The sequence below is a fragment of the Acanthopagrus latus genome, chromosome 4 (assembly GCF_904848185.1).
Source record: "Acanthopagrus latus isolate v.2019 chromosome 4, fAcaLat1.1, whole genome shotgun sequence".
Classification (NCBI taxonomy): Eukaryota; Metazoa; Chordata; class Actinopteri; order Spariformes; family Sparidae; genus Acanthopagrus; species Acanthopagrus latus.
Window position 1 is genome coordinate 4,951,986 of NC_051042.1, and position 144,179 is coordinate 5,096,164.

The window sequence follows — 144,179 nt, forward strand, 5'->3', positions numbered from 1 at the left end:
AATTTAAAAATGTATTGTAACATATAATTTTTTCTAACTATCACCAACCACCACAGTTATCAGACTAAAAAGACTGCATGCTCGGTACGTGTTAAATGTGCTCATTCTCACACCCTGTTGATTCTGAACACACTTGGAAACCGGCATGGAAAGTGGCGTAAGCACATATTCCATGTTTACGCATGGTTTATAAATCTGACTGCAGGTCTGCAATGCCTGGATCAGATGTTGTGGCACCTCTGATCAATCTTCCTGATCAGTGGTAGTATCTCCACCACCATCCTACCATGAGGAGGTCAGAAACCATGTTAAAATATAATACCAATATCATACTTAAAAATGGCAGTAAAAAAAAAAAAAAAGTGTGTTACCTGCAGTAGTATTTTAAAAATGTTTGGTGCTTTACATTGCAGACTTATGTGCTTATACATAGGAATAGAGTCATTGTATGTCCGAGAGAATCAGTTGCCAAAGTAAAACTAAATTGCTCTAAAGTTCAAACATCAACATGCAACACTGCGGTGTTTAAATCAGAACACATCTCTGTAGGGCATGAACTCAGTTAACGCTACACAGGTTTAGTGCTAATCAACATCAGTTTCTAAAACAAAAACAGATATAGAGACTTAGCTAACGAGCACGAACAAGATTAAATTCTAACACCTTACAATAACTTAATTTGCGGAAAACTAACTTTTACCAATATGTAAAAAGAGATTCTTTGCACTGTGTCAAAACATTCATTAGGAGCTGCAAATTAAACAAAGCAGAAACAGCACTCAGGCTTACTAACTGTACAAGCTGCACTAACTTTCTCTTGTCGAGTGGATTTCTATATCCTAAGTTTGACAAACTCCTTAAAAGAAGTTATCAACTGAGTGAAACATGTAACCATCTTACCCCTTTATGTAGAAAAGGCTCTTGATTCCAAGCTTTACAAACTAACCCGTGAATACTTTTTGTCAGTGTATAAAAAGCTACAGTAAAGCATATTCACAGGCAAGTACAGGCACTTTGGTCATGGGAGCAAGCAGAGAAACAGGTAACAGGAAAAGAATCACCTTATTGAGTTGTGCTGAGAATACTTAGGAACATGAATTTAATGAGTTTGTATTTATTTTACATAACAGAATAAACAAGCTGTTCTCAGAGGGAAATTACTCACAGGACACTGTTTGAAGCTAGAAAGGTGGCAGGGTCTGCCACATATAAACAAAGTAAAACAGAATAAATTGCATTGTCCTTTAAGGTCTGTTTGTTTATTCAGTTTATTCAGTAATGAAAACAATGAGAGTTTGGTTTTCTTATTGATATCAGGTGAAAAAAATCCATATAGTCCATCCCTCCCAAGAAATGTGTGACAAAATAATATATTGCATTTCTTTCTTTCTTTCTTTCTTTCTTTCTTTCTTTCTTTCTTTCTTTTTCTTTTTACCTCGATATCAATATTGCAACAACATAGCTTGGGATTACTATTTCTACTTTTACAAAATATGAATACTATGAGATTTTTGATAATTTATCATCAATAATGCGGATGACTAAGTAGGTAGTCAAGTAGAAGAACAGTCAGCCTTTAAAGTCACTATTTATGAGAAAAATATTTGTTTCAGTCTCACACCCAATTCGTAAAATAGTGGAACCTTAGAATAGCAGCCGATTTGTCCGACAATCCCAACAGAATACGTTTTTGACGAGTTGGGAAACCCAGAGCATCATTATTTGACAAGTTGCGAAAGAAACTCAAATATAAACTTTTCCTAAACATAGCACCTTTAAAACCAGGAAAATACACACTCATGACGTATCGTCATATTAGAATATATCGATATGAGACGATGTAAAGTCCCATATGACTCGTTTGTTATTGATCTAATTCATTCTCTCACTCTGTAACATTCACTCTACAACTCTGTTTTTCCTCTCATCTTTTGTGGCCGTGAACGCACCGCTGTCGCTGGGCGCGCGTTCACGCGTCGCTCTGCGCGTCCCAGTCATGTGACAACCACTCAGCACGCCTGCGCATAGAAATACAAGATGGCGGAGAGTGCGGAACTGAAGGTAAGGCGCAGCCTGAAATCATTATAAATTTAGTCGGTTACCGATCGTTCGATTGTGAAGTGACACATCGCGTGAGTGATGTGAAGCCGCGGGGCTCAGGTGAGCTCATCTTTGAGCTTTTTGGCCCAAACGCAGCGGGAACTTTATTGAATCCGCGAGCGCCAAAGCTTGCGCGAGCATGTTTATGTTGATATTGAGCCGCGCTGTTTGGTGAACGGACCGTTTTCTCCAGAGCGCCAGCAGCTCCCGGCTGGGCGGGTTTCACTTTAAAACCATCCTCTGGGTCCCGCTTGTAACGCGGAGACAGCGGCTCACTTCGTGGCACCAGAACCGTGTCTGTGTGAGACGTGTTCGGGATGAAACGGTTCGCTCTCGCTGGGTTTGTCGCGCCGTCAGACTGTCAGTTTGAATGTGACAGCGGCTTCATGCGGGCTGCTTCATGCTCATCCTGCACATTCAGCATCATAAAGTTCACATGGAGAGTTGACATCGTGTGTGAGCGGACCGAGTGAGTCTGCAGCTGGAGGAACGTTACCTGCCTGCTCGTTAGTGCCCGTGACTCACTCTACCTGTTGATACCTGTGTGATGAACGTGTAACGGTGCACTGACAGCTCGCGAGCCGCTCATCACGAACGCGTCCAGGTGGTGAATTCCCAGATATTCCTCATCGTCCATGCGCCTCCTCTTTACATTACCGTGTTCTCTGGCAGCGCCACTGAAACTCTGTTACATTTTAACTTCGTGAAGCAGAGTTGGAGCATATCAAGCAGGTATTGATCCGTGAGTCTTGGGCTATTTTTAGACGTTTCCCCCAGTGTGTTTCCACTGCCTGCCCGGGGTCTGTGGATCCATACATGCTCCTCTGCGCCAGCTGCTGCACAGCACACTGTAATGAACAGGTTTTCAGCTGCACCCCGCCTCTGTAGACAAGCCAGATGTGGTCTGACTGAACAGGCTCCGGTTCCTTCTTATGAAGCGCTTTCACTGAATAATGAGTAAAATGCAGTGACAGCTTCTAAAACTAAACATGTGCTTGTCTCTTCTCATTTTTATACCGTAGGTTGAACATGTAGGGGGAGGCTACAGTAAGACTGGGAAACGCATGTGATTTAAACTGTGATCACGCTATAAGAATACATATGGTTTGATGTTTCGGAGATTGTTATTCAGGGCCAATGTTCAGCATTTTTCCGATCATCGGTATCAGTGATTATTCTGTCAGATTGCAGATAAAGTGAGCAAATTTAAGAATGTGCTGCTTTGGTTCTGATGCAGCATCTTCTCACACAGTGTCCCATCTCCAACAATATCTGACTGGTAACACAGCACAATGAATATCCTATAAACACTGAATCTGCAATATAGCTTGTAAAGTTATTAAATAAATGTAGTAGAGAGGATGTATATTGTAGCAGAAAATTGAAATACTCAAGCAAAATATGTGAAAGTGCTACTTCAGAACAGGACTTGAGTAAATTGTATTGTGTTGGTAGTTTATTCCATCACTTGTTGTTCTAAATTTATGACGCAAAGAATTTCATTTTTATTACAAATAACTATCGGATATTTCAGATATCGGTTTTCAGTCTCCATTATAATGGAGAATGATAATTATAATTGGCATTGACCATGAAAAAAGCCATATCGGTCAACCTCAAATCATTATATTGTGACATATGTGTTGTGTTTTCATAGTTTTAAAGGCCGCATTGCAGTAAATAGATGGCATTTTCTGACTTTTATCCAACTGTTTTACTTTTTCTAATACTTCTCTTTACCCACACAGTCATTATGTCCACATTACTTATTATTATTATCAAAAATCTCATGTTGTGAGAGCACCAACAGTCATCCCTACTAAAAAATTTGTCAAAAATCGTGTGATATTTAAGATGTGTGTATTACTCTCCTAAAAATATCATGATGTCATTTTAAAGGCATATCGCCCCGCCATCAGCTACAGCTGATGATTATTGGAGCATGACTGATAATGATTTCTGGGGCCCATGAAATAACCAATATTAGGACGTAAGAAATTACTTGCAGTGATCCCTCAAATGTGGCTACCAAAAACGTGACAAAGAATTGCAACGGGCAGGATATTTGACATATTATAGGGGCACTATGTAGCTTTGGTGAAGAAATTAAAACTCAGAATTTTAATATTCACAATATTAATAAGGTAATAATACAAAATCAGAATAAAAAAGCTTCTCTCCGAGGAAAATAAGTTCCCAGAACACTGTTTGAAGCTAGACAGATGGCAGGGTCCGCCACATATAAACAGTTAAACAGTCTAAATTGTGTTGTGTGTTTATTCAGTTTATTTAGTCATGAAAACAAAGAAGTTTGATTATTAAGTTTGTTTATTCAAAAAACAAACAAAAAAAATCAACCAATGAAGATCTTTCTCTTCTGATTAAAATAAATGATGAAACAGTAAATAACAGTGGAAATGTAATAATTATAGATTATTCCCAAGCAGCTTTTTTGCAGCATTATCTGTAAAAGAGTTTTCATATTGGACAACATATGTGCAGATACTGATGTATGTACCCTTATGATTATTTTCATTCCCATTTATTCAGCAATAATTTTCTATACCTATAAAATGTCAGAAAATAATAGTGACTGCCCGTGTCTACAAATCACTTGTCTAGTCTGACCCCCAGTCAGAAATACGGCTGATGATAAATCTGCCCATTTTCTTCATGATTAATTCAAGAATTCAGAGCCCTAAGAGATGTTTTCAGACAGCGTCTTCTGTAGGACATAGAATTTCTGTTGGTCGTTTAATGAAGTAATAGTTTCTTTTGGACTGTAGGTCAAATTAAAAAGCATAATTTTTAGAGCTCTAGTTGTGACAAGCATTTGTTGTTCTGATTTTTATAGTTTAATAGATGAATTAAATAATAAAAAATGATAATCAGTAGCTTCATCAACAGTTGATTGAGGGTGGGTGTGTTTTTGCTTCATGCTGCGCATGTTTGAATAAAAAGAAGAGGAAAAAGGAAGGAAGTCATTGAGCCGGTCTGCCTTCATGTTGTGTGCATGATTGTTCACCTCTGGCCCTGCTGTTGACTCTTCAGCACTGATGGACCACTGATGATACTTCACACACTCCCACTGTGAGGAAGCTGTTACAGATGCATAGATAGTTATTTTTTTAATGTTATTGTTGCAGCATCAGATGAACACAGCTAGAAGGTTCCAGGGCCGGATCAGACCTGGTCTGAGGACTTTATAAATCCGTATAGAGAGGTGGAGTTTAGATTTGCTGATGATTCATTTGGCTTCTGTGTCAAAGTGTTATCACAGTGGTCATTTACTTAGGAATTTCTGTGGACAAAATAGTTCGACTGAAGATAGCAGACAAACTGACGGAGACATTATTTGAACACCTCTTGCTTCAGAAATGCAATTTCAAAGTCTTGGCAAGATGAATGAGTTGATGAAAAAGCTGAGATGCTCGACCTTGTAGTGAATTTATTTTCTCTAAAATGATTAATTTCAATGTTAGGTCTTGCTTTCTGCTCCACTGAGTTTATGTGTTAAACATTGGCTGTGAGATCTTCATAAATGATGATAGGAACGTGTTTGAAATGCAGATTTAGACTTTTCAAGCGGTAACACCTCTGACAAGACCTTTTTTTTTTAATCTCCAACCTGTGCTCGACATAACAGTTCAACCAAAATGCTCAGAGATGATTCCCCCTTCAACAAGCCTTTAGTATTTAATGTTTTAAGTACATAACATGCATAAGTGAATAATCAAACAGCCTGTGAACATAAATTAAAACACTCTTGTATGTTTTTTAAATAAGTTTGTAAAATCTTTTTGAATAAATGAAAAATAAATGTAAATAAAAGTGCAACAAAATCATTAGATTGCTTACAGCACCACAGGATGGGTAGTATTTGTCTTCTTTTAAATGTATCATATTTGCCATAGATGCCACTTTTTCTTCAGCAGCAGAGACTCTCTGTCGTGGTGGTGTTTTTATATATGAAGCACCAACATTACCTCTCAAACCACTTGTGACTTGCCGTCCATCCTGACTGTGAGCACGTTTATGATGTTTTGAGTATAATTACTGCAGCTTGCTGATGAAACAGTGCACACAAACACAAACGAATGATACTGGTAAGTGACGGTTAACCATACGCTGGTATTTTTAAGACAACTGGAGAAGGAGTCTGGCATGTTTTGTCTAGAGATGTTCAGCTACTGATTTTTCTTTCCCAAAGCATCAGATTCTGAAACATATCTGTTTCAAATCTGTTTAGTTTCATACAGATGTAGGGCTCGGTGTCATTTCGATCTACATAAAACTAAATTGAAGAATATATTCTGTCTGGACGAGATTTCTGTCAGTTAAAGAGCAAATGTCTGAACTCGGTTTAATTCATAAAACTCCAATTGAAACCCTCACATGAACTATTTTTAGATTTCTAGAGTAGGACAAGGACATTTTTTAAGGGCTTGTCACCTTTTTCATGCTGCAGTAGAGACCTCTGACAGTTCACAGGGCTGATAGATCATCTTTAATTACTTCTTTTTTTTTTTGGCACTTAATACAATCAAGCACAAATGTCATAACAGATCAGATTTTGCTGATTCTCAGCTGTCAGATTTTTGTACTGTGATTCATTGCACCACACATGATAACGCCAGTAATACTGATGCAACAACAAGGGATTACTGCTCATAAAAACAGATATGTTGTAATGTTAAAGTAATCATCATGATTTAGCCCCCCTACGGTCTCCTTTGTTATGTGAATATACTCATTAGGACCTGAAACATTAAAAAAGAACCCCAGTGACTGTGGCACATCGCAACATTTTACTGCCGTTTGACACCTGAGTTAAAAACATGTGTTTTAATGACCGCACCATGTGGTGGTTTTGTCAGCCACCATAGGAGCAGAGAGCACTAAACTGGCTGCGATGTTGTGCACTGGCCTGGTCTTACTCTTGCAAATATAAAAGACGTAAGAGACAGAATGAGACAGCAGACCAGCAGAAAGAGATGGCTCAGAAGAGGTGGATGCAGAGAAAGTTAATTAAAAAGGAACTTAAAAAATAAAGGAGTTTCCCAACGCATGGCTGTATCTAAACATACTATAGTCTATATTTGCTCTGATACTTATCAGGAGGTGAATAATGATTATTTGCATTATTGACTCATCTGAAGTTTATTTTCTCACTGAATGATGTAATCATATTATCCATGAATTGGAAATTTATAGTCAATAGTTGAAGGCAATAATCATGATTTTTAATCAGGATCTTGATAGTACACACCTGTCAGGTGGATGGATTATAATGGCAAAGTAGAATCACTCTCACAGACTTCAACACATGTGTGCAAAACATTTTGCAGGAAAAATAGATCAAACAAAAGTCTTAGATTATTTAATTCAAGTCAGCAAAATGTTTTGCATTTTGTTGCATGCAGCACGTTTTATAAAGATACCTTTAACTTTGTAGTTGAGTGTCAGCTATGCAGGGCAAAGGATTATTTCATTATCAAATGATGACTCCGACCAAAAGTATTAAGTATGTCAGAAAATAGTGAAAAATACCATAACAGTTAACTACAGTCTTGAAATTGCCTGTTTGATTTGACAAAAAATGTACAAAATCCAAAAACATTCAGTTTACTAAAGAAAGGCACCAAATCTTCACAGTTGATAACGCGGAAAATGTTAAAGACTTGAAGCAAAGGAACATTTTGGCAGCTTATATACTCCGATCAGCCACAACATCACAGCCACTGATCAGTCAAGTGAATAGCATTGATCATTTAGTTCCAATGCAGTGTACCGCTGGGAATCCTTGGGGTCTGGAACTCATATGTATGCTATTTGGCACAGTTCAGGCGCCAGTGTAGAGTAGCTACACCCCCTCATGGCAGGACAACACAGTGAAAAGTGCTCAGGAATGATCTGAGGAACCTGATAAAGGGCTCAAGGTGGCAACCTGGTCTCCAAATTCCCCACATCCCACTGAAGTTGATCAGCTCTGGGATGTGTTGGATCAAGTGTGATCCACAGAGACCCCACTGTGGATCAGACTTTCTCCGGCCCAGTGAGGCACGAACACAGGACCTCTTGGGATGTCTTGCTGTGTCTGTGTCGGGTGTTTGATGATCCTTTGAGTTCTGTGGATTGCGCAGTGAGTCTTCCATGAATTGGACTTGTCCTGGCACGTCCAACAGATGCTCGACCTGATTTAGATCTGGGGAATTTGGCGGCTAGATCACCACTTGGAGCTTTTTGAATGTTTTTCTCGGTGTGTCATGGTGCATTGTCCTGCTGTTGTCATCTGCGTGTGCTTTACCGTGTGGTGGTGTTCTTGGTCTGCAACAGTGTTTGGACTGCTTGTGTGTGTCAGAGTGGTATCAACATGAATATCAGACCCAAGGTTTCCCTGCAGAACGTTTAGATGTAAATAGACAATCATGGTGTTCACTTCACCTGTCATTAGTTGAAGCGTTGTGGCTGATCGGTTGCCTGAGGCCGTATATCATGACTGCTTACACAGTGAATTGGTGCATAAAGCTTTGGCGCAGACATCTTAGGTAAAATCTGTGCTTGTGAAAGCCTCTGATGTTTCCAGGCCCCCAAATGTGTCCTGTTGCATTGCATTTTGTTTCACAGGAGTCCCGATCCGCCTCAGCTTCTTTGAACTGTCTTCTCTCTTCTGTGGAGCTGCTGCAGCAGCAACCTGGCAATACAAATAACTGTCTGTGCGCTGGCGGCTTATAGGTGGAGACAGTCTATTTGTAGAGCCTGTGGCTAGGTTAATCCCTAATGATACAGGTCCTCTTCTCTGCTCCCCTACCTCCTTTCAACACCTGCCTATTTCTCTTATTGTCAGTGTCATTATCGCTGCAGTTAATTGTCAGTTAAAGGAGAATTAGACGTCTACGTGGAGATCACCGGAGTGAATGATAACTGTTCTCATCTGTTGGTGTATTTAAAGCTTTTATGCATGTGCAGATGTCCGCGTGTGTTTCAAGCTCGGCCAGCATCATCTCAAGTCATAAAAGTGCTGGAAATGTAAATTCAGATTGGTGGTAGGTGGATTTAAGATGCATGGCAGTGAACGGCAGAACGTATAAAGCTCACAGTGTGAAACAGATGTTGCATGTCTCATCTGTTACAGAGATGTCAGAGGTGTTTAGTGTTGAGCTGACTGGAACAAACTGCTGTAGACTTTATTGCCTTTTTCTTTCTGCACTCTCATTTACTGCAGTTTATCAGTTGGGCTGCAGATAACGATAACAAACGTGCTTTGTCACTTGCAGACGGCAGGACGCGAACACGCTTTGTCACTTGCAGACCGCAGGACACGTGTTCTGGATGTTCAGTCGAACCAGCATTTAGGCTCTGCTATTGTCCGATATTTTAACCCATGAGAGCAGCCTTCGACTTCTGTGAGGCTCTGGCGAGATGGAGTGGTTCTTAAACCCCCGTGGTGATTTTGTTGTACAGTCTTGTTGCCATGGAGACATGTCACATTTGAGATAGAAATGGTAGCAATGGTAGTTCTAAGGAGTGCAAGAAAGGGCCAGTGTCCCTGTAATTGTAAGCCTAGACTCCCCTCTGGACCTTTGACTATGGTGTATATTGTGGGAAGGTGAAACAAAAATTTAATAGATGCAGAACAAATGTTTTGGCTCATGCTGTGTAGTCAGACCATTTTAGGTGTTAGCCTGTGTTTTGTCTAGTTTGAAAGGTTATAATGTTGATGACATGAATTACATCAGCGTAAATAAATTCTTTGGGAGACAAGTAAAGAATGGACTGTAGAGGCCCTTAAATCATTCATCAGACCAGACAAAGAAGTCCTTTTTGAGCTATTCAGACTGTGCAAAATTGCATATGCAACACCAATAAGCACACGTGAACAGTTTTTATGCTCTAAAGTTGGTCAAAGCTCATCTGTGGTTTGCCGCAGCAAATTACAGATTGAGTCCCCAGAGCATCCTTAGTATCCAGTCTTAGAGGAAAAAGGCCACGGGCAAATATGAATGATTTTCTTGATTCATGAGATTTTGAGTTATTTTTCCTTGACACTGCATCTCAATCGTGGAAGACACAGTCACAGTACTTGACAGGTGTGTAGTTGAGGTCAGTGAAGGCTGAGTTAAAAATGGGTGTGATCTGAGTAAAGGTGTCTGACATGGGGGGTGGGGAGGAGGAAACGGAGTCATTGGACCCCCCTTGAAGTCTCTGACCCACATCTGTTTTAAGTGGCGAATCATTATGTCTGAGTTTCAATTATTGCCACCCACTCCATCACATCAGGTAAACAAGAGTCCATCTTATGACGGGATCACCAGTTAGATCACCAGATCAGTGCATATGTTGCCATGGATCACATGAGATGAAATAACTAAGGTTGGTCAGAATTGTACCATGTTTAATGTTGTGAAGTTTTTGTACGTGGGAACATTTTAGGGAGATCTCACCTCTCTCATGTCTCCACGGCACCATACACAACACTGTGGCATTGTGGCTAGTGTCCCAGCACAAGGTCAGCTTTAGTTAAATGTACTTCTTACATTTGAAGAATAATGACAATAACATTTAGTATCCGCTAATAAAGACACTTATGCTCAGGTGTTTCCTCCATTATATCAGTTTAACGTCTTATCATGACACCTGCAGCCCCACAGCCATTTGTCTCAGGTGAAGTTATTGTAAATCTTCAGAGCGGATGAAGCCACCTGATAAAGATGTTTGTCTTGAATCCTGAACAGTCAGCTTGAGGGGTTAATGGCTAATAATAGCAGTGAGCGCTTGCTGTAGCCTCTCCAGTGACCTGTAACATGAGGGATGGCAGCTTAAGACACTGATTCTTCAAACACTCTTCATTCTTTAGGAAGTGGCCCGCTGTGAGCGGAAAATCCCCCTGCATTTTAAAGACAACGGCTCTGTGTGTGTTGCTTGAAGGATGAAATTAGATTAAAAAATGTTGTGATGACCCACTTCCCTGTGGAATAATGGCCATGGTGGTTGATTGTGTATTCAGTGTATTGTGTTTATTATGCATTAAACCCATTTCTGAGAAGTTATCAGCTCTGTGTGATACCAGCATTTTTCTGTAGGGAACTAAACTAAAAATACTCATAAAAATGATCCAGAGAGCCAAGGCAGTTTATTTCCCACATTATGATTAATTGATTTTCTCAGATCGTCTTTTTGTTTACCGTTGATTGACTAATTGATTAGTTCAGCCTGTACAGAGAAAGTGGAGTGATGTAGGTCCACGCAGCAAACAAGATGGTTACAACACCCAGCCCATACTGACAGTTTATTTTGTTAAACGTTGGGATAATCCTGACTTACATATTCATAAATATCCTCCAACAAGTGATGTGAAAACTCTGTCTAGCTTGATAAACTACAGTCTTGAATTTATTTTTTATTTTCATTTGGAAACGCCCCAAGATGTAGGATCCATCTGATACAATAAACAACATTTGTGTCTGTACAACATATGTTGTAATTCCATTTTAGTCATTTTTAGAGTTTTGAGCACATTGTTATGATTATCGGGAAATTATTATAAATTGCAATTCTTTTGGCCAGAATTATTGTGCCTACATCAAATAATACAGTTAAATTTTTTAAAACACATTAGTCATCATTAAAAAATGAAGGAGTGAATGAAGGAATGAAGGTGCAAATACATTTTTTTCTTCATTTAAATCGCAGCATACACAACAAGGAACAAGATATTTGGGTGTGTGCGTGTCTGAAATAGTTGCCCTCTGGAGCCCTAATTTTTTAACAGATGTCTTCATTCTCCACCAGACAAACTTCCAAAGATTGGATAAGGGAAGGACTCAGATTTGATGAAAATGCAATCAAACCCCATCCCTTTTAAGATTTCTTTGCAGTTCCGAGCGTTATCCAGAATCAGCTTATCACGGTGAAAGTGTCGAGCTGTCCATCATTTTAGCTTCAGAGGCGAGAAATGTCTAGAAATGACTTTTGCAGTTTTCAATAGAGGTGGCAAAACTATTTCAGGCTCTGCAGCAGCCTGTCATCGACCACACAGTTAACCACTAAAAAAGATGTCTTACTTAGATATTGGGCTTTAGTCATTGTATGTGCAACAAACAATTAACAACAAATAGACTAAATTAAATATTAACTTCTTATTTATTGCAATAAGACAATGACAACATGAATACGTAATTCAGTGTTTAATTGAGAACCCCTACAATTAAATGAAAATTGGAAAAAATGAACAAAAAACTCTTCATTCCTTTCACTTGTGTGAACCTGGTATATTTAACAGATTTTGGACAAGTGCAGGCTGCTGTTTTTTCGTTAAACCATCCTAAATTCAGCTCAGAAGAATCTTAACCAAGTATCACATTTGTTGTGTTTTTAGCCATCTTTGGAAAACCAACAACAGGCATCAAAGGAAACAATGAAAGGTTCTTTGCCAAAGGCTGTAATTCTAATTTAACATTGTGGGGAATGTCTCTAAACACAGTATTGAGCATCTCTCTTCAATCTTTGTCATGGTTACATTTAGAGAAGCAAAATTATATTGATTTCAGAAATAAACAAATTACAGTAGTGAGACATGAGAAAGAAAGAAATGGGACTGAGAGACTGGTTTCTCCACATTGGCTTTCTTCTTTCTCTGAATGAAACTCAGGACTTAACCACAATAATGTAATTGCTGTTCCCAGGTGGTCCTGAGCCCAACATCAGATAGGCCGCTAATGATAAAAAGTCATCTGTGCTCTCTACCAGCAGTCTCGGGCTCTCTGCAGTCGCCCTTCATCTTGGTGTCTGCAGACCTCCGCCAACTCCTCAGGATTAAAAGGGTGCAGAGGGCGAGTGCAGCTCATTGGTCCTCCTACTCTTCTTCGTTTTCTCGCCAAGCCAGTGCAATGGGATTTTGGCGTCTAATGCCTTTGTTTTATGCCTTCGAGCTTCCGTTCTTTCTTTCGCCAAAACACGGTGAGGTCATTGATGATCTAACAGGTGTCTCGCCCTCGCTCACTTTTCCATCAGATTTTCATCCCAGTCTTTTGTCCACATAGATTGCCTCGAAACTGTAGTGTTTGGTTGCTACCTGCAGCATCTACCTCCATTTTTATCGCATGGATTACGCACCTCCCTGTTATCACAGCTTTGTACCGTTCACCTCTAAAGGGGATGGGTTTCAGATTCACTATCTGCCTGTGGCAAGCTGGGACTAGACCTCTAGCCTCAGGTGTGGTGGCACAGCATTTAACGTGCTAATGATTAAAAGAGAGATCATCCTGAACTCAGTCCAGCGGGGCTCCATGAACTGATCCTGCTTGGCGTGATCCATATTTGAGTCCCAAACTCTTTTGTTTCATCCACAATGCGCACTGTGATTTTGATACCACAGACGCAGGAGGGAGAGAAAACAACAGGCGGAGAGTTAAGCCTGAGTCAGAGTAGCTGGAAGGCTAAGAGGTGGGGGGATGGGAGGACAGAGAGGGGAGGAGGATCGGGAGGGAGCTGGCACTCAGTACAGAGACCTCTAGCCGAGAGTGGGAGCTTTATATAATGGCCAGGTAGTGTGCAAGCTCCCCCTCCATCCGCCTACACAACCTCCACACACCCACGCACAAACACACACATCCTGCAGAACCTTTGCAGAAACTGCTTGGCACAACATTATTAGCCTCACCATCTCCAAGTCTCCTGGGACTCCAAAGAACTGCATTACTGTTCACCTCCTCAAAACCAAGTAAAGTGCAGCAGATTTTTTTTTTTTTTTAGCTCTGCTTACAAACGCAGGGCTCAAAGGGAAATGATGCCAGTTGCTTAAAGCCGCTATTTTGGTCTGATTAGAGGTAACAACCAGCTCTGCCTCTAGGGGGCACTAATAGGAGTTTTGGACTATTACTTTTCCCATGACACGGATAAAACCCACTAGGGCATTTGTTCTGAATGGGTCAGAACTTGTCGCAAAGCCTTTGTTTTGTGGCTCTGTTTCCAGTCGGGTTTAAATTCAGGACAGTCACTGTCAGCCCTCTTTAAACAGGGCGTCTCTGTTGAGGATGGAAATTTAATTCAGTAATATTAAGGTTTAAACATCCCTTAACCAAAGGGGACTGTTGGGACTTAACAGAAGTATGCCATCCTCAGTTTCTCCTGTGCATCCATGTCCAAGTCACCTGTTTCCAATAGGGTGGGTTGTCCACTTTAGCCAAGCTGTAATGACGTGTTTATCGACTACAACCTCACAGCAGGGGGTACCCACACCGAGCTGCTGTGGTCCTGTTAGGGAGCATGGAGTGCTGCATCAAGACCTTGTGATGGTCTACTTCCTTTCTGATTAGCTGTGTGGCTGTAGGCCCCAGCTTCTACCTGAATCTCTTTGGTCTTGAGATGAGTTTCACTCACATGTTCCAGTTTATTCTTTCACATCTCAGCATTATTTTGCCGTTTACTGATCACTGCCATTTATATCAGAGCCATCTTAAGTCGCTGTGTACACACTTCCCGCTGTTGTTGTTCATCCTGTAACACCCCACATAGCAACTCTGTAACGCAGACCTATAAAACAAAGACATCATAAAAATGTAAAATAGGCAACATTGGTAGTTTTGGGGTTTGACCAAAAAAACACTCAGTGTTCACTATAAAAGCTATGAATAGGACTTCAAACCTCAGTACGTTTTGGTTATGGCGGTTGTGGCTCAGGAGGTGGAACGTGTGGTCCACTGCTCACAGGGTTGGTGGTTTGATCCTCAGCTCCTCCTTTCGTCATGGTAAAGTATCCTTGAGCACTGATATACCATACTATATACATACTACAATATAGCATATACAGTAGTGTTCCAAATTGTTGCAATTGTCAAATGAATGTGTAAAAGTGGTCATCCATTCCTGATTTTGGTTTTAAGACAAATTTATTCTGGTAAAGCTCTTGGACCGCTTGAGTCATCGCTTAATATTTGAGACATTTGGCTTCCCTTTAAATTAAGAAAGGCTCTTTTCCCCACAAATTAAAGTACCTCAGATTAGCCTGGTTGCATGGATGATATTTCTTCAATGTGATTAAACTCATTCTGAAGACAGATTTGAAGTGACTCAGAAAATATAACTTTGACAATCACAAAGTTATTCATTCATTCCTGGGGGCAGTATTTGTGTTCCGGGGTGAATAGATTCTGGCTTCGAAGTCTTTTCGAACACTTTCTTCTGTTTCTTACTTTTTGACTGTCAGGATTGTCATTAGGCAGTAATATTTTCTCATTGATCGGATTAACAAAGGTTAACACCCCTCTCAGTATGATTTGAAATGTCTTCAGATTGGATCAGTCTCTTCCAATTAGGATGGTGAAATGAGACATTCAGAGACATTGTGATCAATCATTCTAATTACTAGTGGAATTTTAGGGGCCATGTTAAATGCATCTGTTGTCATGGTAACACCTCCTCAACACGAGTATCGCATCTGTGCAGTGTCAGAATATTTTACTTTACATAGTTAGTATCTTGTCATTCTGTGCACTGAGAACAAATACAGACAACATATTTCTTTCATGGTAGATCTGTATTGTGCCTTCATTTAATTCCATTTACATGCTTTCAGTAGAAAACCTCGACCAACGCTACCATCAGAAATTGCTTGTTGTTGACGATTCTCCTAGCTGGGAGCTCTTAATCCCTGGTGATTTTCTCATGTTAGAGTTTGACTGTTTTTATTGCAGTTTAAACCCTTAAAACCATCAGCATCCTCAATCAATGAATACAGGCAATGTAGTGATAAAAAAACAAGGAGGTTTCCGAGCACCTTCAGATAAATTTATAAAGAATTTAAGCGAAAATAATGCTGTTGCTTCAGGTTGCAAGTTCGAGCCAAAATCAAGGTGTGGTCTAGAGACTCCTGTTTCACAGCATTACTTCTCAGTGTCGTCATGAGGAGAGAAACATCTATGTTACACTGTGTCACCTCAGGCAATGAAAAAAAAAAGCCAGCCTAAATGTGTCTTCCTGTGCAGGCTGAAGTTGTAGCAGGTCATTTCAATCAGACACCAAGGATCTTTTCTAAGTATAAGTTGAGGTAATCATCATTATCAGCGAGCTGCAGGTTTTTAGCTAGTTGCAGGTTTATTCATACTCACACACACACAACGCGCACATATGTAGACAGTGTCATTGTGTGCATCTCATGGCATGATCATGTGACTGAGCGGTGCGTTTGAGGTTTTGCACACACACCAGCCATTTGGCCTGCACATGCGATCGCTGCAAGCTTAATGATCTCGTGTGGAGTGTGGGTCTGATGCTTGTGTGTGTGTGTGTGTGTGTGTGTGTGTGCGCGTGCGTGAACATGTTTCCCCTCGCATGGTAACTCTTTGTGTGCCAGATCTGTGGCATGTATTCTCAGTCATCGTGACTGCGCTCTGCTTGTGAGCTCGGCTGAACTGAAGCACCTTGCATGATAATTGTAGATATTTGGTAAGATATATTTGCATTTGTTTGTGGTCTTTTTCCCTTTTGAAGTTAGTTTGTGTCTTTGTTGATGGTGTGTTACTTCAGAGAGGAAAAAAAAACTGATGTGAAAAATTGTTTTCATAGAGGACATTTTGACATGTCAGAGTGGGGACACGTTTGAAGTAGATGCCATTAGGATTTTTATGGAGCGCGTACATTTAAACACATAAGTGGAAAATGATTTACAGTTGATACCAACTTTAAACAAAGCACATCCACTGAAAAATATATTAAAGTTAAGGAAAGAAAAATAGGACTCAATACTCAAAAATAAGGATGTCCCGATCAGGTTTTTTTTTTTTACCCCAATCTCGATCCGAGTCCTTTAATATTGAGTGTCTGCCGATACGCTGTCCCGATCCGATACATAGCCTTAACTAATATTTTCCTGGATAATACAGCTGCATTAAAGAAGAAAGTACCTGCGTTCCTTGATAGTTTTTAATTTTGTTGAAACAAAGTTTCATATGGCTCTTTCTTATTCTGAATATGCTATTCCAACATTGGCCTCCATCTTCCTTGTGTTAGCAGGTGAGTCTGTGACGCAGCTCACTCTTGGTACCTCTACATAATCCACTGCTTTTTACATTTTCCTTACGTTGTCATGTAAAATGACGTGGGCGTGTTGCTTGTCTATATCACACGTTTTACACGCTCTGCTGTATGAGACCCACGAAAACTAGTGCGCATATCGGCACGTTGTAACTCAAAAGTGGAGTAAGTGCAATGTAATGCTGAGATGGTAGGGCATGCTGGGGATTCCAAAACCCCAGGTGATGAAGACGATGATGGTTATCCAGAGCAATTCATTTAATTACCCTCTCTGTAATTTTGGTCATGTCGCTGTCTCGAGGATATTTATCTGTCCTTTTGAAAGTATCCGCGAGTGTTTGTTGCTTCGGTGTCTTTGCCTGTTTTGCTTGAGTGAACTCGCTGTATTCTTTGAGTGTTTGTTTTTTATTTGCGGTATCAAATGTGGAGTATTAAATGCAGAAAATAGAGAATAAATATACATATTTCTCCATCCGATCCCTGATTGGGATGTGTAGTCTGATTCCGATCAAGTCTGAAACCATGTGATCAGCCCCGATTTCCGATCACGTGATCGGATCGGGACGTCCCTACTAAAAAAATAGCGTCTTTAAATCTTTAAAAGTTTGATTTGTAATCAACTATACTGAGCCAGTATTTATTTACAGATGAAGTTCATGTCTTTAGCATTTCTTAGTGCTGTTTTTTATTGGCAGACATATAGTTCAGTACTGATTAAAACTTCAGCAATTAGTCAATTAATCAGTCTGTTGGTTAACTAAACTAATCTGTAAACTGTAATAAATTCATTTATTTTGAGTCATTATTTTAGTTCCTTGCCAAAACCGCTCTGCCTCTCAGTTGTTGGCTGAAGAGGTCGGTGTTCTTACCATCGGAAGGTCTAGTTAGTGATCCGCTCAACATCGACAGTGACACAGTGTGTGACATTTTCTCAAAGGTAATTGACTGATTACTTGATCATGAAAATAAGTCAAAGTTGCACTGTTTACTCTGTGCCAAGCTAAAATGACTGGATGACCTTTGCGGAGCTGGCGTATTGTTTGGGCTCTAGCCAGTGATCTTTTTCAAGTTAGTTAAGAAAACAGAAAAGCTAATATGATCAACAACAAGACAAACAAAGACACAACTGCAACAAAAAACATGAAGAAAGTGACAGCAGAGAAATAGTGAAACCACGCTCCTGTCCTTAAAATAATAAGGGGAAATAAAAGTTGAATACTGGAAAAGAAATCATGATAGAAGTGAGAGAGTGTGTGGAGCTGGTAACTTGTACCGATCAGCACCTTCTCAGAAACCAGAGCTCATCACCTGTGCAGCTGTGGAGGGCAGTCTTTCTCCTGACAGATAAAACAGTCTATTCACGGCAGCTCGGCCACTGGCCAGTACCAACCTGTCTGTCCTCATCAAACAGGCCTCTGAGCTGCCTCTGTCCTTTCATTATATCGAGCTTTCTTTGTGTCACTCCATTAAAATGTCTATATAGCCAATCTCAAGACACAGTGGCTGTCATGAACCAGTTTTTTTTAGACTAGGGATGAAATCATGATTTATTCTGCAGTACGATACCTTGGTGATGTCTGCAGGTAAAGGTTTCACACAGCTTCTGACTTCTGACGCAACGTCCTGTTCCTCTCTTCTCTTGGACTCTCTCTCTCAAAAAAAAAACTCTCTCAAACAAGAGAAACTGACTCTGCTGTATATGATTTTAGACAAAGTCTGTAACAAATGAAGTACATCATTAATGCTGTGGAGTTTGGCTAGCAGATTTAAAGAGAACGGAGATGCAGAGTTTTTGTCAGATTGCACAGTGCAGGTGTCAGGATTGGCAGCTGGAGAAAAGATCGTATACAGGCAACTTTCAGTTACAGAGTGGACTTGCGGTGGTTAACAGAGATCGTCGTCACAGTAGTCTTATTCACACAGGAGAAGACGGATAAACGCCGGAGTCAGCGGTTTGCCAATTCTCTGCCGGTGATGATTCACACAGAGCGAAGCATCTCCGCCTCAAAGACGAACCGCTGTGAATTCACACAGAAAGCTGGTGCTGCGGCTCCTATAGAGGTGTGATGGTACACATCATGTTTTCAAGGTGTTTCCCGGTGTCCCCCCTGTCAATCTGACTCAGGGGGATGGAGGCTGCATTCTGAGAGAAAGTTCATTGAAGTCTCATTTAGGAGACATCGCAGTGATTTATTTTCATTACAAACAGTCAATCAGAGTTTTTTGCTGGTGACAGATGCTGTCCTCAGCAGCTTCTCTACATATATCTGTGGTATTTTTTTCCTCGTATTAGTTGCCAAAGACAGGTACAGTTATTACGTTAACGAACGCCGGTGTGAATGGGGGCTGGTGTGCCGACAGCCACCTCCACCTGAAACACCTCCTGTAAATACACAGTTGGATTCTCATGACATATTTTATTTTCTGCAGCCGTGAGTGTCTCTTCAGTCAGAGTCGATCTGAAGTCCACGGAGCATGCATGAGATGTTTTGCATGTTTCATTAAGCTGTGAGTGTATACAATGTTTTAATAACATCTTAGCCTCTGACAAATGCAGCAGTGTCACTGTGAACTTCTTCTGTCTGTCTCTGAGAACACACAGGCATGGAGATAGGTTATCTTCAGTATAGCTCTGTGTTTAGAAATGTAACTGTGATAAAAGTTGAGAAGTGGAAGGCTTTACTTCAGGCATTCTGGGAGTAATATTACTTTTAATTGTTTGCATAGACAAAGTGAAATGGCATTTGGGTCACTTCCAAGGCTTGGACATGCCTTAAACTCTCCCTGTTGGATCATCAGTACAATACATGCCACCGTACGTAAGACGTAAGACGAATATCTTTGAGGTTTGGAGCTTGTTTTGGCCCAGACAACAGTGAGGAAGCATTCAGACCTTGTCACAGCTCCGGTTTGTGCTTCTGACTGGTTAATTGGGACCTTATTTACAGTCGCGTCACCAGCATTACCATACTGATAGAAAAACTGTATTTCTCAGGAAATCCAGGACATAAAACTGTCCGTAACATAAAAATGTAATATATCTAAATAATCTAGCAGGGTTTTGTGTTTTAGTGTTGATATTACATTATTAAAAGAAAACCATTATGAGAATTTAAAGTGCTAAAAACTGTTACCCCCCTGTACTTTCACTGCGAGCTGTGGAGAATTTTATTTGGTTTGGAGGCTCAGCTGTTCTCTCTCTCTCTCTCTCTCTCCCCCTTCCCCTCCCCCCATTCCCTTTATCCCTCCATCAGTCATTCCCACCAGCTCTAGACACAGCAAATTATTACCCTACAGCCCTATCTCCAGTCTGACAAGAATCTACCAAACATACAGAGAGAGATGAAACTGTAGTTACCATCAATCAGGTCCAGCTCAAAGTAAATAGTTAAGACAGTGTCTAAAGCAAACCGGCTCATTATATAGAAAGGAAAGCTGTTTGTTAGTGCCTAAACTACAGTTTCTGTTCCTTTTATAAAAGATCTTTGTCCACACCGACATGCAGCTTACTATCTTCTTCCTCCTGCACACATCGTCTGAGGAGGAGTGGAATATCCAAGTTCCAGTTACTCTGCTGAGTGTCAGCTGTTTAAGCCTTCATTCTCTCTCCTCCCGATAAATAGACGAGGCCGTAACACAGTCTTGATTCATATTTGATAAGCACTGCCTTGCTTGATGGTTTGCCTTGAGTTTTGCGAGCAGTTGCACTTTTATCCAGCTTTCTTTCGGTCTGAGATAGATCAGTGTTCGAGTGCGATATCTCGTGGCAGTGAATGTCTTATATCAGGGATGCACAACATGTATTGTCCAATACATGATCGGCCCAATTGTGAGAAATGTAGACTATTGGCTGTTTATGGGTATAGGTGAAATTGTAGCCAATAAGTGGAGAGGATGATATAAAGCCAGACTGCTTTTCTTTGGCGTAGAGAGGGGCACATTTACAAACTCTGTTACAGTAGGCGGATGTTTTTACATTGAAAACTGGTTTGTGCTCCACCAATAAACAACAAGAATATTATGGAATTGCTAAATCATTCATCTTCACCTTTCTTACTCTCAGGTGTGCTTAAACTACAGCTTATGATGTTTTTGAAATCAAAAAATGTGAAAATATCTGCTGTCAAGATCAGCCTTGAAAAATGGACAATTATCAGTTATCAGTTATCAGTATGGGCTGAAAAAAAATACATATCATATATTTAACCTTTAAAATGACAATGAACCTTATTGCCATACAGACCTGACCTCATTCAAACAAGCTTACAATTAGCCATCTTTTTTTAAAGCCCCACGGAGAATACACACCTAGTTTATTCTTCACACAAGCAGAAAGAAGCCTGATCAAGCTGCACAAAGCAGATGGAGCCAGATCAGAATCCAAACCCAGGAGTGGCATTAGAGCATCTGGTCAGTGTCAAGTGATTAAACACCCTTTTCAAACAAAGTTAGAAATAATGGTGATAATTACAGTTAAAGCAGACCAAAAAAGAAATGTAACAATTTAGCTTACTTGGTTCTACCCATGATAGAAGCACACAACCAAGGAAAAAAGACAAAGTAAGGACAATCTGAGGAAGTCAGCATTATCAGGCAAGCGTGACAAGGATCTTACAAAGTTTTGTAATGCAGAATGTCTTGTGAAGGATCCACAAAGATGGGTAGCCACTGTGTCCATTAGACCTACTTGATACCAGGGTCTACTTGTGACTTGGGTCATCAGCCCAGCAATGTTTCCTCCAAATTATGGGCCAGTTTGGAAGCAGAGTCAGCTACAGATGTTTTGGAAAAATGAAGCAACATGTCCCTGCAAGCCCCAGAGAGAAATGGCACGAGACAAAAACATGACTGCATCTTTAAAACTTCGAACGGCTTAGTCCAAAAGTCTGATCAGACATTTGAATTTGTTATTTATGACTAATCCGGTAATGATATTTCAGCATCAGGTTGACCAGAGACATGAGGAAGTAAAGGTTATGTTGGGTTAATGTCTTCTTTAAGTGTCTCTTTTGTCTTTATGTAAATTCCGCTTTGCAAGGAGCACCGCATGTTTTATGTTTATTGCTCTGCCAGTGGAGTTGAACAGGGCTTTTATTTCCGTCCTGTTCCATCTGTTCATCCTTCTGTCTGTTAACAGGAGTGTCTCAAAACTTTTTGGGGAGGTTAGTTGTGTTGACTTCTGTTAGAAATCCAACATTTGGAGCTGTCATACCCTCACAGCTGCATGCCATCAGCAGACGCACCTAACCACAATCAGCTCGTGTACAGGAGGGGTGGAATACCAGTGAGCTTCTCTCTGTGTGTCTGCAAAGCCTGTGTGATAGACAGTAAACAGGACGGTAAAAACAAGGGTAGATCGTTGACTAGTTCATTAATTGCGGATGGTGTGGTTCTCTTGGACAAATAAAACAGTATATTTATGAATAGATATGATATATGATGAGAATAAGAAGTGTATATATAATCTATAAATATACCGTAAATTACCAAATAATAGCCGGGGCGTTTATTTGTTTTACTCACTTAATAGACCAGGTGTTTATTTGGGACAGGCGTTTAATTTAATAGTTGTACGTCTACTGCAAGTGAAGTTGTTGCGGTGGAGGAACCGATTTAGTCGACCAGCACTCGCAGCAAACTCCTCATCTCTGCTGTCACTCACGGTGGCGTGCATTTGTTTCGCAATTCCCCTGATCATTTTGCGTGACACTGTCGTGGCGTGCCCGTTTGCTGATAACCCAATCCCGCATGTTTATCTCAGGCTCCTCGCTAGCCTTCCTCCTCAGCCTGGCCCTGTTGCTGTCCTCCTCGGACAGGCGCTGAAGCTCAGTTTGATTTTTTTCATCAATCTCTCACTCTCTCGGGTTCGACAGAGAAACGTCTAGCGGCTGCTTCTCCCGAGGTTTCCTCTGCATATTTTATGACAGAAAGTTTGAATTTCAAGTCGTACTTTTTATATTTTTTGCTGCACCGGAGCCATGGCGATCATCAATGTGATATTGGCTGACAGAAAGCAAGCACAATATATGTGAAATAGGCGAAGAAGAAAAAGGTGCAGTGTCAGTGGTCACGTCTTTTTTTAAAATGAATTAGACTCGGATATTTATCAAAATATACACCTGCACCCGGCGTTTGAGGGGACCCTGCGGTTAATTGAAACCCGACTATTATTTGGTAATTTACGGTAATGTATAAGTATAAAATGGGTCGCCAACCGATAATCCTGCACAGTTATGGGATGCTAAAAGTGGCTCAGAGCATGCAGTCAATAGTCAGTCCATAATGAATATTTAGTACATCAGATAGTTGTGATTCATTTAATAAGCATGTCACATTGACATGAACAGTTCTGATTCTTTTGAATTTGACATATCTGCTGTTATTAATATGTCTACATGAAAGAACTTGATGTCTGCATTAGAGAACATGGTGCGGGGTGAGGCTGTAAATCGTATTTTTTCAGCACATGTCAAGTTACGTGCCCAGTAACATGTTTCACACATTAGAAATTGGGAGTATGACTTTGCTCGAAAAAACATTTGAGTCAAAAGATTTTTTTTGCTTTAATCCATGCATCCTTTTCAATCCCCTATCAAATGTATGTAGGGCCTGACTCTGCTCAACAACCGGCAGTCCCAGTGGATGAGCTGAGGTCTCTCACAGCTAGCCTGACAGCTTGTGGCTAACTATGATTTTATTAAGTGAGTTATTTAAACATTTCCCCCTGTACAGGTGTCATGAACAGGAGATTAGCTGTAAAGCCTGTTTTTGTACCAGGCTGTACGCATGTTTATTTCTCCTGTGAAGTTGGGGTCTTACGAGGGTTGACTCCCTTTTACAGCATTAAGTGGTCGTTCAAAGAACTGCAGTTTCTGGCACCTTCACATTGGCTTCATTTTTCAGCTCCAGAGGTCTCTGCTTGGTTCTTATCAAGCCAGCGAGCTTTGATACTGGCCTGATATTCAAACTGGTGATGACAAGTGCTGCGCTGAGCTTGTAGCAGCCACGAGGCTTTTATTGACCCAAGCAGCAACCCGTCAAACACCTGGATGGTCCCTGAGCCAACAGAAACTACAGCCTCAGGAGGGACTTTTTGAGAGCAAATATCACATCCCAGAAACCAAAAAACTGAAACTTTGTTCTTGGGGTGGACAAGCAGACACAAATTCACAGCAAATTCCTGAGTTCCTTATTAGAAAAGAATATTTTCCCTTTTTCTCTTTTGTTTTAGTTTTAATTCTGAATTGAATTGTAATTTTAGAGCTTTTAATTAGAAACAATGCTGCTGAAGCCCTTAAAATCTATGTCTGTGATCTAACGTTAATAAGAATGCTTGCTGTTGTGATAATTTTCTGTATGTGCACCTTTGAATTGATTTCTAATCATGCAGCTGTATTTGGTTTAAGCCAGTGTCATAAGGTGAAGAGATGTCATCCACCTTTTATGTTTTTCAGTGTTTTTTCTGAGTTCAGTGAACAGTCTGTCTTTCTTTGCACAGATCTGATACTGTTCTTTTTCCAAAATGAGTTTTGGTGCAGTTGTTTACTTGCCTGTGGAAATTTCATCACCCTGGGCTTTTGTGGGTTTCAGTTTTAGTTTGATGTGCTGGTAAAAATGTTGTTTTCTGGGCCTTTCTGTTCTGACGAGAATCACTCTGGCGGACACAGTGAATCTTATCTTTTGCCCCCGAAACTGTCACATTTAGATTTACTGCTTATTGCCACAAAATGTCACAGGCTGGTGAATTTAAGGCCAAACCTTCCTCTTTAAAAAGCCACACTGGTCAGCATGCTGTGTGTGTTTGTGTGTGCGAGGACTCCCTTGTTACCACCAGCTATTCTCTTTGTGTTGCATCCTCTGCCTCTTTCACTCTCCTTCCTTTGTTGCAGCTTCCCTTTTGCACCTACATGTCAAGTTGTTTCAGGAAAACAATACAACAGAGCACATTCGCTCTCACACAGACAGGCTTTGTGCACTCCTGGCTCTTCAGTGCAGTAGAATAGGTGGTGATGATTTTTGTGTTTCACGATTGAGCAAAAGGGGTAACGATTTAGCTTTTTATGTCTTCGGGAGATCAGTAGGCAACATCTGCCTCGCTGGCTGTTAATATCTCAACGCTGTGATGTCAGAAAGCCTCTTTGATGTTACTTTGAAGCATGTCATTGTGTCTCATTGGCTTTGATCAGCGTCCTGACTGTAGCAGCCGTTGATTCAAGCACAGGTGATTTGTTTCATCAGGGCCCTGCTTCAGTATCAGGTAGAGCTGCAACCATCAATCAATTAGTTGTCACCTATGAAATTAATCTCCTATTATTTCGATGAGCCATTAATCGGTTTGAGGGATTTTTCATTTAAATAAATAAATAAATGTAAATTAGAGGCGACGTGTGCAGCTTTTGGAGCCGATGCTAATATTAGGGAGGAAAAAATTCCGATATTTATATTTTGGGCGATATATGCAAAGTTTTGCAACAGTCGCTTAAATGTGGTCACCACACACTTGTGACAAAAATATGTGATGGAGGCAGTTTATTGTTGTGAACTAAAACTGTGCACTGTCTGTATTGTGTTCTTTAACACCAAAACCTTTTCTTACTGGTTGATATCAACAACATATATGCCAATGTCAGGCGACTCGTATATCGACCTGGCTTTTCATTCCTCCTCTATGACAGGAAACTGAATATCTTTGAGTTTTGGACAGAACAAGACATTTGAGGACATAATCTTAGGTTTTATTTTTCACCATTTTTCCAACTGTGAAGGTGGTGATTAATTCAAGTGATTAATCAAGAAAATAAGCAAGAGATTATTGTTGATTGTTCCTGAAATTATCATTAGTTTCAGCTCTAGTGTGAAGTGCGGGATGATTGGCAGTAGAAGCATTATATTTTTTACCCACATTTACGAGCAGAGAATTCCTTGCTTCAAGCTGTTTTAGGCGGATATATTCGTAATTTTTATTAGAGGATAAAAACAATTTAAAAAATCAGTCATTATCTACTCACCCTCATGCTGATTGGAAGGTGTATGAAGTTTCGTAGTCCACAAAATAATTCTGGAGCTTCGCAGCAAATCAGCATTGCAGCAGTCTCCTAAACCACTGAGGTAGACGAGGACTGTTTTTAAAATGTAAAGAAAAAAACAAAAAACAACAACCCAAAAAACACAACCTCGTCTGGTGTAATCCAAGTCTCTAGAAGCCCCAACATCCCAAAAGTATTTGAAAGATGTTATTTACCAGCTTAACAGTCAAGCTCGTGCCGCTACTTCAGACGGGGTGCATTCAAACTCGTCAGCTCCAGAAATGTTTTGTAGGATAAGATAACTTCAGTAAGCGAGTAGATAATGTCTAAATTTTTCATTTCTGGGTGAACTGATCCTCTAATCCTCAGACTCATTTTTAAGCACAATTTTCACATATTCGAACAACATTCCACCTTCTTAGATTCGAGGATTTGCAGCTTATATTCATCTCATCATATATACTGAACACCTCCTGGTTTGGAGTCGCGAGTAAGAACTGCTTGACTGATGGTTGAATATCATCAGAAGCATCAGAAACCTCCTGTGCTGACCGGGATGATGGAGGAGTTTAGGGGCCGCCTGTCCTGGGAAGAAGAATGATTGACTGATGGAGAGGAGGACGGGAAAGAGGAGATGTGAGCCGCTCATCCGTCTCTCCAGCACGCCAGCACCATCATCACTGTTTTCTCTCCTCTATTTGTTTTCCCTCTTTTTTCTTTTTTTTCTCTTTTCTTTTTTTTGGAAGCCAGAGGAATGTTACACATCCGCAGTGTGGTGGAAGACTGTGTGTGTGTGTGTGTGTGTGTGTGTGTGTGAGCCCCAGTTTGTGTCTTTTGTGTGTGTTTGCTCTGTAGAGGGCGGGGGCGGGGGGGGACTTTGGAGTTTGTGTTAAGGTGTGTGTGTGCATGTGTGTGTGTGTGTGTGTGTGTGATGGTGGGCAGCCAGTGTCTTCATTTTTTCACACAGCCCTCTCCTTCGCCACATGCATATTTCATGGAACTGGTCATTTATGTCGCCAGCAGGAGAGTTTCTTGGCCGAACCAAAGTGCTGTGAGTGTGTGTGTGTGAGTGTGCGTGTGGGGGTGTCTCTGTGTGTGTCTCTGTTTCCTGTCCAAGTTTAGGATTTCCAAACAGAATATTATTGAATTATTAAAACGATTGTTCAGTTAAAGAATATCTCAGAATGTTGAACCTGGGAGATGTGACAGCTGCTGTCTTCCTGCAGCACCTGTGATTGATCTTCTCGTCCTGCTGCATGAGCCGACTGAGTTTGACTGATGTGTTTTTTAAAAAGCTGTGTGGTTCAGACTGAAGCCGTAGGAATTATGTTCACAAACGTGTATGTGCCTCCTGAATTTTGTTTTCCTCCGTGAACGTGTCGTTACCGCATGTCTGGAGGACAGGTCTGTGTCCTGACTGGTAATTGCATCTGAATCGGTACATCGGGAACTTTCTGTGTGTTTGTGCGTGTGTATGTGTGTGTGTGTGTGTGTGTGTGTGTGTGTGTGTGTGTTTGTGTGTGCCTCTGCATATGTGACAGCAGCACACAAAATGCAGTGTTTGGTCTGTAAACACCAGACTCGGTTCTGTCACTTTGAGCAGCGTGAAGCCCAGATTGTCTGAAATTATTCTCTCGATGCAGGGGGTAAAAATGTCAGCTAAGCATCTGAAAAGCCTGAGGTATGATAGGCAACATGTATTCATGTTAATAGTTATTGCAGCATGTTTGCAGTAATAAGATTAGTAATGTCATGTCATGTCATGTCATTGTCCGTAACCGCTTATCCCTTTCCATGGGGTCACGGGGTGTTGCTGCTGGAGCCAATCCCAGCCTTGTCTCAGGGCGAGGGCAGGGTGCTCCCTGGACAAGTTGCCAGCTCATCGCAGGGCCCTCACTGATGAGCAATGTGGGGTTCAGTATCTTGCAGATTAGTAATGTTTTTTATATTTTATATTTATATCGTTTTCACTTCTGGCAGTGAAATGTGTCTGTTTGCGGTGGACCCTTTGGTTCCTGTGGGTTTTTGGGCGCGGTCTCCGTGGATCCGACATGTTCTGGCACGCCCCACGGATGCTTGTCAGGTTGAGATTGTGGGAATTTGGGGGTCAGGTCAACACCTTGGGATCTGAGTGACGTTCCCGTTCCCGGGCAGGTTGGCACTGCCATGGAGGGGTGCTGCTGCTTATTTACTTGGTCTGCAGTGGTGTTTGGGAAGGAAGTTGTTTTTTTTTTATGCCTAAATAAACTGTATTAACAGACTGACCTTAAAGGACAACACAGTTTCATACTGTTTAACTCTGTGTATATGTGGCGGACCCTGCCACCTTTCTAGCTTCAAACTGTTCTGGGGACCTTATTTTTCTCTGAGAACGGCTTGTTCATTCAGTTGTGGAAAAAATAAATATTTCTGAGTCTGAATTTCCTCTGCATAGTGGTTTTATTTCATAGGCAGATATTTGCAGTGTTGACTTCAGGGTTCTCTAACATTTGCCCCTTTCATGCTGGTCAAAGAAAAACAGCCAGTAACACCTGGCTTTTGTCTTTGATATTAGTGGGTACAATCACCATTCACTCCTTCTTTAAATTAGAAGTCACAAGTATCAGTCGGCTACACCTCCGATCAGTTGTGATGGAAACACTCACCTGGGTGGACACGGTAATTGTGTTATGACGTGGATTGAAGTTAAGGAAGCTGGCTTGGTAATATTCATCGTTGAGTCAGCACAGAGTTTGAAAACGAGCCAAAGTAAACGATATTAAAGTCATCTGAATGTAGTCTGATGAGGTAAATGATCTGCTGCTTTCTGCCGTTCCGTATTTTTTTCTGGTGGCCGTGTGTTCACGAATTTTAGGAAGGTAAACTCATCTCCTATGTGTAGCGCTTCACTGCGTTTCTAAAGAAAATACATACATAGTACATGCTAATTTCGGTGTAAAAGTGGTATTTGTGTGATACTTATTGAGTCTGTTGCAAGCAGAGTCTGTGAGTCTGTTACAGCTTGTAATAGTCTAGTCTGATGCACACCAGATGATATTGTGTTGTTCCCATTATAATAATAATAGTTCCTTAGTTCATTACATGTGTTATTTCACAATTTCTGACTTTTCCGAACATATATCTGACATCATTGAGTTACACCGATGACTAATATCCCCCAAAAAAGCATTTGGAGTAGAGTTGTGGGATTTTGCAAAGTCCCAGTTAATTAATAGAAGTTTTCTCAAGAAAATCAATGACATGAGTGGGGAAGTCCAAAGGGAGCTGTGATGGAATGACTCAATAGCTGCATGTTACATTAGCTGCACTGGGAAAGGGCAAAAAGACAACCAAGACTGTTTTCCATCTTTTATCACCACAGAACAGCAACTACTGCCTGAAATGTGCTTTCATTGTTTATGAAGCTCAAGACATTCGGCTGATGAAATGTTAGTAATGGTTCGTCCCCAGAAAGAGAAACGATCAGGATTTCTTTTGAACATGCCTGTTGGTTATTCATCTCTCCTAGCCTCCACTTATGGATCTCTAAATTCCGTTTGTTATTTATGAAAAGGAATAAATCTTGCTCAACATTTTACCAGAAAATGTTGTTGATGGCTTTTAGATGTGACCTGTAGCTCATGTTGGTTTGCTGCACTTGCGAGCACTGAAAGCCAAACATGCAAACGTGGATCCAGATTTACAGTAAACTGCAGCACTAAGGGTTTCAGTTCCTTTCAGAAATCATTCTTATTACGTCGCTAACGTTGCAGTTCTGTGGTTGGACCAGAGTCAGAGGTGTTATTCACACCTGGGCCACTGATGTTGAAAATGAAAGTAGTTCGTCCTGTGAGATGTTTTGGTATTTGTTACTTTTCTATGGCAGCTGTAGTAAAGTAGGACACCATTTGAGTTGAAGAAAAATGAGTGAAGTTAGCTGCTTTTCTTTACAAAATGAGGCATGCTAAAGTTAATGTGCATTCCTGTGTATTTAGTTATTATTTTTATTGCCTGAATTGACCAGTTGAACAGTTGAGCTGGTATTAAAAGAGGCAGTATGAGATCTGTTAAACATAGTACATTTTTCATTAAATCTGTTCCTGTAATAAAAAGTGTGTACTGGTGCATCGTTTTTGTTTTTCAAGACTAAAATGTCGCTGCCGTGGTCGAGTCACACGACATGGCCCACAGCAGTCATATATGTCATTTTAAATGTCAACCAAATGCAGAACCTCGGTGTTACCCGAGAGGAATCTGCCTTATTATAAGAAACTGAGATTAAATCTTGAAGGCACTGCAGCACTCATGAACATAACATACAGGACATAACCATAACCGCTGTGTGTATATAATCCATTAGGAAACACACAACGGGCACTAACAGCTCCGTGTGCTTTGTCATCTAAATTGTGTATGTGTGTGTGTGTGTGTGTGTGTGTGTGTGTGTGTGTGTTGTTTTTTTTACTGCTCTGTCATTAAAGCAGATGAAGGGAGGAAGTTTGTCCAAGACATTCCTGCAGGTCTACCCACTAAGTGTGTGTGTTTGTGTGTTGAGACAGGGCAGATTCCAACGTACATACGAAGTAAAAGTTCTTGTTTATGGCTTGTGTAATGCATCTAAGATAAGCTGTTTTTAGTGTCTGTCTTGTAGCTATAATTTGCTGCTTAGTGTCTGCGTGGTTAATAGCTGCTTGTGATGGATGATCGTTGATGAGCTGAGTTTTCATTAAAGCTGTTTTTCACCCACCTCCACCTTGAGATAAAGCACTTGGCAGTTCGTCTTTCTCTTTGTCCTGCTCCTGTTTTCAGTTCATCAGCTCTGTGTCTTCGAAAGCTCCCCCATTTTGATTGTTCCTTTAGTCGCACCATGCAATTTGACAGAGAAAAAACACAACATAAAATTCTCATTCTTTCCAGGCCGGCTTGGTGTTTTAAATCGATGTTTTTTCAACTGAGGTTTTGACTGTATAATTCAACAGTGTCATGCTTCAGAATCAAATTCACAACTGGTATCTGCTCAGTGTTATCAGACATCAGGAGCAAACAGTGAGACGTGTCTCGCTCAACTGCAACTTTTATTATGATAGTATTAAAAATGTTTAGTTTTTTAGTTATTTTTGTCAGTTTTATTTGTTTGTCTTTACCTTTAACCAGTTAGAGGAGGTGCTAAGGTAGAGTCACGAGGGTATAACTTGATTTTCTTCAGTTTTATGTGAATTGAATTCTCATCTACATTTGGACACTTGGTCTAATGAGGAAGAGCTACAGCTACTTTGAGCCAACCTGAAGCTTAACCTGAAGTCAGCGTAGGCTAGAGAAGCATTCACTAATCGATTACATGTTTTAGATATTTCTCCAACTTCTTGATGTGAGGATTTGCTGTTTTCTTTGTCATTTGTGATTGTGAACAAAGAGTTTTTTGGACTGTTGGTCGGACAAAAGTAGCAATTTGAAGATGTCACCTTGGGCTCTGGAAAAATTGTGATGAGCGTTTTTCGCAAATTAATCGACAGTGAAAATGATCAGTGGCTGCAGCCCTTCTGGTGCAGGCAACACTTTATCCTGCACTCGCGCCGCAGCCACTGCCTCAGCCTCATGTTGAGCCTGTGCTGTAGAACAATGAATTGCTTTTCTGCAGGAGCGAAACTCTCACTACAGTGTCCCTAATTTTAAAAAGAAAAGCAACATCTGTGAGGAAAACAGCCAACTGTGGCGAGCTAAGGTATCTGAATATAGGGAAATACGCTTGCACCAAGTCCAATAAAGACACTCAATATTAATGCAAATCAGTTATTTCTATTCATGTCCATTGATTTTCACACGTGATCAGGTTGATGGTAGCATAGAGGCGAATGTCTTCCACAGTAACTCCCCTGTGCCTGACCCGGGGTCGCCACAACGTGTTCCAAAGCAAACTGAGAGTGACACACAAAGTAGCAGAAGAAATAGAAATAGAGATAGATGTTCTGCTCTTGTTTTCTGACGCACCCTGGTGGCCTATTACGTACAAGAAACTCGTTGGCTTCCTGTTGCGCAGTTTGTGTACAGCATGCTTTGTTTCGGTACAGTGACGCCTGAGCAGCAAGAACGATCCTGTATCTGAATCTGGAAGTGATCCGCTAGTGGAGCACAGGAGAGAACAACTCTCTGCTTCTGCTTCTCTGTCAAACCGAGCTCCATTTGGTTTCATCTGAATGTCACTCACATTGCGTCAGAGGACAATAGCATAACGTTGAGCCTGTTTCTACTTTTCCTGTAGTGCAGCTGGGCAACCTTTAGAACTCCGCAGGCTGCACTGGGCTGCAATGGCAGGTCCCATTCAGACCCCAAATTTTGAGTCTAATCCAGGACGGGTTATCAGCCATATAAAAGCTGCACAGTGGTTTTTCATATCAGGGGTTTCATTTTTTTTTTTACTGTTGTTTGTGTTTGTCTGTTTCAGTGACTGTTCTTTGCCACTCAAGTTGGTAATTAAAGACACAATATGTAGCATTTCTGGATTGAATTATGAAAAAACGACTAGATCACATTCTATATTTTGTTGGGTTGTGTACTTATACTATCATAAATGTTCAATCTCCGATGCATCCATAACTCAGCTGTCAGTTTATCTTGTGGGAGGGAGTTACAGAGTGAGGAGAGGTACGTCAGCAGCAAACATGACGAGACGTAATGCAAATTGAATTTAAGTGAGTCACAAAGGTTTTCCACAGCAGTGGTGATTGTGATCAATTCAGCAGCTCCCATGATCCCACGCTACTCATGTCTTTTGTCTTTTTGTTTCAGTACATATGAAAGTTTTTGTTTGTAGTGTTTCAATATTTGACCTCTCATCTTCTGTCTCATCTCCTCCCCCATCACAGCAAATGGTGATGAGCCTGCGGGTGTCGGAGCTGCAGGTGCTGCTGGGCTACGCTGGGCGCAACAAGCACGGACGCAAGCACGAGCTGCTGACAAAGGCGCTGCACCTGCTGAAGGCCGGCTGCAGCCCCGCTGTGCACATGAAGATCAAAGAGCTCTACCGACGGCGTTTCCCTGCCAAAATGGTTTCCCACTCAGAGCTGGCCATGCCCGGGCCGCACCACCCGGCCACAGCTGGAATGGTTGGAGGAGGCGGCGCCGCGCTGCCCGCTGGCCTGACGCAGCTGGCGTACGAGGGTCACGCCGGGCACGGTGGCGCCCCGTCGCCCGCTGCCTTACTGCCTCTCTCGCTGCTCGGTCCCGGGAAACACGAGCTGACCGGGCTGACGCACCACCTGTCCACCTCGGCCACGCTGCACCCTGTCCACCCAGATGTCAAGCTGCAGAGGCTGCCCTTCTACGACATGCTGGACGAGCTCATCAAGCCGACCAGTCTAGGTGAGAGTTGGTGTAACAGCAGAGGTGGGAACTACTTTGTTACTGTACTTGCGTAGATTTTCAGGCATCTGTACTTGAGTATTTATTTCTGACATCTTCTGACTTTCCCTACCTCAGAACAGGCTTGTTTCTTCAGTTTGAATGCTTTTGAGGGAATTCTTTTAATGGATTATCTTTATTTTGACTCATTGCACATGGCCCTCCCAGTATTGCAAGACTGATTTCAACCTATCAGTGCTCACCACCCATAGCATATGTATTGAGACATAATGACGGAAAGAGACTGAAACAGACAGAGAGGGATACTGGAGTGGGGAGGAAAGGCGTGTTAGTGTCTTGTGTCTGCAGAGACCCTGCAGCCCTCTGCCTAGATGTCCTTACTTTCTCACTATGTTGCTGCTAAATGTGGCTATGCAACGTTCTGGAAAGGACACTCAACAATCAACTATCTTTGTGGTGAGTTTAGGAACCGGTATAATAAATGAGATTGGCAATTGACTGGAGTGTCTGGTAGCAAGAAATTCCAGATGAGTAACGTTTAATTGAGTCTTTTCTGGTCTTGATTCTTATCAGTCTCGAACTGGACGGCACCGTGCTTTATTTACACTTTATCGGTAAAAAACAAACTGTGTGACAAAGATAAGTTTGGTTTTTGGAGGCTCACAAAACCAATGTCTGCTGATTATGTTTAATTCTATGTCTACAAATGTAAGAATACACAATAAATGGAAGGTTGTGGAGCATCCATTTGGCCTGGTGGTTGACAACAACACATACCAACCAACCAGGGAATTTTCGTGCACATCATCCCTCTCGCTCTCTCACTCCATATGTGTCCTTCACCATTAGACACTGCGAGCGCGAAGATGCCAGAAAAATAATCTGCAGGGTTGTGTATATTTATATCAGTATATCATTGCTGTAATAATGATGGCAGCAGTCACAGAAAACATTGACATTTGTGTTTCCCTCTGCTGTGGAGAGGCTCTCTGCCAGTGCTGGTGTTGTGCTGCCTGCTAATGTGTTGACAGGGCACAGAAATGTTACTGCTAAAATATCATGTTCTGATTTCCCACGAGAGTTCGAAGTAGACGGAGGCCGCGGTTGGTTCCCAAGAGGTTTAAGTGAAAAATATGAATCGGGTGCCTTCTCAGATTCTCTCTCAGATACTCCTTCAGAGACCTTACCTAATAGTTGTACTGTTTGCTCATGTGTTTGTTTCCATTGACAAGCAGGGAGAGCATTTAGTTAGAGGGGAATCATATGAATAGTTTTCTTCTATTTGGATCTGAGGGTAATTTATGGAGCCACATTCAGCTGCTGGATGAGTTTCAGTCTGCATTATAGAAGAATAATGGCCCATATTTTTATATTTTGTTATGTATTGACTGCTGTAATGGAATTCTTTGTTTAAGATGGGCCGAGCAATGCTGACACATGATAAAGTGTCATTATATTTTCATTGTACCAATATATATCTCGCTGTGAGAACAATTTTGCGTCAGTGTGGAGCCACTGAATACAAATGAACCACTGCATGTAGACAATCAACAGCATATTGTGGCAGATCTGCATTAATCTACACTAACTCACGTGTGTCCTCGGATACGACTTACCAAGGAGGGCCAAGATGTTTATGAGAACAGCAGTCGAGTCTTCGCTCTGCTGCGCTCTAACACGTCTTAACATCAAGAGTTCAAACTAATAAGATCTTTCCAAGAGAAGAGATGTGAGCTTTCACACAGCACCTGATTCTGTAGATAAAAAAAGTTCACACTTAAAAACATTTTTACACATAAAAACTGATGAGAGCTTTGTGTAATTACAGGCAAACCCATTCAGTGTATTGTCAGATAACAATTGTTGGAGAACTTTTAGCACCTGAATACCAGATTGTTCGTCTTTGTCTTTCGCTATACCATTGAACAATTGGTATTGATGTATTATTCATTAAACATTGTAATATTCTATGTAATGTATTGGTCAAAAACGTTGCTAAATTGCTCCATCGGCACTTTGGTTGTTTTTCGATCACATTTAATTGACGAAGACCCCACCAGCTGTCGCCAAACTTTGATTCAGGTTTTGCAAAATGCTAGTTGGTGCAGAAAAGGACAGGGGAAGGCCGTTTCCGCTCGATTTCTTGTGAAAAACATTTAATGTAAACCTGGCGTAACAAAGTTTTCTGCATGGGTCTGTTGGGAACACCATCTGTGCATAAAACACAAGTTAGAGTCGAGGTTTGTGTTTGTGGAGCCACGGCCCAAAAGTATTTTATCACAGAGGAGGAAATAAACCAGTAGATTTTCACCTTTAAGAAGCTGAAATCAGAGAACTTTGAGTAGTGATAGTTGATGACTAATCAATTAATTGTGGCTCCAGTAAACAAATGTGTGTCACATCTCAGTGTGTGTCCTTCCTCCTTCAGACCACTGAGACAAAGATACAAATCAGCAGATCTTCCCTGTAAAATAACTGAAACCTAAACTAGAAAAAGTTGATCGAGGAAATAGTTCTCACAGTTTTTAATAAGTCCGAGTATCCATAATGTTCTCGTGTCTAACTTCATGAGGGTCCAGAGTTTAAGCGCCGTGTCTTCTCTCTCGTCTACCATTTAATTCACTCTTGAAGAGACTTTTAATCTTGACTTTATCTTGGTCAGATTTGTCGTTGTATTAGGTGTGCATCCAACACCCAGGCTGCATTTAGCATAATAACACTCTTTGGGCTCTGGGATATATTGCAAATATATGGAAATGTCTAGATTTTCCTACATTAGCATTTTAATGGAGTGAGAGACCATCTCGTGATTAATTTGCCTGCAGATGCATGTACAAACACAGCGCCCGCAGCTCTGTCATCACACCATCTCTCTCCTCCTTCCTCTCCCTCTCTCACTCCATCCATTCCCTGCACATGTTCCCTCTCTCTCTGCCTCCACCCCTCCGTCTTCCAGCCTCACTCCATCTCCGCGGCCATCCCCGCTTAAAATTTGCATGCAAAGTGATGAAATCACACAGGCATACACCTGTGCCCGCAGAACACACCCTCCCCTCATTTGAATGTGAATTGTACATTCACATCATTCTCACACACACGTCTGCGCCTACAGTACTTTGAAAACACAAGCATACTTTCAAATAAATAATGCATGCTGATCGTATTGTTCTCAGAGCGGCAGAGAGGAGGAGAAAGCCAGAGGAGGACGGTGCACATTGTTTCACAAAGCTGGGAATTTCCTTCAAAACTGAGACACACAGCAGCAGCTTGGAGGTGATGACCCTCTTTAGGGCACTAATGAAGCCACTTGATTAATTGTAATTCTCCACTCAAAGGCAGACTGTGAGATTTTTTTCCTCCTCCTTTAAAACAGCTGTAGTGTCCTCACTCCCTGATCACACTCGTCCACATCTCTCTTCTGTCTGCTTGTTTACCTTCTCTAATCTTCTCACACCTGCTCTCTCTCTCTCCCTCTCTCCCTCCCCCATTGTGGTTGCCTCTCCTGCCTTGCCTCCCATTTCTCTTCCTCTCTCTCATTTTCTGACTCCCTTCCCCCACTAGCCTGCTCTCCAATTTTGCTTCTTTTTTTTCCCCAATTTTGCTTCTTTTTTTTTTTTTGGCTGGAGAGAGCTGATTTGTCGCCCCTGTCTGTGCTGTAGCAGGACTCAAACAGGGTTTTTACAAGAGCGCATGTGCACGGCAGACTTCAGGCAGTGCAGTGAGAGGAGCAGTTATTACTTGTTTGGTGCGTCCTCGCATCAAAGACTGGAATAAATAAGTCTGAGTGAGGGTTTCTACAGCTGATCTGCAGCTTGTTAGCAAAAATTGAGACTCTTAAATATCCAGATTATTTTTTATCCTACACAAATTCTGCATAAAAGGCAGAAGAGACAATAAAAGAGTTAAATGCATACTGATGATGTTAAAGATGTTAAAGCATACTGCCATGTTTGCTAGATTGTAAATGTGTAGGTTGATGCTACAGCTTATTGGACCAGAACCTTCAATGTCAAAAATAAAAAATGAGGGCCTGACCGATACACGATTTTTGGAACTGATACCAAAATTGTGGATATATCAGCAGATGTACACACATTATTTTCGATGATCCCTCAAACGGCACAATCTGTCAATTGTGTCAATAATAAACGGTATCATCTATATCAGCTCATGTTGGATAACGTATACTTAGTGTGGACGCTGGCTGATTAAGGGGGCCAATATTCAGCATTATTCCAATTATCAATATTGTGATTTTTCTGTTGGTTTGCAGATAAAATATTTTCAAAACTGTGCCACTTTGGCTCTGATGCAACATCTCACACAATGTTCTGCACACAACACTATCTTATTGGTAACACGTCACAATCAACGGCCTATAAACACTGAATGATCTCAATCTGAAAGGTAACGAGTAACTAAATGTATCAAATACATGTAGTGGAGAGGAAGTATGAAGTAGCACAAAAAGGAACAGTCCTCAGTATTGTGCTTAAGAGCAGTACTTCAGTATATTTTACTGCAGATGAACATCCATCCCAGATATCAGTTTTCAGTCTCTGACACATCTCTCGGGCTCTCACGAAAATGTTACACTATTGCTGTAATACTTACACTGAATTTCGGATTTTATATACATATATATTTATTTTTTTGTATCTGTTCATAAAGTTATTTTTCAAGATTGTCAAGGTTTCCACACGTCCTCCAAATCCTTGGAATTTGGGAGGAAAATATAAAAGCTTTTTAGAATAGACGTGAATAGATGGGATCCTTTTTTTTTTAATGAAAAACAGACAACCGAAGACAACAACCAACAAAACATGATTAGAAATGTGTGTTTATTCATTCATTTACACTGTAGTAAATGTGCTACTTTTCGCTGTCTGTATTTCTCCCGCAGTGTTCTGCCGTCGCAGTAACACAGAGATGTCCTCTCACATTCAAGCCTCTGTGTCTCTTCCTAATGTTGTCTGTGAGCGTCTGTAAAACTGCTTGTTGTCATGATCGAATTCTCAGCATTGAAACAGTAGTTAGTCTTGGTCCGTGTCTCGAACTACGCCGTGTTTGGTCTTGAAAATAAGCGCATTGGAAAAGGTCCTTGAAAAGTCCTTGAATTTGATGTTGAGGAAGGTGTGGGAACCCTGGATTGTTTTTACGAAGCGCGCTGCTCATTTTCAGGTCCTCGCTGCAGCTCGTCCGTAATACAATCATGTTTGTGCATTAGCTCAGACCCTTTTGTGTCTTCATGCGCATTCCTCTCATGTTGGCTGCAGTTTGAACAACATTTGGACGCTTTCACACATTTTTTCCTTCATATACAATCTGTATTATTTTAAGACTTACCAAGACGTTACATTTAAGAGCCTTTAATTTAATCAGCAGTGGGTTTGTTTGCCTGTGTTGAGTAGCTTTTGTTTGCTGTTCTCTTTTTAAAAACGTGGTTTGTTTTTTTGCTTTATATGCATTTCCCAGCACTTCACTGAGCCAGTAATGAATGGAAACACACTGAGAGAACAATGTAAGGTGTATAAATGTAAGAAACCTTTTTGCACATATGCACATTAGGAAGAGAACCGTGTGCTCTCTCACTGCAGAGCCAGTCTTCCCACTGCGACATCATTCCAAATGCTAAAAACTCTTGAAGCCGCAGCGGCATGCATCACCATCATATACTTAAAATATGACAGCCTTGGTTCACGAATACAGTAATAGAGGTGAAAAGAAAACGTGGTTTCTGTTCAGCCGCATTAATGTTCAGGTTTCTGTTTATTTGTATTTTCGGTTTTCCCATCGTCTCCTGGTTTCTCGCAGTAACCTTGTGTCTTCTGTGCATGTAAATGTAGTCATTCCCCCTCATATAACCCCCTCCCATCATTATCTCCCCCTCCCTCACATGCAGCCGTATGCTGTCTGATGAGTCTTATCAATTTGTGAGATAAAGGTTAGTCAGCCCACAGTTTAGCCCTGCCCTGTTCAAACTGGTCGACAGTCTGGTTCTGCCGCACCAGCTTCTCCTCCATTACCATGGCGACCTCACTGGTTGAACTCCAGTCTCGTCTCCATCATTATCCGTCCTCCACAGAGGACTATGTCTCTGTGCTCATTATGGATATCATTGTGCTGCACATGCATTATACATGATTTTAATCACCATATCTTCGGGAATAGGATGCAAGCCCATTTCACGTTTGATGAGCGTTTTTGTGCATAATGTCTTGTTTCATGGGAAGACCGCTGTGATATTCATACAGAACTACGGAGGAAAATCATGTTGTAAAAATGTCTAATCAAGAACCTCGCGTCCTTCAAAGATGAGTCAGCACATGATTTTTATTGTTGTATACCAAATCTTGGAAACTTCTTCAAAAAACAGAAGTCTGGGTTTCATTGTTACAAATCTTTACAGTCTATTTAGGCCAGTAGGTCACAGTCACTCTCACCTTCAGTTTGCTTTTCAAAGCCAACGGAAAAATCCATCTTCAGCTCTTTGATACAGTTTGACAAAGAGCAACACATCTCCGCTTTCTCCAGCTGCAAAGATGAAGCCAAAATATAGGACTTATACCTTATATATACACTTAAACACTTAAACTATTTATGGTTTCATTTAATGTTGAAGAGACAATGACAAGTATTTAATTTAAGATTAATTATTAATTGATTGAACTTTTTGCTTTCATGTTGCATATCCCACAGCTAGTACTCTGAAAAGGAAAGATATTCTTTTACTACCAACTATGACAAAGAAAAGCATCAAAACCTCATAACTTTAGAGGAAATAGTCAGAGAACGTTTGGCATTTTTACTTGAAATCAGACTGAAATTAAGAATTGAATGTCAAAATACTTCGATTAGTGGACTTTGTGTAAGTGTAACTCCACTCTTAGATACAAAGTTCAAATTCATGCCACTTTTGTGTTGTGCAAATGTAAAATACTGAATGCCTCCTGTAAAATATTCTAACTTACATCATCATTAGTCAAATTAATTGTGTAATTTGCATATACTTGTAATGTTGCATATATCACGTTGATAATAGCTGTACATTAGGCAGTTCAAGTAAATAGATATTTGGTGTTTCTACAACCTCTTCGTCTTTAAAGAGTTGTGTTAATCCAGCCGTTAGCTCTGTTGAGCACTGCTGGCTGTTTTTATGATTATTTGGTTTGTGATTTGTAGTAAATTTATGATCAGTGAGTGAGGCAGATGCAGTCTGCATTCAGATTCACAGAAGGATTGATTAATAGGTTTTTTTTTTAAATTAGAGAATAATTATCAGGGACAGTACTCAGAATTTCCGTGAATGTACAGGTACATCTCCTCCTGCCTACGCATGAAAACACACTCACTGACGTACTATATTGAATAAAGTCTGTGTTGATGAAGGTTGCTAGTTTTGATGGATGCAAGGAACGAAATGGAAACACGTCCATGATTGTATCAAATGCTACATTTTATAAATATACTATAAAGTTGCCAATAAACAGGCCTTAATTAAAGATAGGCTGTCATTATAGACGGGCCTTATTTTCTAATGAACTGCAGTGTCACGATTCTCCGATTCCATGATTTAGTTTTACAGCTTGACTTTTCATTTGTTTCAGCACTGATGACTACGCCATTGTTAGACTACCACATCACGCACAGAGGCTTTGTCCTCACCGCAGGGTTCGAGTCCGACTTGCAGCCCTTTGCTGTGTTTCAACCCCCACCCTTTCTCTCATCACATTTCCTGTCATCTCTTAGCCTGTCATGTCAACAGAAATACTTATTTGGTTTCTCAAATCTGTTCCAAGTGGACCCTCTTCTCAAACAGATGGATCTCTCCTCCCGTCTTTTATTGCACACAGGATAAGTGTCTGCAGTTGCAGGCTGATGCTAAAGCAAGCCGTGTCGTCTAAGTGTGTTTTTCCTTCAGGTGCAATGCAAGTAGGTGGAGAATAAAACACTGGGAGTATCAGAGATCCTGCTGATTTTGATTATATGAATTAAAAGCTAATTATAGTTAATTTCAGATTGAAATTTTGACGTGTGACACCCCAACATGTATTAATGACATGTATTGATATTTAATCTTTTCTGAGAACCCTTTCTGTTTCTTGATCTGTGCCCCTTCGCTGCATCGCTGCATTCACTTCACAAAGCATTTTACTGTGACACATCTGTAGGAACTGCTGATTTTTAACAGCAGCCTAATCAAGAAAGCAATGTCAAGTACAATCAGTTCTGAATCAATAAATCAGAGTGAAAACTGTTTGGCATCAGGCCACTGTGTGCGATTTAATGTAAGTTTGGTGAGTCGATGTAATCAACTGTTCCGTTCTTCCCCCAATCAAGAGCAACAAGGCGACAGTTAAAGTCGGACAAATCCCTGACTAATATAACTTTCTCTGTTACACCAACACCTGCATGATGTCAGAAATTCACATCGGGGAGTGTTTTTCCATACAGTCATCCAGAAGTCAAATCTCAGTCCTCAGCTATCAACCCTGCTTGAATGTCCTTGAGCAAGCACACTTAATCGGTGCAAATCAGTTGTTCTGTTCGTCTCGTTTTGCCCTTGGATTGTCAAGCAGATTTGTGTCTCTTCGGTGAATCAGTATAGGTAGTGCATCACACATATTATCAGCTATATAAAACAAGTCGTAGAGGAAATATTCCCAAACGTCTACAGCACAGAAACCTATAAATCACGTTCTCACTCAGCATCAGAACACAAGCAGAGATGCACCCACTCTCACCGCCCTGCACGATCCCGAGCAGGATTCTCTATCTCACTGTAAACAGCTCAGCCTTCTCACAACAAATGAACATCAACAAAGGAGGAAGGCTGCTCTGAACTGTAAACACACTGCACACAGCATGGCTCCCCTCTCAGAGCCTGGAAAACCAGCTGGATTTTACTTCTTAGGCTGAGATGGCGCATCATCATCATCCTCCCGATTCTCCTGATTAGAGGACCTGAACCCTGACTGTGACTCCTGACTTTTGATGCTCCTTGAGCTCATCTCAAACATGAGCCACACTCGTCTTTACACTGTTACTTTCAATGTGTTTCACTACGCAGTGACTAGGGCATAGTGTGTATTAGGTATTAGCAGCAAGATATTAGCTGCATGGACTCTAGAGGTCCCCTAATAATCAGAATAGAAAAAGCCTCATGGAACCACCTCAGTCGGAACGGACTGATCAGATCCGTCCTGATCCTAATGGGTTTTCTGTCAGATCAAGAGGGGAGAGGCTTTGATTATCCTATTTCCAATACTGTTACCAAACTGACCTCAAAGAATTAGCTTGCAACAAGGCCAACTGTCGGATCACCTCACATGCCCTGTGTCTCATCCAACAAGCTGCACTTGAACACACTGCAAAAACTACAGCCGTCAGCCAACAAGGCTGAATGTTCTGCACCTGCATGAAAGGAAACACCTCAGCAGATATACAAACTGTTGTTATGATTAAGATGCATTTCCTGACACCACTCTCTCCAGCGTAGCAGCATCTAATTGGGAATATGGGATACAGAATATGGGATACAGAATATGGGATACAGAATATGGGATACAGGAGGAAGCTGCACGAAATGGGTGAAATCATAGATATTATTATTTTCTTGATTATTAAATTTGGCTTTCATGTTGCTTGTTTTATCCAAATAATAGTCTAAAACCGAAAGGTGTTCAATTTAGTATTAGATGTAACAAAGAAAAGCATCAAATCTTCATGATTTCAGATGTAAGAATCAGAATATTTGGCATTTTTACTTGAAATGTGACTGATGCATTTCAGCGATTATAAGAACAGCTGCAGATGGATCTTCTGTCCAGAAACCTTGCTACATGGGGGAAATCATGGCTACTTCAGGGACAGGATCAATAGTATATCCCTTTCTTTTTCCGTGTCACTTTTCGTGCACTGGTCGGCTCAGCTGAACAGCCAAACACAGTGATTTCTCTCACTTAGAAGCCATCAGCGATTCTACATGCTCAACTGGCCAACAAAACACAGACAAGGGCTTTCAAGTGGCGACTCGAGCCACTGACACTCACTGACAGGAGACCTTTAGCCCGATGTGTCACGGACCCTAAGGATTGTCGAAAGGTTCAAAATAACGAGTTGTTCAAACAAGTGTTCAAAAGAATGAATGAAGCCAGAATCCACCGAAGCAGAGACACAAATATTGAACCCAAGACGAAGTGTGGGTGCATCGTGAAAATTGTCTTAACAGGCAGAGTGAATTCATTTAAATTTAAGTTTGAAAAAAATATATAAATATAATTATATTCCTCTTCTGCTGTTTTATTCCTGGCAGGTGGAAACTCTTTTTCACACGACTAAAATTCTAATTAGATGTTTTCAGTCAGATTATGTCCATGTAAACAGTTAAGTTGGAATATTCTCAGAATGATTTTGGTCTGATTAAAAACATATTGGCCATGTAACCACTGCTATTATGACGATTATGAATGCATAGATGGCGATAGCAGGGCCGGCTGCCAGGCGGAGGAAATCTAATGCCAGCCTGAGCCGTCCTGTCAGCACACTGGAATGCCTTAATGAGCCCTGTCAATATATGACTGTGCAACACCCTCATGCAGATAATAAAGGATAATCACTGCTGTTCTGGGGAGAGGAAGTAACACTTCTGGAAAAATGTTCTCTGTGTGTGTGTGTGTGTGTGTGTGCGTGTGTATGTGTGTGTGTGTGTGTGTGTGTGTGTGTGTGTGTGTGTGCGCGCGCACTTCAGAGTGTGGGTGCAACATCCAGATCTGACCTTTTGTTGTGGATCCTTCCAGCATCGTAGTTCTGAATTTGAGTGACACTGAAAAGGTTTTTTGTCTTTGCCTGTGAATGTTGCAGGGTGTTGTGTTTGTGTGTGTGTGTGTGTGTGTGTCCATTGTGTGTTGTGCATGCATGTGTTGTTTTGTATGAGTGTGTGTGCTTGTGTGTGTGTGTGTGTGTGCGTGTGTCCGTTGTGTGTTGTGCGTGCATGTGTTGTTTTGTGTGTGTGAGAGTGTGTGTGTGTGTGTGTGTGTGAGTGTGTGTGCGTGTGTGTGTGTGTCCGTTGTGTGTTGTGCGCGCATGTGTTGTTTTGTGTGTGTGAGTGTGTGTGTGTGTGTGTGTGCGTGTGTCCGTTGTGTGTTGTGCGCGTATGTGTTGTTTTGTGTGTGTGAGTGTGTGTGTGTGTGTGTGTGTGTGTGTGTGTGTGTGTGTGTGTGTGTGTGTGTGTGCCTGTGCTTGTGCCTGTGGTGTACCAAACAGAGAAAAAGTAGCAAAGCCACTAACAAGTTAATAAACTCCAGCTGGGCTTTGTTGTGCTGGAGTCGGGCTGTAGAGCCGAGCACATTCTCTGTAGCTTAGCTCACACGGCGTCTCCTCTAACCAGAGAGGGAAGACCGAGAACCAGAAGTTTTCTACGTCTTTGCTGACTGCCGGGTCGAAATCACATCGCAATAATATTTCACACTTTCCAAACTAGAAGGCTCGCAATCCACAAATGAGCTTTTTGATAGTTTCCTCCATCTTTTCACTATGGAGTTCTGTAACTCAGTTCTTACAGCTGGGTTTCAGTTTAACTGGAGGACAAACTGTAGAAATATTTCACCGTGAGGTAACAAGTGCTTTGAGACCAGATGTGACCAAACTGGAACATAAATCTTAAACGTGTCGGGTACAAAGTGTCTGTTTTAACTCACAGAGGATTTTTACTGTTGGACCTTAAAGTGTAACTGACAACTGTTCGTCAGCTTCCTCTCAGTGTGGTCATTAACAGTAGTTAGATGCCTTCATTTATCACCAGTCTGATTATTTTTACAGTATATGCTTCCATGCTGTCCCTCGTGCTCACTGAGATGTGTACATGGTTTCAAAACCGTTTGCCTGCAGTGATCACGCCTTTTCTACTTGAAGTACGGCCCAGACTAACAATCATTTTCAGAAGCAGGCTGATCATTTTCATGATGAATTTTTTGTCTGTAAAATGCCAAAAACGAAAATCATAAATACCCATCACAATTTCCCGGAGCCGAGATGACGTCTTCAAATAGATTCTTTTGTGCAACCAACCGCCCAAAACCTAAAGATTTGTCATTTACAAATAAAAGCAGCAAATCCTCACATTTGAGGAGCTAATCAACAGATTAAGATGAAAATAATCTTTGGTTGCAGCCCCTTAGTTTGTTGTTATATATAGTACCGTGATAAAATGGCAGCTGACTGGATGTTTTGGGTTCCCCTCAGTTTATTTCCTCCACACTGTAAACAGCAAACCACTGAAGGTCATTTTCCCATCTGTCACTCTTCCCGCCATCTGTCTCTCCAACACATACATTTTACATTATAAGACAATGTCAGGTACAGCAGAGGTCTCAGACCGGCTACCATGAAGGGCTGAGAGTCTGCAGGTTGTCATGCAGCAGGAGTGCGTCTCAGTTTGCACTCCCCGCGTCCATGGTAACATTTTTCACATGATTTCCTGTCGGTTGAAGCATGGCGTCAAAACAGCCGGATTGATTTTGAAGCTTGACGTCAAGCACACGGTCCATCACAAACTGCAGAGAAGCACCTAGCCTCTTCTCTTCACGACAACTCGGAACGACGTGTAGAAAAACTCAGCTGAACGTCGTCCTCTCCTCTGATCACCTTAAACCACACCACTGATGTTCAGTCAGAACAAACTCTCCTCTTCGTGTCACTGATAAACGCTCTTATTTGTTTATTGTAATTACACTCGAGTCACAGAATGAATATCTCATTGATTTATTAATGTTCACATCCTAATAAGCACCACTAAGCAGAAATAAGATTACAGACAGTGGCAGAAATGTGTTTAATAACAGTAATTACAATTCAGCTCATGCCGTCATTAATTCAGTGTCTTCTTTCTGTGAACTCAAATAGAGACATCATTTATTGAAATTACATTCAGTGATGGAGTCGGCTTCGTTCTTTATAATGGCTTAATGTCTCAACTCGTGAGATTCTGCCTCGGCTTCACGCGATGAAATCAGATTTAATGTCCAACACGTCAGTCTTTTCCCACTTCTGTGTTTTCACGTGTTTGATATTTGATGAGGCCGCATTCTCGATCAGGTCAAGGTTGTTTTAGAGGATAAAAACACTGTAATTAATTATAAGATAAACATGATTATCTGTTATCTGTGCTTGCTTTTGCTTGTTTTTATCTCTCAACATTGCAAAGCTTATCTGTCAGATGAGGCGGAAAATATTAACTGATCACAGTTCGGATAAAAGTTGCGCAAATCAAAAATGTTTTGTTTTGTGCCACATTTATAACATTGAACGGAAAAATACTTAAACAAGGTGCAGCCGAATAATTTAATACCAATTTCTATCCACCTAACATTTGGCCACATAGCACTAGTTAGACAAATGCATCTGACACTACATTTCCTAAAACATACTAAGGTGACTGGCTGAATTGTTCAAGCCAATTCTGATCATCAATCATTAAGTAAAACAAGCTGTGATCATTTGCTCATCCTTTTAGGAATATACTCAATAAAAATCAACACAGAAACAATAAATGTAATGTTTTTTATAAATATGTGCTTATTTTGAATTTAGTTAAGGTGAGGACAGGAGCGACAGCAGACTGTGAGAGTTGCGGAATGATCCAAAAACACCTGTTTCACAGGTAAACAGGCTCATTGGTGACAGGTGATAGTATCGTGATTTGGTATGAAAGGAGCGTCCTCCAAAGCCTCAGTCATTGACAAGCATGGAAGAGGCAAGGTTCAAAACTTTGTGAAACACATGACTGTGTGAAGTACATGGGCACTTCATACAACCTTCGATTGAGCATCAGCCGTCGATTAGCTCAGCTTAGTGCTAAGACTGTAAACCAGCTCCCCAAAGATCACACGTAAACCCCCTCTGAGGTCACAACTTGATGGTTTAACACTTTGCTTTTTGTGTAAATTAAACAAACAAGATCGAACGTGTTAATGTATGAATTACTGCTGTTTCCGGTCTTTATGATGAACTAAGCTGAACATGTACAGCCATATTTAATTGACAGATATGAGAATTTTATCCTGTTCCTCGTCTGACACTCGGCAGCACATTTCCAAAAATTTTGATCTGTTTAGATTTATATATTTTAAAATTTGCCCAACATAAGAACACATGCTTAAATAAAATGCGGTATTAAAATGGGTTATGGTAATGATCTGTCTGATCATGAAAAAGGGAAGAAGAGTATGATCTGTCCTCTTGATGCTCAGTTTTGCTAACTGTTTTTGATGCTTCTACTTCTCTGGTGTTAAACCCCATCCTGAAGCGCCATTATAACATGCACAAAACTCCACCACTGACTCAAATCAGCCACATAAAGAGATCCTTAATACAACTGCATTCATGGGATTTATCAACATGAAGTCATATAAACAACTAAGACGCAAAACAAAGTCTACCAGAAGGCACACAGTGAAAAGACAGCAGCACAGAATCTCAGGATGAGACACAGAGAAACAATCAGTCCCCCAGCAGAAGCCTCTCTGTGCTGATGCAGGAGCTTTTAAGCGCTTTATTCCCAGAACAGGTGCACCTCATTGAGCAATCAGATGTAGCACATCTGGGCAGAGCTGGAGGAAAACGGGAACAAACAGAACAGGAACACATTCCAACAAAACGTGTCAGAGAAGTATCTGATATCCAGCCCTGGCTTCAGTCTCATGATGTGTCAAACTATTAGAACCTCCTAAAGTTGATGTCAGACACTCTGCTGCATCTTAAATCACTGGAGTTAAAGAGGCCGCGGTGGGATCTTGTGTGTGTGTGTTGGGGTGAAAGTAAGTTAGTGTGTCTGAGAGAGAGAGAGAAAAAGAGGAAGACATCAATCAAAGCTCATTTCAACCCTTCTCATATCTCTCCCAACCACACACACTGAAACACCAGAAACAAATCCACTGCCAGAGAGAGAGAGAGAGGGAGGGAGAGAGGGTGAGTTATAGAGCGATGGAGACATGAGGGGGGAGAGTGAGAGAGGATGGAGTGAGAGAGAGTGAGAGAGCACTTTCTATTTTTAGCGCGTGTGCCCGGAGAGGAGGAAGACTGTTGTTCGAAAGCACACTTGGTGCCGATGATTTTGTTCTGCAGCACACAGGCTGCCGCTCCAAAGATGCAAGGGCGAAAGCATACCGTGAATACACGCCATACAAATTATACGGCATGTGGGCGGTGAAATGGGTCGTTACTGTGAAAATTAATGGCTGTTTGAAAGGCTGATGAGAGGAGGAACATGATTGGTCCGGTAATCATCCACAGGAGCTGCAGAATTTGTCGCCTTCGACGCCCCACATGGAGAAAAATAGCCTCCGTGTACTTTAACCTGCCGAGAGTGCACGTCAGAGTGCACGATCATGTGTGCACGCAACTTTCCCTCCGTGTGTTTGACACTTCTACTTTATTTTCGGTAATTAAAGCAACAATCGTGATTCCTGACAGGTAATCCTGTAACTCATCTTCCCCCTCGCTCACACAGCCCTCGGGCCAGAAGATTCCCACCGAGATTCATTAAATATGGCATGTGCACGCAAACAGGGTCCTACAGTGTTTTAACAGTGGTGTGTAACGCTCACTCACAGGTGTACAGAGCACTCTTGTGGTGAAGATTTTAGTTGGTGTGTTCAGACTTAGCTTGGTTCTCTGTTCTTCCAAAAGAAAACCAAAATTTACTTCTGGTTTTTCTTCAGCTCGTCAGTGATTCCAGACTGTCGGCATGCATCAGTCTGCTGTTTATACCTGCCGGACGATTTAAGATTTCACCCCGATCACACTGAAAAAACCTCTGAGGATGAACTCCTGTGTGTCCTCACATCAGTGGCCTGTAAAATCTGCCTAGCTTGATGAACTACAGTCCTCTATGTTGATGAAGGACTGCTGTATTGTGTGCAACTGGACGCGTTGCAGTTCCACCTCTCATCCAAGAGGCTTCTTCAGTTCTAACCGGTCCTCTATCGATTTCCTGATTCATTTATTTTGACTTGCCATCCAGCATCTGTCCAGTCATTTTTAAATTCTGAGCCTGCCCCACAGCTGAAAGCTCAGTTTGCTTATTGTGTCCCCGATGTGTGGAAATGCGATGGATTCCTAACTAAAGACGGGCAGGGACAGGTGCACAACCTGCCACAGGAACCTGACTGAAGTGCAAGCTAGTGTTGGGGGAAAAAAAAAAGTCGATACTAAATATTTGAAAGTGTTGCAGTAATGCATGTTCCAGAGTGTCTCTGCTGGTAGCAGCTGTGCTTCCTCGCTCTGCCTCCTCTCAGCGAGTCGACACACACACAGTCCTGCCTGCTCCCACTCTGCTGACTATAGTCACAAGTTGATTACTTTAAATGTGTTGTTCTTAACACACAGTACGAAAGCCTTGTAATATTTATCATTTGCTAAAACAAAGAACATTTTAATTCCCGCATTTTACACACGGTATCATGGAACTTGGTATCAAATATCAGTAGTTTTCATATTTTCAGGGTTTTGTATCGAAATTAGAGGGTCCTGTACCGTGACAACACTACCATGGACCGACAACTCCAATTTGCATTCCCATCTCTGTGACCAGTGTCTTCTGTCGTAGTGTCCTCTGCCCGCTGAGCAGTTTGTTCATCACAAAAGAAGAAGGGTGCTCACCAAAAAATAAAAGATATGTCCTATCTGTGATGAAATCAAATTATTTGTTTCCTCACAGAACATGGGATTCCAGTTTGTTTTTGAAGCAGATTCCGATGATTTTCAGGATAATATCGTGAACGCCGGGATAACTGTTACTCACTTATTTGCATTTTCGTTGCCCCGTTGGCTGTTGTAGCACGCCAACAGTGCAGTGCCTCCCCCAGCACACACACAACTTTTAGATTCAGCGAGTTTAAAATAGCAGTTAAAGACAGATTATTTATCGAACAGAATAACTGAACATAGTCTTGTTACTCCTGCATGATATATCTTGCTAAAATGAGGTAAAGAATGAACTGAAATAGACCTTAAAACCTTTGTTTTATTTAACTTATATTATTCTTTCTCAATTTTCTCAATTTTCTCCTGCTGCTTAAGGTTGTAGAACATTTAAACTGTTTTTAACTAATCGTGTATCAGTATTTGACGACCATTTCATTTTGTCTATTTAAACAAGTTGGTAACTTTTGTTTTGAAAGTGCTATATAAATAATCTTTATTATTTTGTAATTGGACTTTGTCCATTGTCTTGTCTTCGGACTGAACCAGACTCCCTCTTCCCCTTTGTTCTTGTATTTATACGAAGCTAAGCTAATCACCTCCCACCTCTAGCTCCATACTGAACACAGATCTGAGAGTTGTATCGATCTTTTCATCCACCTCTCAGAAAGGAAGTGAGGCAGCAGATAAACCAAACTGTTAAACTATTCCTGTAAGTACGGATGAAAACCACAGTTGGGTCGAGCTCCATCTTCTCACCATCTTCTGACATGTACACACAAACTTTTCATGCCTTCGCGAACCTGCTGTCTCTTTAATGAAGGTTGGGTTAGCAGCACCAGTTATTTCCAGCACCTCTCGGTCGGCCTATAAATAGAACACGTGCACACATTTTTCTTCTTCTTCTTCTTCTTCACCTCTGTGGGAGGTGATGTGGTTTGACATCCAGTAGTTGTTTAGCTTTGGCTAATTTCATGTCTAGAAGATCCTAATAATGCTGTTTATGCAGCCTCGGATACATTACTGTTCACGCACCTTCTGCTTAACCTCCATCTGCAGATTAAAAGAGTATGCAGCTATGCTTTGTCTTTGCAGAGGTTCGGTCTTCTAAACCTCACTCTGTGTGGGTCACATTTCTTTTTATATTTGGCCGACATTTTGTCACTGTGAGAAACTTGGTGGATGTTTATAATTTATGTTGATTCAAAATGTCTCCCCTCCTCTCTGTCCCTCTCTGCAGCATCAGACAACAGCCAGCGATTTCAGGAGACGTGTTTTGCCTTCGCATTAACGCCACAGCAAGTCCAGCAGATCAGCAGCTCGATGTAAGACGAACGCCGCTCTGTCAGTGCAGGATGCTGAATAATTGATAGATGTACATGCGTTCTGCAGATGTGTAGTGATAAATTTGTTTCTGTGCTCAAAGGGACATCTCGGGGACCAAATGTGACTTCTCAGTTCAAGTTCAGTTGCGGTTTTGCCTGTCGGAGACGAGCTGTCCTCAGGAAGACCATTTTCCACCCAATCTGTGCGTGAAAGTCAACGGGAAGCCATGTAACCTGCCGGTGGGTAACCACAGGAACGAGAGGAGTGACAGGATTTTTATTTGATGAGCATTAGAATCTAACTTCATTATGTTTCCTCCTCCAGGGTTATCTTCCTCCAACCAAAAATGGCGTGGAGCCTAAGCGGCCCAGCCGGCCCATCAACATTACCTCACTGGTCAGATTGTCCACCACAGTCCCCAATACCATTGTGGTGTCGTGGACCGCCGAGATCGGAAGGGTAAGGCCCAAAGCATCACAGTTTCTCAACAGGGAGGTTTGAAAAGGCAAAGGAAGCTGATTCAAGATGGGAACAAGCACGTTAAATGAATGAAGTTACATTATGTTTTTCACAATTATAATGAGCAGAATAAAAAGGATAACATTTAAAGAATAAGAGAATAATTTAAAGAATAAATTAAAAAAAAAAAAAAAAACTTTTAGTTTTAGCTCCTGTCTCTTTAAGGCTTCTTCTCCTCATCTGACTGGTCAGCTCACACATGTCTGTGCTAGCACAGCTTACAACAACAGAGCAGCTGTGCTAAATTCTTACATGTCATATCAGCTGCTCGGCATAAATGATGCAAATGGCCGGACACAGTGACGCAGTGTGATGTCATAAAGTCCTAGGATTAAAGACAGGATTCAAGGTGTCTCTTTGTCTGTGGGAGAGAAGGGCTTCCGTTGGTGCAGAACCTGACCTTTTAAACTTTTGAAAAAAATGTTTTTAATCTTTTACATGCATAAGAACTTCAATAACACACTGAAGAGGAGGCTAAAAACCAAGTAGGTCTCCTTTAAAAAACAACGTCTTAACGTGCCTGCAGTGGATCTTGGCCTCAGCACCACTCGCAGTCCACTCCCCAGTGATCTCACAGGTCTCACAGGGTTTTACTTCACAAGCATACCAGATAGATATTATGTGCCAACTCCAATAAGTAACAAAACTTCTGACTGGCTGACTGGTTGGAGATTGACTGGGGTGATGCGGGCTGTCCTGTCCTGAAGGAAGTTTCAGGTCCCTGTTGGCCTTTTCATTCTGATGCACTGATGAAGTGATTTTGTTCAAGTTTAAAGTATTCCAAATCTTGACTTGTCACCAGGTCCTTGACTTTGATTATGCTTTTAAGCTGATAAAATGCTGATCAGTGATAAAGTCATTTATTAAGTGCAATCATACGACAAGACTTTATTGATCCCTCGCCAGGGAAATTCACTTGTTTCAGCCCGAAGCAGAGAGAAAAATAGAGGTTCAGTGATGGATAATAGATAGTAAAATAGAATGAATACTGCACACAGATGTGACACAGAAGTACAAGATGCACACACTAATTCCACTATAGTAATATACACCTGGTGTGTAGTAATATTTTAGACAAGTATAAAATGGTATTAACACAGAACTTAACAGATACAAACAGGAATTTAATTTGATCTGCAGTTTCTTCCATGTCTGTGTCTTGGCGGCAGCATGAATACATTTAAAAACGTCACTTCAGGGTTTGCTGACTAAAATGTTTAGTTGGTTTTATTTTTATATACATTTCTGTCAGCACAAACTCGTTTTTATGTAATATCAAGAACTGTGTCTTATCTCACTGGAGTTTGTGGGACAGTTAATTGAAATCCTCCGTTAATCCTGATTAGGTTTCCAATGTATTCATCAAGAAGCTGTAAATAAGACTGGATCTAGAGAATCATCTCGTTCTTCTGTTACAGTCTAGACAGACATTGATGCAGACTTTTATTATATATTATTGTGTGTGTGTGTCTGTGTGTCTGTGTCTGTGTCTGTGTGTCTAAGTAGATTTTTTTTGTATATAGCTTTTTGAAGACAAAATTAATAAGGTTCTTTACTTGGGCATTGGGTAAGATCCAGAAAAGCAGCAGTCACAAAAGATAAAGTGACCATGTGAGCCACGTAGGCTTACATAATAAAAATGTACGCATCACATGCATGTGTGTGGGCGGCAGTTTGAAGCTCAGGGAGTGGAATGTCTGCCCACCACGGTGTGGAGGTCTTACAGACACAAATCTTTAATGGATGAGCAGAGGAAGAAAGAATAAAACTGTGACCTCATATGGGCAAAATGCATGTTGAGTGAAGACTCAGTTATTGACAAAATCACCTTTTGATGAAACATTTCAGACCAAATAAATCTGTTAATTTATCTCAAGTGTGGATTTGACGGAGTTGGGTGGAGCTTGACATTCTGCAGACAGGCAGTAGAGGGCAGTAAAGGAACCATCTCGCAACGAAAAGTCCATCAGGGCACAAGTTCTTCCTCACACATGGCTGAGCATCCATTTGTCTCAGAGCAGTTGGACCAACCTTGTGTCACACCGGGCGGGTGCGGCCCAGAAATCCCTCGTGCCGCCATGAGGGATGTAAAGTGCCACTCTGCACATTATCACATCACTGTCTGTATTTGTGTGTGTCCACAGAGTTACTCCATGGCAGTGTACTTGGTGAAGCAGCAGTCGTCCACAGTGCTGTTACAGAGACTACGGGCGAAAGGCATCAGAAACCCAGACCACTCCAGAGCACTCAGTAAGGATGTTTCACATTGTTTCATTGATCAGATTCACTGGATCGATATAAGAGCCCATGTTTATCTTACTAAACCGAATATTGGTCTATGTTAAATGCAATTTCATTAGAAAATGGTGTTGGGCTTTCTTTAAATCTTACTCTCTTTGTGTTGTCTTATTATTATTTGTTTTATAAGGGAAGTGTAGTATAATGCATAAGTTACTTCATTTAACTTTTTTTTTTTTTTTTTTTTTTAGTAAGTGAGTCTTTCCCAGACTTTCGTTGTCCCCACTTGTTTGCTGAATAAGCATATATGTAGAAAAAGCACCATTAGATATATTGTCTCTGTATTGTTTTCAGTTGAGTGCAAGTCAAGTTCATAAGTAAGAGATCACATTCTGGTTTATTTACAATGTGCACAGTGCTATGTTTTGTAGAATCAGGGTTGTAAGCTGCTACACTTCCATCTCTCTTTTTGTTGATGAAAATGTACAAATGCTATTTATCTCTATATATTTTACACTGTATAGGAAATGATAGAAGAAGAAGTAGGTGCAGAGATTCAGTCAGTCCCTCACAGCGTGAGGTCAACTACAGAAAACCGCCTCATTCATGACCCTGGTTTTATACGTGGTGAAGGAGACTAAAAGCAGAACAAGAAGAAGTCTTTTGGTTCTCGCTCACTCATGTTCTGATGTCCTCTGATCTCTTGTCTCCTGCAGTCAAAGAGAAGCTGACAGCAGACCCGGACAGTGAAATAGCCACGACCAGCCTTCGTGTGTCGCTTCTCTGCCCGGTAAACATCCTCCCTGCTCCTCATGAATTTAACGCAGTGTTTAGACATCCGTTCACGCAGAGACGTGTCTGTCCTTTCTTTCTCCTGTTTTCTTGTTTTTCTGTGTGCCTGAACATGCCTTTAACTTTGACTTGTGTACGTGATCCACCTGTCAAATTGTCTTGTCTACCCCTATCATCCACCCTTTCCATGTGGGCTCGGCGCGTTTGTGACATTTACGCTTTCGTATTCCCTCCATCTCATCCCTGCTGTTTGTGACTTCTATATGCCCTGACTGCACGTGTGTGCACACACTGTGCAGCTGGGGAAGATGCGGCTGATGATCCCATGCCGGGCGCTGACATGCTCCCACCTGCAGTGCTTTGACGCCACACTCTACATCCAGATGAACGAGAAGAAGCCAACCTGGGTGTGTCCTGTATGTGATAAGAAGGCCCCCTATGAACATCTCATCATCGACGGGTAGGTCACCCAAACCTCCACCACCCATTATATAATCCCTAAAAGCAGGAAAATTGTCAAAATCAATCAAATCTGAACAAGTGGATAAAATTTGGCACGTGAAATATTCCTGGTATGGTACGAAGGCAAAACACAAAATTGTTACAGGGAAGAAGAAAGTGCTATAAGTGGGACGCTACTGACCAGAATGCAGTAACAGTGCGTTTACATTTTCCCCTTCGGTGTGTCATGACTTTTTCTCACGTACAGGCACGTTTTCATTTTACTCTTGGGCGCACTGGGACTTGTTCTTGTGTTTCAGCGTGTCTCACAAGTACTCTTTTCTGCCCTTCTCCATGTCCTGCTGGGGAGACACAGGAGCACAGCAAAAGCACCAAAAAATTGCCGCTCGCAATTTCGGCACCCATGTTAACCACTTTTCACATCGAGCCTGCTTGCAGCCGGCTCACAGTTTGTAGCAGTCTTCCCTGCATGCAAATCTGGCAAGAAAACCCACTGAAACAGTGGCGATGCTGTTTGTGATTGTGTTTTTATTCCTCGGAGATGAGCACACAAATGGTAAATGGACTTGCATTTATATAGCACTTTTCCAGTCGACACACTCAATGTGCTTTACAACATTTGCCACATTAGACCACATTCACACACACTGATGGCGGAAGGGTGCTAACTGCTAATTGCAGGAGCAATTTGGGGTTCAGTATCCTGTTCAAGGACACTTCATCGTTCAGCTCAGCTCAGCCTGGGGGAGCCGGGATTCAAACCAGTGGATTCAACCTTCCGATCGCTACACGATCCGCTCTACCTTGAGCTACAGCTGCCCCGTCCCCCACTTCCTTTGTAGATTGTCACACAAGCCTATGGTCCTTTTAACTTGCAGAAAAGGCAAAGTCCCGCTTATCCGGGACATATAAAGTCTATCTGTCAGAAGGGTTAAGGTTGTATCAGCTCTAGGTGTGATTAGAAAAGCGCAGAAGAGCAGAACTGACCGTGACCGGACTGACTGTGCAGAGACATGCCTGCCAGCGCGTCAGTAAAGCGAGTACCGGCAGTCAGTCAGCTTTCTGCTGCATCTTGTGGTCGTCCGCGGTATGTCTCCTGTGCAGTCTCAGTTATTTTGACAAACTCAGCTGTGACACTATAATCACTAAATAGATGCCTGCCTTTGTCTTTTAACGGCAATTAAAAACATTTTTAAAAGCTTTTCCCCATAGTGGCAAATTAGAGTAAATGCATATTTACTTCTGAGTGTCTGCACAAAGTTCAAATGTTTTTTTTTGAAAGGAGATACAGCACCTGTCTGTAATGGATACACTGTAATCTAATCACTGTAAAGTTTCATCTGAAAATGAAAGGCTTCACGGAAAACATGTCACATGTAGTTTTAAAGGACAGAACATCGGCCTCATCAGCATCCTGCGACTTGAAATGCAAAATGTTTGTTGCTTGCTCCTTTAGGGAGGCCAGCAGCGATAGTTGGCTTAGATTCACAGCAGAAACGACCTCGTAGCTTTAAAGCCTGCAAGTGATCAGTGTATAAGATGAAAAGATGGACTGCTGGAGTGTTCCTTCAGCTCACTGAAGTATTTTATGTGGACAGAATGTTGATGTTAGAATTCCTTCAAAGTGTAGGATCTTTTCCGCTCAGCGTTTGTTTAGAAAATACAGATTTCTCTGTGTGTTTGTGCGCATTTCCCCGGATGTGTTTGTGTATGACGTGCATGTTTGTCCTCAGGCTTTTCGTGGAGATCCTCAACAGCTGCACAGACTGTGACGAGATCCAGTTCAAGGAGGACGGCAGCTGGGCCCCGATGAGGTCTAAGAAGGAAGTTCAGGAGGTCTCCTCTGCCTCATATAACAACGGCCTGGACGGTGAGACATGTCATGGGGGTGGACCGGGGGACAGAGTGTGGGGGAGGGTAAGACACAAAGGTTGCTGCGATATAAAAGCAGCGAGGGAAGGCTGGAAGTAATTATATTAGGATTAAAGAGACGTGGTAAGAAGAGGGAGGACGTGCATCCCCTCCTCCTCTGTGTTTATGAAGTGTCGGTTTTAATTTGGTAAGGCATCAATCACAGCGGCTCTGAGTAAACTGCCTGTCTCCATAGTAACCTAGTGTATCTCACACGAGGGTAGAGGAAATTGTACACATGGTCCATAGCACTCTGCTTTTTACTTCCCCACCACAAAAACACAAACTAAAACGTTCCCGCTGCTCTCCAGCTTCATGTCGGACGTCTGCAGGCGCAGATCAGCGGAGCTCCTCGTCGTCCAGCCACAGCAACGGCAGCAACAGCAAGAAGGTGGAGGTGATCGACTTGACGCTGGACAGCTCCTCGGAGGACGAAGGACAGGACTCGCCGCCCCCGCCGCCGCCGCCGCTGCCTCCTCCACCCAAAAGAGCGTGTCCCTCTATGTCCCCGACCTCGCCGCCCGTCATCAACAAAGGGTCAGCCACACTGCGACACTGTGATCTCGTCTCCACACGCAGTTTGTGTTTCAGAAAGAGAAATGGGGCTCCATTTGCCTGCTCACATAATTATCTAGATGTTAAATGATTCATGAGTTCTTGCAGCTGAACTCAGAAGTATCTCAGAGAGGAACACTAAATCTGTTTGTGTTTCTGCACAAACTGCGTCATGAACAGAGGATTTAAGTTCAGCCAGGAATAGTTCCACATGTATAAACTTTCAGCCAAACACACCTTATAGAGGAGAAAATAAAAGTCCCATTCATTTTGGATGCTACGTGACTCAAAGAGCTCTTCTACATCTTGGATCTGCATGAAACTCGGCTGGTTCAGTCATCTGTCCAGAAATATTAACAACTGAGTAAAAAAAAAAAAGATCTCTTGTTCACCGAAACTCAAGTAGAAACAAGTCACTTTGCAGCAAGAATTGTCCGATTACTGACTTCACAGATTCTGTTGTGTGTGCTGTTGATGACAGATGAAGCCTAAAGACTGTGCTGTTGATTAATTAATGAATCAACTAATTGTCGCAGCTTTCATTCGCTCCTCTGACTCAATTCTTTTGGCCACTGTGGCTAAAAATAAAACACAAAATCTGTTTTTCTGCAGTATCATGAACAGTTTGAAAACCAGCCAGTCATAATTCCATGTGTATATAGAATCGAATTAAGTGCTTGGTAACCGTCTCGGGATCAGGAAGGATTGATGGACATGCAGTGAAGTGAAACATTTCTGGTGCCAGCGGCATCTCCAACCTCAAAAGTCTACTGAAGATTTTGAAGTCAGTTATCTGAAACTTTTAACAGCGACATCTGTCAGATTAAAATGCATTACCTGCAGAAGCTGCTGCTGTGTCATTTGACTTTAATGAACCCTGTGACTGTTATTGTTCTGACATTTGTGTTTCGGGGTCGGCACAGGAGACGAGCTCCCCTGTGACATGAAATAGGAACCTAATTATACATTTAGAGTCCCCTTAACTTCTTCATCTCTGAAGCTCCTCCTCTGTATCTTCCTTCAGGGTGTTGAACCTGCACCACCAGGCGTCCCCTGTGAGCCGCACTCCCAGCATGCCGGCTGTGGACACCAGCTACATCCCTCCTGTTCCCCCGCTCATCCAGGACTACAGACCCTACTATCACACCCCCAACGACCTGTCAGGTAAACACCCACAGACTCGAGTTGACTCGGAACAGTGTTGGGTAACAGCTACTAATTACAAGATTGCAAGATTTCTGCCAGTAAAACATAACCTGTTACTTACTGCGTTACCTACTGAGGAAAGTAACGTGTTTAAGTACGTCAGCGTTAACGAAAATTACAGTAAAACATGTCGGTTATATTGTCCAGACAACATGCTGCAAACTGTACATGAACCTTTGAGTGTATTGACCTTACCGTCATTTTGTTGCCTTCTTTACAGCCCACAGTCTGTAACTCAGAAGACTGATAAAATGGATGATGGACCCAATATAACATTTAAAGCTCTTTATTTGTCTGACAGCGAACTGGGCGGAGCCAGGCAGTGTTAGGCACAGCGGTTTCAATGTGAAAACTATACAATAAGCACAACTTACATTTCACAGTGATGTTGTTCTCTGGGAATATTTCTACAAAGTTATCGCTGTCCTCTCGGCCACCTCGCTACATCGAGCTGGCTGGCTATGCGTGTGGTTTACCTTCAGCTGACATAGCCATGTGTCGAGCAGCAGGACAGAAACAGAAAAAGAGAAAATGCTTCAGGGATCAAAGGCGTTACGTTACTCGTTCCAACAAAATGTCATTTAAGTACTCTAACGGATTACTTTGTAACGTTTTACCCACAACTCAGCTCAGGAACATTGACTGGAGTGATTTTAGTTCTCATTGTCGAAACCTCAGATATAGTAAAAAAAAGAAATGAAAGATATAAATAAGCGTGGAGAAATAAAAAAGAGGGAATTAGCAACGGGAAAAAATGAAATGCTTAAAAATTTATAATTGAGTTGATAAAAGGGGGAAATAAATTGGAAAGCGATTGTAAAATATAAAGAAATACAGAAGCAAATTGAAACACATTTTATAATTTCTGTTGTGCATTGAAAAGATTATTTATTTCTTTCCCTTTATTTATATTTTGTCAGTATCGGTCCTCCGTACGCAATACTTTAACCTTCAAACACACTTGTATTTGTTACTTGTTGTTGCTATTCTCCACTGACTCTGTGTCTACTTGATTTGCAGAGTTGAACTTCTTCTCGTTTCTTCAAGGCGACAATCATCAGGTACGTACATTAGGTGACGTGGAGGTGCCGAGTTCAGCACAGCCTGGGAGCTTGTTTCATTTGAAAATAAAACAAGAACTCGAAAAGTACCAGGAAAACAAAAGCTAAAGCGCTTTGTGTTCCTACACAACAGACTCCCTCTCCGCAGTTGACGGTGATGAAAGCTCCCTCATGCAGAGTCACAATTTAAAGAAACGTATTTGAAACCAGAAATTTGGTCAAAATTGTCCATAAATTGTCTCTAAACCTGCTGGTACTCAGTGTACCTGTTGGATGTCTGCTAGAGAGCACTAAATGTCATCATCCTTCCTGTCTGATCGTGTCTGTTAGAGCTATTTAAGGAAAAGCGACACATTAAACAGTCTTCACCCCGCAGTTAACTGGTGGGTCGGATCTCTGAGGAAGTCAAGCATGATCACAGACGCCTCTTCACTCTTTGCTCTGTTCAGGTTCCGTTACTCAGGTTTTTTTCTCCCAAATTACAAAATAAAACAACATTGTTTCCACTCAGTCTGAGAGGTGGAAAATCCAGCTGCTCATATAGTTTTGAGGTTTCTCCTGAGAGTGACTGGAATTTCATATGTGGTTCACACAGGATTGAAAAATTGCATTTAAAAAATTCAACAGCAGCTACGGTTCCAGAATAAATTCCCCTGCTATTCTGGTGAGTCCACAGACGTCACCGCGGACAGTTTTTATGGAAGCCACTTCCTCCCGGGGAAATAGAAGACTGTCGGCAGTGTTTTCTGTACATTAAAGGGACGACGCTTCCGGAAAGATGCTGCTGTGGAATTTTTTTGTGTTATTTTTATAATGCTGTGAGCAGAGCACCGTTAAATTGTGGAGGCAGAAATCAAATTAAACCAAAACTACCTGCACAGCGGGATACCACGAGAGATTAGTAAGTACATATTTTTGGGTTTCATCACATTTCTATGGATTACATCAATTTTCAGCAGTGAATTCAGTCACCGGAAGCTCTATTCAGATTGGACAAGTTTCACCAGGGGATTTGATTCAGAAATTACTCTGCATGTCTTGGAGGGATAAGCGAAGTCTGTATTTTACCCAAATGTACTGATAATATGCCCCAGATTTGACTCCAGAGTCCTGCCAAACATCAACTCTCAGAATCTTAACGTCTGTTCTTCAATTTCTGCATTAATGATATGTGTGTATCGAGCATAGATGCACATTTATAACTTATTGAGATGCAGTAGCAGAGGCTTTGTGGCTGTACTTTAAGCAACATTATGTGGGTTTCTCAGCCTGCTTCAACATCATGTTGATGGTACAGTGAATTATAATAAGGTGAATGGTGTCTCTGCCACTTGTTTCAGCTCTGTGTAACTTCATTGAGAGGGCAGGATCACAGCTTTACACACATGTTGACTTCAAAACACAAGTTCTCAACACATAACATAGTTATGATGTCATGAGGTTTGTTTGTAGTCAGCAGCTACATTATGTCTAATGATGTATGATTTGTATTTACAGTTACTGTATTTACTTTGGTGTTGCACTCAGAACCTGTGGGGGGCGCCAAATCACATAAAATACCAGTTTCTACATAAATCTGCTATAAATATGAAAAAACAGCTGTTTTACTCTGTCGTCAGTCACTGTAAATGTCAATTAATATTTCTTATATTATGAGTCACAATCAAAGTTATTGATTAAACAAACAGACAGCCTCAACAATTATTACAAGTTTTACAGTTAATATTGCGACTGAGGAGTTCAAGGCATCGCCAGCTGGTACCCGCGTCCCATGACCTCCACTCTAAAGTGGCCCACACTCCGCCCAGACTCAAACCAACGGCCAACTGTCTTTATCCGACCACTCCGCTTCCTCTCGTCTGACCCGTTCAGCAGAAAAGTTGCATTGAAACATACCACCTCGACTGCTGCCAACTACACAGTAGCGTGTACGTTCTCCGCTTGCGCTAGATGCAATAAGTCTCCTTAACATCCGGTGGCACTGGTCTCTTGCCAGTAATCCAAAACATGACAACAGGAAGTGACGGAACGGAGTGCAGCCCATAGATTATGAGATTAGAAAAATAAAGTGCACATAGAATTAGCTCAGTATTTGTTTGACCTGAGAAGACATTTGTGGAATACAATACTTGGCATTACTTGAAGGATCATTTTGGCTGAGCTGACGGTCGTGTTGTCTGCTCCAGGCTCGTTATTATATGAAGACATCACAGGGGGGAAAAGTAATAAGGAGAAATTGCACCTCCGCCCCTCCCACACACCGTGCTGATTCGCTAGCACACCACCAATCAGAATCAATCAAAATGGTCATTGAACAGCTAGCACACAACTAATCAGAGTATCCAATGGCGTCCAATCCTCAGACCGCCGACACTCTCAGACTGAATCTGACCAGACGCTGTCCGAACAGATTTGTTCCCCAACTCGTCTGAGTCAGAGTTTCATTTGTCCAACGTTTGGGCCAGTGTGTTCCTGCCTTAATGGTGACCTGGAAGAGGACGGGCCAAACTAGTTGATAAGCAGTAAAAACCATCAGAATGTAAAAAGATTATAATTTTACAGAAGAACAGATATGAGGAGATAATAAAACATAGGAGAGCGGCAAACTACCTGTTTGTGTCAGTCAGTGTGAAATGAAATATTGATCATTTCACAGGAGCATAAAGAATAAATTCCATTAGATACATTAACATTTACTGACCCAATATAAACATTAGTAAATGTTAGAGGTGGGTAAAAATATCGATTCATCAATGCATTGCAATATATTTTTTCCCAATTCAATATCGACTCATAAAATCCTCAGAACGGATTCAGGCAAGCAGCGGCCCCCCGACCACCCGCTGTCCCTCACCGGACGCCTCTCGGTCTCCACCCTCAGCAGCTGGAAGCGGAAACGCTGTCGGAGCTGTGGAGGCGGGTATCCGTCTGACGCACAGCTCTTTCGGAGACTGTAAACTCCCAGCACAGTCGGTCTCCCCCTGGCTGCTGCACCGTGCACCCGCGGGTAGCACTCTCCTCCGGGGAGAGAGGGGGGTTCAGTGTCAACGTGTCACCCCCTCGCGTCTAGCTGGAGGGAGGAGGGACCACGGTTATGTCTGTTTATGTCAGACAAAAATGAGCCATGCAGCCCCAGAAACAATGGCACTTTCTCAGCTTAACTGTGGTGGCACTATTTTATTACTAAACCCATCTTGTGCCTTTGTTTACATTTAAGATTCCTTTTTTGAGTTTAAAAATTATCAACAGGTACTCTAATGAATTATTTGTTTATTACCACTCAGTGCCGAATCAATATCGAAGCATTTAAATCAATATTGAACCGAATCGATATTGAATCGAATTGTGACCTAAAGAATCGAAATTGAATCGAATCGCGAGGTTGTTAAGAATACCCAGCCCTGATAAATGTGATTATGTAACAAAGTTAATCATCTCTTGATGATGACTCTGTGAATATTTTTTCCAGCTGAGCATTTTTACATATAGAATAAGTTTTAATCCAGAAACGATTAAAATTAGATCAGATTTAATCATTGTGGTTGTTTTGGTTTGCTGAATAATTCTTCCAGACATTTTTCCTTGTTCAGCCACAACGTGTGGGACAGTAGATTGTTTGGATTTATCGGTGAGCCAAGTAGATTCTTATTAACTCTGCCATCATCATAATGTGCTTTTAAAAGTTCATTAAAGTTGCATTTGTTACAAAACTCTGGTGCAGTCAGCCTCATTTTAATGACATCAGAGTACAGCTAACTTGCTTCATTTACTACTTAAACACACACACACCCTTGTTCTCCTGGTTCTCTGTGTTCTAATGTTTTTTTCTGATCATTTTAAAGGTGCCGTTTGTAAGAAAAGTTGATTTATGAGTCTCATTCCCAACTCTTCTAGAACTGACGCTTTGGAATTGTAGGTTGATTCAGCTGCCACCCCAGAGCGTAAAACTCTGTGTTGCTGCCCGTCATTGCTGGGTTTCCCTTGTAGAAACAAATAAAAATCTTTGATCTGATTGGGACTAAAGTGGTCAAATAGAGGCTGAAAAAGATAAATGAATAAATGAAAAATTCTTCTTCTAGTGTGAGGACCTCTCCGAGACCTCTGGTGACTCCAGCAGCTTCTACCAGCAGCTCACTTCCGGCTGTCTTGTGTATCTCCCACAGCATTACAACATGGTGATGGCGGCGGCAGCCGCCGCTTCAGCCTCAGACGACCACGAGCTGCTGCTCAACCGCTTCCTGCCCTACAGCACCTCCTCCTCCTCCTCCTCTAGCTCCCAGCTGTTCCTCGACCAATCGGGCGCATCCTCAGCCTCTTCGCTGAACGTGCCCACCAACGGGGCGAGCAACTCGGGCAGCGCCAGCAGCCTGGTCTCCTCCAGCAGCCTCCGCGATACTCACTCGTCCTCACACTCCTCACACCATCCCGGGGTGGTGGCCAGCCGGAGCAGCACTGAAGCAGCTGTGGCAGCTATTTACGGCGGGATACCTGACGTTATATCGTTGGACTGACTCAAGGCGGGTCGAGGCTACCCTTTGGGCCCGGCTTCGATCTAGTAAAAGACTTTTTGACTGCAGGGTAAAGTTTTGATCCAGAAACTACACTGGCCCCAAGTCATCAAACTCAGCCGTAAAGACAAGAGCACCAATATTTAGACGGTTCCCTTCACTGTACTGACCTGAGAACAGCTCTGAGTCATCACTGAAAGGGTCGGCTGTGACATTGTGTTGGTAAACTGACTCCAGATCAGAAACCTGTCCAGCATGTGAACCCTGCGGCACAAACAGCAGAGATGCTACCTGAACAAAAACACAGCAGAGGACGGCTCTTTTTTACAAAAGCAAGGAGTGGCACCGTGTACAGAGAACAAAATCTATTTTCCTCTTTTACTTTTGTATGTTAAATCGGGACATTTCAGTCTAGTGAGCTGCTTCGATTGCTGTTTTTAAGTGGACGACTGGAGGTTGTTTCTCTGTTTCTCTCACAGATGCTTATACATACGCCCGTCGCCATGTGCTCATCTTTTCTTCTCTTTTAGCTCGATCCTGCGTTTCCATTCTCACCTCCTCAGTATGAGCCTCTCCCCTTTTTCTCTCTCTCTCTCTTGCTCGAGCTCACTTTTTAAATCATGGTGAATTATTTCTCTATCCAATGACAAGGACTTTTCAGACACTGAATTTACAGTTTATTCATGTACTAATAATTTTCTTATGCTTTTTAAGTTATGTATGATATTTAAACAGTTAGAAATTATATATATATATATATATATATATATATATATATATATATATATATATATATATATATATATGCATTCCTTTTGACCTTCAGGTTAATGCTGTGGGGAGTGTGCGGGTGGAAATTAGCCATTTCCAGTTTTTAATTTTCACTCTCTGATTTCCAACTCCTTACAAAGACTCTGCCGGCATACAGCATTTAGGAAAGGAGACTTTTAGACTATTTATATTTGCCAATTAAGAGTTTGGAGCTGGAAGAGTTTTGTTTTTATTTTTCGCGCAATGCCAAAAATAATATATGGTACCTATGAATTATCCCAATAATCAGAGTGCAGTTGGATCTGTGTGCCACAGTGTTCTCAGTCTGAAACTCAAACTGTGTCCTTTTGTCTCTTGTCTTCTCAGATTTGTGCTTTTGACCGTCGGCAAGGAATTATTGTTAAAAAAAAAAGTCAAGCTGTTGTAGCAGCATCGGGCCTTTTAAAGAGATAGGCGACCTCGACATGTGACCACGTTCAAACTAGTGCCTGTTTGTGAGCATGCTTCACAGCGCGCTCGGGGCGGAGTTGTCAAACTCAAAAGAATGTCTTAAAATGGTCACACATAAACTTTTTTCTTTTGGGAACTGCTTGTGGAAAAGCGTAGAAGAGTGAAAGCAGACAGCTTAGTGCCACCATGAATGAGGGGGTGTCAAAATGCCAACTTACGCCGGGCACAGAGCCAGCTGGGTTAAAAATACATGAGCTGTCTGTGACTTAAAAACCCTTCGCGTTAGTCGGCGTGTGATGTGGAAGTGTCAAAACGAGTCAGAGGTCTGGATCTCGATGTTGTTGCCATTCAGCTGACGTTTGCTCATGAATGTATCGTACAATTTACAGTGGACACACTTTTGAACCTGAACCTGGAACCTGTGTGTCCTTCAAACTTTCCCAGCGTCCCCTCTGATCAGCCTCTCCCCGATGTTCCACCACGATGAGATAATCACTTGGGACAGCCGGCCCCATCACCTCACATCCCCGTCCTGTTCTTCAGAAAGTGACTGGGAGACGTCCTAAATTGACCCCCCCCCCCCTTTTTCTGACAGCCGGAACAAATCTAATGTATTTCCTGTGTTGTGCAGTATTTTATTTATTTTGTATTCTTATTTCTATATATTATATTTTTGCAAAAGGTTTGATTTCCGTGGGTGTGTGTGTGTGAGAGAGTCACTGTCACTCGGGAGCTGTTGTGTTATGATTTTATTTAATGTGCATTTTATTATTCTTTCGATTCTATTATATCTCCGAAAAGGTACCATTTAGTTATTCGTCGTGGAGATACCTGTGTGTATCCTGGGAGCTGACACACCCTTTTTAAAAAGGGCACAACACACATGCTTAATTAATGCACAATGACTCACGATGATTTAGAGTACGAGTTAATCACGGAGGTATTATGAATTCCTGTTGCCTGCTATGAAGAAACGCCTAATGGATCATTAAATATTGATTAACTCGCAGCTAATTTGGTGGCGTGCTTGAATTTTGATGCCACCAAATTAGCTCCGACCCCAGTCTCACAGAAAGAGGAAGTACGAAGCTGTTTCTATCAAACTGGAAGTCGTTTGCAAATGCTAACGTGTCGCAGCACGACCGACGGGAGAGTTGGCAGATCACCATCAGATTCCTGGCTGAATATAAATGCTGAGCTTATAGCCGCGTTAGTACGGAGGCCTGGATGTGCCAGAGTAAAAACTTAGGAATTCAGAAAATTATCAATAATTTAATTTATATGCCATTAAAAGCACTAAAAAGTCATATTAAGAATAAATATAGACATTAATTGATTTGTAGGATGTGACATAAGTTGCTTGCTTTTGTATTTATTTACCCTTGCAATAATTCTCCGTGATGTATTATTTTTCTTTGCATTTCCCCCCCTATTTATTTCCCCAATCGTATTTATTATCTCGTCTTCTTTTTGGCTTTTCTTGATACAGTTCTGTCATCGAGCAGACGCGGAGCTGTCATTCAAAGTGGTTAACTTCAAGTGTGTGTAGATCGACTGCTGCTCTCACATTCAGTGGCTGTCTGAGAGTCTCAGACTCACCAGAATATAATACATAAATCAATGAATTTAAAGTAGAATAAATGAATAGGAACAGTGGGGAAAAAGTTCACAATAGAAATAGGAATTAAAACAAACGTAAAGCATCTTTTCACTGTATCTCACATTTGATAAATTAAAGTCTACTTTATCTTTGTTCATTTAATGGCACATTCATTTATGTAGAGCCGTTTATTTAGTCTTGATTTTAGCAGTTTGAATCCTCCCTGAGTTAGCAGCTCGCTCAGTCTGTTCACCACTGTGGTCCAAAATATCTCAACAACTGTTGGACAGGTCATGAAGTGTCGTGTTTCGTCGGAGTTTTGTTTTGTTGTTGTGCCCGAAGCCTTCACTTTTCCTCCAGACCTCAACATGTCTGATATCTTATGGCGTCATACCTGCAAAACTGTTCCCATCTCTCTCAGTACTAATTAGTGTTAGAGGTTAGTACAGCCTTACGCAGCTGCTAGCATGGCTGTAGACATTATTCTTGTTCTGTCTTACTTCATTACTATATGAAATAATGACATTTGCTTAAGATTCTTGGATCATTTGTCCCTGTTTATCCACTTGCACCCTTGATTTTGGTTGTAGTTTGCAATGCAAAAGGCTCAGCTTCTATCTTATAAATGGGACACAGAGACCACTGGCGTCACACGGCAGCATGCAGATGTTAACATCCGACTCAGTCTGATAAAACAGCTTCGTAGGCTGATAAAATATATGAGTCTGCATTTCTCTAAAGAAAACCATGTGTCCAAATTTGGTGGTTTTGAATTTCCCAGATACTTTTGTGAGTGGAGAGAAATCTCCTACTTCTTTAGCTAAATAAACCATTTAAGGACTCTGTGGGTTAGCTGCAAATACTTGGTCACAGTGGAAATCAGTGTTGTTTTCTTAGCTGGTGAAGGGTGGAGGTTTTGGACATGCATGATTTTCATAGAACCGGGATCACATATAACATATCTGGTGACCAGTGAATGAAAGTATAACTAATCAGACAAACCCATAGTGAGTTTATCATGTCCACACATGACACATCGTGGCTCATGTATCACTCAAAAGCATGTGTGCTTGCACCTTCAGTACAAAGTGTAGTTTGCATATTAATCACCAATATTCAGAGACTTAATTGGGAGATTTAATTGATTTGAACGACTTCTTCTTTCCTCATGTTTGCCACGAGACGTTGCAGCCGGTTACGATTTCACACATTAAGTGAGAGAGCAGATGGCGTGAATGTGTTTTCTGTTGAAGTGGTCTACATGATGAGGGGATTTGGGGGGGTTCCCCTCAACGTGTTTCATGCCCACAGCTCCATCATGTGGTCCAACATTGTTAGTTTTCTGAGGGAGAATCAGTTGTTGTTCAGCTGCTTTTTTTGTAAGAACTCAAGATTCCATGCAGGGAGAGAGAAGCTCCTCTGACTCCATCTCGAGTTATAGTCACAGGTGTGAACAGGCTCGCAGTGTTTTCACAGCGTTTCTGCAGCAGATTATGTGTTTGCTGAACTAAGGCCACTATGATCAGCAGTTACTCTTAGCTGTGTTTTCAAAATCTGCACCGGCGACCTGGACTGAGCAGCTCAGCTCTTTGGCTGTTAGTGATGAGAAAGGAACAGTTCACCCAAAACACACATTCAGACATTATCTACTCACCTTCATGCTGATGAAAAGTCAGGTGATGGTTCATCGGAAAACAGTGTTAGATCATTGTCCTGAACAAGTGAAGGTGATGAGGAGTTGTTCTAAAATGTAAAAAAAACAAAAAAAACACAAAGTGGCTCCGTTCAGCTCATCCAGCCCTCAGGGTGAGCGCCAGGCTTTAGTGGCCAAACTGTGTAATTACAACATCAGAAAGCCTTTCCCCCAGACGCCGACATGATGAGTGTCACAAGCTCTGCCAACTGACTCGTGTCACTGTGATAATTTGCTTAAATTAACATTTGGAGAGTTTAAAAGAGCCACACAGTTAAATCATTTCACCCTCATTCAAGTTAGCCGCGAGCCAAACCCAAAGTCTCATCTTCGTGCTCCACTGAGCAGCTTTTTTTGTTAGATTCATGAGAGTAATCTAATCATTGGAAGCCATAAAGGTCACAAATTGATTTAAAAAATAAGTTTTTAATGGCATGGACATTTGGTCAGACTTGTGCACCCTCTTCAGATTGGGCACACTTTTAGCTTAGCAGCTCTGAGACAAGGTTTAAATAAAGTCTTTTAAATCAGTTTGGGATCTCAGGGCTCCTGCAGACTTTGATCACACTGGACGAGCTGAATGGAGCCATTTTATGTTTTTCTCAGTTTTTTATTTTTTATTTAGAGTCCACATCTCCTTCACTTCTTTAGGAGAATACTGCAACTTTTTTTTTTTTCCTGTGACGCTCCAGAAATGTTATGTTGATTATGAAACTTCACCAGACTTTCCATCAGTACGTGGTCAGCAGATAATGTCTGAACTTTTTTAGCTTAACTGGTTTGTTTTGCTCAGATTGACACTAGCGAACCAACTCATGAATGACTCATTTGGTTCTGTATTTTTTTTGAACACAGCTCTGTGTGGGTTTGTGCTCATGAACGACTCGTTCTTCGGCCCGGTGGCTGTTTGCAAAACGAAGAAGCTGACCCAGAAGTTAACGTGGCTCTTAATGCACAACTGCACCGTGCAGAAGCAGGATTTGGGATTCACTGCTGCTCACAAATCGATTTAACTCGTTCAAAAAGAACGATTCGCACACAAATCTAACATCATCACCAGTTGTCATGATGTCTCAAAAGGGAAAAGTCAGCAGTGTGTATATTATGTCTGTATGGAAGACTGAACCTTCAGATCCAAACGTGGGTGTTTGATGTCCGTTTGTATGCTTTTTGTGTGTCACTTCAGAGCGAGAGAATAAATTAATTTATATATTTTTTAGAAAATGAAAGCTGTACTATTATTAAAAAAATATATAAAAAGGACTGTGGCCAATAAAGAGTCTTACACAACTGAAATAATCTCCAAGTCAGACTCAAGTCGACGTGTGCACTCACTGCCTTAAAACATTCACAGGTTCTGTTTCACAGCTCCGACCCGAGAAAAATCATAAAAAGGCTTTTCAAGGAGGGCGAGGAGAGGACGGTGTACAGTAAACCCCTGTCAGTTTGTACAAATATACTAAGTGAAAAAAAATATTTATTACCTGCATTGGAAGAAATTGTTTACTTATTGAATGTTACCTGTTTATGTAGAAAAGTTTAGATGTAATAAAATGCATTCTGTTACATCTCTGTGTTTTCTTTTTTTTTTTTTTCAAAAAAAAAAAAAGATGAGGTTTAACATGTTGACACCAGGTGGCAGCAGAGGGACGTTCTGATCAGCCCATCCTTCACTGTGGTGGCACAAAACCAATTACGCACGCCTTGTCTGCTCCACACGGTGCCTTCCTGGCACTGACACAAACTCTGCTTAACTGATCATCTGAAATCATTGATTAGGGGGTTATTTTTAGATTCGGGGTGATGGAGATGGGGAATCCGCGCGCTCCAAGGAGCCTCCATTACGCGCAAGACGGATGGACGCATCAAACGTAGTATAAGCCAATGAACACCTCAACCCCGCCGTTCCTCTCACCCTGTCACAGCTTAGAGCGGTGGTGGTGGTGGCGGTTGGACGATCATAAGTAGGGAGGAGGGGAGATGGCAAGAGGGTGGGGTGGATTCAGACGGAGGAGCTGGAGACATCGTGCGCTTCTCACTAATGTGGCACTCCAAGATCCAGCTGCGTTTACACATGTTTCACTGATCAGATTATCTTGAGCTATCCGTGAAACTGCTGGAATTATGGATGAGGAGAATGAAAGTGTCTGCTTTAACAGGTCAATGGCGTTGATGGACTGCTTCAGCAACCTGGAGGACATCGACGTGTCAGCTGACGGGAGTCCGATCCTGAGATTCCTCATCTGCCTGGTTTACTCTGTAGTGTGCGCTGCGGGACTCGTGGGCAACCTGCTGGTGCTCTTCTTCATCAGGGTCAAAAAAGAGAGGAAGAAGTCCAAGATGAACTTCTACGTGCTCAACTTGGCGGTGACAGACCTGCAGTTCGTGCTCACCCTGCCCTTCTGGGCTGTGGACACCGCGCTGGACTTCAGCTGGCCGTTTGGAGACGCCATGTGCAAAATCGTCCTGTCGGTCACAGTGATGAACATGTACGCCAGCGTGTTTTTCCTCACCGCCATGAGTGTGACCCGCTACTGCTCGGTGGCCTCGGCCCTGAAGAACAGAACCGTGCACCACTCCTGCTCCACCAAGTGGGTCTGCGCGATTATTTGGACACTGGCGACTGCGGCAACTGCGCCCACGTCGATTTTCTCCACTGTCAGCAACGTAACCGGAGAAAAACTCTGTCTGCTGCGGTTTCCCGGGGGTCAGTACTGGCTGGCAGTTTATCACATTCAGAAAATAGTTGTAGGTTTCGTGTTGCCGATGTCCATCGTGTCCATCAGCTACATCATGCTGCTGCGGTTCGTCCGCAACCGGAGTATGAAAACAAGCAACCCCAAACGGAGATCCCAAGTTACAAAATCCATCACTATTGTCGTGCTGTCCTTCTTCGTGTGCTGGATGCCGAACCACGCCATCACTTTGTGGAGCGTGCTGGTCAAACTGAACGCTGTAAACTGGGACAAAGCGTACTACATAGTGCACACATACGTGTTCCCGCTGACCGTGTGTCTGGCGCACACCAACAGCTGCCTGAACCCGATTATTTACTGCCTCATGAGGAAGGAGTTCAGGAGCAAACTGAAGGATCTGATACACAGAGGATAGTGTGTGTTTTTGAAGTTTATTGATGATCCGACAGAGCGCGTAATGTTTGCACAAACTATAACCAAGACGCACCGAGTGCGCACGACAAATGAGCGACCAGGCAAGAGAGGAAACGACTCAGAGAGCAAAATACGGACAAACAACATCTTGTCAAGACTGTTTACTCGATTTTACTTTTGGAAAATGTGACTTTCAGTTGCGCTTTTTTGTCTTTAAACGCGTGCGTAAAGTGGCAAATGTTCTTTAAAGAAACTATAGCTAGTTCAGGGATTTACACAAATGAATCGGTTATTTTGTGAAACATTATGACGCTTGTGACCACTGTGGCGTTACATGTTAAATAACTATTAGGATTGATGTGTCTCTAGTCCACAGTCTCCGTGATTGCGTGCGTAATTGCTCATTACAATGAACTGCGCGTTGGTGTGCTGGCGTTGGAGCTGAGAGCGCTGCTGTAAATGTCTAAGCTAAAAATGCACAAAGTGTCTGATAAATGTGATTATAAGACAATCATGGACCTCATCATCGACTGGAGTAAAGGAGGGGAAGTTAAAGGTCACGTTGCTAGGACGTGAATGTTGACCTCAGTGTGCCAAAATCAGGAGTTGGGGTAAAGAAAACAACAAAGTGTGTGACATAAGATCGCTGTAAATACGCAATAAAACTGTGTCTTTAATGTGTCATAATAAAAACATACTCAAGCTGTCACATGGCTAAGTTTTCCTCATAGTTAATTGTGCAATATGTAGAACTGGCCTCCTGTTGAATTCATACAGAGGGGGCAGCATGTCACCAGAGTAACTGTTGCTGCTTAGTTAGTTTGCTCAGTTAGTTGTGCCGCTGGTGGACCAGACTGGTAGTATGAAGCGGACAGCCCTTGGCTAGCTGATTAGCATGCTTACTTAAAGCGAAAATCTTGCCAAAATGCAACCTAGGCTTTTTTTGTGAATGAACCCGAGTCAAATTTTTGTGTAAAAGCATAATTACTATGAAAGAGGCACTTTTAAGATTCAACATATTTTCGTTTTCGGGTCAAATTCATTTTCAATGGGAGTGCTACGGGCAACTTAACGATAGCATCAAAATAGCTACTTTTAAAACACTAAGAAGGCTCGACACAACATGAAACTTTGCTCGTAGTATCACCAGGGTCTCTACACATGAACATGAGCATTGAGAACATTGTTTGTGTACACAGAGTTTGCTAAAAAGAAAGTGTTTGAACAACTCATGTTACCAGTTGCTTGTTCCGCTAGCTGCCATCATGGCAGTCGAGAAGTATCAATCTCAGAATGCGACGTGACATGGAGGACAGTTAAGGTGGGACGCTCCTAAAGCTTAGTTCCAAATAAATGCACGGATAATTCATTGTTTTGTCGTTAGCGAAAAACAATATTGACCTTGAAGCTAAAAAAGGAGCCTCATATAAGAAACAATGCTAAAATCAAAAGCGGCTAGGGGAAGAAGCTAATGCTAACGTGAGTTGTTCAAAAACATCTTTTTAGTAAACTCTGTGTACACAAACAATGTTCTCAATCCTCGTGTTCATGTGTAGAGACCCTGGTGATACTACGAGTAAATTTTCATGTTGTGTCGAGCCTTCTTAGTGTTATAAAAATAGCAATTTTGATGCTAGCGTAAAAGTGCCCCTAGCATTCCCATTGAAAATGAGTTTGACCCAAAAACGAAAATATGGTAAATATTAAAAGTGCCTATATGATCATAATTGTGCTTTTTTATGAAGGTTTGACTCAGGTACATTCACAAAAAAAGCCTAGGTTGCATTTTGGCACGAGTTTTGCTTTAAATAGATGTCTCAACACAACACATAGACGTCAAAACTCTATTCTCTTCACATTCTGTCGTAATCTAACATTCATACATATCGCACCTTTAACAATTGATGCCCAGGAGTCCAACCCTCAAAGGTGATAACATTTGACGATAGCTTCTGAGATATGAGTCATCTGGCTGCTTCGGGTCTCACTGACCTGCACATAAACTTTATGGGCTCAGCAGTCATCAACATGTGAGGGAGGTGGACAAAACAGACATAATGGATTTTATGCTCACCGCAGAGCCGCCTGATAGAGAACGGTGGCTGTATGCATGAACAAACACCACATTAAGGTCTGACTGAATGGGTTTAGGAAGCTGCAGCACACATGAACACGCAGACGGATGTTGTGTGGGCACATTCATAGGAGAAACTAGGATTCATTAATATGTGATAGAAAGGAAATGGTCTGCAGACGTGGACTGAATTGAACAGAGTGGAGGACAAACAATTTCTATTTTACAGATAGAAGAATTTAAAGAACGAGTCAATCTGTTTTCTTTAATTTAGGTTTACTGATGTGGTCATTTTGGTGATGTTGCACTGATTTGATATAGAAATTTAAAGGTGCATTGTGTAGTTTTGGGGAATACATTTAAATGTGAAGAGAAAGATCTTCATCGCCTAGACAAACTAAATTAACAAACTGTCTTTCTGATCTTAAAGGAAAACGCAATTTATACTGTTTTAATGTGTTTTTATGTGGCGGACCCTGCCACCTTCCTAGCTTCAATCAGTGTTCTGGGACCTTATTTTCCTCTGAGAACAACTTGTTCATTACCCCATTAATATTATAAATAGCACAATTCTGTGTTTTGATCTTTTCTCCAAAACGACATAATTCCTCTTTAAGAATCTGTCTAGGACATCTCACAGCCTCTCTCACGCGCACATAGAGGATATATTTACCATAATGTAAACACAAGGCATATGGGCAGCAGTGTGCATAAAGAAGTGAACTCTGAACATCCATAACAGTCACCATTACTGATTGTACATTCATGAAAGGAACACTTTACCTTACCTTGGTGTCATACAGGCAAACAGAGGTGGAAAGCATAGACCGGCTCCTTCAAGCTGCATGTCGAAGTGTCCCTGATTAAGATACTGAACCCCAAATTGCCCCTGAGGAGCAGTTGGCATATTGCATGAAGCAGCTTTGAGCAGCCAGTAGACTGGAAGCTCCTAAAGAAGCTCTAAAGAAATACTAGTCCATTTACTTACATTTGGGTGATTCTACAGACACTTTTGTGAAGGCAAAATGTCTGAAAATTGACTTCTTTTTCTAAAATGTAAAATTAGAGCATGTTATTCCATAACTCAGTGCCTCTACAGATACACATAGATGAAAGCTTAACGACTCTTTGTCTTTTTTTTTTTAACTGGAGTTAAGGAAAGTAATCACAGTGAGAATATCCATGAAAATGCATTTTACAAAATACCTGCTACAGCACATCAAACCTCATGTTGTCAGTCATGTAGGCTCAGTAAATCATGTAGATCAATTCATTTATATTTTTTATTATATATATATATATATATATTTCTTTTTTCTTTTTTTTTTACAGTTCCCTACTCATGAAGTCAGTCTCACCAGTGACGTCTACTGAAAGCAAATGAGTAACATGGTGACATTGTGTGATGTCACAAAGTCACAGAATTAGACTCACAAAAAAGACTAAGAAGATCATTTTAAAGAATGTAACCTTTTATTTGATTAATATTTTGGCACTGTTGACAAATATTTTTAACTTTAAAATCCCTTATCATTTGTGTAAATGTGTATGGTGTTTGATTTTATTCTGTTTTCTGTGTATCTTGCTGGTGAGAAAAAAGTCTGTCTGTTAATTTTGTCTTAATTGAAATGTTGGTACGATTTAAAAATGCACTGGATTTGTAGTCTACTGTCAAGTCAACAAGGGCTTGAAAGAGTTTCAAGGTTATTAACATAGGGTCGTGGGTTTCTCTTTGGCTTTATTTGACAGTTGTTCCCGTTAGAAAAATGCCTTGCAGATATTTGCTCCACCTCCCTGTCTGTTTGACATTGTCTAATGATTCGTTCGTGTTTTTCTCATGCAGTCACTCATCAATAAAGTCCAATCTTTCCATTTTAACTTGACCTCCGCAGGATCAGATAAACATTATATGAGGGTTGAGAAGATGTTTGCTCTTAAAAGGGTAATTAGGATGATGTAGGATGTAGATCTTTCAGTGTCTGCAAAACATTCAGTCCATCACAGGAGATTAAACCTGAAGTCTGTCTCTTAGTTAATGCAGTGATACTCACATATCTCTGTTTTCTAAGTTTGTCCAAACATGCAGAAAAAAAGAAAAATGACATTAATGCGTGGATCTTAATGTGTCACTACACAGAGCTGAGACTCTACTTCACTGACAGGCAGATGACATCATGAGGACAAACAGATATAACTTACTGAATAACAATCATTGGATTGATGAATGTCATGTTCAAATTCACAAGGTCAGTGGGACAACTCAGAGTGCATGAGAAATGTGTGACCCAACAATCAGGTCAGAGAACAGACAGGGCTGAGAAACACTGGTGTGGTGACTCCGCAAGAATGTCATTTTCAGTCTTTTGCCCAGCAACCGGTCCAAGTTTACTGAAGTCACTGAAACCTTTAATCTTACGCTCATACACACACACACACACACACACACAACTTCATATGAGACCACTTCCTTCTTTGCCAAGACAGATCAGGGGTCGTGATTCTCACATGACTCTACAATCACCGCCCCCAGCACAGCTCTGGTTGCAACAACACCGGCAGAGCTGAGGTGGAAATATGGTGTGCGGTTTCTTCTCAGTCCTGTGAAAGCTGTCCAGTCAGAGTAGAGTGGGACTGCCGGGAGGAGGGACTTAAAGACCCAGAGGGTGAATAGGAGTGCTGCATGTAGGGGGGTTTATATTGGATGTATACATTTTCTAGGAGGTATGAATGTGAAAAATTAGCATATTATAGGGACCTTAAGACATATAATAATAGTAGCAGTAATAATAATAATAATAATGCACTTTATTTAAAGGTGCCTTTCAAAGCCCTTAAGGACACTGCACATAATAACAACAGTGCAACAAACAGGAGACAATTTAGTGCGCATGAGGATAAATAAATAATAAGAAGATGCAATTACATAGTGCCAGGAGCTCGGCGCAGAATTCATACTCCACAGACCACCATACAGGAAGTCAACCGGGCTGAGTTAGGCAGGGTTGAACTTCAGGGGTGAGAATAGTGCAATCGAGTGGAATAAAGAATAGGCAAGAGCGAGTTTATATGATTAGTCTAATACAGAGTAAGCCACTCAGAATAAGTGTGTTTTCAGGCGAGATTTAAAAATGGAGACAGTGTCAGAAGTGCGAACGTCTGGTGTGAGAGAGTTCCAGAGGCTGGGGGCAGATCTGCTGAAAGCTCGTGACCCCATGGTGGTTAGGTTGGCAGATGGGGCGAAGAGCTGGATGGTAGAAGAGGATCAGAGAGCGAGGGATGGTGTGTGGATATGGAATCAGTTCAGCGAGATATGGTGGTGCCAGGTTATGAAGGATCTTGAAAGCGAGGAGCAGAATCTTGAAATCAGTGCAGGATTTGATAGGGAGCCAATGGAGTTGCTGCAGGGCTGGAGTGATGTGATCAGCAGAGGGAGTTCTGGTGATGATGTGAGCAGCTGAGTTCTGGATTAGTTAGAGTTTATGGAGTGATTTTCGAAGAAGACCATGGAAGAGAGAATTACAGTAGTCCAAACGAGAAGTAATCAGGGTGTTTACGAGAATAGCAGTGCTGGTAAGTGAACAGAATCATGTAAAACAGCAAGCAAGTGTTATTTATTGGGTGAATTTGGTTAATATGGGACATTATTTGCAATTTATACTTCTGTGACCTATTGATCAAACTACTTCAAATCAGTTTTATTTATATAGCCCCAAATCACAATCACATTGCATCACATTGCAATCTGTACAGTGAACGACATCCTCTGTCCTAGACCCTGCAATTCAAGTGAGGAAAAACTGTCATGTTGAATGGCAAAACAGCAAAAGAGTTCATTCTTTGGGCAGCTGGTAGTCTTTTTATAAACTATGCTGGTAGAATGGCTGTCCCTACAGTCTTAATCACATTTGATATAGCGTAGAACAACTAAAACAGTTTTTTATTCAAAAGACAAAAACACATTTTCAACATTTCAGTGAATATTTTGTTGCATGAACAAATCACAGACATAATTGTATATGCTTTGTGACTGCAAAGTGCCATGTCGCTCTCTGTAACATCAACTCCGTGATGTCATGGGATTTCATGCACTTGACGCCCAAGCTTGATTTACAGTAAAAGTCCTGTTGACTACATTTTGTTAGAAGAGAAAATAAAAACCCTTGAGTTTAGACCCACATCACACAGGTTACCTGAATTGATCCTGTGTGAACCATGATACCACTCTGAGCAGGCAACAATAACATAAATACAACTGAGTAAACTGAAATTAAAAAGTGCCTATTCAAAAAGCGTCACCGACGGCATCAATATATTGACCGTGCTGGAAAAACTGCCATCTGAGTCTGCGAGATCCCTGGGCTTCCATTGCTCAACATCAATCGTTGTTTTTCCGAGCTTCAGCAGGAGCCCCTGAACGCAGCGCCGCTCCGGCTCTCGGCGGCGGTCAGGTGACCCAGCGGCAGACAGGCCATTCTCGGCTTCTTCCTTCGCTTTGGCTCCAATGTCGGAGGTGTTTGCGCCTGGAAGAAATGGACTCTGGCAATGCACGAATTTGATCCCTCAGAGATCCGATCAGCTGAGTCTGTGAATGGCGCCAAAACAGGACCCTAAACCTAAATTTCAAGAAGGTTTGTAGGGAAAAAAGAGCGCGAGTGGAGGGGGGCGGGTTTGTTGTTGTTGTTGATGCTGCTGCTCCTGCTCGACAATAGTGTTCTCCAGGGAGGGACACAGAGCCACACAGCCTTTATTACTGCCCACGTATGTGAGGAAATCAGATGAAACATGCCAGAAATCAACACATATTAAAGCTGCTAACTTAAAATGGAGCTGAATGTGGGGAAACAGACGTTAACGTCAGGCTAACAGCTAGCTAGCTTGTGATGTATGCTATGTTTGAGCTAAAGCTTTATTTACTAGACAGTCACTGACACACAAAGAGCTGCAGAAACCCCACCAGGCCAAGCTTTACCAGCTCAAAAACTTCATGGCAGCATGACGAGTTATTAAATTAAAATATATTGTGGCGATGTTGTGTGTTTTTCCCTCAGTGCTAACATTTGTTTTGCCCCTCGCAGGTGAAAGAGTCCTGTGCTTCCATGGGCCATTGCTCTATGAGGCAAAGGTTTGTTTCAATATTAGCCCACGCTATCAGTTGATTTTTAACTGCAGCGCAAATGTCAGCGCACACTGTCAACATTCATCTGTGTGTTTTCTGTTTTTTTACAGTGCGTAAAGATCAACATAAAGGAAAAGCAGATTAAATACTTCATTCATTACAGCGGATGGAACAAAAAGTGAGCAGCATGGATACAGTTTGCTCGTCATCAATTGTGTTTGATCTGAATCAAATTAGTATCTGCATCTTTATGAGGCTGTTTTTCTCTTCTTCAGCTGGGATGAATGGGTTCCTGAAAGCAGAGTTCTCAAATATGTGGACAGCAACCTTGCGAAACAAAAAGAGCTTCAAAAGGCCAATCAGTAAGTTCCTCTAAAAATCATAACAAAACTCCCAGGAACTGTCTTTATACACAATTAAACTGCCTTAGTTGCCTTAGACTGTCCCAGACCAAGCCTTGATGCATATTCACACCAGATGTCCATGCTGCCACAATGAAGGCGTTTTAATTGTTTAAGAATAGAGTGCCTTCGAGTTTCCTGGTGATTTTATGCATCCAAGTACCTCAGCAAATTTACAGAGTTCAGGAAATGCAAGTGAGTTTTCACCTATGTACCTTTGTGCTGTGATGATGATGATGATGAATCAGAGAGGATAAGGAAGTACTTTGTTGCTGAGTAAGAAAAGCTCCCTGCTCCCAGCATGAACAAAAGTAACACAATTTTCACACATACAATGACATTTTTACCATGAATTTATTATTAGTTGCTTGTGAGTTGAAACACAGAGCTCCTGACACGTCAGTACATGGGTAAACCTCTGTTATGTGTTTTTAGACTCATTTATGCACCCTTTTGGTACGGTCAAACTATTTAGCCGTCGCTGCCCACATACTTCCATTCATCCCTCACATTGTCATGGATGTTCAGCCTTATAACCATTACAAGGCATCAGTTGGACTCAAATTGATCTTGCACAGATTTACACTTTTCTTCTCCCAGCTGCTCTGTAGTAGCTGTCTGTCTCTGCTCCAGTGCAAAGTAACATCTTGAAACTCCTCACCAACGCACATAACCTCTCCTCTAAAAGTTCTGCCATGTTTAAAACTTCTTCCTCATGTTCTGTTATAGTGTCTTGCTTGAATTATTGGCAACATGGCTACACTGTCTGCCATGACCAATGGAGGTACTGCTCCGTCGGTCTGCATCTGTAAGCTTTCAGAACACATGCAGAAATTCGGATGTAATAAACTCAGAAGGCTACGTCCATATCCGTATGTGTATCTAACATTGAGCATGAATGATTCTTAAGTTGGTTTATGTAATGACCATGACTCTTTCTCTTCTTCTTCAGGGACCATTATGTTGAGGGAAAGATGAGGGGTTTAGCACCAAGCAAGAAGATTGCTGCTGTGCAGCAGAAAAATGTTGATCTGTAAGTGTCTACCTTGTTTTCTCCCCTCTAATAATCAAACATACTGTAAACAGATGATATGTGTATCACTGTGTTCGATGACCTCACAGGGTAAATGTATGAGGTAACATCATATTGTCACTTACAATGTCTTTTCTTTTTTGCATCCTAGGAAAGTGAAAAAGGCAAAACAGAAGAGTAAGTAAAATGTTTCTACATGACATGTTAGTCGTAGCTTTAACTCAAGAAAATGTAGTATTTATAACCTAAAATAGAAAGATTGATTAAGGTTCTCAGTTGTCCAGGTCATGGTAGCTCTGATTTGTATCGTAGGCAACTGGACTCTTTTCAGTTTCTTGAAGACGTTAGTCCAAAGAGCAGTTTGTTTCATCACAAGAACTGGGACATTTAAGACAGTTCAACGTCAAATCAAAAATAAATATTTTTCCTCTTACCCGTAGTGCTAATTATCCTCGTAGATTGTTTTGGTGTGAGTTGCCGAGTGAATAAAGCGAGCTAACCATACACTTCAGGCAAGGTTCCTGAGCGTCTTGTCCATGAGTAGATGTGCACTTCCTTCTGTGCGGTGACACAGAAAGCAAATAGTGCCTACATTTAAACTGCTCACAACAAGGTCAGTGCATTGTCTTGGGTAAACGGGTCACGATTCCTGGAAATCGTTGCTGTTGTGTCTTTCAAACGCATTATTTGGGTTTTCTGAACACCACAAGCTGAGTGCCATCCAGTTCCATTATATTTGAGAGAAGGCAGACATCTCCGAAACTCTGCAGCTCTCACCAAAACAATCTAGATTGATAAATACCGGCTGAACTGTCCCTTTTAAATATTACAGTGAAATGTTCATGGACCATTTCAGTAAGTTTGAAAATATCGGAGAAATGGAATTTGTTCCATCATTATATGATTTTTGCTTCTTGTTTTGGCCATTTGGGCCATGTGAATATTAGTACTGTTTTTCTGTAAGTGCAGACGAGGCGCTTCTTACTGACGATGGTTCGTTCATATCTGAAAGAAATGTACAAAATGTACCATCCTTTTGCACATGGTAATATTCTTTAATGTATTCATGAATTAGTCACTTGTGTGTCACATTATGTGTATTTTTAACCACTTTTTTGTATTTAGCTTTGTATCAAACGTATTCACCATGTTGGAAGGCCCACTGAATCTGTCAGGAAAAAAGGATGTCAGGAGTTGGCAGCTGTAGATAGAACTGTCTTAAGTGGTCTTGTGTGTCCTTTTGCCTTTTTGGCAGAGAAAAAAAATGGACTACATAACAAGTTGTTTACCTGCTCATCCATTACACCCTAAAAGCACTGTCCTCTTTGGGGAGCTTTTTAAGGGTCTGTTCAGTACAAGACATTCACAACCTGCCAGACGTTTTTACTAAAAACCTCAAACCTTCATTTCTACATCATTTATAAGCTGAAATGTGTGTAATGTGTTTAGCCCCAGGGCCGGGTGAAGGCACCAGCAGCGGAGAAACACCCCAGGGACCCCGGAAGAAGAGGGCTCGGGTTGATCCAACTGTGGAGAGTGTATGTATCAGTCATTATTGGTCACACCATGGTCTCACATGAAAACATTCCCACCTCATTATTATACAAGTATTTTGATGAACAATTAATCAAAGTCAAAATTCTCTGATCCCAACTGCTTAAATATGATATTTTCTGGTTTTTGAAAATCTTTGGGTTGTTGAAAACAAGACACTTCAGTAGTAGCTGTAGTTGTAATCTTGGGCTTTGGGAAACACTGATGGAAAAATTGACATTTCTCCCCATTTTCTGACATTTGATTGACAAAACAACTGATCAGTTAATAGAGAAAAGAGTCAAAAGATTTTTACTTGCAGTCAAAAGCTGAGACAAAAAAACATACTTTAAGGAGCCAAGTCTTCTGTACAGTCACCGATTGAAACCATAACTGAATATTTAACCTGAGAGAGTCTTCCATACAAACTGCAGACTGACCTTCCTTTCTGGAAATATGGAGATGTCAAGCTAAAAATAACCTTAAAGTTTCCAAATTATTGTGTGAAATTTAGGTTAAGGGCTGTGAAAGTACAAAAAGTCCCTGTCCTTTCTGATTTCATCCGGCTCACATAGTTGTTTGTCGAATCAGTTATTCATGCATGAATGTGACCACTACACTGTGGGCCACATTAAGTGATTGTTGGGACTCTTTGATCGCAGATTGAGTTCTTTCTGGAGTGCTCACGGGGGGAAAAATGGGTTTGGGTAGCTTTAGAAAGCAAGAAGCTGCAGGAAATGTTGTACACATAGCACCATGTCAACAGAGGATAACAGCACTTAAGTCATTAGAACCCTGAGCTTTTGATGGTGAAGGGCACAGTGTACCTGTAGCAACAGGAAAGATGTGTTGGGTCTCGACACTTTAGAGGAGAAAAAGAGGAAGAGTGTCCTTCATGAAACACACATTGAAATAATAATAAGGAAAACAAGTTATAAATGTTTGTGTTTGTGTTCAGGAGGAGATGTTCACCAACCGTGTGGAGGTGAAAGTAAAGATCCCCGAGGAGCTGAAACCCTGGCTGGTGGACGACTGGGACCTCATCACCCGGCAGAAACAGGTGAAAGAAACATGACAAGTTCCTGTGTTTGCTGTAGATTTCCTTCAGCTATAGTGAAAAAGTCTCCACATCTTAAATTCATGTCGTCCTGCTTCTTCTTTTGCATTTGGCTTCTTACAGTTGTTTCATCTGCCTGCGAAGAAGAATGTAGAGACCGTCTTGGAGGACTATGCAAACTATAAGAAATCGAAAGGAAACTTGGACAATAAGTAAGAATAAAAACACTGTGCTCATGCAATCCTCCATATCCGCGTCTGTTACCTTCTTATATGAAATGAATTGCAGGCAGTTTCACCACAATCGTGTGTAATTTACGCACCATGGTGCCATTTATGCACATGATGTACCATGTAGAAATCCTTTTAAATGTATTCAAATGAGCATGAACAATGTGTTTCCTTGTAAATGCTGCTTGCCATCCTTCCATACATGCAACATTTTGATGCCTCCGGAGGCTTCGTCCATCTGCCTGCACGTACGATAGAACAAGGGGGTGATGACATGGTATATCCAAGGTTAAAGTTTAAAGGTCATCTCCACTGTGACATCATAATCTTTTCCAGTCATTATTCACTGCAATAACTCAGGAAGAGAAGAGGAGATTGTTACAGTATTTCACATTTGTTCAGATTCTGAATTGGTTGAGAGTCACCAATTCAGAATCTGAGCAAATATGAAATACGAGATTGTTACTATATTTCACATTTGTTTAGATTCTGAATTGGTTTAGAGTCACCAATTCAGAATCTAACCACTTCTGATGCGTGGCTGGGATCATTGTCCTGAAGAACAAATCTTCTGGCTGACAGGTTTAGGTTTTTCTGAAGAATGTAAAGATAATCCTCCCTCTTCATTATTCCATATGCTTTCTTTAAAGCACCAGTTGCACTGGCAGCAAAACAGCCTCACAGCATAATAAACGTTATTTAATATAGCACCTTTAAAAACAGAGTTTACAAAGTGCCTTGACAGTCAAGCCGATGCAGGAAACTCAGGAAGACAATCTCAAAGAATAAACACTCAACAGTCAAGCCAAACACACGGACATCTGGTGGAAGTGAGTTAAAACAAGAAGGCAGAACAGAAAATGTAAAAACTCATTAAATACTACATTCACTAAATGTGGAACATTTAAAAGAGCAAGATAAAAGTTAACAAAAAAATAATTAAAATTAAAAACAATGTGCTAGTAGAGGTAAAAACTGGGATTTTATGCAAAAGAAAGGAGAGTGATTCTGTCCAGAGGCCTCTCCCTCTCGATTCCAGCATATTGCTCATCATTGTGGCCAGTCAATGCATGCCCTTTATACTTACAAACAGTTGTTTGCACAGTTGATCTCGAGGACCTGTAACTGCTTTGAAATGGCTCCAGGTGACTTTCCTTACCGTTTAAATCAATAAGGGGCCCTTTCAGGACAATGCGGAGCTCCTTAGACTTTCCCATTGTACTGTTTGGGGCTGAGTGTAGTTGGTGCATCAAACAGGCCCTATTGAAACGGGCCCAGAAAAAAAGTCATCAGCTGTTATCAATCAGAATCAACAGGAAGTTAAGAGGCCACAACTTTTCTATGAGCACCAAAAGTAATTGTTCAAGTTTCAGCTTTTATGTTTTTGAGCCAGAAGAGTTGGTCCCATTTTCAGGAGACTGACAGATAATAAATCGAACCAAACTTGAACTACAAGAAAAAACATTCCATATCAAACTATATGGTTATTTTAAATATCAATTTCAGCCAAGAATTTCACAATCTGTCCAGAAATACTGGTGTGTAAGATAAACAGTTTGGACTCTTTGTAGGTTAAAAGGTCCATTGGACTTTAATTGATCACCGATTGCTTCTTCTTCTTCTTGGTCTCATTTCTGTCGTCATAGTTTGTGACTTTACTGCTTTCCAACAGCAGAGTCTCAAGTTTCACATTTCTAATTTTCTTTTTTGTGAGTAGGGGAACACGCCAGACTGTCTAAACTACATCTCATCACACTGTAAACTTAACTTTAACATAAATAAACTCCAAGCATGATGTATTTCCTGCGTCAGTCAAGTTTTTAAACCTGTACAGCTCATGGTTCTTTTACATTGCGACCTCTAAAGTTTCCATTGAATTTCCCTCCAGAGAAACATGCGTCTTTTCTCTCTTCCTCCACAGGGAGTATGCAGTCAACGAAGTGGTGGCGGGGATTCGGGAGTACTTCAACGTCATGCTGGGCACGCAGCTGCTTTACAAGTTTGAGAGGCCGCAGTATGCTGAGATCCTGTCTGAACACCCAGATATGGCGATGTCTCAGGTGTACGGAGCTCCACACCTGCTGCGCCTGTTTGGTAGGGACCCTGAAACATACACACATATTACTTATATATTACACACTGAGAAGTGAGTGACTGGATGGAGGGTTTTAACATTGTACAAAAAATAGTGAAAATAAAGGAGGATGTGGGAGAAAACTGAATGTTGTAGTTTTTTAGTTCCAGTTGCTAGGCTAGGTTGAAGACATGTGAAATGTTGTTAAAGAGAGGCATTGCTGAACTAAAGCTTCTGCCTTCAGTGTTTTCACTATTTTGTCCATTACTCCATTTTTTTCCATGGTTAATTCCCCTGCAGCAAATTAAAATGAGACCAAGCTATTGCAGTATTGTTGTGCTATTAGAGAACAGACCAGTGTTGAGTATTGTTACTTTTGAAAAAGGCCTTTACGCTTCCTTGCTCGTGTTACTGCTTATATTGTCCAGGGGCTGCACATTTTCCTTTAAATGTATCGACTCTACTTACATTGAATAGTATGTATGATGCAGAATATGTAACTGCAGGCTACAACTACAACTACACATGAACATGAGCATTGAGAACATTGTTTGTGTCCACAGAGTTTGCTAAAAAGAACGTTTTTGAACAACTCACATTAGCAGTAGCTTCCTCCTCTAGCCATTGTCATAGCAGCCAAACGTACTCGGGGATCGACACATCTGGGTAGAGTGTATGTGGTTCAGTTGAGCCTTGTGTAGAGACCCTGGTGATACTACGAGCAAAGTTTCATGTCGTGTCGAGCCTTCTTAGTGTTTTAAAAATAGCAATTTTGATGCTAGCGTAAAAGTGCCCCGTGCACTCCCATTGAAAATGAGTTTGAGCCGAAAACGAAAATCTTAAAAGCCTCTTTCATCGTAATTATGCTTTTACACAAAGGTTTGCATCATATACATTCACAAAATAAGCCTAAGTTTAATTTTGGCGAGAGTTTCACTTTAAACCTGCAATTTCCTTTTAGTAAATCTATGCAGTGACACAACAAAATCATACTTACAAATCTGACGGTGGCTGTGTCCTGCCCGCAGAGAAGTGGGACAGAAACAGAAGTGATTTCCTGTTTTTGTTTTTTGTTGGGGTTTTTTGTCGTTTATTGTAGAAACAAAAGGAACTTAAGGTACTGAATTGGAAACTTACTAAATAACCAAATAATGGTTTACTTTCATTGCTAAACTAACGTGTTTTGTTACTCATGACAGCAAAAAAGTAATCTGAGTATTCCAAGTCCCTGGAGTGGTAATCTAGACAGTGAGTCATTTATTGTGACATTGTGTTCTGATATTAACATTCAGGTGAAATTATTGATAATTTCAGTCTTTTTTTTAATAAGCGTAAATTGAATTCACAGATGACTCAGCCTGCTTCTTAAGACAACTAATCAGATTTGATTACTGACCTTAATGAACACCTCTGATTTAACAAACATATGAGGTACCAACAGTAGTTGAGCATTACTTAACAGTAATCCATACAGTACATAATTAGATTTGACCTTTAAACTTGCACGTAAAGAACTGAAAAGTAGGCTTGATTAAAACGACTGCTTATTAGCTGTTTTTTGTATTAAGTGATTTAATTTTCTGAACTTACCAGACTGTTCTTCTTTATTCACTTAGTCATTAAATCCACATTACTGATAACTGTTAACCAGAAATGTCACTGTGTTAATAATAGTTATGTCCTGTAGAAAATCTAAATTCTGTTCTTTAAAAAGACATCAGATCTGATCATCTTCAGCCTGCTGTTTCAGTGTGCATCATCCCTCACATATATGTCGCCTCCTCCCCTGACAGTTCGTATTGGAGCTATGCTGGCCTACACTCCACTGGACGAGAAGAGTCTGGCTCTGCTGCTCAGTTACCTCCAAGATTTCCTCAAGTAAGTAAGGTTCAAGTCCCACCACACACCACTAGAGACTCCTTGTCATGTCTGGTTGATTCTCAAATGTCATACATCGTTTTCATATTAGTGCAGCCAGGCTTGTTGCAGAATCTCAACTGACTTTCTGCTCTGGAAAATAAACATATAAAAAGATATATTTGTTAAGATTGTCTTCACTCAACAGATCATAAAGTGTAAAATTTGGTTTAAGTGCATATTGTAAATGGTTTTACAGATGACCCGAGGGAATCTGATACATGATGTGACCTCTCAATCATAACAAACTAGGGCTGCTTATTTTAAAGGGGCACTTTATAGTTTTGGAGAGGAAATTCAAACTCAGAATTTTGATATTTACAGTAATAATAAATACAATTAATGAGGTAATAACACAAACTCAGAAATATCTGTTTTTTCCATAACTGAATAAACAAGCTGTTCTCAGGACACAGTTTGAAGCTACAAAGGTGGCAGGGCTGCATTATAGATGGGTGATAGAAAGTGTCGTAGGCCACCTCCTCTGTTCAAAGACGGTGATTCTAGTTTGACATAGATGGACTGTTTTACTCACATCTTCAAAAAACTGAAACAAGTCCAGTTGCGTACGATATAGCACCTGATGACTGAGACCGTCATCAAATTTAAGTAATTTCTGTAATTGATAGTCGGCCTCCTTTTCAAACAATTATCGGCTAATCATTACTAATATAGATGAAATATGTTGGACATTTTTTTAAACTGAAAACTATTTTAACCACTGACTTTATTTTCTCTGTGTTTGACACAAAATCAGAGTAGGCTACATTCAGAGTTGAAATGACAAATAAAGTAAGCAACAACTTGAATGCTACCAAAAAACTACTAACCTAAACTGATGTACAAAAAATAATGACTTTATTCTAAATGACTCATGTCAAATCAATCAATCCACAGGAACATGCACACAGCATGTAGGGTGGGGTTAACAGAGGTGCTACAGCATTGGACAGTGTGAGAAGAATAGTGGGTTTTTTGGACATCAAAGCATGTCAGCAGTTTCTAGTAGACACCCAAAATACTCTGAAAATTAGCATAATATGAGACCTTTAATGTTCAACTGGACAAGACTTCTGTTGGGAATTTAACAGGACAGAGGATGTTGTGATCCTCCACTGTCATTTTGTGTATTGTACATACTTGATGGTGTGGTATTGCAAGCAGGACATGATACCTGTTAAAGGACAATTTCTTTTTTCATCCTTCAGCAGAACTATTTCTGTTCCACTCATCAATTGTACATTTTCTACAGGTACCTGGTAAAGAATTCATCCACCCTCTTCAGTGCCACTGACTATGAGGTTGCCCCACCAGAGTACCACCGCAAGGCTGTGTGAGAGCTCTGAGCGCACAAGACTCACATCTCCCAGACCACATGTGAAATAACAAATTTTGCAGACTTGGATGAGATTTTTCACTTCAATTGATTCAGTTCCTTCACAAAGGTCTCAGGAGCTTGTCAGCGTTCAGAAGAAAAAACATCACCAAGCCTTTTTTTTAGCTGAATCTCTCCCTTTGTTTTTTTCTCTCACTTCTTTAAAAAGAGGACATTTGTTTTTTTGTTGACAAGTTACTGTTTCCACAAGCAGCTCTTTGGTGTTTTGGTGCATTCCATCTGATAGATATTTGTTACTGTTGCATGTATGTATTTATTAGTGCTTCTTCTGCCACATGAGGTGCAATCGAATGCTGGACCACACGGTCAGCGCTCAGCAGTTAATGTTTTTGTATCTATATCTTGTGTATTTGTATCAATTTGTAAAAAAAAAAAAAAAAAAAAAGTTTCTACACAATCTCTACATTGTTTACTGTGTATATTATTTGGTTATCGTCGTTCATTGAAAATGTATTCTGCAAGATGTATTCAGAAAAGTGTCACTCGCTGATGAAACAGGCTGAAAGGTAGTGGACAAGCTCACAGTGACTTCAAGGCACAACATCACACTTCAAAGACTCACACTGTAGAATATGACTTAATATTCATCCAACAAGAGAGCGTGCAAAGACATCCACCTGTATGCAGGTGTTCTGTTCATGAACAATTGGAATTGCAAGTGCAACAAGAACGCAAGGAGCAGTAATCAAGATGTTACAATAAATTATGTTACAATTAAAATAAATCAAATACTTTACTGATCCATGAGGGAGGAATTGGGTTAAATTACAGTTGCACCTTCTGGGACTCCATAGAGATATCAAGAGAACAAAGAAGAATATAATACATGGAATAGACTAAGGAAATTAGTAAGTAAAAGATAAATAAATGGGAAAAAAGATGTGCATTGAACTGTAATATATGGCTCCTATATAACATCGATCAGCCACAACATTAAAACCACTTGCTTTATATTCTGCAAGGTCAACTTGACCAGAACAGCTCAGAGCAATCAAGACATAGACACAAGACCTCTGAAGGTTTCCTGTGGTGTCTGGCATTGGAATGTTGGAAGTGGAACCTTTGGGTCCTGTGGGTTTGGGGGTGGGTTTTCCAAGGATCAGACTTGTTTCAGCATGTCCCAAAGATGCTGGGTCAGATTTGGATCTGGGTAACGCTGGGGCCAGGTCGACACATTTGGCCCTTTCTCACATTCCTCGGGTCAGTCAATGGACAATGAGATTTAGATGGATGGTCCACGTCAAATGGCATCCACGTTAATAGTAAGACCCAGAGTTTCCCCGCAGAACATTCCGTTGTAACAAGATTATGTCACTTACATCACCTGTTGGTGGTTTTAATCTTGTGGCTGATATATATATATGATTATAAATACTACCAGAAATAGAAAAATGATATACATGAGATATGAGATACATGCCTTGTACACACTACAACTGCAGCGTTGAATAGGTATTAATTAACAGTAATTTACAGTATAGATAAATGCTATATTCCTGAACAATAGTAGAATATTGCACATTACACTGCCAGAAAAAAAAAATCTAACTTAATTAGGTAAATTGAAATGATGATGATACTTTACATATGCTTTGTTTTGGCAATAATAGGTCATACTTAAAGGTTTTAAATTCACAAAATAAGTAGGAGCTGAACATTTCTTCCACCACTGGTAACAACAGTTATGCAATACATGTAGTGGAGTGAAAAGTGCAATATTTGCCCTGAAATGTGGTGGAGAAGAAGTATAATGTAGCAGAAAATGGTACAAATAGGTTTTACCTCACAACTGTAGTGGGCCTATGTTAATTTGATATGTACAGTGGGGCAAATAAGTATTTAGTCAACCACCAATTGTGCAAGTTCTCCTACTTGAAAAGATTAGAGAGGCCTGTAATTGTCAACATGGGTAAACCTCAACCATGAGAGACAGAATGTGGAAAAAAAAACAGAAAATCACATTGTTTGATTTTTAAAGAATTTATTTCCAAATTAGAGTGGAAAATAAGTATTTGGTCAGCTACAAAGAAGCAAGATTTCTGGCTATCAAAGAGGTCTAACTTCTTCTAATGAGGTCTAACGAGGCTCCACTCGTTACCTGTATTAATGGCACCTGTTTTAACTCATTATCGGTATAAAAGACACCTGTCCACAACCTCAGTCAGTCACACTTCAAACTCCACTATGGCCAAGACCAAAGAGCTGTCGAAGGACACCAGAGACAAAATTGTAGACCTGCACCAGGCTGGGAAGACTGAATCTGCAATAGGTAAAACGCTTGGTGTAAAGAAATCAACTGTGGGAGCAATTATTAGAAAATGGAAGACATACAAGACCACTGATAATCTCCCTCGATCTGGGGCTCCATGCAAGATCTCACCCCGTGGCGTCAAAATGATAACAAGAACGGTGAGCAAAAATCCCAGAACCACACGGGGGGACCTAGTGAATGACCTACAGAGAGCTGGGACCACAGTAACAAAGGCTACTATCAGTAACACAAGGCGCCGCCAGGGACTCAAATCCTGCACTGCCAGACGTGTCCCCCTGCTGAAGCCAGTACACGTCCAGGCCCGTCTGCGGTTCGCTAGAGAGCATTTGGATGATCCAGAAGAGGACTGGGAGAATGTGTTATGGTCAGATGAAACCAAAATAGAACTTTTTGGTAGAAACACAGGTTCTCGTGTTTGGAGAGGAGGAGAAAGAATACTGAATTGCATCCGAAGAACACCATACCCACTGTGAAGCATGGGGGTGGAAACATCATGCTTTGGGGCTGTTTTTCTGCAAAGGGACCAGGACAACTGATCTGTGTAAAGGAAAGAATGAATGGGGCCATGTATCGAGAGATTTTGAGTGAAAATCTCCTTCCATCAGCAAGGGCATTGAAGATGAGACGTGGCTGGGTCTTTCAGCATGACAATGATCCCAAACACACAGCCAGGGCAACAAAGGAGTGGCTTCGTAAGAAGCATTTCAAGGTCCTGGAGTGGCCTAGCCAGTCTCCAGATCTCAACCCCATAGAAAATCTGCGGAGGGAGTTGAAAGTCCGTGTTGCCCAACGACAGCCCCAAAACATCACTGCTCTAGAGGAGATCTGCATGGAGGAATGGGCCAAAAACCAGCAACAGAGTGTGAAAAGCTTGAAGAGTTACAGAAAACGTTTGGCCTCCGTTATTGCCAACAAAGGGTACATAACAAAGTATTGAGATGAACTTTTGGTATTGACCAAATACTTATTTTCCACCATGATTTGCAAATAAATTCTTTAAAAATCAAACAATGTGATTTTCTGTTTTTTTTTTTTTTTTTTTTTTTTTTTTTTCCACATTCTTTCTCTCATGGTTGAGGTTTACCCATGTTGACAATTACAGGCCTCTCTAATCTTTTCAAGTGGGAGAAATTGCACAATTAGTGGTTGACTAAATACTTATTTGCCCCACTGTATCTACTTTCTTTCACTGGATAATAGTAGTTCTACTTTAATTTGAGTAACAGATCAGAGTACTTCACCACTGATTATTTCGACCCCTACGGAAACCTCTGGTTTGTAAATCCTCTGATTCACGGTCCCACGAGTATCTCCAGCCAGGTCAGTGAGTAAAATTACGCCTCCAGCTGAGATGAACGGCAGCGACGTCTCCATGGTAACGCTGTTGCTGTGGAGACGGAGACAAAGAGAGAGAACAGTCAATAGCATGAGGTTAAATGTTCCCTCAAAGTGAGGAGGTCACACAAAAGAATGAGGGCAGCGGGAAGCTAAAAGACGATACCAGTCTTTGCTCTTTAGATCCAGAATTTTGATACTGACTGAAGGATGATGTTAAATCTCTTGACTGTTGGTCAGTAGCAACTTTGAGCTTTAGCTCACCCGGGACTATTAGAGCCCACAAGGGCGCAGCATTTCCCACTTTTCTTTAGATTGATGCCTCCAAAAACTCCATGTCCATCTGTTGATTTAACAATTTCAATGCAGGACAATGCAGGATTTTTACAGTCTAAGGTACAGTATCTGAGCAGGCCACATCCTCCCTATGACTGTGTGAGTTCAATATATTAGTTGAACTAAGCCTAAATCCTCTAAGTTGAAGTCTAAATCAACAGGATACAACTTTTATTCAAAGATACAAATGTAGATAAATAACTTATATTCATCCGAGTAATGGATGACATATAATACTGTTTGTTAGTAAATATGTTTCACCCCTGGTGTTTATTATTGGACACAGACAGATGTGTTTATAGTATAAGGTAATAAATACAGTTTTCAAAAGACAATTCATTTATTCTTGGGGTGTATTTGAGGTTGTAAAGAGGAAATCAATTATCGTTTGATGGAAAATAGGCTTTATTTTAGATGAGGATCTCATTCTTTTTACATCATTTTAACAATGTCCCGAGTGGATGATGATAAAAAATGAAGATCTTTGTTTGCAATTAATCTTAGTTTATCTAATAACAAATTTTCTATCTTGACAACTGTTTTTTTTTGTCACTGCAGATGTGTCTTGATAATAATAATAATTAAAGCTGCAAGCAGCGATGTACAGGCCCCCGCAGTCCACACACATTGGGGCATGCTGCCATCGGGATGTGCCCCGTAGATTAATTCAGGGCAAGACCCTCTATATGTTTAAGCAAATTGGAGAAGATTATGGAACTTTCCATAGAAGATGGCAAATTGTATGTGTAAGATGTAATGAGTTGATGGTTTTATGGCGAAGCATCAAAATGGACTGCGCCACCAGGTGTGACGTAGGTGAAAGCTTTTGATGAGTTTTGTCCACAGATGCTACTTGCAAAGTTTGTTGCAAATCAGTCAAAAGGCCTAGGAGGAGTTCGAAAAAGTAGGTTTATCATTTTTTCATAGTGCCTTAGTGGCTCATGGGGAAGCAATCACCTGAGTTTCATGTCATTCGGACAGACCAATCTGGAGATATGAAACACTTTGTGTTTTGAGCAAAATGTACAGAAAGTTGTTATTTATTAACTTGAGTATTGTTTGGAATATCATAATTCTTTTGATAACTTTTTGTCAGGAGGGTTCACAGATGCTGTGTGCAAAGTTTCGTGGAAATTGGTGAAATCGCCTGGTAAGAGTTCAAAAAAGCTCGGGTCCTGATAATGTCTCCCGAAACTACAGCAGCAGGTGGTCATAGTAATGCTAGGTCTAACTATCTTATAACATCTTGGCCAGTTCACACAAATTAAAATAATGTTTTATGAGCTCATAGGCTAAGATTTGTGTGTAAAGAAGGCTAGGCTTTTTTCCCTTATGGAAAGGATAACTATATCTGAGTTTCTATTATTGTACTAAAATTCTAAAATTCTTCTCCAAGATCACATAGCAGCCCCTGCCACAGTACAGTGAGCTGGGTGTTCAGTGACAAAGAACAGGACAGGTAACTAGGTAACAGACAGGTTAGGTTGTTATTAGGATAACTTCGAGGGGTAGGTGCTGTTTCAAGGTAGCAGGCAGATAGTGTTTACTGTAAATAATAGGTAATAGAGGTTTAAAACGAGGTTGTCATAGATTAATTGGCACCGTTTCCAGGTGTTTCTGTCCTCAGGTAGGGCTGACGTCACGCCAGGTTTTCCTGCCCTGTCCCAGGATACCTCCAACATTTTCCCAGCGACTCGTAACAAGGAAGTCCCGCCCTCCGGAATTCCGATTGGATGAAAAGTAAACCGGCCCGCGCATAGTTCACTTTGATTGGCTGGAATGGTGGTCCATCACAGCGCGAGCAGAGTTGCGGTTAGGAGTCAGGTGAAACTCGTACTGAGAGGACAAGGGGCTGATTAAACTTACTTCGTGTGAACTTTCTGGAAAGTTTATATATTACTTATGACCATAAACACCAAAGGAAACTTTTAACAGCACGAAGCGACACGTTTCAAGATGAAGAGCCTCAAGTATCGATTGAAAAAGCACGAAGTTACCATCACAGTAAGTTGAATGCAGTTGTTTTTTTCTGTATTGGCTTAGTTTAGCTAATATTCCCGTGTTTCCCAGTTGTATTAGCTTTGTGTTGATGACCGATGCTAATGCTAGGAGTTGAGTCTTCACACCGGTTGTGGTAGTTGTTGTAGCCCTGACCTCCTGTCCTCAACAACCACGTTAACCTCGGTCGTGTTCCCCCGGCTGAGGCGGCGGCGGCGGCGGTTGGAACATTCACCGCCTGTAAGCACCTGCACTGTTGCTCATGGATGTGGCCTGACACAGTTTATTACTCCACATGCTCTCAGGTCCACTGTTTTATGATCTGAACTAAATCTACCGCATCTGACTGTGTTATTATTGCTCATAAAGCGAGGTCAGGGAGAAACCTCTGAAAATCAGTGCTCCACAGTGCCTGTTCTCCGGCTGTTGTCACCGGGAGGGTTTGTCGAGCTGCGGCGGTGCCTTTCTGACTGACGTGTCTTCTGAGACTGATAACCCCTCGACCTCTGGAAGCTGAGGTTTCAACTTGTTCACGAAGCAACAGATGTGAGATGTGAGCTCAGATCAAAAATATATTCAGTTCCTAGTCCATTTAGTACATTGAGTTAAGAGTAAGGCAGTCTGACACATCAGTCCTGCAACAAATGAGCGTTATTAATGTTGAATCAAGTAAGGATCCATTTTGAGGTCGTAGTTTGTGGAGCTGCAACGATTAGTCGATAATTTGTCAGCTATTAAAATGAAGGGTGACTGCTCTGATAATTGGGTAAGAGAAAACCTGAATACACTTTGGGGAATATTCATTTATCATAATTTTTCACATTTTACAGACCAAACATCTAATGGAGTAATCAGGTAAATTATCAATGGATTGATCGACAATGAAACTAATCATTAGTTGCGGCCCTAGTAATATGTGGAGCTGGTAGAGTGTAAAGTGTTATCCTGAGTAGTGTTGGATGGATTAAATGTTTTCTCAATATTTACAACTGGACCACAAACAATTAGTGATTGATTTCATAACTGATTCATTACATCCAGGAATATTCCTATGACTCATAAAATGTGGAAATAGTAAAAACATTTAACATATGCAATAAATCAAGTATTTTCTACATACCTCTTTATTGACATTTGCAAAGAAAACAACTGAGGAGGTTTAACCACATGAACAATAAAACAAATATCAAAATACTTGACTAGTCCATTAATCAGCTAATCTTTCCACAACAAACTTGCTGCCCTCATTATAACCTTCATGAAGGTCAGATTTATTGCAGGGCAGTTATGTACATTGGTTTTAACTTTGTAAACCTAATAAGTTGATATTGTTTCCTAAAGAACTGCAGTAATGTTGCAACGAAATGCAGAAGGCATAGAGAGAGAAAAAATACATGAAAACCTTACATTTCTGTGGAATTAGTTGCAGTTAACCACTGTGGCACCGTGGAGACGCAATAAATATTAGAAGGATACCCTCCAGGAATGTTACAGTGATTTTGTTCTCGGGTCGAGTCTGCATTATAGCCAAGAGTACTGAATAAATAACACAGTTTAATGAGGAGGAAGAGAAAAACTGCCAGGGTTTTCAGTTATGTTTACTAAACCCCCATCATGGCCATGATGTTAAATTAATTCCTCACAATCCTGCAGCATTCTCTGAAGTTCTCTTAATAGTCATTACAATTCTGCACAGCTCAACATGCAGTGGTTGTTTGGCACTGCACTGTGTTTTCAGCCCCCAGAAATTACCATGAGAAAGGCACAAAGCCAGAGGAGCTGTGTGTGGTAAACTATCAGGGCCTTTTTAAGAGAGGGGGAAAAATCTTTTCAGGAATTAAATGGTATTGTATCTGCACTGATAGTTGTCTCACCCCCTCAGTCAAGAACAGAGACGACCATTTAAAATTCAAGCCTGTTTTTTGCCCTGCGGTATTTTTTTGTGCAATTGCTTTAAAAACGACCACAGGAAATGCTCGGGCTGAGCTGTGCTGAGGAAACAGACATGACATTTACTCAGGTCTGAGTGATGATTTCATTACAACGCCTTTGCGTTCCTCTGTGCACGCAGATACCAAAGGAAAAAACTGACAGATGGCTCTGCCTTTTTACAGACACTACAATTGGTCCAAAGTTCATTTTTAAACAGGTCCTGTTCAATGTTTCACCCCAAATATGACACTGTAGACATTATCTACTCACCTTCGTGCTGATGGAATGTCAGATGAAGTTTCATAGTCCTTTTACAGAGAGATTCTGCATTATTGCTGCAATGAAGGCCTGCCTTTATGCCTCCTTTGTTTGTTCACACTGAACCAAGCAGAGCTGGCACAAATCTTGTAACATTGCTTTGTCGATTGAAGTGTTCGTTAGTTCTCTTTTATTTGATGAATGAACGATCTGTTTATTTGTCAGTCTGTGAACACCATCAGATCAGCACACCCCTGTCCCGCACTGCCGACATCCATTCACACAGACTGTTACTATATCCGCTGGCAGAACAGAGGCAGAACAAAACTGTCCTCGCATTGTCCTCTCTAACTTTCACACAGACGGTGAGGTGGAATAATGGGGTAAGATTCTGGCCCGGAAAAGGCTGTGTGAATGGGGCCAATGTTGCAGCATTCTCCTAAACAACTGAAGTAGCTGGGGACTTGTTTTTAAGACAGAAAAAAGAAAATGGCTTCCGACAGCTTATCTTGCATAATTCAAGTCTCTGGAAGCTCTCAGATCCCAAATTGATTTAATAAGCTATTTTTTAAACTGAAATCGTCACTGTAGCTGCTAAGCTAAGAGGCTGCACAGGCTTCACCAAATGTTGAGGATATCAGTAACATCTTTTTCAAGTCAATCTAGGATTTCTTTTTTACCTTTTTTAAAACAAGTCCTCAGTTATTTCACATTTTTAGAGAATTTTGCGGTGCTGTTTTGTTGAGATGCTCCAGGAATGTTGACAGAAACATCAGCCAGCTATCCATTGGCATAATCGGTGACGATTGGGTTATTTTTCTTTTCTTGTTGAACCTTTAAAATGTGTTGCATCTCAGTTCTAAGTTGTATGTTGCCAAATGTGCATATCGGATCATCACCTCCTGTTTCAGAACCGTCCTGAAACCTTTGATGTTCTTGCATCAGTAAATCACATCAGTCAACACACCATTAAATTGACAGCATCAAGACTTATTTTAAGAATATTTATACGTATGCTTCCCACATTAGTGCACAATGCCTTTGAGGTGAACTCACTCACTCTTTGCTGGCGGTGTGACTGTTAGTGAAAAAAAAAAAAAATCAACGTTTTCCGTGTGGGAGCATCGAGGGGGAATTCAGAGGAAACAAAGCTTTTAATATGTGAACAAACAGTAACTGGCCAGAGGAAACAAATCAGCTGAGGAAACTTTATCCTCGTCCATTCCTTACACACTGCAAATGTATTATCTTTATCTGATCTCCTCAAGAAAGAATTTATGGATTTATTTGCAAAGGAAGTTGATGGCTTCTTTGTTTAAGATATTAAGATTCTGCTAAATATTGTTTTTAGGTGAGACTTGTTATTGTCCAGTCAGGGTTTGCCATTCAAGTACCTGCAGGAACTGTAGCAAAGGAAGGCCAACTAAGCTACAGGACAGTTAAAGCTATCTTAAAAACAAAGCTGAAACCTTAGTGACCGGCTTACAAAAAACAAAGCCATTCCCTCAATTCCAGCTGTAGATTAAAGGCAGGTTGAGTTGTGTAGTTTTGGCTCAGATTAGCACCAGTAAGACCTCCAGTTTTTGTTAATCTTTTGTGTAAAGGGCTCTTTCAGAGTGATTCATTACTAGACTTGTCATGACAGACATTGTTCTGTTTAATTGGCGTACGCCTCCAAAGGAAAGAAAAGGAGCTGGGATATTGTTAAGCTTGACAGGGAAAGAAGTACAACTGCAGCTGCAACAGAGGAATATTTTTTATCATTGATTAATCTGATGTTTACCAGAGATTTTTTGTTATGAAAATAACCCTTGATGATTAGTTTATTGTCAAAGTGGTTGAGATATATATTTCTGCTTTAACAATCAGTTGGCTTATAGCAATCACATATTCTTATCAGTTTATCAACTAACACCTAGGCTGACCATCAACTCAGGTTTCAGCAGAAATTGACAGTTTTACAGAGTTTGTATCTACAGAGTCAGTGGAGCTGTGGGAGTAAAATCAAAGAAACTGGATTTGCTGGTTAGTTTTGAGATTAGTCTGAACTGCCTGTCAGACGCAGTCGCAGCTTGTTGTCACAGCCAACATCTGCTCTGTCAGTTGGGAACTTCACTGTGGTTTGTGTGCGGGGCCAAAATACATTAAATTCACTATATCAGACAAATTAGTTGGTTCATACAGTTGGAGATAATGTAGTGAGGAGACACTGTACTGCACTCAAATCATTCATTCTGCAGCTTACATGAGCTGAGGTCTCTCTGAGGCAGATTCATCCAAGTCTTTGCCAGACCACAATGAGAAACAAAAGTGTAGTCTGGCCTTGCACAGCTTGTGTTCTGTCATCTTACAATATTTTTCCCAAGAGCAAACTCTCGAGAGCTTTCATTACACTCTGCTGGCTGGAACATGAGCAAGCGATTCTGTCATGAAATGTTCAGGATTGATTCACCATGCAGTATTGATTCACTGTTTGTCTATTATGGGGGTGTAATTGTATGTCAGATCTCATTAAATTACAGTTATTTCCTTGAGCTGGGCAATGTTAAGGAACAGGTTTGCAATTGTTCATGTAGTTCTGGCTCCAGATGTGGATCCACAAATATTTTGAAAAGCATTCTTAACGTTGTAAGATCAATACCTCCATTTATTAAGAATACAATCTCTCTCTCTCTCTCTCTCTCTCTCTCTCTCTCTCTCTCTCTCTCTCTCTCTCTCTCTCTCTCTCTCTCTCTTCCTTGATTGCAACCTATTCATAGTCCTGTTTTGACGTTGTCATGATTGCCTTAATTAGAGTGCATGTTACGAGGAGGAGGAATCAGATTCAGGAGTTTTTATTGTTCCATTTCTTTTGTTGCATCTGGTTTAGCATAGAGGATTAACACTTCTACTGTAACCATTAGAAACATTACCTCTGAAGTGAATCAGGATCTAATTTCTTCCTCGGGAGCTTTGACAGAGAGGAGTTGTTTGCACCTGGTTCATTCAGCTGAAGGAGAGTTGGCATGGAGTCCCTCGATTGTACAGTTTCATACATTTGTTCATGTTTTGTAATATTCTGCTATCAGCCTTCCAACTCTTAACTCAATTACAATTATTTCTTACGATTAAAATAGCAATTTAGGGCGGCAAGCTGATATTTACGTATCAGCTTATTGTAATTTTTATAAATTAGTAAAGACACCACTGACATATCAGTTTTTAAGCTGATGGTATCCTACTTAGCCAACATTTGTCAACACATTCAGCAGTTAGAGAGCAACATTGACAATCATTTGGAGTTGTTTGTGGCCACCTGATGGATGTTAGTCCCAACATTCATTCTATTCTTTACTCAGTTTTTCATCTCTGCCAGTTCCTGGGGAGCTGGCTGAAAATGAGTAATGAGAATGTTCTGAAACAAGCATCTAAAATATGATCTGAAACTCACCATAAAGCTGAGGGAGCTTCAGATTCAGGTTATGATACTCTGTGGGTACTCTAAGAGCGACCCCTTTCACATTGTCACATTGCTTTTATATTTGATCAATTTCTACTGTAAAATATTAAGCGTAATACAATACTGTCATTATTGTTATATTTCCTGGTAGGCCGAGAGCTGACATGGAACAACATCCAATTTGCTACTTAACTCTTTTAAAAGCAAAACATTCAAAACCCTTCAGTTTTGTAGCTTTTCTCTGTCTTTAAAGACATTATAAAAAAAACATAAAAACATCATCAACATTATGAACATCGTTACGCTGGGAGTAAGACATGTTTTTAAATAATTCCTGACATTTTATAGACTAAACAATAATTGATTGTTTGAAGAAAAAAAAGATAACAGTAATAATATGAAAATAATTACCTTGGAAATGGTTTTGAATGAATGGTTTTGTACATTTTGTGGTAAGTCTGTCTGCTAAGGAGGTTGGACGTGAAAAGTATTGAGCTAAATCTGACTATAATTGATGCTCATTGCTTCAGTTGTGGCCCTTGACACAGAGTTGGAGGCAAGTGTGTTTTGTAAGCAGATACCTTTGTTTGTTAGTTGCCCTGGGTTGCCCTCTCCTTTTTTTTCTGTGAAAGTTTTGAACTGTTGTGTTGTGTGCCCATGATACTGGTGGGAGGGACAGAGGGTGACGTTGATACTTTTCAGTACTCTGCAAAACCCCTGTTGCCTAGTTTGAAAACAATTTTAACAGCAAACCAAGCTTTTCATCAATTTACTTTGGAAAGCCTCTGCAGTAGACCCGGGTTTTTATCACCTCGGCTTGGCTTTGATCGAAACGCAAGACCTGGGTGAACACGCAAAGTGATGATGCATCACCAACATCTGGTTTTGGCGCGTAAATAAAGAAGGAATTTGGGATGCGCCTTTTCATGGATGTTTAATTACTGGACTCTATAGGCGATTTTTAGTGGGTCGACTTGCTAATTTTGGTGGAAAAGCGATAGATGATAGCTCACAGCATCTCCCCCCTGACCTGAACGCAACTCAGCCAGGCAACTTATTAAATCTTAACGATAATAAATATTGGTATTGCTGCTGCTCAGAGGACATCATGCACATCATATCAAAACTGTTATATCATCCATGTGCATTGTTTCAGGACTCAGAGTTTTCCATGTAAAACTTTTCATTTGAAAGAGTGTGTTATATGTCTTCCTGCTTCTTTGTGTTCCTGAACACCTTGGCTTTCTTCTGTCCTCTCCCCCAGCAGACATGCACTTTCGGATGAAACATAAGAACCTGCCTCACCCTTGGTGTTATTTTTCAAAATAAAGGACAGAGCTGAGATGATGATGATGGCGGCATGGTGAAATAGAGAAGCCAACAACTGTGATTTCAGTGTTGTTTTAACAAGAGGAGGTTGGGGCTGGGGGAGGGGAGCTCGATGGCTCCAAGCCTGTGGCAGTGATTACTATCTGTAGTTTTAGAGTCTTTGTATTTACTGCTACTGTCAGGCCTAAATAGTGAACATACTACACCAGATTTTAGCATTTTTGAGTCCTAATGCACCAGAATCAATGTGTTCTTCCTCCTCAGCCAGGATATGCAAAAACATTTCATTTTTAGCCATTTTATCTACTAAAACAGTGTGCCAGGAATCCAAACCAGGATTCCAGGAGAACCAGAGTTGAGTCCCACTCATTCCCAATCTCAACTCCCACAGTTTTTCTGTGAGTCCTCAGAAGCCATTATGAAAACAAAATGCACTGTTCTATCTCCCCTCTGCCATCTGTCACATAGTATGGATTTAAAAAAGTCTTTGACACTTTGGGTCATAGTGGGAGGGTTCTTAATGGACTGCTGCTGCAATTTGAACCTCACTATATTATTGAGAAACTTTCAAATGTCTGTCAGAACTTTCACATAATCAGAGAAATAGCATCTTGACCCAGTATCTTTTGAAGCAGAATCGTTATTTTTTAAACTGAAATGTTTTATAATGAAAAAGACATTGGGAAGTTTTATGTTTGCAGCCTCCCAAACCCCTGAGTAATCTCTCTCATGCTGTTGAGCAGCCTTTAAGGCCTTGAGTACCTACTGAGCTGTATCAAGTCGAAGCCTCCCTCAACAGGTTTAGGCTCCAACTTAAATAAACCCTGCAGGCATTCTTACCCCTCTGCTGCTGGTGAGGGGAGAGGGTTCTGGATTTGAAAATGTAAAAAAGTATGTCATTTATTTGCTCTGTGGGCTTGAGTTGGTATCAGCTCAATGTTTGATTTTAATTTATCTGAGGTTAGACAACAAGGCAATTAAATATTCTCTGATGAACATCTGTCAGATGAAATTACTGGTCTGTTGGCTGCCCTGTCAAAGGATGCTCATGCAGTACAATGGAGGAAAGACTGCTGTCATAAATGAATACAAGCGATGTCACAGTACCCAATTTTGTCTTCTGAACTTCATCCATTTATCCACAACAGTGAGCTTTACAAAATGGCTCCTTTGTCCGTTCATGGCACAATAGCTAAAGTTGTCATTTATGAAATGCCATTACCCAGAATAACCTATCCAGTCATGTGGGCTTTTTTCTACCATCATATGAGATAAAAAATAACTTTATTATACTTTTGTAGAATAAACAGATGTTTGAATGGAATGGCAGCAGTCACTTTCTGAAAACTATTGAACCGAACACTTGAAGTAAAGTGAGAGTGCTTGCTTGAGAAATGGGCTGAGATAGTTTTTGTATGAATAAAACTGCTATAGATTTTATTTGAGAATTGCTTTTTTTTTCTAGTTTCTGGGTTTACCTCCTGGGCAATGAACTTAAAAGGGAGGAAAGGTCATTACAGTCGGTCCCAGTTGTATTGAAGTCAACAGGAGATGCATGGAGAGTGCAGTACAACCCAACAGTCAACGTCAACTTGACGAAGAAAACAAAAGAGCACCCAAATGATTTCACCCAAATGATTGACATTGACAATGTTGTATATAATGATTAACGGGGCATGTCTGACTGATTTCCACTGATGTGACTGCACTTATTCCGCAAACAGGAGCCTTTCCTACACAGATTTGAGGAACAAACAACATGCTGATCAACACCGTCCTTAACCTGCCCAAAAAGTGTGGTCTTTAATTCTCTGGAAGTATTTCTTCATTAGAAGTATGACATAAATATGTTGGTTTTAGTGCATTTCTCCAGGTATCTCCCACTGATTTCAAAACAGCTGTCACCACAGTCTGACCCTGAAGCATGATTTGCCGACGGAATGACCCTGCCTTCATTTTTAGGTTCTGTGGTTATGCAGCCCACTGAATATGCTGCTATCTATGAGTTCCTCATTGAGCCAGCCCATAGACTTTACATGAGACTATGATGACGGCACAGGTTTGTAAATCACTTTTCCTGTGCAGAGTAAAGTCGACCTTGTTTGAAGTTTGAGATGTCCTGGCCAGTTTTACAGATAGCTCTTTTATAATGTTGGTCAAGGGGAAAATCTTTCCGGGAGGAAGGAGTGTTTTTAGCTGCAATACCGTCAGTGGCCACTGGGCAGACTGAAAGCAAGGCAGAGTGGCTTGTCAGTGCTGATTAATCCCCCTATTATTTTCACTATTGATTGATTAATCGTTTAGTTTATAATGTCAAAAATAAGTTTTCTTTTTCCCTCAATTTTCCAATGCCTAAAGTGATGTCTTCAAATGGCTTCTTTTGTCCAGTCAACTGTCTAAAATCCAAAGACGCCTCCTCGAAAAACACTGCATCACCATTGGAACACACCCCATGAAGATGAATCAAATGGCTCTACTTGTAATTTGTGACCCACTGTTGCTAATCAGTCATGTAAACCACAACAACTTCAAGATAGTACAACACAGAAGGTTATGTAGTTTAAACAGCCTAATGGATTTGAAAGTAATTTGTGTGGCCAAGGCATTAGATATGGCATAACCCTATAAAGCACAAGACTGAATAAAGCTTTTAGCTCATTTCAGTCAGCATGTTGCAGTAGGTTTTGATTGTTTCTTGAGTGTAAATGGGAAGTTTGTTCAGATGGTGTCTCTTTAGAAAACTCTGGAGGTCAGTAAAGTCATTAGTCGACCATGAACGCTTATTAAATTTCATGGGAGTCTGGTCAGTAGCAGCTGATCTCTGGCTTTGTCCCAAGGACTAACAAGGATCTCAGTTGTCTCTCTCAGTGTATTTTTCAGAAAAATAACTCCTTACTGCATATGTTCACATAGACAATAAACATATATTCACTGTAGGGGGCATAAAACTCTCAGACAGGATCAGCAGAAGTTTGTTTTAGGCTGGATGTTGTGTTGGCTGCAGAGTAGGTGGTAGCGTGATGGTCTGTGTTTTTAGGATTAATGTCTGGCTCCATTGGGGCAGCCATGAGGTCATCTCAGCAGTCTTACCCGTCTGTGTTCCCATGCTGCGCCAGCAACAGCCTGTGAGGAGCAGAAAGCACAAGTGTGTGAGTGTGTGTGTGTGTGGACTTTGTTTGTATCCTGTTTGTTTGGGTTTCTGACTGTATGTGTAATATGAACTGTGTGTGAGTGAGTTGGGTTAGTGATGGAGAGATTACAACTGCTGGGGGAGGTCTGAATATGAGAAGGGTGTGAGCTTATTGACTGACTTTGGGTGGGCTGCAGCCCATGTGCACCCTCAACATGCACAAATGCGCACATACACACAAACACACCCAGTCACACACAGTCACACACAGCTCGAGCATGCTGAGCAACAGGAGCACAAAGATTCTGCTGATGAGGGACAAACTGCTGTGAAATGGCTCAGACTAAGCCTCATCATGCTGTGCTGAGAGTGTGTTTATATGTTTCTGTCTCTGTGCAGATTAGACAAGTGTCTCTGCCTTAACAGAAACTTGAACTCTAACACTTCTGGGTGGTTGTAAATTTCTTTTACAAAGTCACTGTGCCTTTTGAGACAGAAGGTGGTGGAGCCAATAACTGTTTTTGTTTTTCGACGCCACCTCTGGCTTCAGTGTAGTCGGCAGGCTCTTTTTTTTTTTTTTTAAACTGTACAACCAAACAAATATTACTTGGAGTTATTCATTCTTTTAACTCTTTAAGTCATTTTCTTAACTATTTCTTGGTCTTATTAACAAGTAAATGGTCTCCTTTAGCTGTGTTGCATCAGTTGAGGTGAGCTAGAATAATTAAGTCATGAATAATTAAAATCCATCCCCATAGTTCAGGCACACTGAGCAAGAGCACAAAGGTTCCATTCTTGTAATACTGTACACTCCTTTTTCTAACTTTGACAGCCTACATTGTTTGAGAATCTTTTTGGCAGCCAGTTATAAAAGTCTTGCATAGACCTGACTGCTACTGCATGATGCCAAATGGAAAGCAGAATACAAGCGACCGGATTATTCACCACAGATTGGGGCTTTCAAAACTACTGCAACCAACTTAATTTTCCTGCAACATGCTAAAGTCTCAGATGAACAATAAGCCTACATCAATGCACAGTGTCAAGTATTAGTTTTGATAGTTGATTAGTCAACAAATTGATTATTTGTGTCAAACCCATACCCCTTATTTTTCAGAATGATTCCACTGTTGCTCCTTACTTTTTCACTTCAGTGCATAATTAAGTCGAACACCGTCATGCATTTAATTACATTTTACATTACATTACATTTCTTAACACATTATCTAAAATTGTAAATGGGAAGGAAAAGTGCAAATAACACACAACACAAAGAAATATCATGACCTCAATTTTTACTTAACTGTATGAGCAACCAAAATAGTCCCACCCTGGAGCCCTGCTACTACAGATATAAGGTTCCGGTTTTAATTTGTGCATGTTGTATACTATATATTACATTTAAATATGTGTGAAATAGATCTCTCTCATGGTTGTTTTGGCCTTCTTTCATTTTTTTTGTTAAGAAGTGTTGAGAAGTGTTTTTTTTTTTTTTTTTTTGCATAATTGATAATGATGTGCAGGGAGATGTTTCCAGCAAAACCTGCTTACTCACTACTTGGTCATAGTAAAGAATGGGTGGAGCATTTGACTTGTGAAAGGGGCAAGTTACTACCTGCTCTGTATGTACTTGATAATTATCTTGGAGTCAAGTGTTGTTTCAGGAATTTAATTGATCCCTAGATCCTCTACAGCAGCTCAAATGTCATTTTCTGCACTTCGGTTTTTATTTGTACTAAATAAATCTAGCTCTTTACACAATTTCAGTTTGCTCATTGGATGTCTTAGCATCTAACATTTTGCAGATGTGACTGAAGTGTGTTTTGCGTAACGGTTGAAAATGCTCTAACCTCCAACTAACGTGATTTGTTACCACAAAGCAAATGAAAGTCGTGTTGTGGCATAGAGCAACCATTGTTTCATCCATACCACAAGAATGTGAAAAAATATTTTTTAGTACATGTCTGTTTTTATAAAGCCTAGTCCATTTGACCATCCCTCCAGTCACATTCTTTGCCCTGCTTGTGTGTGTGATGACTTGTGAGTGCTGGCCAAACAGACCTCATCATCAGTATTTGTGCCCAAGTACCAGCATGCCCCCAGAATTCCTCATTTCACCAAATACGGGCATGTGAGACAAAACACTCCTGTGGCATTTTCCCTAATATTGCCTCATCCTTTTCTTAATGTGGAGAAAAGAACAGCCTTCATGCTTTACAATATTCCCTTCAGCCACAAAACATGAAAGTACCTCTTCAGACTCTCCTTCTCTCTATTCTGTATTGCCTTATTGTTTCTCATGACACTGAATATGCTAATTTTAATGATACTCTTTTCGCTCTTAAAGAAAATCACTACCTTGTTAATTTACTGTAGCGTTTCTCCTTTGGCGATCTAAGTAGTTCCTTCCTGGCTGATTGGAAATCATTTTATACCCACAGCTCCCTGTCTGCCCTGCTTTTTTCTTTTTTATCTCCACATCATAAGACCAGCTGGAATAATATCAGCCATACCAGCAGGCATCTACAGCCAAAACCCATAACCCTGCTTGTTTTTAATTCCCCTGCTTCGGGACATTGTTATTTCAATGATGGCTATTAAAATGTGACAGCAGAGCTGCTGACATTTTACAGGAAATGGGTGTTTTTAACCTCATACAAAAGAGACACAACTGCTGCCATCATAGTAACTTTAAGATTACCTCTTTAAACTTTCAGATGTATTTTTGAAAGCGAACACAATTTCTGATGTTCATGCTTTTCTATGAAACATTTTTTGTATAAATTTCGAAAACGCGTTTTGAAAGAGCATTTAGGAGTTGTATTGTGTTGTGTGTCGATATTTGTCGATGACATTTAAGTCTGGACCAACCTGGCGGTCTGACAGCATCCCAGGAAAAACATAAAAATGCAAGGCTAAGTAACAGTTGAGCTGGAAATGTTGGTTTCTCAATGTGAGCAGCCTCTTATCTGTTTTTCTTTGAATCGGCGTCCTCATGTATCTTCTATTTCTACTACATAGAGCAGGAGATTACAGGCTTGCTTCATTCAAATGGATGTTCTGTAATTGCCAGCTCATTTTCCTGCACTGAAATGCCAGAGTTTGTACTTTGTATGTTAATTTCACATCATCACAGTGAATTCCATCTTGTAATTTCGTATTTTTACCTACATTTTTCTGACTGCAGAAATAAGCAGTGCATTAACACCATGTTTCAAGAACAATTGCCAAGCGTTCTCCTTGAAGCCCCCTTTGAAGACATACAACTATAAAACTTTTCTTCTGAGCAACAATCGTCTAAGCTTTAAAGGTCTGGTAAACACATTAGGCGTACAGTATAATCCTCCAAATCCATTTAGGATTAAGGCAGTAAAGATAAGAAAGAATTTCTTTGAGAGAGGGTTTGTCCAGATTCAATAATAGACGTCAGTTTTTTTTTTTTTCTGTCATGAATGACACCATTGTCTTTCTAGAACTCTCTTTCAGAAACTACATATGGCCTTCCTGTTTTTCATGATCCTGGAAAGGCTTTCTTTACTGGGGAGTTGGCAGGAGCAAAGTTCACATGGTTTAGGCATCTGGAGAGCTGATCTGCTGGGCTGGCAGAGGGAGCAAGGAACAGCTTTGCCCTCTGGGTCATAAGTCATCTAAAATAGTGTCACCCAGCAGCTGGACAGACTAGTCTCCGATTTTGGATCTTTAGGCAACACAAGTGATGATGTCTTAAGGGGGTCCACAGGAAAAATCCCACTATACCACCTAACCACAGGGTTTTTAGTGTGGGTTCACCCTGCTCTGGCTTAACTCAAGTGTTGTAAAACAGACCTATGTTATCAGTTTTTGAGGACAGCCAGCTAGTTTATAGAGCTTTATTTTTCTGTTTTATGTTACGTAACTGAGGGCTCTTTCAGAGCTGTGAAAATGTCTTGTGTCCTTCTCTGAGTGGTACTTATCAACAAACTTGAATTACACAACTGCAAAAACAATTGGCAGCTCTGGAGATGATTTAGGTGTGTCATAAGTATGTAGGATAAATTTGTGTTCCAGTTTTGTACTTGATTTAGGACAGTTTGTAGAGTTTCCCTTGATTTAAGATTAGTTTTCTGTTTTGGCAGCCTAGTTAATGCACATTTACTGAGGCCTTGTCCACACCAGCCCGGTTAATTTTGCAACCGAGGTTTTGTTAAATAAAAAAAAATGCGTCCACACGAGGGGTGTAATAAAATAACGTACACACGCAACCGTAAATCCGCCACCAAGTGATACAATATACATGTAATACATATGCCACGGCAATAGGGGGCGATGTAACCTAAAACGGGAAGGTTTTAACCAATCAAAATAGTTTAAAATCGGAACGGGAAAGTGCGGCAAATACCAAAACATAAACAACAATGGCGACTCGCAAGAGGGAATCGTTTGTCTGGACCAAGCTGGTTAACTAGTGTTAGTTCTAGATCGTTAACAACCTCTAACCACCTTCTAACTGTCGTTACTCTGTGGTAACATTGCTGCGCGTGCAATATTTACGAAGGCACGCGCTCAGCTGTGACATAAGCAACGAAAATATCTGCAGTTGTCATATCCACACGCAACCGCTGAAACCCGAATCAGCCGAAAAACTCACCCTGGACCCCGGTTTCAAAAGACCACGGTTTCAGTGTTCCAAAAGCACGGTTGCATACAGAACGTAAGAATCATAGTTGTGAAACAGCACATGATGAAATGTCCCTGGCTTTTAATGCTTTCTGTCCATACTTGTGTATGTCACTACTTACATGAAGGATACTGTTTGCAGTGAAAATTTTGGTTCTTGTATTTTTGTTAGAAAGAAAAAAGCTACTGGACTAAAAGGCTGAATTCTAGTCAACTGATCCAGGTTGCATCCAATATTTAGAGTTAGTATTGCACCAAATCACCCATAGTGACATAGTCATATTATTGGAAAAAAAAATATTGTGACCCTCCTAAAGCTGCTGTATTGTCCTTATACCAGACTCTGCTTACCTCAGCAAGTGTTTGCTGCTCAAAATGTTATAAAATTGCAGTCCATAACTTGGCACATGACCCATGCTGACCTCCCGATTGATTCTTTTAATTTTAAAGCTTTGCTTACAAAACAGGTACAGATACAGATGCAAATAGATACATTTACTTCAAACCCTCTCAAGAGCATGTAATAGTAGACTGAAGTATTGGCAATAGACAGAGAACAAGGGATTCTCCAGTGTGGAAAGAATCAACATGAATTGGATGTGTTATGATTCTTTTTACCACCAGAGGGCGTTTCTGTCTGTCTGTCTGTCCTTGTGCATCTCGTCCACACACTGCCCAGCAGGAGTGGTCCTGTGTTTAGCATGTACCCAGATATGCAGTGAGTGCCTCATGTACATACCAAAAGCAGAGTGCCTCTCTCCTCTGGACACCTGGCCTGAATCATCAGTGTGCGCTTGTCCAGATCCAAGAGGGACTTTGAAGCATCAACTTACCTGTCCTATAAAGGGGGACCATATGCATGCTGCAACTTGTCACTTTCTCACCTCACCCCTTGTTCCTTTACACATTTGTTTGCTTCACATGTTCTCTCTCTTTCTTTCCTCATCCACCCTTTCTGGCTCTGCCCCCCTGAGGGGTTTTGCTTACGCTCTACATGCCCAGACAGTTGCACCATTCACGACTACATCGACAGGTCCATGGTCACAGATTAGAGGGGAACTGACAATATGATTATTTTTATAGACAGTCACTTACAGGATACTATTTCCCAACCACTTTGGTTTGTTATTCAATTCCCCTTCTTGGTTAACAGCCATGACTGACATAATTTCTTGAGATTTCTATGGCACAGTTTCTGGTATTTGATCTTGCTCTTAAGGTTCTCATTAACGCTGATGCAGCTAGAGTATTGGCTTGTCACTGCCAGGGTATACTGCTCCAATAAATCAACTTGTCACTAGGAGAATCTCACAGCCGTCAGCTATTTTAATGTCACAAACAGGTATCTCTGGGGATAAATGATAAAAATACAAACAGATGATTGGTGTCGTGTTTGGACCTGTTCATAAACTGATGAGGTTGTTTTTTCACCTGTAGTTTGTGTATTAACTGATTTCACTTAATTATTTTGTGTGATATTGGTATGTTTATATTTATGTCATTTTTCAGATAAAATAAGAAAAATTATCCTTGCAACAAGCTGTACGAGCATGATATTAAATAAAACTGTGCTGCAAAGACGAGCTATGGAGGTCAGGATGTCACTACTTCAATATTTTGGATGAGTTTTGTTGTGATGTTTATTGTAGTGACTTTTCAATTAAATGATGACCTTGCATGAGCCTCACCCAACTCTGTTTTTGATTTAAGCATCCTGACCCAACCTGGCCTATGATAACACTGTACCAATACTTGTTACAAACTTAAGTCTATTTGAAATTATCTTATGCATAAATGTGACCTTTGATAAACCTGGCTAGGGATGGAAATATTGGCCTGACTGTTTTTCCACCACTTTGGTTCAGACCATTGGCTTAAACCTGTATTATTTCAAGTAGCCAACAGGGATGATGTTAATTTGTAAATGATGGTCCCATTAGAGTAAAATGGACCATAAAGCATAGTATACTATAGCTGTATCAACCATCAGTCAGGTTTGAGCTAACACTGCGTCCCCATCCACACCCTTTCAGCCACATATGTCACTTCTGGCTCCAAAAATCCATTGTTCCATAATGCAAGGCCCAAAACCAGTAGATCTTTTATGGGTGATGTCACAATGGCTATGAATTTGGTCTTGAAATTTTAGCTACTACTTAATGGTTGACCATGAAATACTTTCCCTTTGTGCAACCATGAGGTTAACATTTTGGGTGATGAAAATGAGATACTCATAATGTCTCAGTAATTGTTGAAATTTGCTGCAGACATTTCCGCCACACTAAGAATAAACTCAAGCTAAAATCAGATTTGAATTAACCTAGAAGTATAATAATTTGCTTAAGGACCTAACACTTAAAATTAATGACATTCCCATCAGACTCAGCTTTACTTTCTGTAATTTGTGCTAATTAGCTAATGTTAGCATGCTAACAGGCTAAACAAAGTTTATGGACCCAGTAAACGTTAGACCTGCTAAACATCAGAATGTTAGCATGCTGAGGTTAGCATTTAGTTCAGAGCACGACTGTAGCTAACTGTGGCCTACAGAGCTTGGCTGTAGACTCTAAGGCATGTCTTTAACAAGAAAACTATATTTTTATTGCCTACATCAGTATCTCGCACCGTGAACACATATTATGATGCCGTGCTTACAGACGTATGCATGCAGTAAAAGTGCTCAGCCTACCTATCCATTTCTGGCCGTTAAATGTTAAAGGCTTACATTTCATGACTTAATGTCTCTTCACAGATGTCTCCTATGATCACGATCATCCCCAAAGTCATAATCTCATGAAGCCACATCAGATATAGCAATTTGGCCTTGGAGAGGACTATCACTTAACATATTGGCATATAGCTTTATGTTCTGGCCTTGACTTCACTCAGTTACCTGATGAGGAGTTAGATATTTCCTGCTGATGATTTCATCTGTGAAGACATTAGAGACTTGTTAGTCTGGCCAGGGGCTGAGAGAGGCAGGAAACTGAGGTGTCAGAAGGAGTTACAGTCTGCGGACAGTGATGGAGAACCCGAACTGAGGATGACAAAAATGTCTAACTGAAGTATCACCAGACACCCAGAATAATCTGTGTGGACAGGTAGAAGCCTAACCTGGCTCACCCAGTGCCGAGTGACATTTTGTCACGGTGTTAAAATAGAAACTAGAATAGTTAATAGAAATAGGTAATGTGTTTGTTTCAGTTGCACAATGAGCAATGCATATTGTTTCGGTGTCAACATCTCCCTGACAGTCAAAGACAGTTTATTATCATTTGACGTGCAGATCACTTGAATCCTGGGCCACTGTATCGAGGACAAAAACTCTACGTGAGCTCTGCCAACTGAGCTACCGGGCGCCCGTCACAAGCAGTTTTCCAATACAATACCAGGGAAATTGGTCCAGATTAACTGAGAAGATGAAACCTGACTGCTATGAGAATGACATTTTTTTTTCTTTTAAGTGGATTATCTGGTTCGTTATTGGATGGATTTCCCTACACACGATTGTGTGTACAATTTAGTATAAACAATCATTTCCAACTCTGAATGAATTCTAATAAATTGTTAATCCATTAACTTTTCATAGAGCACCGATTGCCGCCATCAGCATCTTGCCAAAACAAAGACATTCCCATCGTCGTCAGCTGTACATGCTAACACTCTAAACTACATTGTTGATCATTGTAAACATTAAGCTATCCCTGATAGACATCAGCAAGAGCTGTTATTCTAACCTTGTGACTGCAGTTACAAAGCAAGAGGCCACATGTAATTTCAGTAGAAGTCGTCCTACAAACAGACACCTAACAATCGTGGCTCACTCAGAGCGCAAACATAACATTAGTCTCGTTTCAGAGTCCTGCTGCTGATCTGTAAGGCATCCTGGTTTTCCAGTGATTCTGTGTTCGATCAGATGCACATCAAGTGACCAATTGTGATCATTTGTGGGGTTTGATTTGTTTACTGCATCTAATGTAAATATTTTCTCCTGACTTTGAAATGAGCAAGAAGCAGAGCAATCAAAGAAAAAAATGTTGATCAAAGATACAGCAAGGTAGAGGAATAACATTTTGGTTTCAATAAACATGATCAAACTCATACTTCTGTCTGTACAAGTAGCAAAAATAAAGAGCTTCAAATATTTGGTGAAAATGTAAACTTTAAAATGTCAGCACGGTATTCAAAAAATAAATTTCTATCAATATGTTTTTTTCTAGTTTCTTTTTGCCCTACACAGACCTCCATATTATGTTGTCCAGCTCTGTAATTTAAGATAAACACAAATCCGTGTGCTTGAATTTGTAGTTATGTTTTCAGCAGGGTGCTCTTCCAGTGCATGAAAGTGAAGCAGGGATATACATTGACATCATATGAACGTCATGATATGAAACTAGATATTGTCACATGTTATCAGCATCATCCTTCCAGGTCATAAAGGCTTTAGTGTTTGAAAGGGATTCAAGTTCAGATCATTTGCCTCACTGCTCTGAGTAAAACAGTTGGTATCATATGAAAACTTTTTATATCAGCTACACAAAGTTCAGAACAAATAACTTACAAAGTCACCAATAGTTAAAATAATAAATACTTTTTAAACCCGTCATGATAATTTAGTGTCAGTATCGACCAGCTCTCCTTCTTTACTACCCTATCATTAACTAAAAGATTCCCAAACAAATAGACACACACACACACACACCCACACCAGGACACCCGTGTCAGACTTTTACGTGACCAATGTACAGTATGCTACGTGGCTAGGTGCCATTTTGGCGCCTTTGTCTCTATGCTAGGGTGAGCAGCTTTCGTAAGTTGACACCTCCTCCTTCATATGACATGTCATGTGGACGAGGTCTTTCTGCATGTTTGTGCATATCAGTGCCGCTCTGTTAACGCCACCCTGGCAGCGGACAGTAACATGAAGCCACAAGGAGCTGATGCAGTGTGTAAATTAAACGTGTCCTTGGATTGCTGTCTGTGTCACTTTTTACCTTTTTCATGTGATTTTTAACCTGATAAAAGTAAAAGTTGTGCTCTCACAGTGTTTACGATGTGGGTATTAGTAGTGTAGTTTTTGGTGCGGCTGCAGTCTCAGACAGCCGGTTGTAAAAAAGTGTGACATGTCACCTTGCTACCGTGCAGCCAGGATCAGGGGCTTTGGAGCCACCCCACTCTGTTTAGATGGATTGGTTAACAGCAGCACTTGGCCCAGTAGTGTCCTGTAATGGTCAGTGCCAAAAGCACTTCAAATGTGCAAACCATAATCCCTCTTTGACATTAGTATTTTCAGATGGAGGCAAGCAAGGTGGGGGGCAGCAATGTAAGCAAGGTCTTTCTGGCTAGCCTTGTTTCATGCTGGCAGTGGTGTTAGACACTAAAGCCATTACTCATGGTGCAGGCATGTCCAGAATGTATTCTTAGCCCCTGTCTTCCTATCAGTCACTACAGAAAGGTTGGAGGGTCAAAAAATAAAGAGGTAACCAGTCTACAGGGCTGTCTGCGCCACCACTGTTTACCAGGGAGGGGGTGATATTTTAAACCTGGGAGAGCTCACATATTTACCCCACTCAGCCTGCCTGACTTGCCATTTGGTGGGGTGAAGACACTGGAGACCACTCATAGAGGACAGAAGAGAGGAGCTCTATAGTTACTCCTTGATAACCAAATAGCCTGCAGCTTTCACAAAAAGAAAAAAACAGTGCAGATAAGAAGAGGAAGAGAATCGAGTCTGAGACTGAGTCAAACAGAAGGTTTGAGGATAAAGGCGAGGACAGAGGGGAAGACATTCTGGGGAGGCGAGAGGCAGCCAGGCTGAGCTGACTTTACCCCAGAGGAGGAGTTGCAGTTGCTGGCCAGGGCAGGTCCCAGGGCCGGCAGGGCTGGCCCGACTGCTTCTCCACCTCCTTTCCTTCCTCCTCTCACTCCTCCTTCTCCTCCCTTTAACCATCAACTGAACTGCTGTGCAGTGATGAACTCACAGGCAGAGCCCTTGAGCAACACAGGAATGCAAAGAAAATCCTGCCAAATGAACTTCTCTGCTTCAAGTGTGGGAAACTCTAGAGGTTGAGCCTACAGACTGTCACCCTTCTGTCTCTCATCCATTTTATTGCACTCACTGGTTGAGTGCATTGGGAGACTGAGGGGAGTTTTTTTTTTTATATTCTTCTTCATTTCTGCTTTTGTAAACCGGAACACTGGCAACCTTTTCAGTAGCTCGGTGTAAGGACCAGCTCCACTCACCGAAGATGAGCCGCTGGCTGAAATGCACCTCAACGCACTTTGTAGGTATTCATTGTCACAAACTTCAGTTTGTCATGAAAAGCTGTTTAATAGGTACTGTTTCCTCAGGTCTTAGTCTTTTATCGACGAGTTGCTTTCCCTCAAAGCTGTGTTTTTAACAAAGTCGTACTGCAATGAAAGTGCAGTATGGCACATTCCTGGCACATTGCGCATCAACTGAAGTGTATTACTGTGCTTCAAATGTAACAAAAACCCTGCCATTATGTCTGTAGTTGTTTTTGCATCAGAAAGTGAATCATATTCATGAGTCACTGTTGCATTGGGAAAAAAAAACAGGAAATCAATTTATAGGTCCCTCTTACTACTGTTGAACTAAGCGTGTATTTAGTAAGGTATTTAACTGTCCAACATGCTGCATGTATAATTGTTCACTGTTCACATTATCAGAACACAGACTGGAACAAGTATGATGATCGGCTGATGAAGGCTGTGGAGCGCGGCGAGGTGGACAAGGTGGCTGCTGTTCTCAGCAAGAAGGGCATCATCCCCACAAAGCTCGATGTGGAAGGACGCTCTGCGTGAGTAAACACAGACCCACACACATCCATGTCCAACATGTTGACATTCGTAGTTAAAGAGGTGTGAATTTCTACAACACACTTTCGACAAACTAATCAAAATCAGACATGGACTGTTTGCTGAACGTGTATATAATGCATTTGGAAAACTTGCACTGCCCTACACTAAAAAAATGGTTTGTCATTGTTTACCTCGATTATTGCTTTCTTCTGTGCCTTTCTGAATATTTGAAAACCTACAAATGCTGAGCATCACACATTCCAAACATTGTCGTGGTCTCCCCACCACACATTCCTGACCTTGTTTCCCAGATAAGACATAGATGGAAATTCCTGCAATTAGGTCAGTCACTCAAAAATATTTTTTTGAGAAACATTGCTGCTCATTCTCCTTCCATGACCTTTAAAACATAAACAAAACAATCCAGCCCCCACCAAAATTCCTTTCTGTAAGGTGACATTGTTGCACAATTCAGCCTTAGACCCTCATCCAGCTGTCCTGCATATGAAAAACTATTATATTATTACATGTCTATTTTTTGATCCACAAATTTGCCTTTAGCATTCATCTGAGAGCAGGTCAGTGTGGGAGTTGGTATAAAGAATGTTTGTGGCCACTGAAGGCTTGACCACACTGGCCAGTGGCTGTTTAGATGGTCCCCACAGGAAATGACTCCCTGCACAGTCAGATCAGATCCACTTGCAGCACAAACTAATACATTTAGGTCCAGCTGCAGGCTATTATGAGGATCATCTGACATCTTGAAGTACCATGTTTTATATGTACAATTTTTCAGTGGGAGCTGAAGAGGCAGTGGTTGAACAGACAGCTAAGACAGGAAGAAAGAGAGGAAAAAGTAGGTCAACCTGACCGAAATATGTACTGGGAATTTTCTCTCCATGACTATTTCAGGTATCTCATACAGACCTTTACTTTGGTCCTATTAATGATCATGATACATTGGGCTGTTTTAAAAAAAGCAAGTACTTTGTTTTCCTCCTCAGTGTAATCAGATTCCAACAGCAGCTTTCTGGGAGGCCGGGCGCCCTCAGTTTAATCCCAGATATATGAAGAAGTCACCAGGCTGTGCTTCAGGTTTATTTTGATAAAGGCTTTGTTATGGAGCACCAGATCCCAGAAGCAAAGGTGTCGAGTATTTTCAGCAGTGTGTGAAATTCTCCTGTGGCACCACTGCAAAGACCAATTGTTGTATACATGCACGCTTGTAAATAAACAGAATTATACACACAACCTGATAAATGCCTGGTCTCACAATAAGGTGCTAGAATTTGGCAGAACTAAATCTAGAACTGTGGCTGACAGTTTTGCAGTGACAGATTGAAGAGACTGTTGTACACAAACACAGTTGGGCTCATTATTTAGTGTTCCCCCTGCCGGGCAGCCAGGCAAGAAGTGGTTAAAAATAAAATCAACACATCACCTTTACTGAACATTTATGGAAAGACGTCATGCTTTTGCCAAGGATACCCAAAACAAAAGTGAACCACAATCACAACTCAGCAAGTCTGCTTATAGTTCAGTGGGCCACACACAGACCAACACGTGTCTTTGGCTTTCTGGTCTACAAGGGAATGTCGGATGGCAATCCTGTGTAATCATGGACCTCTGTGGGGAAACAAATTACAAACTGTTACCCCAGATATATCATTTGGTGTGCCCTGGATTAGCCTCGCTGTGTTCAACTAATGAATTCAGCTCTAACTGTCCTGTCGCAGCCTCCAGCTGAGTAAACAGTTTACATCTCTTCCATGGCACTCGCTGGATCTTTGTGGGTAAGCCCACCCATCACACCTGCTCACTCTGTGCAGTTGTGATAGCTGGCTGACAAGGGCTTAGCAGCAATATAAGTGCACGTGAGGGCACAGCACTCAAGATGAGCACTCACTCAGCCCTGCGGCACAGAACTGGCACTGACTGGAGACACTGCTGCGTGCCCATTGTCTGTCAGGATTAGCTGTAATGGGTTTTGAGTCTTTTAAGCAAAACTATAGCAAGCTGTGATTTTCACAGCTGGATCTGCATGATGTGGAGCCAGATCTTGGAAGAGAACCGACTGAGGATATGTTGTTTTTGTTTTTTAATAGAACACTAGTGTTTTTAATGTGTTTTCCGAACCAACAGATAGTCCACCCAGACAACATGCTGTTGATCTATGGATCAAAAGAAGCTGCAGCAGCTATGGTATATTATTTGTTGACCACCTTCAGAGGCACACATTATCACACATGGCTCAGAAGCTACCAGTATGTACTCTGGTTTACTCTTTCCGGTCCACTCTCAAAAAATAGCAGCCATATCCTGCAGGCTGTCAACCTGAAAGCTTCCCAAGGAGCAGGTGTGAAAAGGAAATGAAATTGCTTAATATGTTGTCTTAAAGTCAGATCCATCAGTCTCACAATATGTTCTCTCCGGTTCTCCAGCTGGGTGAGTGGTATGTATCTCCACAGATTCAACTCTTCGTGGTGGATCCGTGTCAGACATTTTGTTGTTTTGTTGGTTTCTCATATTTTGTTCAGTCTCAGTCTTGTCAGGTTAACTTTTTATGAAGGATAAAGATTGTTTTTTTTTTTTCTTATTTTGGAAATGCCAGACTTGAAATATCCCATAAATGTCTCAATTTGCACCATTATAATACAATATTGCATTAAAGTGAGTTCTTTACTGACACAAATGAGAACGAAATGCGCAGCTCCAAAAATAGAAAATCAATATGTGGCGGCCAGTATTGATATTGTGGCAGACCGTGTGTGGCAAACACTGATATAATTTAAATCAAATATGAACAGCCAGCTTAATCGTTGTGCATTATCCATATGTATTAAGTCAAAATTTGTTTTAGTGTTACTTTTATGTGAATTTTAGTCTAAAAGGTCTTTGCAGCTGACTCGTCATTACTTATTGATCAAAAAGAATGAAGAAATCCTCCACCCAGGTCAAGTGTGCAGTTATGTATTTTTGACTCTGTACAGAAGCATTCCTTAAGTTAGCCTCTGAAAAATACTGGAGCTCATGAACGTCAGTCTTCCTCACTCACTCCTATCCCCCTAACTTGGCTCGCTCCGGTCTGCTTCCTGTCTGCTGTTTGCCCCGAAAGGTCAGGACCCTCCACTGCTACCAAGAGGAACCAGCATCTCCTGGCCATCAACACGGCTTTTAATACCCACGCCAGTGTTGAGGTGACAGCCTAGCTGTCTCCTTGGCAGATACCTCGGGGTTAGTGTATAAACAGGTTCATGTGACTTGATGGGTGACAGACTGAGATTGGTTTACACACAAGTGCTCTGCAGACCTTCATGGCTAGTGGCGGCAGTGCTGCTGCGGGTTAAATCAGAGAAGGGGAACAGGAATGTTTCCAGTCAAAGGTGATGATTAAAGACATGTTGGCAAATAGATGCTCCATTGAGTGAGCAAGTAATGAGAGGAGAGTGCAAACTCTGTGGATATCAAACAAGAATTAAATGTTGACAAACAATCACACTTCAAGGTTCGTTGATTAGCTTTTCTTGGCTTTCAAATGAACCACATGGTCCTCCTGTCTACCCAGTTTTCACAGAAATGCAGATATTCAAATTTTAGCATTAGCTAAATTAGCATTTTAATAGATTCCTGTCAATGTTGGCATAAAAGCTCAAGGATGAACTGAAAAAACTCCAAAGATATTGAGGTCTGTGGATTGAATTGTATTACCATGCAGGTTATTTTGTGTCCTTTCGCTCTTGATTGTGTAATAATATCACAATATTTTGAAATCTCCTCATAGGCACTTTGTACATGCTAGGAGTGGGCAACAAAATCAAATATCACAATTTTTATTGATCAAATACCTCAATATCCATGTTGCAACAATATTGTAGGAAAAACTACTACTTCACAAATTATAAACACAATGAAATCCTTTTAGAAATAATCAGCCTTGATAAGGATGGTAAGTTCAAGAAATAAAATTTCTTAACTGTAATGCAGCCTTTAAAATCAGGAACAGACAACACTCATGCCATATGACGATATAACAATTCCACTGATATAAATAAGGCAAGCGATGGTGCATTACAGACAAAAAATTGAGGGATGCTGAAAGCTGCAAATGGAAAAAGAGAACCTGTAGTATTATAAGATGGTGCTCAAGAATACAAAAATGATGCTGAACCAGAAGGACAGTGTTGTTTGTGTCTTCTTAGTTACCATGGAGTCATAACAGACCCTGAGGTTTTCTTGGTATTTGGTTTAAGAATGCAGATCTTGCCGATGGCAAGTAACCGAGTGTCCATTTACAGTCCCTCTCTCATCTTCAGTTTCGGTCTCTCTACACCATATCACTTCTTCACTTGGCTTCCTGTCTTCTCTTTGCCAGCTCGCTCCATGACAAACCGTCTGTTTTCCTCTCCTTATTTTTCTCTCTTCTCGTCTCCAGGTTTCATCTGGCTGCCACACGAGGACACCTCGAGTGTCTCAATCTCATCCTGGGACACAGTGTTGATGTCACTGCGACTGATGCCGCTGGTGAGTTCAGGTTGGATTAAAGCAGTACCCCAGAGCTTTATTTCTATACTTTGATGTGTTTCCAAATTTTCTCCACATTAAGTATATCCATGAGGGTAGACCCAGCACTGAAACCTCCTCAGAGTATAACATAATAGGATTTCAAGGCCACAAACATTTGAAAGTTCACTTTGTATACAAGCAGAGAAACTCTGTTTCTCCACAGGAGGTCCGTGTCGCAAGTTTTTGTACTGTATGCAATGATTAAAAATAAACAACACTGTGCACCTTGTTCTCACATAGAGAAGGTGTGATTCCCACATTATCACATTATCAATTAAGGCAGGTTACAGTACTCAGTGCCAGAACACGTTGCATGTTTTGTGCAAGGAAATTAGTATGTGTGAGGCAGAAAATTGGTCTCATTAGCATTTTTTTTTCCTACTAAAGAGAGTGCTACTCAGCGGTACGTTAATTTGCCTCAGTGTGAGAGCATAAATTGGGATGTGAAATTGGCTAAATAATGAGCAAGAGACATGATCTGATCCATCCAGGATTTCTGAAGCAATATGGCAGCAAGGCAAAGATGGAGGCAACAAATTACATTAAGTCTTGTTGCAGAATGCAGATACTTCCCTTCTCTGATTGGACTAGTAGAAGCTTTTATATTTTATATTTTCATGTTTTAGATATCATGCATGTCAGATCAGGTATGTAAATATTGCAGGTTTTTGCTTGACGAACTGACCGCTGATGGTATTGGTTTGGAATATCTAAATATGTCAACAGAAGTTCTCTTATTATTTTTAACATTCAGCCAGCCAAGAAAAGATGAACAAGTCACACAAGAGATCAGTTTTAATACCAGTAAATGAAATAACTTACTTAAGACGACTTTGGAAACAGCGAATAAGTGTCCCGACATATAAAAAGTATGTATCGTATTGTGTATAGCATCACGATTTTATTTGATATTTTTTCCATGCTGATCCATTACTACTGATGAAATTACTCACTGTACAGCCCGTCTATTCAAAACACAATATAATTTATGTCAAGCTGTGACACAGTTGTGTTATTATTATTAACTCAAGACCAATGATCATGTTCTTCCAGCTAAGATGAGCTCAGAGTGGTTCACTAATTGATCTAATGGTGTCAGTTCTTGTTTTGCTCTTCTGCAATCAATTGCAGGAAACTCATTTTTTTTTAGTTAAGCATCAGCAGATTGGTCGATATAGTGACTTATACTGGCTGTTTGACAGAGAATGATATTATTTAATGGCAGCTGTAATGATGAAGTGATACAAGAGTCTTGTGTATAGTAAAGTGATAACTGTGACAAATGAAGGAACAGGTCTAACTGGCTTCTTTAGTTTTCAAAACACTCGTCCTTTAATTAAGGTTGTTGCCTGAATCCAGTCATGGAATGTGCGTGGTACATTTGCTCAAGTACTATACTTAAGTACAATTTTGAGGCACTCCACTACATCTGGATACATATATTGCACTTTTTACTTTTTTACTCCACTAGATTAGTTAATTATTACTTTACAGATTACACACTGTATCAGAGCCAAAGTAGCGTTTTTATTGTATTGGATAAAAAAAGTAAAAAAGATTCCTATAATCAGAAAAATACTGAATATTGGATCCAGTGATCTACCAGGCTGATCATCAGTGGACTCATTGTATACAATATATAGATACATGTATATTCATGTATAACTTACTTATACTTGTACTTTTGCTCAAGTACTAGATTGACTTTTTAACACAATATCTTTACTTTTACTCATGTGACTTGTGATTACTTTTTAAAACACTGTTTAAAAACAATCCTTGTTCAGCAGTGTATTTCAGTCTTTACATATGCAATTTCTTGCATATCTGGCTTGAAAGAAACATGCATGCAAACTCCAGATTGTGACTACACTTCACTTTCTAATTGCTGCTTTTGTCCTCTCAGGTAAAAATGCTCTTCATCTGTCTTCAAGAAATGGACATTCTCTGTGTGTGCAGAAACTCCTGCAGGTAACGTGCAGTCATCCTCTTAACACGGTTTGCACGGGAATGATACTCCTGTGAGATAATGTGCCAAATTACAAGATATTGTCTCACAGTAGGAGGTTCTTTGCACTTGTAGTTTCTCGCTGTGTATGTACACACTCTACTGTACAGTATTTATTTGCCACTGAGCAGCCTCCTAGTCTCTGGCCACTCAGAGCAGTTTCCCTTTCAGCTCCTTTAAATAATTATTGCCAAACAGCTCTGGCAGCAGAGACCGCTCCGTATCGGTCAACAGTAGGCCCCGTTGAGTCACCATGACCCACTGGAGGATTTACAATGAGGGGGCTATCGCTGCAATATTGTGCTCTCATAGCGTTGTAGCCCCTCCCCCTGTGATCTAACGGAGGTCTTGGCTGTTGGCAGGGGGTTGTCAGTGGTGTTGACAAGCCAACCCTCCTGCAAACCTGCCGTCCATTCTTGGTGCCGTCATCACACCAGACATAGCAGCTGGACGCCAACACCCACCTCCCCCACCACCTCCACTATCTCCCCTCCGTCAGCCGAACCCTCAAGGTATAGGATATCCCCCCTCCACTGCTCCACCATCAGCTCCCATTGCCTCTCTCCCCCTCGCCCCTCTTAGCTTTGTCATTTGAGCATGCTGCTAATTTTTGGCCCTTGTTGCTAGAGAGAGTTGGGTTTTTTTAGTCGGGCCAGAGCTGGCTGGCAAGCTTACCCAGCAACATCAAGCCCCTGTTAGCATTGAGTCCTCAAGGCGTCATAGCAGGCCCTCATCACCACAGAGGTGCAGTCACTGCTGTCCAACCAGCTGACTGACTGTGTAGAGATGTCACAGGCATATCAGCACAGCGCCACTTAGCCTAGTGTGACCTGCCCGCTGTTGACACTCATGTTCCACTGACAGCCAATGGAAATAAATGATTTTGTCCTCTCCTCTCACTATATTTGCATCTTTTTACTTATTTATTTAATAATAATAAAATCCAGACTCAACAATCAAATCAAGCACAGTGCTCAGTTATAATCAAATTATTCAAAATGCTATATGGCCAAGTGCAATATCCAAATTGCAGAAGCTTTAATGCTGTGATACATGGTTAAATGTGTGTCAAAACAGCCTTATAATGAAGTACTGTAGTTCTACAGAGATGCTATGGCCATACAAAGACATTTTGCTCTCCAGATGTACAAAAAGAACAACAAAAAACAAGTGACACCATGCTCGCCATGCTGTATCATTGCATAGCGATAGTGAGGTTAATAGGGAAGTAATGTAAACACTTCTTTGGGTTTTGGACTGTTGGTGGACAAAAGAAGACGATGTGATGAAGACATGACTTGGGCACTGGGTTGCATGCTTGTGATGCTTGATGATTCACATGTTTTTTGGCATTTATATAAACTAAACAGCTGAATAATCCAGAAATTAAGGGGCACATTAATCAATGAAGAAGTTAATCACTAGTTACTTCTCTTACCGTTACTGCTTATCAACCTAGTACATTAACAGCACTCTTATTGGTTCTTTTTGTTACCTCTTTAAGAGAAAATGATCAACTTGAAAACAGAATGAACAACTGCTTTATTTTCTTGCACTCTATATTAACGTTCTTGAATATTGAGCCAGCACTATTTTGAACAAATTACATTTATAGAGTGTAATGTGACAATAAATCAAACAGATGAAAATGTTTTAACATGTCAGGGAACAATAATGTCAAGACACAGGTAGCATGAGTAACAAGTGTGAGCATGCTGCAGACTGCAGCATGACTACAGTGTTTACATACACACATAGGTTAATAACTTTTACTATCAGTAAGTTGAATATTTAGCTATGCGCTCTTGAATTCAGCCTGAAATCATCATCTAAGCTGTCATTCAGAAAATGTCTAAATTATTAGCCTAATTGCTGGATGTAATTATTCTTGAGTCTGAGCGATTCTGAAGGACAGTTGGATGAAGCTTTCACCCTGTCAGACAGAGGTGATCACATAACTGGACCTTCAGCTGACTGATGGTTACCAATGAATTTTCAACCCATGATTGTATAATTTTTTCGACCTTGTGTGGGGTCCTGCTACAATAGCATAACAAACAGGACAGGAAGTCTGAGCTAGGCTGTTGATATGTGATGTATTTTTGCAGATTGTAGATTGCTTATGTTCCCACCCTTACATGCAAAAGACTTGTTGCACATGTGGCAATGAGCATCATTTGCATCGATTCTCATGAAGTATAACCACACTCTTGAAAATGTGCTTCTCTCAGTCTTTGCCACTTGGAGCCGGGTGTCTGTGTGTGAAGTGCCTTCATTTTACAATACTTTTAGCAGAACCAGTGATGTTGGAGCTCATATGTTCAATCCCGGTTTTGGTACCAAACCTAAAGGGTTCCATGGATAATCCAGCAATACAAGAAGTAACATATTTTTTTCACTTGTGTTTGTTATTTTACAGCACAACAGTCCAGTTGGAAACGTGGACCTACAAGGAAGAACAGCTCTACATGATGCGGGTATGACCGACTCAAGGCTCCTTTGGTACACTTTAGATTGCACTGCGAACATCCAAATGCTCACGTGAATGTTAAGGTCTTCAACATTATAGGAGTTAAACAAAAATTGTGTATGATAATAAGTCATGTCTGATTTTACTTAGATGTTGATTTTTTTTCTGTACGTCAAGCCAGTTCCAGGCTCCTGTTTGAGCTGAGTCGATGTCCGTATGTGTTTCAGTGCTAAATGGGGTGAAATGATTGCAGCTGTTTTTGCTCTCTCTCCACAGTCATGGCTGGATGCCCCTCCAGTGTGAAACTACTCTGTGACAGCGGGGCTTCTGTGAATGCCAGTGATTTTGTGAGAATTGATATTTCACTTAATTTCACACAGTGTGCTGTAATGGTCTCTTCTGGTATATTCTTTTCATTTTCCATGTATTTAGTTGTCATTGTAGAAAAGTGTATTGTATGCCTGCTAAAGGCTTTGACCATGTCACTAGCAGTCAGTAACTGCTTGTACGATCAGTCTGAGCAGCACTAAGACGATATTCAATAAAACCTCCTTTAGTTCACTTGAATGAGTACTCTCTATATTGTTTTTTGCTTTGAGATGAAACATGATTTTTAGTTGTCAATCAAGCTTTTTTATTTCTTTGTGTTGATGACGGTTCTTAGGCATCCAGGTAATTGTACTTCTAAGTGCTAGATCATATTTATTAATATGTCTCTGGTTTCTCTTCAGGATGGCAGGACACCTCTGGTGCTGGCAACCCAGATGTGTCATCCACGCATCTGTCAGCTGCTGCTGGAGCGAGGGGCTGATATCACTATCCGGGACAAACAAAACAAGTAAGAGATATCCGCCCTCATTGTGTCCGTCTTCGGTAGAATTGGCAAATTTCAATAATTGGAGACCATTGTTGCTCAAAAAGAGGCAGCTTTTGATACATGTTGTTGGTTGATAAGTTAAACAAGTCATGCTATTTGCATTTCTGCTGATTTCCTTGAAGTGACAGTCTTTTTGCCTGTTTTTGTATTCCTCTGCGTAGGTGTTAGCCATGACCAGAGGAATTGTGTTTTCAGGTTGTCTGTCCAGTTCTTGTGAACATGAAATCTTAAGAATGTCTTCAGATTTGGCACAAACATCCACTTTGACTTGCAGGTGAACTGGTTAGATTTTGGTAGTCAAAGTGTCACTGCGACTTCATAAAACACATTTTTGGCCATTGCTGAATAATTCAAATAATCATTTTTAAACACCATAACTCAGGAACAGCCACTAAACAGGTGTACGGACACATACAGCCGTGAGGCGGTAATTCACGTTTTGGAAAAAATAGATACAAATAAAATGATAAACCCTCTCTCTTTGGTACTGTGTAACATCATGATACTACAGGTGTATTTCTGTTATGTCGCCCTGTTAGCAAGGTGCTCATTGCACATCACGTTGTCAAAGTATGGGTAAGGGTAAGTGTAAGATAGGTGATAACTACGTGGGAAAGTAAAAAACTAAAGCAAACGGATCATTTTTGGTCAGGGAGTCCTTGCAAATAAGTAATAATGTTGATGCATACTGAAGTCTTAGATGTTTTTTAAGGATCAGTTAACAAAACTTAAGTCCATATGTGTTAGATGTTGCATTAGTGTCATGATTTCTCAAGTTTAAATACCACAAAAACAAGAGAACTATTTTCAGTGTGGTTTAAGTTTTGTCACCTTAACAGTTCAACACAGTTCTGCCTGAAGAATTTATTGCTGTGTCTCAGCATCAATTATAGCTCAAAGCACCAACAGTCCTTTTAATATTAAAAGAAAACAGCCAGATGTGGTGACAAAAACAGGATAAATCAACCTCGCTGAGCCAACACAGCGCTTCATTATTCAGCAGTAGTTGAACAATTGCCAGGTGAAGTGAACCTCGTGTGGATTTGGGAGCTCTAGTTTGTGAGATTTTCTTGCTCATAGACGGTTTTCTCTTTTGACCCCCTCAGGACAGCGCTGATTCTGGGCTGTGAGTATGGCTGTAAGGATGCAGTGGAAGTGTTGCTGAAGAGCGGCATTGACGTGAAGGCGGTTGATGGCTTGGGTCACGATGCATTTCACTACGCTCGCCTCAGCAAGAACCCAGAGCTTCTTGCGATGGTCAAAAGTTACGTCGAAAAAGCCACCAGAGGTCAGATAATAAAAGAGTCCTGCAGCTGTTTGTCTGGAATAAATACAAGATGAACATAATTAACCGTCACTTACTCCTGCAGACAACATCAAATGTGGCACTTTTTCATTACACTTGGGAAAATAGGTGAAAACAATAATGCACGCAGAGAAAAAGTGATATCCTGATGCTGTTTTGCTTGTCTTTCCCATTGATTAGTCAACATAATATCACAGTTGAGGCTTGGAGATTTGTATAACGTAGAATATTTAACATTGCACAACATTCTGTGTTAATTTTCTTTTGTAATCTTTATTTCATTGTCTTTTCAACATCTTTTATGAGCCCTTTTCTTTTATGCATCTTTCCTCTTACGTGTTTTCAAGTAACATTCTGCTCTGTAAACATACCTCTTTTTTCAATCATGAACACATACAGTGGGAAAATTATAATATGAACATGTTTTCCATTTCTGCTACAGATAAAGAGGCTGCAAAGATTGAGCAGTGGAAGCGACAGGTAATCTTGCAGCATTCAGTTCAAAGGCACACATTGTCCATTCCGCCTGACCAGTAATGAGGAGCAGCTGTTATTCTCCACACTTCTTTACATATTTTAGAGGAGCTTCATGTCAAAATGTAGCGTGATAGGAATAGCAATGAACTGACATTTGTGCAGCCATTTCATCCCTTTTGTTACAAGATGATAAAGGTTAAGGCTGCTCGCTCTTCAAAGCCATTGTTTATAGACCTTCCCCTCTGCCATTAGTACTCAGACGCCTCAAGATTCTGCATTTTTTGCCTGTTGTTGCCTGTTACTTTCTTTGACTTGCTGCTGTTCAATTTAGCCATTTCCAAACCTGTGACATACTCAGATGTACATGACTGCCATCTAGTGTTTATTAGAGGGAGTTGTGCCATGAACATGTCCACCCTGTGGTAATGCTATTTGTAAGAAACATGCCCTGTGTTATCTGCAGCATTCAGTGGAGCGATCAGAGGCGGCTGAGGTGAACAGAAGGGATCAGATCATACATGTAAGTGCTGTTACTTCTCCACACATATTCACTTTGTTTCATTAAAGGTACTGTATGTCAGAATTGAAAATCCTGTAAAATTTCCATTCAAAACAAATAGTGGTTATTCAGATGATATGCTGCACCCTAACTGCTGCTAACCGTAGCTGCGGATAGCTATTTAGCTCAGTTAGCCCTGCAGCTAGCAGTCCAGAGTGGTAGCCAGAAGCAAGATGGGCTGCAACAAGCTGACTGCAGTAGTTAGCTCTGCAACACAAGTGAAACTAAAATTTGTCAAGGTGAAGTTACTGAATGATAAATAGAAATTAACTCATCAGTACTTTACGGATGTGGATGTCTTGATCAGTTTTATATTTATAAGCTTTATGGTTTTGTTATTTAGCTCGTGTGTGTACCTCCGCCAAGGTGTAACAGTCACCTTAAATTCAATCAAGTCTAATCCAGTATCAAATAAAACATATTTGTTTTTATTTTTATTCTGATCTGGATCAAATTGTACTCACTCATAGATATTAGTCACCTAAATGCCTCAAGTGTTTTTCATCAAGATGCCTGCATCCTATCTCATAATGTTAAAAAAAAAAACGTTAACACAAAATACAATTAAGTCCTGGATATCTCCCTTTAACTGGATCAGCACCAAAAGTAAATGGGGTCATTTCTGGGCCGACACCCATCCGCCATCCGCATTTTGTGGAAATCAGTGCAGTGATATTTGTGTAGTAATCCTGCTGACAAACAAACCAACAAAGTAGACTCAAGTGAGACCCTGACCTCATGGCAGGAGTAATACAAAGAAGATAGTTGCTAGGCATTGGAGATTGTCAGTGGATTAGCAGTTCAGCAGGGTATAGGGTCTTTAGTGAATACCTGTGAGAAAAATGAAAAGAAATCAAAGTATCAGATATCTAGCAGGTAAGGTAGAGAATGTTACTGTATAGCCTCCACCTGCCTCATTTTACTCACATTTAAGTTAAGATTTAACATTTAAGTTTTATGTTTTCATGTGTGTCTTAGGACTTGGAGAGGCAGAACGAGACCTTGCAAGAAAGTCTCATGAAGTACCACCAGGAGCAGAGAGCCCTGTTAGATAAGGTCAACATGCTGCAGCAACAGCTCACACAGGTAAACAATACAACAATACAGCTGACAGCTGAGCTAGAAAGAAAGTGCAGTTCAGTAAAGACCTCGTAGCATATTGTCCTCCAGCACTAGCTTTTTTTTTTCAGTGCTCATAGTTTTCTGTTGGTCTGAGGACTTTGCAACCTTTGTGATAATTACTGAGCTGAGTTGTGTTCTCTTGACCTTGTATCCTAGGTCTGGTACGATAAATCAAGGCAAAGTGTGTCTTAGGACATTGTTAATATTTCTTTTTTCATAGGGTAGAGCAGGCTTTGGTCCAGATTGCCTATGTTAAAGGCGAGTGACTTAAATGCTTAATTTAGTGAAAATGATTTCTGAAATTGGCTGAAAGAACAATATGTTTTCACAATAAGGGCATTCAGTTAAATACATTGTAGAGGCATAAGTCATAGGTGAACTGACTACATATTATCCTCTTCCATCTGCAGGAAAAGATAACTGTGGAAGACACTCAGAGAGAGGTATGAAACTCATGATTGCTCTGACATTATGACAGCTCAATTGTGTTCTATCTCTGGTTGTAAGGATAAAATTATTGAATTAAACAAAACCATTATAATGAACAAGTAGAAGTCATGGGTGCAGTCTTAACGTACTTCCTGACCTCTGAAATCTAAAAATAAATGCTGCATTCCAATCAGCTTTGGAGGTCGGAATTGCTTCGTTGAAATTCCCAACTTCTGACCTCCAGGCGTTCCATGTGCACGACGCCAAATGTTAACAAAAGACTTTGCTGACTGTAACAGAATGATTTGTCTCAGCCATGCAGCCATCTTGCATATGCCCATGAAACAGAGCAGCGAAAATGACACGAGGTAGAAGACACCATCATATTTTTAGTTTTTCAGCATTTTTATTCCTCAAAAGGTGTTTGAATTATCCATTCACTCACTTAATACAAATAATGTAGTCAATAAATGCACCCTTCTTACTTCCCATGGGTGCTGCCATTGTTTTATGGTGCCAGACAACTGCTCCCTCGTGAAGTCAGTGTAGATGGATGTGCCGCGATTTTACAAGTACTAGAGTGGCATTCCATTGTCCTTTTTCTAGTATGAGGTGTAACGTTCAACTTCCAAGTTGTCTGGAACACAGCATAAGAGCTGAGGAAGTAGGCGGATTGGAGAATGTTGCCAGTGTTGTGTCAATATAGAAATGTGCGTGAGGAAGTGAAGGGGAGGAAAAAGGAAGGCAGCACAGTCTGAAACGCCACTTGAATGGTTCTTAATAGCACTTGATGACATCCTGTCAGGTTGTTCAGGAATACAGGTCAAGTGTTGTGGCAATTTATTTTGTGACTTCATGAAATAAGAAAAGAAGTTTGTTCCAGAGTTTTTAGTTGGTTCCAGAGTTTTATTTTAGTTGTGAAAGAAAGACCAACAAAATAGAAAAATTCAAATTCTTCTCTCCCGTTAAAGCTGCTGTCAAGTTGTAATACTTTCATGAACTTCAGTGGATCAATAATCGTCCATATGGTTTAATATTGTGGGCACAGCTTAGCACAAACTGTCCTACAGAGCAGATATGAGGAACTGCCTCGGCGTACTTTGAATGTAAAAACTTTGCTTTGTGAGAATTCTCTGGGGATCCTCTACTCTGCTGCCTGAGGAGCTTAATTTACTCCAAACATCTTCAGAAAGCGTCTATGATGCTGGTACTACTTGTATTGAACTGGAAGCACCTGCAGTTGTGACACAAACACACAATTTAGCCTGTGAATAATTTAGTAGGTAACACAGAGTCTGGTAGAAGACCACAACAGTCAATCTATGTCGAAGTCCCTGGTGTGTGGCTGCATGTTCTGCGCATTACTCAAAGAGGTGCACATATTGATTTGTGTAAAGTCTAAACACAGTCTTGAATAGGTGGAATCATTTCAATTAAATTGCATGTATTCTCTGCAACATATCAATAAACAACGTACTTCAGTCAGTTGCCTCCTTCTTGAAAGTTGTCTTGTTACTCACGCCTTTGCTTTTCTGTCTGTTGAATCAGAAGGAGCAGCTGAAGTCGACACTTGGTACCAAAGAGAGAGACGACGGTGCTCGAGGCCTGGAGACTGTCAAGGTCCAGCTCCGGAGCACTATGGTCAGTGACAGTATGCATACCTGAATATACTTTTTTTTTTTTTTTTATCATCTTTAATCAGAGATGCTTTGATGTGTATACTGACTTGCAGCAATAAGCGCATTTGGTATAAAGTGATTCTTGAGCTTTGATGTCTATTTTTGTTGCTCTGAGAGTCCAGGTTGCATATCTGGAGTCTGAAAGTTTTTAAGTGAAGTTCTTCGTTAGTTTACTTTCTAACTTAGGATGTAAACTTGGCTCAAGTTGTTGCAGTCCTGCAATAAATCCTACATCTGTGAAGGTTATAGGGTTATAGTTTTTGTTGAAGCTGTTTTTCAGAGGCGTTGATTGAATCGTCTGTTCATTTTTAGAGATTTACACATGATTATAGAGGGGCAGGGGCTCAAAGTCAGAAAAGGGCAGAATTTTTTTTTCAGGCCTTAATAACACAATATGTAGATTAATTAATGTAAAATTAATAAACAAAGTACTTACAAAATGTAAAATTAATAAACAAAGTACTTATAGAAACTACTTAGCTGTGTATCCTGTGTAGCTGTGAGTGATATGCAATTGCTATTTCTTTTGTGCCAACAAATTATTCTCAGCATGAGTTTATTCACATAATCATAATACTGAGGTTTGGAAGACATGCAATTCAGTTGCAATTCTTAAAAAGCAATAAAACACTGATTTATTATTAGGTTATTTATTGGAGGCCAAGTGCTAACTAGAAATACAGGCTACACATCTAAAAATGTGACAAAACCAAGAAATGACCACTGAGACGGCGACTGTCAATGTTAGAAGGAACAGCAAAGTCACAGTTAACTCAATATCTGGAAGAAGCTGAAGATTTGTGGTAAGATAAACAGCTTACACAGACAGCTTTCATATTATTAGATTATTCTTGACTCTCATTAACAAGCAGTTAGCTTAACAAGTACAAATGGGCACTCTTCTGAAATATGACTCATATTTAAGCACGTTGAATTAGTGGAAGGCGACACAAGGAAGTTATGTTATGAGTTCGTTATGTTAATGGATTTATAACTCACAAAGGTTCAAGTCCACTGCAACGTCTCATCTACATGTGTGGTAGAGTTCTCCATGAGGCAGCAGCTTCTCTCTCTCGCTCGCGCTCTCTCTCTCTCTCTCTCTCTCTCTCTCTCTCTCTCTCTCTCTCGCGCTCTCTCTCTCGCTCTCTCTCTCGCTCTCTCTCTCGCTCTCTCTCTCTCTCTCTCTCTCTCTCGCTCTCTCTCGCTCTCTCTATGCGTACAGTAGATAACCGTGGTGTTTTTATACTGCTGTTTGTTTTTTTTTTACATCCCTCTGCACAACAGGAATTTATTTATTCATTAAAAAAACACACAAAAAGGGCACTTGTTAATACGAGGCAAAAAGGGCAGGGGCTCAGCACCCCTCGGGCCCTATGTGTGTGGACGTGCCTGTTAGAGGATGTAGTTTATTGTGCTGTTCCCACTGTATAGCATCATAACATGTGTGGTGTATTATTTTGTCAACCCATTTATATCAATGAGAGTAGGCTGATCAAGAAAAGCACCCACCATTTATTTCAGGATCTACTTTAAGAAAATCCATAATACATGTGACCATTACAGTAAGTTTTTGAACTAAATTGATTCAGCTAAATGTTTCTATGGTATTAAGATAAATACAGTTTTTTAAATCAGGTCTTAAATGTCTCATTGCAGCCATGTAACGAGTGTGTGTCTCTTTGTATTCACAGGGCGACTACTCTGGGCAGTCTGTTATCAAAGGTTAGCTTCCTTTCATGCCTTGAATCTTAAAGACATTTTTACATCATTATTTCAGACTTGACCAGCAGAATATAACAGTGTTATGTTTGTCTTGCAGGTAAAGAAAACATTTTGGTCAAACAAGCTCACAGTCTGGATTCTGACCACGTAAGTTGGAACAGTTTCTTGTGACTTGCCATCTATTAGATTATTAGATTAGATTCATTATCTATTTACTCAGTCATTTATCGATGTTCAGACTACTAGTACAGATCTGTTTTTGGGCATATCCACATTATATCCAGATTGATTTTAGGAAATCTCGGCAACAAAAACAACATTAAATGCGATACTTGTGGATCTAAAACACATTTTGCGCTGGTTTAAACTGCGATACAAATTGTCTCAATCCAGATGCTCTGGCTCAAGCAGCCACAGAGAACAACAGTTTATAAACATTCACAGTGAAATGATTTGTCTGCTCTGCATCTTGATAGCATGATTGTTGGGAAAGGAGGATGATGGGTATATATTTGATATAATTTGTGTCTGCAAGCTGCGTCACCAGTGTACAAACTGACTAATGTAGTGTTACCACAGCAACCCCTGTAAATAAGTTGGTGTTGTCTGGACATAAAAATCCAATCTGATCTCTTCCAAATAACAGTGTGGACACAAAAAATCGGATTTGCCTGCTGTGTGAACAAAGCCTAAGTGGTCTGTCAACAATCATTAGTTTATAGCAGGACCTGTAATTGCAAACACAGTTTCAGTTTTCTGACTTGCCGTCATATAAGAGTAAAAGTGTCTAGTTATAATAATTTGGTCACATTTGTTGTGTATCTGTATCAATGTGTTTTCCCTCCTCCTCTGCAGGTGCTCCAGAACCCCCCCATGTCACATTCACTGTCCAGACCCTTAGAGAAGAGTCCGCCCTCTGCAGGCTGGGACCTCTCCGCTGAACTGGATGCCCTCCGACTTGAACACGAAGCAGTAAAGAGAAGACAACAGTCGGCGGAGGAGGAGGCTGCGCGGCTTAACACCGTCCTGAACCGTAGAAACCGAGAGTACCAAGAGCTGGTTCAGAGCAAAGACGCCATCCAGAAACAGGCCGACCAGCAGATTCAAGAACTGGAAGACGCCTTGGGGGACGTCCAGAAGCGGATGCTGGATTCTGAGTGTAAAGTCAAACAGCTGCAGGCCCATGTGGTCGCTGTGAAGGAACACTTGGGAGGTCAGGCGACAGAAGAACTGCGTGCTCAGCTCCAGGATATCAAGGCCAAGTATGAAGGTGCTTCAGCTGAAGTGGGTCGAGTTCGTAATCGCCTCAAGCAGAGCGAGAAGGCGCTGGAGGAGTACAAGAGCAGCGAGAGCCAGCTGGCAGCTGAGGCAGAGAGGTTGAACCAAGACCTGGACGTTCTGACTGCAGAGAGAGATGAACTCACAGAAACTCTTTTAGAGATGGAAACCCAGCTGAAACAGGCTCAGACTAAACATGGCAACACGGTACCTGCTGAGAAGTTCGACAACATGAAAAACCTGCTGACCAATGCAGTTGACGAGAAGGAGCGTCAGCTGGCTGAGCTGAGGGAAGACTATGACCGTGTGCTGGAGGAGGTGGCCGAGCTCCACCGAAAGCTGGACAGTCCGCCGTCTCACGGAGCATCAGGAGCTTCTGAGGAGCAACAGAAGATACAGGCTGCTTTAGAGGAGCAGAACGCTTCACTGAAAAGAAAACTGGTGGATTTGACCGCCAAAAGCCAGGCGCTAATCCGTGAGGTCGAGGAGAGTGAGGAGGAGAGAGATATTCTGCGGGAGCAGCTGGATGAGTTCAACAGCAGGATTGAGATGGACTTTGTACCCATGAAGGACCACGAGGAGGCTCGGAGGAACATGGTGACAGCTCTGGAGGAGCTGGAGGACAAACTGGTGGAAGCCAGTGAGCGTTACGGAAAAGCAGAAGCACAAGTTCATCAGCTTCAAAGTGAGAGAGCCACGCTGCAGGAGAACATCAGCAACATTCAGAGTTCCAAACAGAGTGAAATGGACAGTCTGAGGTCTCAGAACACTGATCTAATGAAGAAACTTGAACTTTTGCAGACTAGATGTGAAGACAAAGATAAAGAGTGTGTGCAGCTGAACACACACATCCAGACTCTGACGCAGAGCGTGGATGGAGAGTATGTTCCCAGACAGCAGCATGAGCAAGTGAAGATGGAGCTAAGTTCCGCCCTAGAGAGTGTGAAAGCTGAGATGTTGAAGTTGGAGACCAGGGAAAAAGAAAGTGGAGAAGAGATGAAGAAGGTGAAAGAAGGAAATGATAAGTTGAAAGAAGAGTTGGAAAAAGTCCTGTTGGAGATGAAGAAAGACTTTATACACGTGAAAGATCACAAAGCTGCCACAGACAAGTTCACTGCTGCTGTGGTCGAGGCAGAGAAGAGAGCAAACGAAGTGTCAGCGATGTATGTGTCAGCTCAGGAGGAAACCGTGAAGCTTACCCAAGAACTGGAGGCTCAGAAGAAAGAACTTGATACCATTCAGGAGGCTATTCAGTCCAAATTTATCCCAGTGACCACGGCTGAGGAGAAAGAGCACGCATACAATTCACAGGTGAAGGATCTGACGGCCCAACTGGTGGAAATGGAGGAGAAGTATAACAAAGAAAGGTCTGCCGGACAGAACATCAAACAGGAGAAAGAGAAGCTTAAAGTTGAGATGGAATCTGTTCAGCAGAGACTAAACTCTGCTCTAGTTAGCAGTGAAAAGCACAAGGATGTGGAGGAAGAGTTCAATGGCAAATTTGTGGAATTGACTCAGAAGTTTGCCGACTTAGAACAGCAGCACAAGGAGGTGATGTCTCAGAACGCCGATCTTCAAGAGCAGAACGCCCTCTGCAACACTCAGATCCAGAACCTCCAGGAGCGTCTGAAATCAGAGCTGACTCGGATTTCAACCTACGACACGGAGCTCAAAGCCCTCCACGATGCCATGCAGCAAGCTCAGACCGACTGCAAGAAAGCAAAAGAGGCTCAACAGGAGGAGGTCCAGAGGGTTTGTGCCTTACAGAAAGAACTGCAGGAATACCACATGGATCAGGCTTCTCAGCTGCAACAACAGGCCAAGTCTCAGGAGGCCCTGGAAGCTGAAGTCGCCAAGCTTCAGCTGGCTCTCCGTGAAGAGGAGGAGAACAACGCCCAGAGGGCTGAAGACGTGTCCGCGCTGCAGTCCGAGCTCCTTCAGGCCACACAGGCCCTCGAGGAATATCGCTCCAGAGAAGACCAGATGAACCAGCTGAACAAAGAGAAGCAGCAGCTGGAGGAGGAGGCTGCCAACCTGAGCAACAAGCTGTTGAGCTTAGCAAAGGAATGTGAGAAAGCCCATGAGGAGACGACGCAGGCCAAGGATGCTGAGAGCAGAGCGAGGACGGAGATGGAGGCCGTCCAGGAGAAGGGACGAGCCATCGAGAGAGAAATCAGGGAGCTGAAGGAGCGATATGACGAGTCGCTCAGCACCATCGGTGACCTGCAGAGGAGGATTCAGACATCCGCTCAGCAGACTGAAGCCAAAGACAAGAAGGTAGTAAAAACATATTCACTGATGCTTTATTATGGTTTACGGTCAAATACAATATCACTATATCCAAATACACAAGCTGCAATATTTGACTAACAACTACTTAACTAGCCACTACACCACTTCAAGTTACAATGATGTGCTGTAGCACTGCAGAGATGTCCCTGCCTATAGATCTTTCTTTGTTTGGTCCAGACCCCAACAAATGTCACATCATCATGGTTTTAACAGTTTTGTCAGTTAAAATGAAAGTTATGATGTATTTAACTATAGCTAAATGACACTTCTATCTTGTGAAAATGAAATGATCCACCATTGAAAATAATTTGTCCAAGCAGATTTGGAGAGAAAATCAGGTTTTTTTTCTGTTTCCGGTGATCTTCTTTCAGTTTTGCAGTGTGATTGGAAAGATAATTAAAAATGTACGAATAACCACGTTAATATTTGTGTTTGTGTGTCAGATCACAGAGTTGTTGACGGACGTTGAGCGATTGAAGCAGGCACTGAACGGACTGTCCCAGCTTGCGTACACAAGCAACGCACCCAATAAGAGACAGACGCAGCACATCGACACACTCCAAGCCCAGATCAAGAGCCTACAGCAGCAGCTGGCTGTGAGTGGACACGCGTCACATACTGAAACATGTGTTAGGGAAAATTAAGTTAATGTATGCATGCACTGCTTCTTATGTAATACAATTTACTGCACATTAATGCACACTTTTATTAAGTCTTTCTGAAAAACTGGTGGAGCCTAATTTCTTTATTTTTATACAATTATACATTTTAAACATTGATATTTATAGAGTTTTCTTAGCAGAGTTCATGTGGCAACACTTGTTACTTAAAAGATGAATGCTGGGACTTAAGTTATGTTATGTGTAAGGTATTTTAGTTTTTTGGCTTATGGTGTAGCTCGGAGAATAAACATTTTATACCAAAAACACATATTAAACATTTTCTTTCTTTCTTTTGTACCATATTAGCTCTTATTAGTCAGTATAAAGTGCTTATTAATGCCATATGCCACCTCAACTATGAGTTAGTTAGCTTAGTTAAGCCTCACTTTGCAATGGGGAACACATTCTGAGAGAACTAAATATGAGAAGTTCTTTTGATGCTATAAACACTTAATTGTTTTCAGTCTGTCACACAAGAATAGACCATATTTATGAAGCCTTATTGGGGGGGTGATAATATCGTATTCTTCATCACGCTGGGTTACAGGTCTTTTACTTGGTGAATGGGGTGAAAATAAGAATACGGTCGGCTCTTGCTAGTAATCATAACTTTAAATTCTCCAAATCCAACTTTAGAAGAACAACTGGGTGCTATTCTAATCCTAATATTTAGGTATAGGTAGGAGATGTATTATATCGTGGAACTAGAGTCAGTATTTATGATGCTGGCCAGCTGAAACATCGAAGTTAACCACTGTTCATCTTTGTGTCTTTTTCTCTCTCTTCTGCTCAATAAGGATGCTGAGAGGCAACACAGAGAGGTGGTTTCAATTTATAGAACTCATCTACTCAGTGCAGCACAGGTGAGTTTATCTCTTTATTTTCTTTCTTAAACTCATTGTTGAGCTCACATTGTTGTTAAAGAATGTTTGCTTGGTTCTCTTTATCGGTTTTCATAAAGATAATTAGGTTCTCTTGTTCAGAAAGTCTTTTTGATGAGTATTTTAAGAACGAAAACAATACGGAGGTCGGCCTCAAAGAGATTCAGTGATTGGATTTTAGAGCGGAGTTCATTAAAAATGAATCAAACTGACACAGATGCTCTTAAATATAAGTTGTTTTGGCAAAAGGATGAATTATTTCATTAAAACCTGAAAAATGGTACAATTATTTGATAAAATCTGTCTTGAGTCAGAAATCTATATATTTTTATCATTGAGCACTTAGCTCTTAACATGCACTGTGTCAAATCCCTTCAGAGCTTGTTTAAAACTTAACTGATGGTCTTAGTTGGTCAAGTTGTACAGTCATTATGGCAACAGAAAGTAATTCTCAGCAGAGAAAAATGCAAACAGAACCAGAACCGCTGCAACCCAACGGACCCAACGGTGGGTCTGTCACAACAGCTGCAGCAAGGTTTCACTGTTGCTGAGAGGTGAAATAGATTTCTGAATGGCTGACTGACACACTGGTGCTGCAAATTAAAGCAAAATATTTTCACACTATTGTAAGCAGTAAATAATATGTAGAGAGGAGCAAAACATTTTCAGGAAATCACGCTTGTTCTATCAAATCATGGCTGTGCTTTTGACAAAATGCAAGTTAAGCCACATTTTAAAACCGACTTTGGGCACTTTGTCACCATCCAAAAGCAAAAGGGAATTCATGCGTTTACACTTCAGTGAAATGTGTCGTTAATATTGTCTGAAAGCCCGACAAGTGTTCGAGGAGAAGTTTAATGGTTGGAAATCGTTACACTGTAAATAATCTGGGCTGAGATGGATGTGGTACAGATGGATTGACTGAAGCCCATCATGTGTTTTCTTTTCTAGGGGCACATGGACGAAGACGTCCAGGCCGCTCTTCTACAGATCATCCGCATGAGACAAGAGTTTGTGTGTTAAAGGTTCCTCCAAAACAAAATGCTGTCTGCTGACTCAAATTATCACATCTCCCACTGCAGAGTCCCCCGCTGTGGCCCCTGTGGGTGCCCAGTGTGTGTGTGTGTGTGTGTGTGTGTGTGTGTGTGTGTGTGAGTGTGGCTGCGCTGAAATCCATGTTTTTGTTGTACGGCTGCACTTTGGTTCTCAAATATCTCAGTCCACGTGTTATGAGTCAAAGTGAATAACTGTATATTTTAAAATACAGATGTGTTGTTTCACCCTCAATAGAAACGCAGCCAATGAAAACTGAATTTATTTAAAAAATGATATTGTATCAAACTGATCTGTGGACTGATTTTGATATAATGATCTTCATATATGCAGGAACATTTTTCACTCGTTCAACATGTGGAAAAAAAGGCGATTCCATACATTACTGTTGAATCTCTTATGAATGCAAGTCTCTGTATTTTCATGCAGCTTTATCGGATTATATTTAGTGTAATGGGAGTTGTGTAACATGTAGATCTCTTCTTTAGATGACTCACTCTTGAAATGCTCAGCTGAAATGTAAAACAGACATGAACAAAAAGACCACTTTTCACATTCCCACCTGACAGTCAGCTCTGGTTTTTAACAGCAATGTTTTCCAGAATTTAAAGGACAGGTTCATAATTTTTTCAAGTCTGTCTTTAAATGTTGACTTTTCTCCTTCTGCCCAATGCTGCAGTCCCTCTGTTCACTCTTTGTCTGAACACTACATTTTTAGTGCCTGTCCCTTTAAGACCCCCCCTCCTGAAAAGCCCCGCCTGGCAGTGACATCACAACCTTACAGAAGTCCTGGCGGCTTGTGTGAAGGCATAGTTTCTGAATACTTGCTTTGAGGATTAGTCTGTAGATTGAGCATTTTGATGCTTTCACAGGATTTATGTTAATGTGAGTCAGCGGTTGTAGGACTGCTGGTATAAACCTTCAACTGGGACACCAAAAGGAAACCACAACAGACTCTGAGCTTGAAACTTACACGCTGAAAAAGCCAAGTTACTCTAACACTAACGTACAGTAGCCACTAATGTTATGAACGTAGACAAGCTAATAGCTTTTACCTTCTCTTTTGTGGAGACTTGGCTATTTTAATGTCACTTCTTGCAGCCAGAGTTTGACCTCAGCCAAGATGAATGTGATCGGTTTAAAGAAATACAGCGATCCAGAGTGTTTCTAGCTCCACGCCATGATGATAATTGGTGCCGCCGGATGTTTCTGTAGCGCTGACAGAGCTGTGGAGAGAGATTTATCTACTGTAGCAACTAGGCTGCTTTTAATCACAAGAGTGGATATCGTATAAAGTTAGAGTAACTTTTCCATTTTCCATTTTCACGGACAGTTCCTTCCTGTTGCAGTGAAATTATTAACAGAGTGAATTTTGGACTTTGGAATCCATTCATTTCACACAATGTGAATATTCATTGATGATTACAGCAAACAAAACCTGTTTTCACAGACTTCAAAAAATTGTAAACCCATCCTTTAATACAATACTCAAATATCACCTGTGCATTGAAGGAGTTACTGATCTCCAGTCTGAAGCTGGCAGTGAAGAGATCCCTTCCTGACATGATTTAAAGTGGAGTTGCTCTGTGGAGTGACTCGACTCCATCCCTTACATTTGAAAAGCACAAGAAGAAGATCCGTTCACGTCCATTATGAAGAGAAGGGAAGGATCACAGTATCCAGTAACAGTGTCAGTGTACATGTGGGTATATGCGTATTGTTTTAACACAGACTTGAATCTCTCTTTTAACCTTGTTCATGTCGGTTGTAACACTTCAGCGTCTTTCTCCAGACTCATTTTGTGGCACAGTTTTCACCTTCTGCAGGTCCAAACTAGCACATGTGTTTTCAGAACAGTCCCAAGACCTGAAGATGTGGAAATCATCAGGATCTGGAGCTGCTTGCCATGTTGTCATGCGGTTTGACGGTTATGTGACAGATTTGACAGTCGTGTCACACACAGTCTCGTCTGTGCTGGATTTGAGTCGTGGTGGAGGCGGAGCGGAGATCTCTTGCTGTGTCCTACAGTTTGCAGTGGCACGTCGTCCTTTTTGTTGAAACCAGAGTGTCCTCTAGTGGTGAGACTTGGCAGGCCAAGTTGATAGAAATTGTAATTATCAGTGTGGCCCAGGGGTGCGCAGCAGTTGTTTCTGGAGGCTGTAGACCTGCACCAGTGACATTTATTATCAGTCTCACAGACAAATGAGAAAATATGAAATGTCAAACTAAATAAATTAATGAGCTCAACCGTCTTCAGTGACGGCAAATGAAGCCTGACTTCATATAAAACCTGATGTATGCAGCTGTGAAGGTTGCAGCCTCCTATAACAGCCTCTGCGCACCCTGAGCCAGCTGCTGGTGACTCTTGATGGTGTAGTGTAGTGCTGTTGTGATTGTTGAGCGAGTCTCTCATGCCTTTACACTGATATATTTTTCATAGCTTTGTACGACTTTAATTACTGTACTACAGTGTGACAATTCTGATATTCAGCAGGTCTGGAAGTAGAACGGCACAAAACTCGTCCCGGGTAACATTTTAACGTAGGAAGGAACAGATTCCTTCATCACTGTGGATAGAAGAACCGCCTGGCGATGAGTCGCTACCTGTCAGCTGACACACCTCTCTGTTTTTATATTCTGGCCAAAAACTATTTTACATGGTTTATAAAACAAGTAGCAGATGTTTGGGATTAACACTAATTGCTTTGAATATTTCTCTCTGTCTTCCCTCGACCGTTAACACAAACTATAAATAAAATCCAGTTAAATATGTAATACTGTAATACCAATCTGTTTGAATCAGTGGTTTTCTTTTGGCATTAATATTTGTGTTTGTGGATCAGTAATAAGAAATCAATAAAAGTGCCTAACATAGAAAACTACACCTGTGTTCAGTGTGTTTTGTTTTTGCCGCAGTGAGGAATTCTGTGCAGTTTGTTCCAGATGGAAATCCTTCACAAACTTCTGTGAACCGTTCAGGATTCAAACAGTTGAAGTAAAGATGTCATGTTAGAATATCACTCTGGTAAAAATGGAAGTCATAGAATCTGATATTAAATTAACTTAAGTATCAACAAGTAAAAGTAAACTGCACATATGTTTACATGTATACACATTAAAATGGTTGGGTGATTATTGGATGAGATATTGAGCATTTTCCAATCACCAGAATCTGGTTATTTAGTGTTTTTTTTGGCTCTGATGGCACGTGTGATCTGCAAGGTAACGAGTAACTAAAGTTATCATAAAATAAATATAGTGGTGTGAAAATTAAAATATTTGCTGCAGTAATGTAGTGGAAGGGAAGTCTTTAGTAGCAGAAAATGGAAATGCCCAAATCCAACTTTGAGGTACTTGAACTTTAACTGCCTCAACCTGAACTTAAGTGCCTCACTTGAGTCAATATAGTTACATTCATTTACTGAATGTAACTATATTTTAATCGTTTGATTTGATCTGGAAACATAAGAAGAAACCAAACTGATCTGATGAAGCAGCTCAGCTCATTTTGTTTTGTTCTCATTAACTCCTGAATATTTAATTATGCAGAGAAATGCCAGAGCATTCAGAGGCTTCCTCGAGCGGTTTACTGTGGGTGTGCTTCCAGCTCCACACACTCGTACTTCCCTTGTGGGAACAGCTCAGTTCATGTGGTTTCACTTTAAGTACAATCAACCCAGGAATGAGGGCGAGTAGCTCTTTGGCACACAGCGCTCACTTTTATCTCTGAGCCCGTGCCTCTATTGATTTGTCTGTTGGTATTTTCTCTCTTCACAAGATTTATTTTTCATTAAAGCTCTTTTCAGTGGGATGCTGAGAACAGAGGTCGCGGCTGTTTCACTTATCTCATTTCAGATAAATTCATGGAACGCAGCCGACGAGTGCCGCGGAATTTTCCATTTAAAGAGCACGGTGTGCTTAAATAGGCCTTCTGCTCTTGAAATCATCAAGATTACTTATAAAGACAGAAAAAAAAAATCATTAATACAAGCTTCAAGAAGTTTATGAGCAAGAGCTAATTCATTCCATATCCCATCCTCTGTCCACACATATACACACACAC

At 40.9% G+C, this 144,179-nt stretch overlaps 4 protein-coding genes across 10 annotated transcripts; all 4 read left to right on the forward strand.

Moving 5' to 3' along the window:
* The first annotated feature begins 2,002 nt into the window (after positions 1 to 2,002).
* Positions 2,003 to 70,858, forward strand: LOC119018096 (E3 SUMO-protein ligase PIAS1-like). Of its 5 annotated transcripts, none has more exons than XM_037095470.1 (13): positions 2,003 to 2,061; positions 33,002 to 33,521; positions 51,439 to 51,523; positions 51,625 to 51,763; positions 51,849 to 51,983; positions 54,188 to 54,293; positions 54,998 to 55,071; positions 55,373 to 55,533; positions 57,269 to 57,405; positions 57,758 to 57,983; positions 59,026 to 59,165; positions 60,228 to 60,268; positions 64,348 to 70,858. In XM_037095470.1, the coding sequence occupies exons 1-13, from the start codon at positions 2,038 to 2,040 to the stop codon at positions 64,777 to 64,779; spliced, it is 2,220 nt and encodes a 739-aa protein (XP_036951365.1). In that variant the 5' UTR covers positions 2,003 to 2,037; the 3' UTR covers positions 64,780 to 70,858. The 5 variants fall into 5 exon arrangements, with proteins under 5 accessions (XP_036951365.1, XP_036951363.1, XP_036951366.1 ...); XM_037095468.1 differs by lacking the exon at positions 2,003 to 2,061 and adding an exon at positions 27,139 to 27,210; XM_037095471.1 differs by lacking the exon at positions 2,003 to 2,061 and adding an exon at positions 27,139 to 27,210 and having other exon boundaries at positions 64,432 to 70,858.
* Positions 70,859 to 71,322: 464 nt separating this feature from the next.
* LOC119018257 (relaxin-3 receptor 1) lies at positions 71,323 to 73,107 on the forward strand. Its single transcript, XM_037095774.1, has one exon. It carries the CDS (start codon positions 71,415 to 71,417, stop codon positions 72,399 to 72,401), a length of 987 nt encoding a protein of 328 aa, XP_036951669.1. The 5' UTR covers positions 71,323 to 71,414; the 3' UTR covers positions 72,402 to 73,107.
* A 5,785-nt stretch (positions 73,108 to 78,892) lies between these two features.
* On the forward strand, positions 78,893 to 89,634 carry LOC119018552 (mortality factor 4-like protein 1). Of its 2 annotated transcripts, none has more exons than XM_037096312.1 (12): positions 78,893 to 79,102; positions 79,550 to 79,596; positions 79,701 to 79,768; positions 79,866 to 79,952; positions 80,944 to 81,024; positions 81,176 to 81,201; positions 82,474 to 82,562; positions 83,516 to 83,617; positions 83,738 to 83,826; positions 85,766 to 85,938; positions 87,712 to 87,796; positions 89,088 to 89,634. In XM_037096312.1, exons 1-12 carry the CDS (start codon positions 79,063 to 79,065, stop codon positions 89,170 to 89,172), a joined length of 972 nt encoding a protein of 323 aa, XP_036952207.1. In that variant the 5' UTR covers positions 78,893 to 79,062; the 3' UTR covers positions 89,173 to 89,634. The 2 variants fall into 2 exon arrangements, with proteins under 2 accessions (XP_036952207.1, XP_036952208.1); XM_037096313.1 differs by lacking the exon at positions 78,893 to 79,102 and adding an exon at positions 79,157 to 79,232.
* A 5,206-nt stretch (positions 89,635 to 94,840) lies between these two features.
* On the forward strand, positions 94,841 to 142,998 carry uacab (uveal autoantigen with coiled-coil domains and ankyrin repeats b). Of its 2 annotated transcripts, none has more exons than XM_037095060.1 (19): positions 94,841 to 95,178; positions 116,607 to 116,737; positions 121,171 to 121,259; positions 123,208 to 123,272; positions 125,729 to 125,786; positions 126,056 to 126,126; positions 126,511 to 126,617; positions 127,763 to 127,944; positions 128,405 to 128,442; positions 128,903 to 128,959; positions 129,977 to 130,084; positions 130,531 to 130,563; positions 132,098 to 132,190; positions 133,920 to 133,950; positions 134,048 to 134,097; positions 134,806 to 137,505; positions 137,964 to 138,116; positions 138,980 to 139,045; positions 140,015 to 142,998. In XM_037095060.1, the coding sequence occupies exons 1-19, from the start codon at positions 95,131 to 95,133 to the stop codon at positions 140,084 to 140,086; spliced, it is 4,152 nt and encodes a 1,383-aa protein (XP_036950955.1). In that variant the 5' UTR covers positions 94,841 to 95,130; the 3' UTR covers positions 140,087 to 142,998. The 2 variants fall into 2 exon arrangements, with proteins under 2 accessions (XP_036950955.1, XP_036950956.1); XM_037095061.1 differs by lacking the exon at positions 94,841 to 95,178 and adding an exon at positions 115,892 to 116,200.
* The last annotated feature ends 1,181 nt before the right edge of the window (positions 142,999 to 144,179 follow it).

Excerpts from the sequence above, each read along its gene's own strand:
- LOC119018096 (XM_037095468.1), top strand. The coding sequence starts at position 27,154 with ATGGAACTGGTCATTTATGTCGCCAGCAGGAGAGTTTCTTGGCCGAAC. Across the intron at positions 51,764-51,848 it reads GGAAGCCATGTAACCTGCCG|GGTTATCTTCCTCCAACCAA; the intron begins GTGGGTAACCAC and ends TTCCTCCTCCAG. Across the intron at positions 54,294-54,997 it reads AGACCACTCCAGAGCACTCA|TCAAAGAGAAGCTGACAGCA; the intron begins GTAAGGATGTTT and ends TGTCTCCTGCAG.
- LOC119018257 (XM_037095774.1), top strand. The coding sequence starts at position 71,415 with ATGGATGAGGAGAATGAAAGTGTCTGCTTTAACAGGTCAATGGCGTTG.
- LOC119018552 (XM_037096312.1), top strand. The coding sequence starts at position 79,063 with ATGGCGCCAAAACAGGACCCTAAACCTAAATTTCAAGAAG. Across the intron at positions 79,103-79,549 it reads TAAACCTAAATTTCAAGAAG|GTGAAAGAGTCCTGTGCTTC; the intron begins GTTTGTAGGGAA and ends TGCCCCTCGCAG. Across the intron at positions 87,797-89,087 it reads TACCTCCAAGATTTCCTCAA|GTACCTGGTAAAGAATTCAT; the intron begins GTAAGTAAGGTT and ends CATTTTCTACAG.
- uacab (XM_037095060.1), top strand. The coding sequence starts at position 95,131 with ATGAAGAGCCTCAAGTATCGATTGAAAAAGCACGAAGTTACCATCACA. Across the intron at positions 126,618-127,762 it reads ATCCGGGACAAACAAAACAA|GACAGCGCTGATTCTGGGCT; the intron begins GTAAGAGATATC and ends TGACCCCCTCAG. Across the intron at positions 138,117-138,979 it reads GCCTACAGCAGCAGCTGGCT|GATGCTGAGAGGCAACACAG; the intron begins GTGAGTGGACAC and ends CTGCTCAATAAG.